This window comes from Mercenaria mercenaria, chromosome 9, assembly GCF_021730395.1.
Source record: "Mercenaria mercenaria strain notata chromosome 9, MADL_Memer_1, whole genome shotgun sequence".
NCBI lineage: Eukaryota > Metazoa > Mollusca > Bivalvia > Venerida > Veneridae > Mercenaria > Mercenaria mercenaria.
In genome coordinates, this window is record NC_069369.1 from 74,431,409 (window position 1) to 74,551,982 (window position 120,574).

General features: G+C 35.0%; 5 protein-coding genes across 7 annotated transcripts; 4 read left to right on the forward strand and 1 right to left on the reverse strand.

Moving 5' to 3' along the window:
- The first annotated feature begins 3,786 nt into the window (after positions 1 to 3,786).
- LOC123547473 (protein mono-ADP-ribosyltransferase PARP14-like) lies at positions 3,787 to 10,704 on the forward strand. The gene is made up of 6 exons (XM_053551713.1): positions 3,787 to 3,993; positions 4,597 to 4,842; positions 8,158 to 8,433; positions 9,228 to 9,473; positions 9,673 to 9,906; positions 10,436 to 10,704. The coding sequence occupies exons 1-6, from the start codon at positions 3,825 to 3,827 to the stop codon at positions 10,702 to 10,704; spliced, it is 1,440 nt and encodes a 479-aa protein (XP_053407688.1). The 5' UTR covers positions 3,787 to 3,824.
- An 11,146-nt stretch (positions 10,705 to 21,850) lies between these two features.
- Positions 21,851 to 23,731, forward strand: LOC128559334 (splicing regulatory glutamine/lysine-rich protein 1-like). The gene is made up of 2 exons (XM_053550651.1): positions 21,851 to 22,766; positions 22,842 to 23,731. The coding sequence occupies exons 1-2, from the start codon at positions 21,851 to 21,853 to the stop codon at positions 23,729 to 23,731; spliced, it is 1,806 nt and encodes a 601-aa protein (XP_053406626.1).
- Positions 23,732 to 28,440: 4,709 nt separating this feature from the next.
- On the forward strand, positions 28,441 to 54,139 carry LOC123547476 (protein mono-ADP-ribosyltransferase PARP15-like). Of its 3 annotated transcripts, none has more exons than XM_053551715.1 (10): positions 28,441 to 30,050; positions 31,056 to 31,233; positions 32,316 to 32,429; positions 33,491 to 33,714; positions 38,310 to 38,712; positions 41,228 to 41,412; positions 41,927 to 42,116; positions 44,629 to 44,751; positions 47,717 to 47,907; positions 50,700 to 54,139. In XM_053551715.1, exons 5-9 carry the CDS (start codon positions 38,424 to 38,426, stop codon positions 47,884 to 47,886), a joined length of 957 nt encoding a protein of 318 aa, XP_053407690.1. In that variant the 5' UTR covers positions 28,441 to 30,050; positions 31,056 to 31,233; positions 32,316 to 32,429; positions 33,491 to 33,714; positions 38,310 to 38,423; the 3' UTR covers positions 47,887 to 47,907; positions 50,700 to 54,139. The 3 variants fall into 3 exon arrangements, with proteins under 3 accessions (XP_053407690.1, XP_045190547.2, XP_053407691.1); XM_045334612.2 differs by having other exon boundaries at positions 31,056 to 31,187; XM_053551716.1 differs by lacking the exon at positions 44,629 to 44,751 and having other exon boundaries at positions 31,056 to 31,187.
- Positions 54,140 to 58,524: 4,385 nt separating this feature from the next.
- LOC123547477 (pyridoxal phosphate homeostasis protein-like) lies at positions 58,525 to 80,499 on the reverse strand. The gene is made up of 8 exons (XM_053551714.1): positions 80,405 to 80,499; positions 73,188 to 73,295; positions 72,692 to 72,727; positions 72,166 to 72,241; positions 69,627 to 69,761; positions 68,670 to 68,812; positions 67,428 to 67,526; positions 58,525 to 64,985 (listed from the first exon to the last, which is right to left on the reverse strand). Exons 1-8 carry the CDS (start codon positions 80,486 to 80,488, stop codon positions 64,551 to 64,553), a joined length of 1,116 nt encoding a protein of 371 aa, XP_053407689.1. The 5' UTR covers positions 80,489 to 80,499; the 3' UTR covers positions 58,525 to 64,550.
- A 5,929-nt stretch (positions 80,500 to 86,428) lies between these two features.
- On the forward strand, positions 86,429 to 118,681 carry LOC123547478 (palmitoyltransferase ZDHHC16-like). Its single transcript, XM_045334617.2, has 9 exons — positions 86,429 to 86,514; positions 95,293 to 95,533; positions 95,913 to 96,110; positions 102,340 to 102,451; positions 103,830 to 103,963; positions 104,555 to 104,620; positions 105,808 to 106,041; positions 110,657 to 110,727; positions 117,849 to 118,681. Exons 2-9 carry the CDS (start codon positions 95,297 to 95,299, stop codon positions 117,961 to 117,963), a joined length of 1,167 nt encoding a protein of 388 aa, XP_045190552.2. The 5' UTR covers positions 86,429 to 86,514; positions 95,293 to 95,296; the 3' UTR covers positions 117,964 to 118,681.
- Positions 118,682 to 120,574: the final 1,893 nt, after the last annotated feature.

Below are 120,574 nucleotides of genomic sequence, written 5' to 3' on the forward strand. Positions count from 1 at the left end.
AGGATGAAAATTATAGTCGCACTTTGTTCTTTATAATATATTTCTCGATTCAAATTATTTTACTTAAAGAGAATTTCATACCGTTATGCAGCGAAATATAAAACAAAATGGAACTTTATGTTGCATGCGTCTTTATAACGTCACAGCACGTCTGACGTCATGTCTGATTACACGCGTCTGTTTCCCGCGCTGAGATTAAAACAGCTACAAAATGCATTTCTCAACGTAACTGAGCATAAAATAAAAAGAAAATTTGTTTGTTTTTCGTGAATATGGAATATATCTCACCTCGAAGTGAGAAAATTTTCACATTTTCACTCGCGCTACGCGCTCGTGAAAATATTTGAAATTTTCTCACTTCTCAGTGAGATATATTCCATATTCACTGAAAACAAACACATATCCTCTATTTATTTTATGCTAATTAATGAAATACTGTATTCTATCAGTTAAATATTTTCATATCATATCACTCACACTGCGAAAATATGAAATCTATATTTTCACACTGTGAGAGATATAGCTCCGCCCCCTCATACATTGTGTATGAATTTTAAATTATTTGTTTTAAACAGGATGAAAATTGTAGTCGCACTTTGTTCTTTATAGTATATTTCTGGATTCAAATTATCTTACTTAATGAGAATTTCATAACGTTATGCAGCAAAAAAATAAATATATATAATGGAACCTGATGTTGTGTGCGTCTTTATAACGTCACAACACGTCTGACGTCATGTCTGTTTACGCGCGTCTGTTTCCCGCGCTGAGATTGAAATTTGTTGAAAAATGCACATCTCAACGTAATTGAGCATAAAATAAAAAGAAAATTTGTTTGGTTTTCGTAAATATGGAACATATCTCAACTGGAATTGAGGAAATTTTCACATTTTTCAAATTTTCTCACTTCTCAGTGAGATATAGATTCTATTCCATATTCACTCAAAACAAACAAATATCCTCTATTTATATTTCTGATCTACTGTAATTAATAGAATTGTTTGATAATTCAGGCAATTGGTCCGTCGGTTTTTCCGCAAAATAGTTTGTCCAATGTCATGAGCCTTCTTATTGACAACACAATACAACTTCAATTACGAAAAATGACATTGATGCTGATATAAAGTCGAAATATGAAACCTAACATTTCGTATGTTCTTGCTAGTTTTATTTACACATTGTCACCAAAACAAAGAATGTCCGGAAATACATTTATAAGTATATAATGAGACAGGAATAATGTAGTATGTACATTTTAAATTGAATGCAGCATTCACATCAAAATAGGCCGGTTATACTGCTTGACAAAATGTCCGAACCTCAAACTAATTCCAACATGAAATTTTATTGCTGATTTATAATCTTTAGCTAAGAATACAATACAGGAAAAAGTCCTGGAAGGAAATCCTAGCCAAACTGAAAATTATGTGATATTTAAGGGCGGTTTCCTTTAAATATTAATTTTAAAATAATATATAATATTTCAAATTTATCTACAATACAATGAATTAAACAAAATATTATTATTATTTCTTCATTCACGCGCATGCATTGCATTAAAAACCAGTTCAAGAAGCATCCATAATTGTCGTAACTGTTCATTATTGAATTTCGAACAAATATTGAAACAAGTGCCCCACCCATCTGTAATAACGTTGTGAATACATTTCTGTTTCACGAATCCCCTATGAATGATTTTTTTCTTATTTCTGACTTTGAAATACACAATTCATGTTTGGTGTTTAAACCTTTCAACTCCAATGCCGACGAGTCTGTTTTAGAAATATGTTTGTATAGATTTGGTAAGAAATTCTGTTCTAAATTTCGACATCTATGTTCTGAATTATGACACCACATTACTTTATGACAAAGATGGTTAAATACTAAATGTACGCTACCAGAAAGTGCTTGAGATCTTAAAGTATCTTTTTATACTGATATTCGAAGAACACATTTATGCTGTAGTTAACCAGTAGAAGAAAACAAATATTGCATATGGGCCACAGTAACGGCCACAATACGTATTAGATATAGACGTTATTTCAGTATTCCAGATGCAATATCTCAAAAATGTGCTTTCAAATTGATAATTTTGAGGACATTTTCACTTTAGAGAATCACATGATCAAAATAATCTCTTTACCAAAATAAATTTATGAATAATATGGGATAATATTGAAGCAACTTTTACTGTAAATCTAAAACATAGCCTATCATATGGCAACATAGATGTATCATAAAACTATATAGATTTCAATCACAATCACCTTCTGATTATCTGGAACACTTCAAGAAACTGAGACTAATTATTTCCCTCAGTGTTTGTAATTACAGGGTATCTATCATTATCGTCAACTACATAATAATTTAACAATTTACATTAGTCAGTTGATAGGCTATGTTTACGTTTCATATCTTATCATGGTAGGAAATTTATTAATGTTCTTCAAAAGATAACTTTGGTTAAGAGATTATTTTCATCATGTGATTCCTGATAGTGTTTTTCTACGTTTCATTTCCTTACATACGACTTATTCCACACCAAAAAGTTTATGTTGGAATTAGCTCAACCCCACAAGTTAAAATGAGTAGCCTAAAATGCAAAATAAATTGATAACAGGAAGGCATTAATTAATACTGATGAGAAACAAATGAAACAAAATATGCCTAAAGATGTTATTATCCAGTTAGGGCAAAACGCCCTTTAAACAGAACAGATTTATCTTTTTAATTAAAAAAACATAGTTCATGTTGCGTTGCCTCTTAATACACAGTATGCCTTAAATCATTCGTCCCTAACCTATGATTCATGTGGGGAAGTTGGCAGTTACTTTCGGCGAACAGGCTTGTAACGGTATAGGATCCAGGAACACTGATTAGTTAGTTGCCTGCAGTTACATAACTGAAATACTGTTAAAACGGAGTTAAACCCAAAACGGAGTTAAACATGAAAAGGTGAGATAAACTCTGAAGTGTGTGTGTGTTCTTTTTTACCAAAAATTACTTGTGCATGACCAGTGAAATTAAACCTGCCAACAATACAGTTACCAACATACCCTGCTGACTAAACAAAATTTATAAAACTGAACAGACATCGGTACTTGTCAATGACAAAGGCAGTACTACATCTATATTACGTAGATATAACAAAGGTATGATACTAAAAGTGAACAAATTTTAGTTCGAGTAATTTAGTATTTAGTGAGATGTGTACAAGTATGTGACGTGAACGGAGATAAAAAGTCAAATTATCTTTTTGATAATCGGTGTTTATTTGATTAAGCATAGATAAATGATGAAATAGTTTTAACAAAGTTTAACTATTCTCACAATATAGTATTTATTTAGACTAAAACTGAAAAAAATGGTTCAAAAGTAACGATGTTAGCTTATATTCAGAGCATTATATTCCAAACGGCAAGTATATTTTTATTATATATATATCACGAGTTTATCATTTTCTCACTTTTGTTTGGTTACCGAATAAAACATATTGTTTATCTCTGGCTTGTGTTTTTGCTTTCGTTTCAGTGGAAATCGCTTATTATTATTCAACTCTTCAACTTTTTTTGTTTCAAGCCTGTTTCGAATCGAAATCTGGGCTTATATTTTAGCAGCATTTCTGTTAAAAGAAGTTCGTATCTTAGACACATAGATCTACATGTAAATTCTAGGTTTTGATAAAGAACTAGCTATATTTTAACCAGAAGCTGATATAATCTTGACCTTTATATCGTTTTGTAATTTTTTATGTTTCCTATGATATATTCTTTGTTGACAGAGGTATGATGTAAATTGCTAGACTACGTAAACACATTGGGGAAATGGAAAAACCAAGAATAATTCAGGTTTCAAAAATTCCTAAAAATGTTCATTGTGATTTCATTGAACTTTTCTTTGAAAACACAAAGAAATATGGTGGTGGAACAGTTTCACGCGTTGAATACGATGAAAAACTTGCTACAGCTACAGTTGAGTTTGAATCAGCCAAAGGTAAATATCTCGTTTAAGAATGAACAAGATATGCAAGAGATGAATGCATGAGTTTTCTAAAAGAAGGAAACCTTCAAAACACAAATCAGCTGTCAAGAAAACGCATTCATTCTACGTGTTTGAACAATTATATTATTATACAGGTACCTTAAAGTGTTGCATAATCCAAAGATACTAATAACATATAGTAATTATTGAAATGCATCTGTGAGAGAACATCTTTCGTATGTTGTTTATCTACAACATTTTTATGATATATGACAAACACTTGAACACGGAAACTGTTTTATTTGTTATGCATTTACGTGAAAGGGAACATGAATTATTGTATTTTTTATATATGTCAGACAGGTAAAAAATTTAGAACCTCTCATTTAACAGTTTGGCATGCCGTATATATTTGTTTTAAATGCATTGCATGTTGTAAGTTAAAAATGTTGTATTAAATGTATTGCTTTCTCAAGTAGTTAAATTTTAAAATTAAGTCTGTAGTATGTTGTGGCAGAGATTTGTTATATAATGACAATTACTTAACGTTTTGCGAAAGTTGTAAGCACTCACGATCGTCAGTAAGTTACATTTCTCTTGATATTTTCTTTGCAGCTGTTGATAGAGTTTTAGAATTAGAAAACATAAAAATGATGGGCCATGACATCTGTGTTGAAGTATACAAAGAAAAACCGCAATGTACAATTGAAGTACATGGGCCTGTTTCTTTAGTCCGTAGACAAAATGCAGAACTTCTACAACTGTATTTTGAAAGTCCAAGGAGTAACGGTTGGAAAGTTAAGGAAGTAACTTTTGATGCAAAGAGGTCGGTTGCTTTTGTAACATTCGAATCGGAGAAAAGTAATTATTCTTTGTTGTTGTGTTTGTGCTAAGGTAACTTAGGGCGCTTTTGTTTGTAACAAACTCAGTTCGGTTTCAAACCGGTTTGCCAAACTTTCGATTTGTTTTGTAAAACTGGTTTTGACCTCGAAAAGGTTTGTGTCATTTGTTTTCAAAAACCGCTAACCGGTTTGTCAAACCGACCAAACTGCCCCCGGAGGCGGTTTGTTCGGTTTGTTGTATCCGAAATTTATTGCAGTTCGAGAACAAATGGCGGACCGTGTGGACCAAAATGGAAACGAGTAAGGAAAAAAAATAAGAATTAGTTCATTTCTGGAGGAAACCCGTGGTAATCTTTATGCCCAGCCGAATTCATTTGTCAATAATTTGTCAATAATTACTTCTGAAAACATTCTCTTTGATTGGCATGTATACATCGTTATAATCAGTTTCTCTTACCATCGAAATATTCCATTAATTTCGTTCCAAGATTATTCGACCTCCGACAGTCCAAAATCTAATTACTGTTACAGTATAAAGTTTTAATTTATAGCAAATGTGTCTGTTTCTGAAGGATAACATACATATGCAATATTTTGTATCTAAATAAATGTCTCTGTTGCTAAGCAAGGGATCACTTCTTGTAGTGTAAAGAAACACACTTACTTTTGTAAGAATTCTAGGTTCAAGTCCTAGCAAGAAGCCCTATGCACATTGACATAACTTTATATGCACATAAACATCATTAGTATATAAATACATATGCAAAGCAGTTCCCTAGTCTGACTAAATTTTAAGAGCAAAATGAATATTTTTTTTTTATTTTCATGCATACAACTATTCATATCAATAAAATTTCAATTTCCAATTAATTTTTCATTTTTTTTTTATCCCTGACAAGATATTAATTGAAAATGATTTGACTGACAGCTCTAGGACTTGTTAACATAAGCAGAAAAATGGCCGTAAAACACTGCCAAGTCATACATACTTGTGAAGGACTAATTTTCATGGATTTCATAGTTGTGTAATTAATTTCTAACAAGCCATAAATACCATCGTTTTTATCTTCAAAAGGTGAATTCTATAAAATCGTGTCCTCATGAAATTGCCATTTCAATATAGACAAAGCAGTTATCAACAAAAATAAAATGACTATTAAGTCTGTAAAAAGAGCTGATCCTTGTTGTCAAATGTTGTACAATTTATTACAATGCTAATTTCGAAAACAAGTTTGCACAAGTTTGTTTCAATTGATAATGCATTGTCTCATTAGTGCCTTAATGATGGTGACTTTCCCCTTGTGACTCACAGGTTCTGTTGGTTGTTCTGACTGAGCTCCTAACTTAGCCAGTTTGTCTTCATTGCCTGCAAGTCCACAATGGGATGGAATCCACTGAAGTGCTACTTTGCATGTTATACTCAGGCGCTGCATTCTCCTGGCTAGCTGCGGAGCTTTATTCTTGATAAGAGCTTCCATGACAGACAGTGCATCTGTAACAAAGACGACTGAGGAACTTTCTTCTCTGCCGAGTTGTCAATCATTGAGACGGCCTTCATGAGTGCTTCAGTCTCTGCCTTGTAATTGCTGTAGTGTTTTCCTGTGGCTGCGTGTAGTGTAGAGAAATTTCAATTCACCGAAATACATATAACTATATACATAAGTATCAATTATGTTTAATAATGTATATCCATGGTTTCTGCCCCCCCCCCCCCCCCCCCCCCAATACAGTGACATAAAAGTTCAAAGTATTAAGTATTATCTGATCAAGTCAGGGGTGTCATTGGATGCCATCCAACTCATTGTTGCCAGATTTTGAATGTACAATGCGTCATCAGAAAAAATGTCAGAGATTAAATATGTCAACCATTTTTGAAGAATCTTAATTAATATTTATTTAAACATGTTTTTGTGAGGTAAGATACACTCGCTGGCCTAAAATACAACTGTTTACTTAAATCAGCCCAGCACCAGAGTCAGGGTATATGTGCTTTGCTTGAACCTTGAGTAGTATAACGTCATCTATTTTTGCACATTAACTACATCACAACTGTCAAACTTTGCTGAGTGTGTCTAAAACAAGGAAACAGCAATGATTTCAATTATCCCTGTTACAATTTTCATCAAACTGAAATAAAAAAAGTCTGCTGGATAGTGGATACAGTTATATGATTACATCCCAGTCTTAGTCTTTGTGGCCGGATGGTTAGGGTAGTTGATCTTAAATTATTTGTCCTTCACTGCAGTGTGTTCGGAACCTTGCTCAGGGTGTAAAATTCTTTCATGTGTGAATTTCTAAGTAATCCAGCTGACTTAAAGGACAGTGGCTTAACCTAGCTGCACGCCCATGCCTTAAATATTGCATTGAAGTTGATATATGACCTATAATTCTGTCAGTCTGACATTAAACTTAACAAAAACTATCATTTGTATTCACTCAATTGGTCTAATGTTCTTGAGTGCAAAAGGAAGTGACTCAACTGTCTATGCCATAAGTAGCCTTGCTATGTTAAATAGTGGCGTCACATGAGGAGTAGTAATAGTAGTACATGTTATTTAATATGTTTGGCTCTTAGATACAAAATCTGTCATTTATCTCCATTTAGAATAAATTTAATCACTATTTTTTCTAGATTCGTCATTTTGTTCATACAAACCGCCTGTTTGTTCAAAAACTCATTTTAACCGAAACCAGTTTAAGTTTATCATTATTTTATATCCAAACCAAAACCTAAAACCCAAACCGGATTTTTGCAAACAAAAGCGCCCTTAATTTAAACATTTATATAGTGTTTTATTAGCTATTGCATTTTGAGTCATATACTTTTAAAAAATGCAGTTCTTGTCTTCATTTCAAACTTAATCATCAAGAAAGAAAACATTTTATGACTATTTACCAGTTATTATCGATATTACAAACATATATTCGACAAATCTGAGATATTTTACTTTTGTTTCTTATATTTTTATTTGATCTGCATGTGTTGTTATAATTACAAAGATATCACACAGTTAATTAGTGATATAGTTTCCGTATCCGCTTGTCTGAGAATGTATGTATGTCTGTCTGTATGTATGTATATATGTGTGTGTGTGTGTGCGTATGTGTAATGCTAGTATAATGTTCTATAATAATATAAAATTCCCTGTAGAAGTCTACATCAGCAAACGTAAAGGACTTAGAATTTACCTTCCATGTAGTATATATTATTTAACAAACGTAAAGTAAATCTACAACGTGTGAAATATAAGCTGCAGCTGAAATTATCAGTTCATATTATAAAAAAATCTGGTTTAAACTATTCCGTTATTTTTGTTTATTTAATTTGTTTCAGTGTCGAGAAGAGTTGTAGAACATTCGACTCACGTTCTAAAGGGACAAACGTTGGATGTAAAGCTACAAAACAACCCTAATTTTGGACCGAAAGATTCACATATAGAGGGAACGGCTTGTACGGTACGAGCAAAAGGGCTCAAAGAAATCCCTTCGAAGGATTTTGTAGAACTCTACTTTGAAAACAAAAGACGTTCAGGGGGAGGGAAAATTAAAACATTTGTCCTACAAGGTACAGATGAAGATGTTGCTGATATTACCTTCGAAAATGAAATAGGTATTATCAAATTATACATGTACCATTCGGTTTCTTTCTTTTTCAAGACTTTAGTAAAAGTACACAAGATATGCTTCAGTATTATAGACATTGGAATTTAAAGAAGAACATGTGTGTTAAATGATTTCTCCGATGAGTGTTCTTTCTACAAAATTGCTAACGCATATTAGGGGTCAGGGCTCAGTGCATTGCGCACGAAGATGATAAACATATCTCTGTAAAGTCACCCTATTAAGGAGGCGAACAATAAAATAAAGGAACAGTAAAATTTTAGACTCTAGAGATAAATGGTTACAATTTAAAACGAAAAGTTGAATCTAACGTTCTATGAAAAGATGATTAGAAGTTAACTGACTCATTATTTCTGCCCAAAACAGCGAAACAGATTTATTGCAAAACAATTTCACACTTCAGCCAACTACATGTTCATTCATACGTGTTAAATGCTTACTTTTAAAATGTTTGGCACGTTTATTTACAAATGAAGAAAGCGCTAAATAAATATGCATATGAAATATTGTATAATGGTTAATTTACACTGACTTTAAGGTTATTTGTAACGGAACAGACTTATGCATTAAGGTCAATGCGCCGTTTAAATGGGATATTCTAGTGGATCCCTATTTTTAAAATGATCATATTTTCACAAAGCAGTAAAACGGAATATTGAAAAGAAGAAAAACACACTTAAGTTTCGCTGTTAGAATTTACCTCAAATGCTAGAAATAACGGTTTGTAGTACCTTTTCAAGGCTGTTTCTCTACAAACAATAAAATCATTTATATTTAATGTAGATGCAAAGGCTGTGGTAGAAAAAAGCCATACGATAAATGGAATATCAGTTGAAGTATCAATTCCGCATGAAGTGCAAGAAAGACCAATGTATCAGGACAGGTTTCTTGTAGAAGGGTTACAAGACAAAACTTCCGACGATTGTCTCGTTTTCTTTTTTGAGACAAAAACTGGCTTGAAGACAAGATCACTTGCATATCACAGAGACAAAAATGGCGTTGTTCTCGTAACAATGGAATCTGCCCTAGGTACACGCATCTGGGTTGCTTTTGTCTTTCTCATCTCATAATCGTACAGCAGATTAGTTTTCATTTATACATAAAATTTATTGTATCTTGTTATTATAAGAGTTCTAGTTATCGATAAAAACTCTTTGAATTAGGCATTCAGTTGGTCTAGATATAAACGAATTTCATTTTGTGTAAAGTATTAATCTATTCTTACTAGATGTTGCACAGCTAATTGCGGATTGCAAGAACGAAACTGTCGATTGTGCAAAGTTGCGATTGTCGGAGGTTTATGTATCAAACTACATCTATGTAAGTAACCTACCGCCAGACATCACCACTGATACAATAGAAATCTACTTCGAAAACACGAAAAGAAGCAAAGGCGGCCTTGTCGAAAAGGTCGAGCTTCTAGATGACACATCGTGTCTTGTATATTTTGAGGATTACAGAGGTAATATGATAAGTATTTTAAATATATTTGACATATGTTAATCAAGTTTATGAAACAGACCAGTATATAGAACAAATTTTGTACCAACTGGTTCAAAATATAGTTTAGAAAATGTACGATAGAGTATACCGTACGGTTTTCGATGTTTTCAAGGATGTTGAAAAACACTATCTTACAGCTGGAGTGTAAAATAACTCTCTGGTGTAAGATGACTCTCGTGCAGCAAATGACATGAAACGAATTACATTTATGAAGTAGTTATGTGCGGTCTTGTGTTTTGCGTAAAACTAGAAAAAAGCAAATTCCTTGATTATTCTTCCTTATACCTTATAGTATATCTCTTTTTTTACGAAATAAAAACTCGACGTTACTCTGCCTTAAATACATGAAAAGCGGAACTGTTACATTTTTGTTTGGCATTGTAACGTCATCACGTCATGCCCACAATTTTGGCAAATATGGTACTGTAAGAAAAAAATATACTGGTGTTTTTATTTGGTGCAATAATTGATGTATCTATCTCTTTTAGTTATTACAGATGTACGGAGGGATTCGCAAATTCTCAGCAATAATGCCTTGGTTATAGGCGTATACCTCGACTGCTTGAAGCTAACGGAAGAAGATGCTCTCAACAATTCCACCCCACAGCCAGTAACAATTACAAACTTAGATTGCCGCAAAATTAAGTTCATAAATAAGGCTGAGGAGTTCAGACATGACGTAGAACACATACTTCTTGCAAATCATGCAAAGTTGATTGGCCTGAAGAAGGGTTCGAAGATCATGGAGGGACATTAAATTGCACTGTTCATACAGCTTTTATACGGTCAAACAAATTGACCCTTAGATGGCGAAATGAAATCAAAGCAACATTCGAAAAATTGATGAACAGAATTTACATCCATACAATTAAACTAGAAGATGAACATTTTTTTGCTGATTTATCATGCTCGGCATACAATGATGAGCATGTAGTGTTACTAACAGATAAAAATACATCTACAGTCACTATGGTAGGAGCCTCTCAAAAGCTAGATACAGCCATTGTATATGGTACATCTGGTGATGCTGATGAGGAATTCAAAGAGGAAATAGTTCCACTGGCTCATGAAGTTGAATTGAAAATGTTGGAATCGATGAACTTTGAAGACAAAATCAAGGAGTTAGTACCAAATACGGTTATCAAGACGACCAAAGAAGATTTAACTGTTGCGATTGAAGGACACCTAGTTGATATAAGGACGGTGAAACTTTTGTTGTTCGAGTTAAAGAACGAGCTTGCCACTGCATTTACAGACACGTTATCACCACTTGTGATAGAATTGTATTGTAAAAGACATACAATAGACTTTGTAAATGCTAAATTGAAATCTAGTAATTTACAATGTTTCTGGACAATGAATGATCAGAAATTAGTCGTATGCTGCAAGAAGCAGCATGACCTCAGTAGATGCATCAATGTGATCAAGTCGTCTGTCGTTGAAAATGTTATTCATCTGAGGGAAAATGAAGCAGAAGTCTGTATCGTAGATATTCTGAAGGACAAACTAGTAGAACTGCAGCAAATGTACCCAGAAAAGATAGCTACAAGTCTTAACGAAAGCTGTAAACTTCATCTCTGTTCAACAGACGATATATCACAGAGATTATCATCTGATGTCATGGAAAATATACAGAAATTGATAAAACTGAAACAAGCAAGAATGAAAAGTGAGCATCAATTGACATATATGATAAAGTCTCCACAGACATGCACAACGACCTGTTTCATTAAATGTTTATATTTGCTCTACTGCATATATGTACGAAAAATCACATTCTGAGATAATGACCACTCTTTAAGATAATTGTCATATAATTACGTAGTCAGATAAAATGTTGGACACTAATTATTTACGGTTCAATCATTTCTCTTATGATAGATACCACATTACATATATATATAATATATATAAGCTGGGAATGCACACTAATTATTTACGGTTCAATCATTTCTCTTATGACAGGTACCACATAATATATATATAATAACATATATATAACATTATAATAGCCATGTTGTTGGGTCTATAGTGAGATTCATTCCGTACTGTTGGGTCTCTATCTGTTTACTGGGTCTAATTTTCAAGTTATTGGGTCTTTAATAACAAAAGAAAGACCCAATATATATACATGTATATAAAATAAATAAAAAAGAAAAACATCCAATGGGTTTCCTCTATCTGTATATATATATATATATATATATATATATATATATATATATATATATATATATTGGGTCTTTCTTTTGGTTTTGCACGCCCAATTCCCAGTGTATATATAATATATATATATATATATATATATATGTTTTTCTTTTTTTATTTATTATATACTTGTCCAGGAGTAACTTTTAATATTTTTTATTTTATATATATATATATATATATATATATATATATATATATATATATATATATATATATATATATATATACTGGGAATTGGGCGTGCAAATGAAATCCATTTTAGTGTTCATAGTATTACATTGTAATATACATGCAAATGAAAAAAAAGCATTTCACCGGTTCATTTGATATTTTATTATAGATGAAGCCGCAAACAGTTCGGAGGAGTATGTGAGTGGTGATACAGGCAAGTACTGTTTTATTCTTCAGCTGTAATTCATCTTTTCTTCATATATTTATAAGATTTGGTATCTTTTATTATTCTTAACACAATATATTATAAGTTTATAATTTCCGGCTGTATGTCACACATTTGATATGCTTATTATTCCCCGACGAAGTCGGAGGGATATAGTTTTGGCGTAGTTCGTCCGTCCGTCTTTCCGTCCGTCTGTCATTTCGTCCGGAGCCATATCTAGGAAGTGGTTGGGAATGTTTAAATAAAACTTCCTACACATGTTCGCTACTATGAGGTTATGCGGCCCGTCAAGTTTCAGCAAGATTGCCCAAGTAACACTAGAGTTATGGCACTTAGATGTTTCTAGTGTTAATCTTATAGGGCTCTATATATATAGCAATTTCTGCTTTATAACTTTTGATATTTTTGACCTCGAACTCTGACACTTCAACTGAATTTAGACCACTATAATGTGGTTGTGCACACGCAATGTCGTCTGGATTTCTTTAGTAACTTCTGTTAGGCTACTCATCTCGTCAGACCTTGAAAGGCTACTTATTTATTCTAAACCGCATGTATAATTTGTTGTTGTCTGAGAACGCCGAGGTATCAGATTATGTTTATCATCGTTCTACCCTTTAGTTTACCATGACATTTATAAAACCCGGTCTCGATCGAAAGATCTACCTTTACTTTATCCAACTCCTCCGATGCTCCACCCAGATTCTTCCACATAAGCCCATAATAATTCAATATTTTGGTCAATCGTACGTTTCAATTTCAGCTCCTCCTCTATTGGTTTTCTACTTCCGGTTACTTCGATAACTTCCGTAAGCGCGTACCGCGACGGACTTTACCGATTCCCTGTTCCGAATTTAATCGAACAAAGTGGAGCGGCTCTCCTGATGTCATTTACTGATGACATCAGTGGAACATATTCCAAGACTATATAAACCCCGAAATTTGGTCATTTTATTTTATCAATCGTCTCCACCAAAGTTCTAGTACAGAACGCTGCAACTCTCTACTGATAAATAAATAGCTCCACTGAGCTCCACTCACTATATTTATGTCAAAAAGAAGGAAAACCGGAGAGGTACCCTATTTCTATACATTTATAATGGTCATCTGGAGAGCTTCCCTATAACAGCCTATATATTTGTAACCTGACTACCTCGGCTTCCAAAGTTACTGAAGATGTTATTCTACATTGAATCTTCTTGCTGTATTTATTTATATTAAAAATCCTGACATGAAAATAAATATGTAGGCTGGATTACAGCCTTGTCTCCTTGCTAGATGTTAAGCCTGGATTGTGATCATTCTGCGTTCGAACCCTAAACCCTCAACTACTGTTCCCGGACCTTGGCAGGTGTGCCGGCAGAACAACTGGTGTCCGGAAGTGGGATACTATAGATGACACTGGTGACTATAGAGAATCATAACATTTCTTTCATTATCTTTAGACCTATAATTATCAAGCTCCACATTTTGAAGCTCCTCCCTAGAAAATACTCCGACAGGCTCCGGGCTCCGACAAGTATTTCTGTGCTCCTGCTCCACATATAGCTCCGAAACAAATATAAATATATTAAAGAGAGTCAACATGTAATATCCATATAAATTTATTGATAATATTTCTTTATGATACAAAATATCCCAAAGTACAGTCTATGCCACTGGTGGACGACGATTGATCATCTGGTCAACGAGTGGGGACGCCTGTTATCGAAGACTAGATTTCAGCTCCAAGGGCTCCAACTACTGGTATACCACTGGACCCAAGGACCTGCTGGTGTTTGACATCTACACCCATAGACTGTAGAAAAATCTCTATAATAGGTCACCAAAAATCCTGCCAATTATTTCCTGAAAATAGATATATAAAGTCATGACTGAATTTAATCATAGATAAATAAATAACAGAATAAATAAAAAAAAAAAAAAAATTAAATGTTGCCTTATTATCTTATTACAGCAAGAACAAGTGAATGAAGTATTGCCATGCAATACAAAGTCCCCTACTGGAAGGCACCTAATTTTTTCTACTGCAGTATAACATAATGAACTGATATCTGTCAATGATGTATAAACAATATTGTACTACATATACAATATGTTATAACATTATAACAACACACTTGGATTAAAATGTGCATATATAAAAACCCACAGTTGTTTTCATATTGAATTTTTTTGGCTGATTATAAAAATGTTATCATGTAAGTTATTTATAGTAACAACAAAGGGAAATTAATCTTTAAAAAAAAAAAAAAAAAAAAAAAAAAAAAAAAAAATTAATAATATAAGTCCACAAGAAACTCTTTACCAGGTAGAGATAGGTCAAAATACACCTAAAAATTGGATGTAACATGCATGCTGTACCACAGAAAAGTGGTCTCGATTTTTCTCTACTGCCAGTAATAAAAAAGTTACAATAAAATCTATTTATAGTAACAACAAAGGGATGTCATTCTAAAAACAAGGGTGCCTCATGGTGGTGAACATTTGGTCCAAGTTACATCAAAATCCCTCCATGCATGAAGAAGAAATGTTCCATACAAAGTCATTCTTGAATTTGACCTTTGACTTCTAAATATGACCTTGACCTTAGACCTAGGGACCTGGTTCTTGCGCATGACATGTTGTCTCATCCAGGGGAATATTTGTGCCAACTGATATCTAAATCCTGCTTTGCATGACAAAGTTATAGACCGGACAGGAAAAAAATCCTCTTGACCTTTGATCTCAAAGTGTGACCTTGACCTTTAAGCTAGGGTACTGGGTGTTGCGCATGACATGTCGTCTCATCATGGGAAACATTTGTGCCAAGTAATATTAAAATCCCTTCATGGATGGCAGAGTTATGGACGGACAGGAAAAAAACTCTGTTGACCTTTGACCCCCAATTGTGACCTTGACCTTTGAGCTAGGGGTCCGGGATTTGCGCATGACACGTCGTCTCATCATGGGGAACACTTGTGCTAAGTAATATTAAAATCCCTTAATGAATGTCAGAGTTATGGACCGGACACGAAACAGACCCTGTTCATGCTATGTTAACATTTGACTGCTAAGTGTGACCTTGACCTTTGAGCTAGGGGTCTGAAAGTTGTGCATGACATATCGTCTTATTATGAGGTACATTTGTGCCAAGTAATATTAAAATCCCTTCATAGATGGGAGAGTTATGGACCGGACAGGAAAAAAACCTTGTTGACCTTTGACCTCCAATTGTGACCTTGACCTTTAAGCTAGGGGTCCAGGTTTTGCGCATGACACGTCGTCTCCTCATGGGGAACATTTGTGCCAAGTAATATTAAAATCTCTTCATGGATGGGAGAGTTATAGACCGGACAGGAAAAAAGCCCTGTTGACCTTTGACCTCCAATTGTGACCTTGACCTTTGAGCTAGGGGTCCGGATTTGCGCACGACACATCATCTCATCATGGGGAACATTTGTGCCAAGTAATACTAAAATCCCTTCAAGGATGGGAGAGTTGTGGACCGGACAGGAAAAAAGCCCTGTTGACCTTTGACCTACTATTGTGGCCTTGACCTTTGAGCTAGGGGTCTGGGTTTTGCGTATGACACGTCGTCTCATCATGGGGAACATTTGTGCCAAGTAATATTAAAATCCCTTCATGGATGACAGAGTTATGGACCGGACACGAAATTGCGGACGGACGGAATGACGGAATGACGGAATGACAGAATGACGGAATGACGGAAAGACGGAATGACGGAATGACGGAAAAGAGCATTCCTATAGTCCCCAAAACTGGTTTTCAACCAGTAGGGGACTAATAAATATCCATTAAATATTTAACATAACCATGGAAAGAGAAGATAGAGAAGAGTTAGCCCATTGCAGAGATATAGAGAATGTTTCCATACATTCCCAAGAACCTGACTATAACCCTGACTTACCTGAAGAAATGCCAGAAAGGCCAACAATGCAATATGAAGATGAGTTTGAGTCCCGTATAGAAAAGAGACTTGAAACCATTGCTAATGAGATAGCCCAGAATCACATTTCATTAACCAATGAAAAACAAGAAGTATGTGAGAAAATAAGAAGCTTTGAACAAGACATGCAGAGATGCAGACAAGAATCCCAGAACAATAATGGATTAATAAGATACCCAAGAGAAACCCGTGCAACTAACAATGTACCTGATATTACTAATAATAGAGCCAGACGTGAAAGGTCTCCCGACCCTGAAATTGATTTTCCAAATTTAAACAGGGGGGACAACTCTTCCAATGATGTTGGATGTAACATAAGATTAAAACCACCAAAATATGATGGAAAAGAGGATGTATATGAATTCCTTGAATCCTTCAACATTTGTAGTGAAATAAATAAATGGAGTCTTACTGCTAAAGGTTTATATTTAGCCAGTTGCCTTCTGGGTAATGCCCGCTCCTTACTAGCGGAACTATCAGAATCAGAGAAAACCAATTATATTGTATTAAAACAGAAACTTACAGAGCGGTATGGGTCTTTAAACCAGATGGAGGTCTTTAAAGTAAAATTAAGAAACAGACGCCAGAAGCCAGGTGAATCTATTTCGGAGATAGCCCAAAATATTAAGAAAATGAGTCAATTAGCCTATCCTAATGTTCCCTTTGAGGTAATAGAATCCATTGCCATGGATCATTTTATGGATGCTTTGACAGATTCCGACCTAAGACTACGACTAAGAGAAGCCAATCCAAAGACTCTGTCCGAGGCCGAGCAAACAGCCACTAGATGGGAAGCCTACAGAATAGCAGAAAAGCAAAGGAATATGAACATAAATGTGTCCACAGCTAAAAGGGAATCTGACACTGATGATAAAACTGAAGAGGACAAGAAATTTGAATCATTAAATGAGTCTTTAAATGCTTTAATCCAAGAATTTCAGAGTTTCAAGAGACAGTCAAAACCCAAACCTACCTACCCACCCTCACAGAGAAGAAATTACCCTACAGCTCCTCCTAGAAATTATACTCAGTCAGATCACAGATACCAGCTAACACAGAACAACAGGACTAGTACAGATCACTACAACCAAGACAGACAAAACCAGGGATATCAAAGACACCAGAATAACTACAGGATGCCAAACAATGAATCACAAAACAACCGAACTCCACAACAACCCAACGACACAACACAAAATTACAATCACTCATCCAGTACTAACTCGGGAAACGAGAGAAGGTCATTCTGGAGGCCCGCAGGACGACCAACCTACCACAACAGGGGCCAGAGATATTAGATAAATGCCAAAATGTAGAAACCGAAGGATTTTTCATGCCAGCTTATGTACAAAATCAACCTATAACTATGCTAATTGACACAGGGTCTAATGCCACCATCTTAAGAAGTAGTATATTAGAGAAATGGCCTAGTTCCTGTAAACCTGAAATATTACCTGTAAATGCTAACTTATTAGGAGTTACCGGTGAAACCGCCCCTTTTCGAGGGAAAGCCAAAATTAAGCTGCAAATAGGGAACCAAACATTTGAAATATGGGTCTTATTAGCAGAAATAAGAAATGACTTCATATTAGGTAGAGATTTTATCCTATCCCAGAAATGTGATTTACTATTAAGCAAACAAATCATGAATTTAAATGGGGAAAACCTTTATTGTTTTTCAAATGAACGTGAAGTCCATATGAGCCGGGTAGCATTGATAGAAGATATAGAAATACCTCCAGATTCTGAAATGATAGTCACAGGTAGAACCATTGACCCATATAATCAAAATCAAACAGGTATTGTGGAAGTCAGCCAAACCTTTGTTGAAAATCATGACATCCTAGTAGCTCGTGCATTAGTACAACCAAGACAAGGATTGATACCTATGAGAGTAGCCAACTTTGAGTCCATACCTATACTGCTCCATAAAGACACAATAGTTGCTGTTCTAGAAGGCACTCAGATACCTGAAAGTAAGCCTGTAAATTCCACTACTGTTCATACTCGATCTTCACCTACAAATCAAAAACCAAATGAACTACCAGATCATTTAACTGAATGTTTCCAGAGATCTGCCGAGAACCTATCTGAAGATCAGCAAAAGATGTTTAAAGAACTTCTAATAGAATTTCAAGATATCTTCTCTAAATCCGAGGAAGATATAGGACATACAGACCTTGTGGAATACACTATTGATACTGGAGATAACCTACCAGTAAGAACCCCACCTTATCGTCTTCCGCTAGCAAAACGCGAAACGGCTGAGAAAGAAATACATAAATTACTAAACCAAGATTTAATTGAACCCTCCCAATCTCCATGGCTCAGTCCAGTTGTATTAATTCCAAAGCCAGACGGCAAATCCGTTAGATTTTGTATAGATTTTAGGAAAGTCAATGCGAGAGTGAAGTTTGATGCTCATCCCTTACCTAAAATAGACCAATCCATTGAATCGTTAGGTGGAAGTAAATTCTTCTCTTCTATGGATTGCAGATCAGCTTACCACCAAATTTCCATAAATAAAACAGACAGACCTAAGACAGCTTTCAGCATAGGAGGAGAGACATATCAGTGGAAGGTCATGCCATTTGGTATGGCTACATCCCCAGCAGTATTTGAAAGACTGATGGAAAAGGTACTACATGGATTGACATATAAAATCTGTTTGATATATCTAGATGACTTGCTATGTCACTCAAAAACCTTTCTTGACCACCTAGCACATTTGAGACAAATGTTCGAAAGAATACGTGAAGCAAACCTGAAACTTAGCCCATCAAAATGTCATTTCTTCCAAAAGGTACTTAGCTTTCTAGGCCATCAAATCAGTGAACAGGGAATTGAACCTTGCCCTAAGAAAACAAAAGTAATCAGAGAATGGCCAAGACCTCAAAATGTCCGCCAACTGTGTTCTTGGCTAGGTCTTTGCGGATATTACAGGAAAATGGTGTTCCAATTTGCTACTATTGCCAAACCATTGTACAAACTTACAGAAGCTAACCAACCTTTTGTGTGGGATGATGCAGCAGAGACAGCCTTCAGAGAATTGAAAACTAAGCTATGTAGTACACCAATACTAGCCTTTCCTAATGAAACCTTACCCTTTCTCCTTGATACTGATGCCTCGAACGTTGCGGCAGGGGCTGTGCTTAGCCAAATACAAGACAATACTGAGAAAGTAATCGGCTACTTTTCCAAATGCTTTTCAAGAACAGAACGGAACTACTGTACTACACGTAAAGAATTGCTAGCCATTGTAGAAGCAGTTAAACATTACCATCACTTCCTGTATGGAACTACATTCAAAATTCGGACAGACCATGGATCCCTACAGTGGTTATTAAACTTTAAGATATGTGAAGGACAATTAGCCCGATGGCTCGAGATACTAGGAAACTACAAATTTCAGATAGAACACAGACCTGGTCGTATACACAGCAACTGTGATGCCCTGAGTCGACGTCCTTGTGTTGAAAAATGCTGCCCATATTGTAGTAGAATTGAAGAAAAATTTCCATTAAAGTCAGCAGAAATAACTGTAACTACTGCCTCCATCACTAATGACTCCAGTCCAACAGTGGAAAGAGTACAGAATGACGACCAAAATGAGATTACAGACCTTTCTGACATAAGTAAAGCACAAGATAATGATGACATCCTTAAACAAGTTAAAAAGTGGGTGGAGGGAGATGCTAGACCAGACTGGCAACAAATTTCAAAATTTGACCAAGAAATCAAACACTACTGGCATAATTTCCCCTTACTAGAAATAGAAAACAATGTTTTGTACCAAAAAGTACTGACTGATACCAAATCCCTCAAAAGAGTCATTATAGCCCCCAAACTTCTTCGTAAATCCATATTCAAACAGCTTCACGAGAAACCTTCAGCTGGACATCTTGGTTTCAAAAAGACTTACGCACGAGTAACCTTAAGATTTCATTGGTGGGGGATAAGCCGAGACATTGAGAAATGGTGCAAAACCTGCGACACTTGTGCTCAGAGGAAACCTCCATACAGAACTGCAAAAGGTCCCTTACAAATATACCAAGTTGAACAACCTATGGAACGTTGTGCCCTAGATATCCAAGGTCCCTATCCTACATCTAACAAAGGAATGAAATACATATTAGTGGTTAGTGACTATTTCACAAAATTTTTACAGGCCATACCCTTAAAATGTCTAGAAACGAAGTATGTAGCCACTAAGTTAGTGAACAAATTTATTTCCTTGTTAGGAACACCATTAGAACTTTTCTCCGACAGAGGCTCAAACTTTGAATCCACCATTTTCAAAGAAATGTGTGAACTTCTAGGTATCCACAAAACCAGAACTACAGTAGGACGACCTAGCTCGGACGGAATGATAGAAAGAGCAAACAGAGTTATACAGAACATGATGACGGCTTTTGTTGACAGAAATCAACGTAACTGGTGCGAGAAATTACCTTTACTTGTTCTTGCCTACAACAGCAGTGTACACACTTCAACTGGTTTTAGTCCATCTATGATGATGTTTGGCAGGGAAATGAATCTTCCCATTGACCTGGCTATTGGGAAACCTGTAGATGAAAAATCAAAGTTCACAACAAACTATGTAATAGACCTAGAAGAGACACTGACAGATATACATGAAACTGCACGAGAAAATTTGGGACAGACAGCAAATAACATGAAGTCCAATTATGACAAAGGCAAATTTCATAACGAGTATCAACCCGGAGATGCCGTGTGGTTCTATAATGCCAAACGCCGGAAATGTCTCAGTCCAAAACTACAGAACTCTTGGACTGGCCCATATACCATAGTAAAGAAATGGGGTGATGTTCTGTATGGTATCAAAGAAAAACCAACTGACAAGTTACAAGTTGTCCATCATGACAAACTGAAGAAATACAACGGAGATAACCTTCCGACATGGTTCCATGATGTTTAAAATGGTTACTGTATTGCATACATGTATTCTGTGAAATTGTTATTGTATACAGTTTTATGTTACTGCTATAAATGATGTTACCAAATAAAGATACCTTTGCATTATACAAACCTGTACCACAGTACTGCCTATAGCCCTGACCATCAATCTCCACATGTGCTCTCCAGTGATCGATTCTGTAAATAGAATACCATGAATATTTATATGCCATTTTGATGTACGGATGCCTAAATTCTAAGATGTTTAAGATGTTTTCCAGTACCTTAAATATTACTAAAGATAAAGAAGATAAAACTATAAAGTAGAACCATAAAAACCACAATGTTTTAGACCTAAGAAAAGTAAAGTTAGCCTAAAACAGTAAACTTTATTTCCTATCATTACAGGCTGTAGCATGGAAATGCAAAATGTGTCCACACATAGACAAAGCCTTCACGAAGCGAAGCAACGCATCAAGACATGTGCTAGAGGTACACATGCTTCATAAATACTGCTGTAGCCACTGTAACACCTTATTCTCCAGATTAGACAATAGACACCGATGTATATATGAACACAAGGCTAAACTAGAGCTATTTAACACGGTAACCAAAGAAAAAGGAGAACAGGCAGAGAATAAAGTACCCAAAGAAACCATTGATTTATGCTTGGAAAAGACCATCATACAAAAATACCGAGAAACCTACCCTACAAACCAAAGAAACGAGTTTCAGATACCAATATACCAAATCAACAAACCATCCATAAAAAGTATCGTTACCTTACCAAGAACAAATCCAGACCAGCAACGTGAACTACAGAATGACCCTAAAATTCTAATAAATGACCTGGGGTTAACCTTATCATCAGACGAGGAAGATTTAATGGAAATCCCAGCCGATTTTCCAGAAATCACACTACTAGAAGTGGACAACACCTTAAAGAATGTAGAAAACAAAAGTAAAGTCCAAAATGATACTCAAACCAAAGACAACCATAAGGAAACTGAGGAAGAAAACAACATAAAAGAAATACCTACCGACTATCAAGCTAAAACTAAACTAAGGGAGAAACAGAATGAGAACAATGAAGAAAGATTAAATGAAGACAGTCTGAACAATAAGAAAGAGACACTTAATCAGGAAAAACAGAGTGAAAAGAAAGAGAGGAGTAACCAGGAAAATAAGACAGAAATTGAAAGAACAGAAAGTGATAAGGAGAATACGCAGGAAACCAAAATAAAAGAAAGACAGAGAGCAAATAATGAAGAAATAGTAAGCACTGACTTAGACAAAGATAACCTTTGTGAGAAGAAAAAGGAAAAGAAAAACAAAGACAAGACAGGTAAAGATAGAAATGAAAATAAAGAAAAACATAGCAAATTAAAGGAAAATAAAGTGGAAACTGAAATAAAAGAAGGACATAAGGGAAATAAGGAAAACAAAAAGCACAAAGAGAAACACAGAGATAGTAAAAAGGAAAAGGGAAATAAGAAAGAAAGAGAAAATAGAGACGGAATGAAAGATATAAACACAGGAGACCAAAAAGTATGTAAAGAAACAGTAAAAATAAATGACAAACCGAAAAATGATAAGTGCAAAGACCAACAGAAAGGGAAGGAGGAAAATAGGAACACAGGAAAAGAGGAAGTTAAGGAGAAAACGGACACTCGACAAATAATAGTTAAAGAAAACATAGCAGAAATAAAAAACTATAGAATACCTAAATTACAAAAGCCAGTAACTAAACAGACCAACAACACCTGCTTAAGAGAAGAGATACTGTATCCGAACTTGTCCGACATAAATCAAATAAACATTAGCTCAATGCGTAAAGTGGTCACATACGACGATATCGACATGGATGAAACAGAAAATGAATTCACTGACAGCATTGATCACGAGTTTGACCCAGAACCAGAGGACATTCCCACAGAAGAACACGTACAACAAACCATAAACTATATAGAAGAAACTCAAAAGACATTCATTAAATTAAATATTGGAGGCGTTACATTTAATACAAGCTACAAAACTCTTTCAAATTCTCCTGAATCCGTTCTAGCACATCTGAGAAACAAGAACCTAACAGTTACCGACAACACCATTTTCATAGATAGAAGCGGGAAACATTTTGAATACCTCCTAAATTTTCTTCGCAATGGCTGTGTTATACCCCAGAGCTTATTACCTTCTAATATCACCATCACGGAAGAAATCCTTATGGAATCGAGATTTTACAATATCTGTGAACTGACTAGGAAACTGGAGACACATCTACGACATCTCAAGCTGGGCACCATCAACTAAATATATAAAGACATTAAATCAATTTAACAACGGAATTCAAGACTTTTCTAATTACTGTAGAATTAATGATATTATTCTTTAGCAGTTTTAGAGTATATTTATGTAACCAAAAATCTTTTATTTTCCCAAAACAAAAAAAAAACAACATTACTTCCTGTTTTAGACCTACCCACACCTATTTTGTAAGGGGGGAAGGGACACACTTCCTGATAAAAGATTTTTGAAACCTAGAAATTAATTTTGAATTTATTAAGGTATTAGGTGATAATGTAAGCATTATTTTTGCAATAATTGTCAGTATTATATATGGTAATGCATTTGGCAAGATATATGTGTATTGTAAAATTATTGAGTACATACCCGACTTAGACATTACTTCCCGGAGATGACTAATCATGTTTATTTGTATTTAGGAGGCACACTGAAAGATAGTAAGATACATTTTTTTTTGAAACTATGCAAAATGTATTAAACAATAAGGAGTATTTACACTTAATAGTATAATTATAGTAACAGGCATTTTAAATATTAACTGAAAGGTATCCATGAGTACTAGTATTTTACTGTAAAGGTTCCGTACGGTCTAATTGTATATTGCACAATTTTATATGTATATAAATCATTGTCAGCACATGCGTTATTTTTGCTATTACTAATAGAATACTATAATATTATGGGAGACTTGTTTTGGTAACCAGAAGATGTTACTACTTTATGGCCTACACCTATTGCTGACTTAAAAATCCTGTCCTATTGTTATTTGCTCATGAGCCTTAGCAGGGTTCTTGGTATGTAAAGTTGATTCAGAATGTTCGTTTGGAGGCCCTGCGGGTACACCTTTTACATGTACCTTGCACACCTTTACATGTGCCATTTCACACACCTTTACATGTGTTGTTTGACATAAGCCGGTGGGCCGGGGGTTAAAACTCCGTTTCCTCCTTTAATAGGCAGTCACTTTTTGGGATCCCGACAGGTATTATTATGGTATTATTATATTGGCGCCCAGGGTTGTGCAAGCCCTTTTGTCTCCCCATTTTTGTACTTATTGTGCCATGTGATTCATATTCATTTTGAGATAGAAATATCTCCTTTTCCGTTTAACCAATCATTTTATACGTAGGCCTGGCACTTGTGAGGATTTGGATACCTACATTTATTAAACTTGTGTGAAGAAAAATAACTCTGGATATTGTTAAAGTCTGTGCACAGTATATTCATACAATTATTATACTCTACCTATTTACTTATTCATCTGTTATACATAGCCAATGATTGAGCCTGTTACATGACACCGGTACCTGTAATTACATGTAGAAAAAAAAATAATGTAATAGATAGACATGTAGATATTTTTAAACATTTTTTACGTAATAAGTGATTTATGCCTTAGGAAGTTGGAACTGGTTAGAAATGACCATATTAAAATGTAATGCATTACAGTGACTATACTGCCCGGATATGACTAATTGTGTACACTTTCCCATATATTAACCGACTGATTCTGAGGAAGTTTAAGGACATTTGAATTGTCCAAATTTATTACAGTATTGTGGTATGTATATACTAAAGAATTTTAATGATGTATTATTATTATTAATTACTCTGAATTTTACTAATTCATTTATGTAAATGATTACTAAATTTAGGTAGCAATGTATTACCTATTCCTTTTACCTGTAGTTATCACTATAGGAATCTTTTGTCTGTTAGGACTATTCTTCTGGCCAAGGAATAGCTCCTCCTAAAACAGATTGCAACAAATTAGGATAAATGACTTGTTCTTAAATATTGTATGACATATTACTGTTAATTTGAGAAATTGTTCACTAGTTATTGTTTAAAAATTAAAAAGAGTTCAGTTTAATATTGTTACCTAAGTATAAATGCTTAAGTGTGAAAGACTTAACTGGGTATTTGTATAATTGCCACTCATTTAGCCAAGTATGACTGTATATTAATGTTTGAACTATATTCATGTTTGAATTGCTGAACACGTACCTTACACTTCTTGTCTTGTTCCTGGACAGCCGTCCACGAATCTCATGATATTATTACATATGCCTGTTTATTTACCTGAAATGAATTTAAAATGATAGAGATGATTAGGTGAATACTTGATAATGACATGACTATATGTATATTAGGAGTAACTGATTTTATTCAAGAAACCGTATGTCTGTATCTCTTAAAGAATGTCTGTATGAATATATCTAAGATTATTGTTGTTATCTAAATCAATTTTAAAAACTCAGTCTTACGTATTTACATTATATATTATATAAAATTTAAATGATGAAAACTTATTTCAAGATCTGACGTGATTACCTCCCTTTCAAATCTTAATTGGCAATTAATTACCAATTTTCATTTTTACTATACCCATTTTATATTACTCACCATTTCTTCCAATTCAGGGACTGAATTCCATATTGGGGAGTGTGCAATGTTAGGCTACTCATCTCGTCAGACCTTGAAAGGCTACTTATTTATTCTAAACCGCATGTATAATTTGTTGTTGTCTGAGAACGCCGAGGTATCAGATTATGTTTATCATCGTTCTACCCTTTAGTTTACCATGACATTTATAAAACCCGGTCTCGATCGAAAGATCTACCTTTACTTTATCCAACTCCTCCGATGCTCCACCCAGATTCTTCCACATAAGCCCATAATAATTCAATATTTTGGTCAATCGTACGTTTCAATTTCAGCTCCTCCTCTATTGGTTTTCTACTTCCGGTTACTTCGAGGCTGATCACTACCAAATAGAATGTAAGCCTCCGCAGGTCTAGTCACAAGTAGTCCAAATATAAATAGTACTAATCTTTTTTCCTTTCCTAGTGCATTTTCTCGGCAGCAACGTGCTTACTTTTACCCTACCGCGTTTCAGTATGTATCACTTTGCATTCTAATGAAATCGGCATGTTCCTATTGGCTGCTAGATAAAAATGGCGGCGTAAGAATTTAATGTCACGAAAAGAGAAATTGAAAGAAGCGAAAAGTAGTAAAATCAGCGGGTTGTATTTAACGAACTGTAGTTTTCTTATATAAAAGTTAACACCCCCTTTTCTTTTTGTTTTTCTAAAGTAGCGATCTAGTTCTTTATGGGAATATAAGTCTCTGAAAATCTGATATGCTAGAAAATGTCGAAACACCGTTATGAAGTGAGTGGATTTTATATGAAATAAAGAACAGCCGGATTGATTTAGTGGTGTTCAGCCTATAAGGGGCAATACATGTTATTTTCTGAAACCCCTCGAAAATGAATGGAAATGCCATTAATCTATTCTTTATGATGTAAAACGGTAACAAATGGCTGAAAACGCTTAAATTTCTTGTGTTTTTGGAATTTAGATCGAATTTTCGACCAGGTGGCACTATTTTGGTTCGTTTTAGGACCTAGTAAATGTCTTTTCTCGCATTTTAGCACTTCAGTTGTCTAAATAATATTGAAATTAGCATGTTTCTGAATGAAAATGACAAACATCGTAACGATTAAATGGGTGTTCAATGTAAATTCCACGAATAAGGTAAAATTAATTGAAATATTGCTTGCACAGGGCTAAATTTTGCATAATTTTGGGGATGGGGGTGACCTGTAATGAATTGTCATTTCTCTACATTTTCTCAAGATTTTGCACCAAAACAAAGCAGAATCATTGTGGAATAGGTGTACCTTGAGAATGAATGCAAATTCATGGAAAAATCAAACAAAAAAGTTCTCTTATAAGGGGCAATACATGTTATTTTCTGAAACCCCTCGAAAATGAATGGAAATGCCATTAATCTATTCTTTATGATGTAAAACGGTAACAAATGGCTGAAAACGCTTAAATTTCTTGTGTTTTTGGAATTTAGATCGAATTTTCGACCAGGTGGCACTATTTTGGTTCGTTTTAGGACCTAGTAAATGTCTTTTCTCGCATTTTAGCACTTCAGTTGTCTAAATAATATTGAAATTAGCATGTTTCTGAATGAAAATGACAAACATCGTAACGATTAAATGGGTGTTCAATGTAAATTCCACGAATAAGGTAAAATTAATTGAAATATTGCTTGCACAGGGCTAAATTTTGCATAATTTTGGGGATGGGGGTGACCTGTAATGAATTGTCATTTCTCTACATTTTCTCAAGATTTTGCACCAAAACAAAGCAGAATCATTGTGGAATAGGTGTACCTTGAGAATGAATGCAAATTCATGGAAAAATCAAACAAAAAAGTTCTCTTATAGGCTGATCACTACCAAATAGAATGTAAGCCTCCGCAGGTCTAGTCACAAGTAGTCCAAATATAAATAGTACTAATCTTTTTTCCTTTCCTAGTGCATTTTCTCGGCAGCAACGTGCTTACTTTTACCCTACCGCGTTTCAGTATGTATCACTTTGCATTCTAATGAAATCGGCATGTTCCTATTGGCTGCTAGATAAAAATGGCGGCGTAAGAATTTAATGTCACGAAAAGAGAAATTGAAAGAAGCGAAAAGTAGTAAAATCAGCGGGTTGTATTTAACGAACTGTAGTTTTCTTATATAAAAGTTAACACCCCCTTTTCTTTTTGTTTTTCTAAAGTAGCGATCTAGTTCTTTATGGGAATATAAGTCTCTGAAAATCTGATATGCTAGAAAATGTCGAAACACCGTTATGAAGTGAGTGGATTTTATATGAAATAAAGAACAGCCGGATTTAGTGGTGTTCAGCCTCGATAACTTCCGTAAGCGCGTACCGCGACGGACTTTACCGATTCCCTGTTCCGAATTTAATCGAACAAAGTGGAGCGGCTCTCCTGATGTCATTTACTGATGACATCAGTGGAACATATTCCAAGACTATATAAACCCCGAAATTTGGTCATTTTATTTTATCAATCGTCTCCACCAAAGTTCTAGTACAGAACGCTGCAACTCTCTACTGATAAATAAATAGCTCCACTGAGCTCCACTCACTATATTTATGTCAAAAAGAAGGAAAACCGGAGAGGTACCCTATTTCTATACATTTATAATGGTCATCTGGAGAGCTTCCCTATAACAGCCTATATATTTGTAACCTGACTACCTCGGCTTCCAAAGTTACTGAAGATGTTATTCTACATTGAATCTTCTTGCTGTATTTATTTATATTAAAAATCCTGACATGAAAATAAATATGTAGACTGGATTACAGCCTTGTCTCCTTGCTAGATGTTAAGCCTGGATTGTGATCATTCTGCGTTCGAACCCTAAACCCTCAACTACTGTTCCCGGACCTTGGCAGGTGTGCCGGCAGAACACTTCAGAGTAATTGCCCTTCAATTGTTCAAAAATCTACATATTTGTACATAGCAAACTTACCGTTTAGTAGAATTTCATTAAATTACTTTCATTTTTTCCATGAACATTTATCATAAACATATGAAGTTGTGTCCCCACACCTGGTCACCCCCTTGCCTTGGTCACCCCCGCCCCCCCCCCCCCCCCCAAAAAAAAAAAAAAAAAAAAAAAAAAAAAAATTTCATTCCTCATTTTAGATTTTCTTAAACCTTCCATAAGTGTTTATCAACATGCAAGTTTTACCATTATTCCGCCGCCTCGCTCCTCCACCCAGTCATACCCACCACCGATCACGCATCCCCCACCAATTTTTTTTTTTCATTTCTTATTTTCCTTCATGCTTATAATCAACATGTCAGTTTTGTACCCTCACCCGTTCACCCCCGCCCCTCCCCACTTTTTTTAAAAACATGTTTAGACCTTCAATATGTGAAATTGTAATCACACCCAACTCGCCCCAACCCTGTTCAAGATATCTTACTCGATTGTGTTCTCTTAGGGACATATGTTCTTTGAAATTCAAATGTACATGTTAAACGGCAACACTTGGTGCCATACAACTCAAAGACAATATTTCGTTCCAGTTACACTTCAAGCTCATTTTTCAAATAATATAATTTAATTCTAAAAGCTAGGCTTATTACAGTAAACATATTCCATTCAAAATAATTTCTTTAGTCGGGATCAACATAATATAAATTTATTATGTACACTTTACATATATTTTTTTTTTTGTCTGTTAAATTGATTTTGACTTATGAAGTTATTTGCTTCTTAGTAACATCTTTAACTTTTTTCCGGATATATTTTTTTGCCATTCCTCACCACAAACCCTTTCGGCGGTGGATACCAATTCATCTATTTTGCCTATTGTATCTGAAGTTACGTCGGTAACCATGAAATGTGAATGAGCTCACTCGGGATTCCTGAAAATGCATAGGGCTGAACTGATACAAGAGGTTGAGAACATGTCTGGACGTTATAAAGTAAAACTATCGTTTCAAGGTAAATCTTTTATTTCATCCACAAAAGTGATGTTAGCGTCTAATTTATTGAATAACAAGAATAATATCAGTATAATTATTATGCTTGTTAGTTATATGCGCATTAAAATACCTTAAACTATAACATTGACCCTGTCCACGTAAAATTCAGAAGAATTTTGCAATTTACTTGCTTCTTCACAATTTGCGAGGTCCGTTCAGTCTTACTAGTAATGCATATCTTGCCATTGTAGTTTAGCTTTGTTCATATTATTTATCACAATGGAATAAATAGTTTCCTATCAATAATTCCATGTAATAGTAGATAATGAAGACTCAAACAGAGAACTGGTGGTTGATAATAATTGATAGAACATTTTTTCTTCATTCAAAAGTCGTCAACGGTTAGTCACATAGGCTACTACCCAAAAGAATGTTGGTCATATTTGATTTTGGACGATAGAACAAATAACAGATAATATTCCATGTCTAGAAGTTACCAGTGTTTCATTTGCACAATGTAAAGCAAACCTCTTCGATTTAAAGTCACAACCGATTTTAATATATCTTCCTCCATTCTGTAATTAAAGAAACAACGTGTTAAATGTGGGTTTAAGTTTAAATATGATGAAACACGGTTCAATGCTACATTTGTCATAGACGGTGTTTAAACTAGTCGATGTGTACATTAACTTTTGAAATTATGCACCTGTTATAGTTTGAAAAAGAATGATAAAGTACGGGATATTTATGTATTTAGGTTATACAGCGTGTAAGTGATTCACTTTTGTAACACTGGAACATAAGATGTATTGTGAGGGAGTTTTGGTGCCCTATCTACTGATTTTAGTGTCAAAACTTAATCTTATTTTAGCAGTAAGTCTCAGTTCTAAAAATATGAACCAACCATACTATCTAGCAGTATAAAAGAAGCCCATTATTTGGACAAACCATCACATCAGCTCCAAGGCCAATAGAAGTTACCTTAGCGCTGTAATTAATGGCTTCACCATTTCTTAATTTGCAGTTGATAACGTGGTCTTAACAGGGTCGAGAACCGGAATTGCCAGAACGATGAAGAAGTTCGTAGAAGTTTTCGAGACTTTAAAATACGAGAGATATTTTATCTACCAAGAAGCATTGAGAGAGGATCTCTTGGGTAGGATGGCCCAAAAGACTATAGATGATATTGAAAAAGAAACAAGGTTTGCTATCAGTGACAAACTGCATTTGAAACTCTCCGCAAACTAATGAATTTAACTTAATTTCAAATATATTATTTACTACTAATTCGATATTAAGCAATACTTAAAACCTATTCATTTTTTGCGTTTTGATTTAATTTCTCTATATTCGCGGAAGTCACTCTTTCGCGAATATTTGTATACGCGAATAAATATTTCCTTACAACATACTCAACATTTTCGCGTACGGTTTCACTTTGTCCCTAAAGGAAATACGAATTTGCGCACTTTTACTTTATGAAGCGTGCGGCTATTATCGTCAAATCTGCATATCGGTAAGCCATCTTCAAATAACTACGAATAATGATAATAATTTAATTTGATATACAGGCACATCTTTAAAAATCAATGATAAGCAAGTTGTTCCATGTCAGTTTGTAACTACCTTTCAAACAAACAACTTACATCACCTTAGATACATATCACTGAAATACTTAATGCTATTTTTCCCTATCAACAATGAGAATGACGGTGAATTTCTTTCAATAATCTGTCAATAGATACCATAATGCACATTCTACATTCTTCTGATTTAACGCTTTAACTGGTGTCTTTTACCAAACCAGTTATTGAACACTCAACCGGCTATTGCAGTGAAGATTACTAATCGGACATGCGTCATCGGAGATATTATTGCGCGCGCTTTCCCTTCATGTAAGAAGACGCTCAAGATATGAATTCGCGAAATTTATTCCTTAAACTTTTACTAAAACGTGAAAATTGATATCGCAAATCAGCCAAAGATCGGGAAAACGCGAACATTATTTGGCGCGAAAAAATATGGTTTACTGTAGTACCTTTTAGTAGTTATGCAAACGTGGAACCAAAATCGACTATAATGTTTTTAAAGTGACAAGGTTATATTAACATAAATCATAATTCAGTTACAAGTTGACAATTCATATAATATTTGACAATAAGTATATAATAATTATCATTTTGCGGCATTAAGTAATTGGCATTTAGCAGCGGGCAAATAGCATGGCCTTTTCTTCGATAGAAGTGATGGATTTCTTACACACTAATTTTCTTTTTATTAAAAGATGCATTATATTACTACCCGAAGAAAATGTGACAGGCATGCAAAGTACGACTGTTGAAGATGGATGGTCTTGTTGATAGCGACATTGGCTTCTTGAAACCGGTATTAGGACAAGGTACGCTAAACCAGAGATGTCATAAAACATATTTGTTTTGAAGTTTATTTTTGAAATGCTTACAATGGTATTTACAACTGGTACAAGTATTCGTTTAAGAACAACCTTCAAAAACAATAGTTTGTAAAAGCAGAAATTAGAATAGTATTCTAAACGGAACTGCCTCTTTACATTTGGCCAAATCTTTCATATGACACAAAATACTTTGATGAAATAAAAACTCAAATCCTTTTCATGATATACGAATCGTTTTGTTCATTTTAAATCCTTGACTCATTTTAAAAAACGTCACAAAAATATATAAATATTTAGAATTAACAAACGAGAGATTTCGTTATAGGACATGGAAATAATAACAACTTTCTTAAGGAGTCCTTTAAAGTACACCCGACATTTATTTTATATATTATACTTCTTGTTTCGTAAATGAAATATGTAATATCTAAAATATCAGCGCAGTTATTTTTACGAAATATTATTGCGTTTTACAAAATAATTTGTTCTTTTATTTTAGATGTTGTATTTTTATTTCGTAAATACGGACTAATACTTCGTAAAAAACGAAACACATTTCGTTATAACGCAATAACATTGTGAAATATTCTTTATAACGAAAGTATATTTTGCAATTACGAAGTAATACACGCATGTAATATCTAAAACGAAAGTTTCGGGTGTCTTTTTAGTGACTCCATATTATCCTGCCTTACCTTAACAAAATATTGAAATCGGATGTAACTTCAGATCCACTTTATTCAGTATCTACCTCTATCCCGATAAATTATTTTGTGTACTGTATTGAAAATGAATAGAGGCCGTGATATAAATAAAATAATATCATTGCGTTACATAATCGTATTTTATAAGATTCATATTTTCTAATGTTTGAAAAGATATTGCATGTCCTCCTAACTCTAAAATTTTAAGAAAAAAATATGTTTATAATATTTCAAAGTCAGGATGATTGTTATTGAAAGGTACTTGAGTGAAGCGTCTTCGATAATACTAATGTACATGTATAATTATGAGTTTTCCTACTTGACCAACCAATAATTTCAAAGGGGAAACGAAGAAGAAACGTCTCTTTGGCAAGAAAATCGCCGATGACGAAGAAAAGAAAAAAAGAATTAGGGAGTATTCCATAGAGCTTGACATTTATTCTGACAGAAAAGCCAATATTGACAGATGCAAAAAGGAACTTGATGCTAATCTCGGAAAGATATACATAAGATAGAAGAAAATTGAGGAATTCAAAGAAATTGTAAAACATCTTACATACGAAGAGGTAACGAAATTACAATTCATGGCATGGTGAAAATCTGAATTGGTGACAATAATACCCTTCAAAAAAATCTTGGGGAATATATAATAGCTTGATCCGTCTTCTTTCCAATCTTCTTTGTCCTGAGCATAACTTTTAAATTGTCGCAGGTAATTAACTGATGTTTTGGTATGAATGACTAGGTTGAGGAGTATATCATCAAAACACAGAAATATTTGACAAACGAACATCATTTTACCAACAATCTACCTGACTATTTCATATTCTGCCGTACTGTCCTATCCTGTACAATGGATACTTCAGATATTCTGAACGGATGTCCCCCTTTAAAAATGAATGCCATTTGTAGAGAAATAAAAGTAAACAATTGCTAAAGACTACGTTTCACCTAGTTATGTGAAATTTCATTACTGGGGCATTAGGAGAAAAAAACTATTCGTTTCCTGTATCCCGATCTACCCTAAATTTTTGGCCCGACCCTAAAGGTTTTTTTATAATCTTGGAGTTTTTTCTTTCAACTTTTTTTAACAAAAAATTGCAAAATTGCACTTTTTATGCTTAAAACATGGTCAGTTACATTTTAAAAAATCAACTTACTGATGCTCTAAAGGCATAATCACCTTATTTGTATTCTTTTTTGACACAAAAATAATTCCGAAAAGTCACACTTAATAAAAAATCAAAAAAAAAAAAAAAAAAATTACCGACCTACCTACTCTAATTGTTTTAGCTTGTTACCGGCAACAAACATTTTTTTTCAAAAGAAGATGATATGTAAACAGTTTATTTTAAAAATGGTCAGATTTTAAAGGCATTGGCCTCCAGTTTGTTCGAAAACAAACAAAAAAGAAATTAATGCTGTATTTCTTAAGAATGCTTTAAAACTTAACTACTGACAGACTATATGCTACGGAAACACATGAGAATTGATTTTACACCTTTTTGCGATGAAAATCGAAAGCGTTTGTAACGCATTAATTTTCTCGATTATAAATCTAGAACACTAAATCCTCTATAGCGGTATTGGTAATGACACCGGTTCGATTCCCGGCGCGGTCATCTTTTTTTCTTGATTTGGCATTTTTTATATAGTTTAGAAACAAAAACTCATACTGTTATGTTCATAATATGACAAAACTTCAATTTGAAACAAAGATAATTGTTTAGGCAAATCAGAAGGTCTTTAAATGAATTGAACTGTCCGAAAGTGTGAAACTTTATGCAGTACTTTTCCGGAATGCAATGTATATATAAGTATACTGACAAGACTTAGTGTTGTGTAGAATAATATACACGTTTTGTATGCTGTTCAATTGCATGTTAAACAGCCCTTTCTTTCTATGATCTGGTGATGTTTGATTTTTTTATCTCAAAATGTAAGGCTACGCGTTAGTCATTAATTGAACACAAAGTGACTGGAGCTTAACATTTTTCCATCTAAATTTAATACAATTATACATGTACATTGTTTTTGTTTTCGACTTACTTTCAAAATTGACACTTACTTCCGACGCCTGAGATTTCTCTAAATGTTTTATGCAAAGTTCAAAATGCTGAAAAGTAGCTGTCTATAATGTGATTAGTCACAACATCTGTTTGTAGCATATAAAGAAACCAAATGTTATTAGTCACAGTATCTGTTTGCAGCATATAACGAAACCAAACAAAATAATGGAAGAATGGATTTGAATATGTTCATGGTAGGTAATAAAGATGAAACCCCACCCGTTGTTAAACCAGTTTCTTATGTTTTAAATATTTGAACAAATTTGTTGTCCTATACAAATCATTAATTAACTTGAATCTAAAACAAAACATTTCTATTTATTTTTTACAATGCGTATCCCACATATTTATAATAACAAATAAAGTAACATCTACCAAAATATTATTTCAGATTTTGCGTTAGTCCTTTTGTGTTTGAAACATTCATAGTTTCAACTGAATTCAGTATTCTTCAGAAATTTCATTAATATCATATTAACTATGAAATCGATTCCCTACCCGTGCGTGATTTTCTCTTCATTTCAGTTTTTGAATGATAGTTTAGAAACAAAATCTCATATTCTTTTGTTCATAAGTGAGTCCAGTCCTTTTTAGTCCGTCTGATTAGTTAAAATAAAAATAGATTGTTGGGAATAAAAATAGCAATATTGGAAATCCGACTTTTGAATGGGCTGTCATCAAATCTTCCTTTTTAGGAAGATCGAGAACTTTATTTAGATTATCACATGACCTATTAGAATATTAAACGTAGTTATACAAGTCTTTGGAACGTCCTGCTCGGATAATATTTTTGCAGTTGATTTTGAATCAAATTTATACGGGGAACCTCTCCTATACTGTGAAGGATTTGAATAAACTTCATAGAAGATCAATTCATAACTTTAACATGTCCAAAACATTGTGGAATATTATTTCACTTGTATTGTTACATTTACTGGGACTTTATCAAGATCCTGTATAAAATCCGAAGTTTAACTAAAATAAAGTACAATCGAAATAATTTTCAAGAAACTCATGTTTGTTGTTTGTAGCATCATTTGGAGCATGTGCAGTGAAAAATCTGATTGATTCTTCAATTGTGTATATTATTTCTAAAGTCACTATAGTCATTGTAAAATACTTGTATACAAGGGGAAACTGGCAGGTACTCTAAATGCAGCTCTCTGATTGTCAGCTAGAACCCCTAATGTACTGTGATGTCATGATAAAGTTATGAATAGCAATCCTAGTTTCAATAGCCTACGGGTTTAACGGTTGAACTATTTTTTCCTGATTTATGGGCCGTTGATTTTAGAGTGTAAACACCTTGCTAACGATTCTCAGCAAGCGCATATCTCAGTTATTACTTATCACAATTAAATGAACTTTATACTTTTTTCATGATAACACAATGACATAGGTTCCATAACTCTGGCTTTCAACTTGATGAAATTACGGGATTTTTTGTTGTTGTTGTTGTTGTTTTTGTCATCGTAACAGAACGACGTAGGGCTTTCATACTAATGAAAATGATATTATGCCCCTTAGCCATATCACGATTGTCATTAGTTACTACAATTGTGCACTCTTAAATTCCAACTGAAGACTTCAACCCTAGTGCGATTTTGTAGAAAGTATTCCCCTTTTTGCACAAATTTTTTCTCCATTATTGAACTTATTACCCAGGGTTTTCAAAATTGAAAACCACGGCCAATTTGTTCGAATCTTTAACCAGCTGTTAAACTAATCGCCAGTTAAATTTTGATTTAAAATACTATTCTTGGTGGGAAACACTAGTATGATTTTTTTTATTTTATTGTAAAGATTTTTCGTGTTCATTTTTCTTAACTCGTACTTTTGTTTTTCTAAGTCTTCTAAAATGTCCAAAAATGACCAAACGTTAATCAACCGTTAGCACAATCGTCTGTTAAAGTTTCAAGCAACTGGGCCCAGGTTATTAGTTTGGTTTGGTGGCGCCTACCTATAGGTTGCTTATAGTAAGGTCATGGACAGGATTGTCTGTTGGTTTACGTTATATACCTTCTGCTCTATAAAATTAAACGAAAAATATCGTCTTAAGAAGAGATGCTGATTTAAGACGCAGTGTCTTCTACGAAAGCGTCATGTCGCCCGGGGATCGAACTTACAACCACACAATCTGCGCTCTCCCTATTAAGCTCATTGGTAGGAAGGGTTTGCTATTGTTCTGTTGGTTTGTGTCCTTTCATTCTAGAGGATATTCCTTTAGTGGTATATAGACTTTAGCCGTTTTGTGGTGGCCATTAGAAGTGTCTCCATCTTAGGCTGAATCTGAAACTTTGGGAACATGAGTCTTAAAACTGTGCTCCGCATAAACCGGTGCTAGAGGGATGTGAAAGATGTTACACATTCCATTTACACTAATAGATAGACTGAATCAAAAAGAGTCCGGTATTGTTCTGCATGATTGCTCTCATTGCTTTCGCAGGATTTTTGTTTAGATTTTGTTATTTATTTTCCATTATATTATCAGTTAATAAGCCCTTTTGTTCTCATTTCTCCATACATTTGTTAGTATCACAAATAACATAAATTGAATAAAACTTAGTGTTATAAGAAACTTTAACTGGAACTAGTCGGCAATGATAATTTAATTATCTCCCGTTCATTTTTTGTTTTGTTTAACATTACACCGACACAAGTCATAATTATGGCGACTTTCCAGCTTTTGATGGCAGAGGAAGACTCCAGATGTCGCTCAGAGCATTAGTTTAGGCACAGCCGAGAATCTGGTTAGACCAACCGACCCTCCGCAAGAGTGCTGAGTGGTTTCCTCTGATGAATGAATTCTACAACCCAAACAAGTTTTCGAACTCGTGGCGATCAAGGGCAGGTTATTGTAAGCGACCTTAACCACTCGGTAGTGGAGGCCTCGTCATTTAATTCCATATTGCCATTATTTGTTTACTTCTTACATCCAAGAGTACACATCCAATTTACTGATAGCTCGTGTTAACTTTTTTTATTTACAAAATACACATGTACCTTGCCTGTCTGTAAGTGAATGTATTTGTAAATAATCACTTAGCCATCTTTCTGTTTCAATGCTAATCTATAGTTGAAACTGATTTCAGGAGAAAGAACTAGACGTTTTTGCGCTAGTAAATATCAATATAGATCAACTGTCTGGTGTAATAACAATAGAAGGAACAATAAAGCAAGTATTTGACGTTACACATGCGTTACAAATGAAACTCTTGAAAATAGAGCGTAAAAGACATGATAACAATGCTGCAGAAGAGCTGTTTAAACTTGTACAGTGGCAATACGAGGAGGTTACAATGACTGAATTTAAATTAATACCATATGACAAAAGATTGAATCAGGAAATTGAACATGCATATAAAGATAACAAGTCTGTATTCGAATTCGAACAAGACGATGATACGTTTGTGATTGACTTCAAACAGCTTATAGAATATCGGAAGTCTGATTACCAAGACAGACTAAGAGTACTAAGAAAGGATATTCTGAAATGTACGGGTTTGTTTGCATTATCTTGCTCATATTGATTATGCATGTGTTTTTAAGCTAATTATGCATTTAGTCTTGCTTATAATATCATAATAGCTGTTTTAGGTCAATAGTTTTGATTCGATCCCTATCATTTGCATTAACCCTTTCCCTGCTAATTTTCTATTATGAACTTGTCCATCTTTCGATTTGAACAGTACCATTGACTGTTAAAAGGGTTGTTTACAAGAAATACTAACTAAATGACGAACAGTGCAGATCACGATCAGACTGCACGGATGTGCAGGCTGATCATGAGCTTCACTGGTCGCAAAGGCAGAATCAGTCGTGTCCAGCTTGATAAGGGTTAAGACTATTTATGAAATATTTATATACGATGCGAAAATCTAAAAACAAGATTAAACATTAATAAAATCAGAAATGATTTCAGAAACGCTTCAGCTATTAACATAATAACTAAAAGTATCCCAAACAAATAATGATGATGATGTGAAGTTTTCTGAATAGTTTTCCTTACCTTCCTAGCGGGAAAGGAGGAAGTTATCTGGGTAGTAGAATGTATCACATTATCTTCTCCCTCGGGAATGCCTAGTTCTATGGGTGCATTAACACATCACATGACGTTATATAATCTGTATGCGCTATTCATAATTTACACTACCTTTGGAAATGTTTCAGTGATGTTATCGGTAGCTAAGAAAAATTATTTAACATGTATGCGTAATGCTTCCAATAGTCGGTACAACTCGGATAACAATTTCCTTATCGCTCTGTTTTTCGGCGAACGCCGTCTAAGAACGAATTCGTTACCAATGCCACGTGACTTCAGTTTGCAAATCAAACTACTTGATAACGCATTATAAATAATTTATCAAAATGGAAGATTTATGCAACACTCTGCCTGATTGGACGAGAGTGTCAATTTCTTTCACTCTGTTGATTGTGCTACGCTGAGTGAAATGTAAACAAAGCGTTTATCCTAAACGACGCTGTTCACAGTTTTAAAGCTAACTTTGGCTCAGTATATTTAGCAAGAATATTGATATATTTCAAAATGATAAGAAAGTTTAATAAATATGATAAAAACCTGTTCAAATACCAACATATATCAAATTAAAGAAAGAGCTGAATACGGTCTGCTTATCACATGAATAAGGGTGTGATAAGAGTCTTTCATGTAGAGAAGTGCTTTTTAAAAGATTTTCCTTGGTACAATTGTCGTCTGTATATGAAAAAGTTTCTTGCCTTTGTGACTTATTCAGATTGCATATTTAAATGAGTACTTGTTTGCTTTGATATATTTGTTATAAATTATTTAACTGATTTATTATATATGAATATTTTTCTTTAGTATGGTATGCAAATATTGAATTCAGTTGAAATCTGTTTTATTATGTATATGCTATATAATGACTGAATCTCATTACACTGAAATGAAGGTACGCTGCATACAGTTTATCTATGTGATATGACTACGGTCAAACTTTGCTTATGAAACAGAAATAATGAAATAATTACAATTGTATGTTTTGCTTGACCTTCACTTTTTTATAGGTGTGACGTCATTGTCCAAAGATCATGAATAGCGAATATGCATTTGTTAAAGCGGGATCAGTTGGCCTATTTTAGAAATAAATAAAAATAATAAATAAAAAAATGCTTTAATTGATTTTTTCTCATGTATTCTAATCAAACTTGATTTGTAGCATCTCTATTAGGCCCGCAGCCAACTTTGTTCAACTGGGACATTTGACCCCTTTTAGGGGCTGCTAGAGCTAAAACTAGAAATGCCTTTATACAGCGTCTCATGAACAGCTTGGTGGATCTTTGTCATACTTGGTCTGGAGCATCATTATAAGGTCCTCATCCAAATTTATTTATATAGGAACTTGGGCCCTATTAGTGACCACTATAGCTAAAAATAGATATGCCTTTCTTCGCATTAACCACTAAAATGTAACGGATTTTTATCAAACTCGATATGTAACAATACCGTAAGGTCTCCTACTATTTTGTTACAAATGGGGATAGGGACCAATTTAGCTAAAAATATAAACACGTTTAATGACCTCTTCTCATGAACCGCTTCATGAATCTTCATCAAACTACTGCTGTAATTATTCGTCTAAGGATAAACGAAACAAAATTGCAACCCTACGAAACCTTTGCGAAAAATTAAAAGAGAACCATTTAAATTGTTAAAGTGCGGTGTTTAGTTTTGCAATTTGAAAAATGTTAGATGAAAGATGAATGTTAGATGAAAAATTCATAAATTTCTTTCCTTATTACAATTCGCCGACCATCATTTTTAAAGATATTTCTTGTTCATTCTCCATTGCCAGTCGGGTATGGAATAAAATGCAGAATTGCATAGGCAAGCATGAAAGATCGTCAGAGCTACTCTGTACCTATTATACGAGTAAATACAAAAATACTTTTAATAGTTATCAAAATATATACTCTTATACAAGAATATTTACTCTTGTTTGTTCATAACAAGTGTTATGTCAAATTTCAGCTGCCGTATCAGCTCTTCCTGAGGAATGGAAAGCCATGAAAGACAATGAAGATATAAGAATTGTACCAATTCCGAATACAGACCAGACCTATCAAGATATTTCAAACAGGTTCCTTACAGATGTTAAGACTGGACTATACGCATACAGACTTAATTTCAATCCAGACAACTTGCGAGTGAACAAGGTAAATTTTAGCATACTAGTGTAGCAGTTAAACCATCCTCAACGAGAGTTCATATTACTGAAATTCTATCATATTGCGTAAATATCATATACAATATTATATATATTAAACGCATGTGCAAAATGAATGATTCTACATTGTAAAGGGGCAAAATGTATAAAGAGAAGTAGCAAAATTTGAACATAAAATAATACAAGCTAACTTACTTCCTAAGAAGTGTCTTAAGTAAACCACAACGGCTTTTTCATATCATATATTCTGAAACCAGCGATTCAGTTTTACCTTTATTTCTTGTTATTTTTCAACAATAGATTCTTCTTTAACAAACAGAATACAGTTTCGAGGATACTATATGTTTATGAGGATTGTGACTCGTTTCATAACCGCAAACGAAAAGATTTGATCAAACCGCGTCTACTAATATTTTGCTATCTTCAAATGACCGTATATACATATTAATTAAAGGCGTTGTTTAATCTGTTTGAAATACACTATTTCTGTTTGTCTTTTACAGATTGAAAGAATACAAAACAAGACACTATACCAGCAAAACCAAGCAAAGAAAAAACAAATGACTGAGCAGAAACCTAACCTGCCACCAAATATGCCCACTGAGAGAGAGTTATGGCACGGGACCAAGTATGATGCAGTTACAAGTATACAGATGCACGGCTTCAACAGGAGCTATATTGGAAATGCAAATGGTAAGCCTGTTTAAACACTACACTATTGCACTACCGGATACAACGTGTATCAGGCTATATTGAAATCCGCCTGTCAGTCAGTAGGTCATTTCCAGAGGCATGTCTCTGAAAGCATTTTAAATAAATATTAAAACATGTTTACGATCATAATAAGACGAGGCTCATGTATGATCCAAATCACTAGGTTCAGAGTCAAGGTCATTAAGACAAACATTAAATAACCTGATTTCATGTCCGTTCCATGTCTTCTCCACCGCTGGAATAATTTTTATATAACTGGCAATAGTTGTTTACCTCACCAAGACGACTTGCAGATAGCACAACTCCTGTCACAAGGACCAAGATCAGTATCATACGGGAGGACAGAGTTAAATTAGCTGTACTTAGAGAATTCAGTTGAGTTTGAAATAACTGTTTTAAATGTTGAAGATGATGATATAGCAAGACTCGCGCATGACCGGGATCAGTAGGTCCAAAGTTCAGGTAACATTTATAGGAAAAAGATCCAACAGCTTAACTTTGTGGTTGCTCCTTATCTTATAAACCGCTTTAAACTAGCTTCATTTGTTTTATCTCAACAAGACGATGTGAATATCGCACGACAACGGTCTTTAGGTATAAGTTAAATGTCACACTTGAAGTTCAAAGGTGGTCAGATAGCTCTATTTTATACCTTGTAATCGGTTTTGAATACCTTTCTTTTGTTTTTGGTTGGATAAACGTCGCACCGACGGAAGTAAAGGTTATATGGCGACTTTTCAGCTTTGATGGTGGAGGAAGACCCCAGGTAACCCTCCGTGCATTATTTCATCACGAGCGGGCACCTGTGTAAAACCACAGAACTTCCAATAGCCAGGTAGATGGCTTCCTCACTTTAAGAATTTAACGCTCCAAGTGAGGCCCGAACCCACATGAATGAGGGACAAGTGATTCAGCTATCTAAGCCACCGGTCATAGAGGCCCCTGGTTTTGAAAACTACACATAAATTCAATATAATAATACGGCGAGAATCGCGCATAACCCAGGTCTCTAGGTCCGAGCTGATGTGAAAGAACTTTATTTTGTGTCCGCTGTATACCTTTTATAAATCGTTAGATTTTTTTAAACCAGGCATCAGTTGTTGACCTCATCAAGACAAGAAAGAGTTTGTATAATCCAGGTCACAAGGTCCGATGTCAATGTCACACTTAGAGGTCAAAGGTCATGATCACTATATTTTACTTTCCCTGTATCATTAGCTTCTGTTAATGTTTGTGTCATATGTGATGACATGGGTAAAAGACATGCATCATTTGTCATAGTTTTTATCTTCACAAAGTTGACTCCACTTTGTCATAGTTCTTATCGTCACGAAGATGATTTCACAAAATAAAATTTCATGTAACGTCATATATTTATGTCATATAAATATACTCCGTTTTTTATAACTTTGTCTTATTTTTTGTGCCCCCCATGAGTGGTCTTGTCCGTGCATCCGTGCGTCCGTCCGTGCATCCGTCCGTCCGTCCGTCCGAAGATCCTGACGCGCCTAGCTCGAAAAGTATTTGATATAAATTGATGAAACCTTGCATGAGTCTTTATCATGATATGAACTTACGCACCTCTTATTTTTTGTCTGGCTCCACCCCCTATTTTCAGAGTTATGGCCCCTGAAATAGTAAAAAATGCACATTTTCACCTTGTGACACGCCTAGCTCAAAAAGTATTTGATATAGATTCATGAAACCTTGCATGAGTCTTAATCATGATATGAACTTGCGCACCTCCTATTTTTCCTTTTGGTCCGCCCCCTATTTTTAGAGTTATGGCCCCTGAAATAGTCAAAAATGCACATTTTCACCTTGTGACGCCTAGCTCAAAAAGTATTTGATATAGATTCATGAAACCTTGCATGAGTCTTAATCATGATATGAACTTGCGCACTTCCTATTTTTTATTTGGGTCCGCCCCCTATTTTTAGAGTTATGGCCCCTGAAATAGTCAAAAATGCACATTTTCACCTTGTGACGCACCTAGCTCAAAAAGTATTTAATATAAATGGTTGAAAACTTGCATAAGTCTTTATCATGATATAAGCTTGCACACCTCTAATTTTTGGCTGGCTCCACCCCCTATTTTTAAAGTTATGGCCCCTGAAATAGTAAAAATTGCACTTTTTCACTTAATTATGTGCATAGCCCAAAAAGTATTAGATGTAAATTCAGGAAACCTTGCTGGAGTCTTTAACGTGATGTGACCTTGCACACTTGGCATTCTTCTTGAGAATCTTAGCTCTTATAACAGAGTTATGGTCCTTGACATAGCCAAAATAGTGGATTTTTTGTTTGTGATGCTCATAGCTCAAAAAGTATAGGGCCTAGAATAATGAATCCTTTTCATAAAATGTTTGTTGAGGCTATACCCCATTAAGACTGCAAACATTTGAATTATTGCCCCTTATTTGTGACGAATGTACCAGTGGGGGGCACACCCTGTGTCCTACAGACACATTCTAGTTGTTTTAATGCCTAGGTGACCCATGGTACGGAGAAGGGGTATATTTTGCTAGTAATGCGTCATATTCCGCACGAGGTTGGCTGTCTGGTGCTAGCTCCGGTAGCAAAGGATACATGTTTCTTGCCAAAACTTTATCTGGTTCGTATTCTGTAACTCCAATATTTTACTTTGCAACAATTCTGAATTATGAACCCTTGACACAGTTAAAAAGAACTCCTTTTAAACAGATCTTGTAATGTCTCTTTGCAAGACCTGTAATTTCATATATACATTTTGGAAAACCAGCTAAGACGTTGGTTTTAGCGAAGTTAAAGTTTGTACCACTAATGGAGAGAAACATAAGAAATGCAAAACATAGAAAACTCTTACGGTAATATTCATTTTAAGTTTGCTAAACAAGCTATATCTGACAGCAACTTTCTCACACTGGATAACCGGCTATCTTTACGCCCGCTGGAAATGTAACCCAACTGGAAATGTAACCCAGCTGTAAATCGGTAGGTAAAGTTTTTCGTTTATTTTTTATTGAAACGAAGTTTATTCTTGCAAATCAACTTGACAGTTTTGTCAAGGACTGAACATAGCTTACATTTACAATTTCTGGGCCAAAAACGATCGTTATGTTTTTAGATATTCGCTAACAATTTCTTCAGTTTGAAAAATCGAGCAAAAATCCAAAGTTTTGCGCAAATTGTTTTGTTTATGAACAATCTGTGAAAACTTATCATCTGGTTTAACAGATGTGTCCTTTCGGAACACCTGTGTGAAGTTTCCGGGTTCTACGTTATTCCTGAAAGAATAGACATGGTTGAAAAAAAAACTGTGGAAAACGGCCGCTGTATTTGCAATTGGCAGTCGTTGAAGTCAGCTGTCGGTTATCGAGAATACAGCTGTATAAAAGTAAAAAACTGTCTTGTAGACATGTTATATGCCCCGTAGTGTCTCTTCTTCATGTATATTTTGTATCTGTTTAATCTACCTGTGTTTTTGCGATTTCTTTCGTCTTTCATTTGTGTAAAATGTGTATACTTGCAGTCAGTTAATATAATATAATATAATACTTATGTATGGTCGGTCCTTATTGCCATGTCGAGTAATTCTGGTTGATTTCATTACCATTGTCCTTTTGGTTTAGGGTCTAAAAGGTGCTTAATTCCTTTCGTCCGTCCGTCCGTCCGCAATGTCTTGTCCGGGCTGTGATTCTACATGCATGAACTGATTTTTAAGCATTGAATTTTAACCTTCAACCATGTGTTACCAATGATACAAGTATATGTGAGGCCCTATCACGAATGACCCACCTCCAATGTCAGTATCACAAAGAATCTTTAACACAGAGCTATATTTAAGTATTTTGTGTCGGACTGGCAATTTCTAAATACATAGACCAATTTTCAAACATATTCATGTTTTCCATAAAGCAATATTTCTTGTCTGGTGTATGACTTTATTATTCCTCGAGATATTTTGAAATATGTTACACAAATGTTAACTACAGCCAAATGATCTTAGACATGCAAGAGACATTACCCTTGCTTGAACATTAAGGTCGCACTTTCGGGTCCGGTCTCTAAAGCATTTATTTTTTATATAAAAAGACATTATGTATGTGAAACAATGCACAATACCTAGCGATGTACAAAATAACACTGTAAGATCTTGTTGACAGAAAGAGCAAATGCGTGAACTGCACAAAATGGGAGTAACTCTTGTGACATAAAGTCTGGGATCCGGGATCATAAACAAGCAAAGGAGAGTTCCGATCTTCCTTTTTTTATGTTGATTAAAGCTACATGTGGCTGGCATGTTAAGAAATAATTGATTTGATAAATGAACACTATTCTTCATGTGAGATTTTGCAAAGTTCTGCTTATTTAGATTTGAAACATTCATTTACAACCGTTTAATAACTTGCAGTTATAGACCATGAATAAACTTCTATTTGTTGAAAAGGTATTTATGAATAAAACAAAACAGCAGATTAACATAAGGAGCAATTAAATAATTATGTAAGAGCAAATAAGATGTTACACGTATCTTGCACTGCACTAAGAACACTTTTCAAGACAAGAACGGGCATTTGAGATTCATTAAAGATACTGAATTCTTCAAACGAAATTCAAAGGACTGACGACCAGAAGCAATCATTTGCATTTGCAAAACCCGAGGTGAAATTACTTTCTGTAGTAGCCCGGAGGCACCTTTAGTGGTTTTCCTCCACCATCAAAAGCTGGCAAAGTAGCAAAATGTATTGTATTGTTTCGGTGTAACTGCAAAAAACTATATGGTTGGCTTTCGCATGGCTGAAAAATGGCAAGAACGCGTGTACTAGGTTAAAATTCAGCCCGGTGTGAAGGAACATAGTCATAAAGCCTCTTGAAATGAAAGTGCCGTTTTATAAAATAATTACGTTTCCGTTCAATCACTGCCAGTAATACTTTTTACATACAAAAGTATTGAAAATCATCGGAGTTAATGGATAGCCTATAAGTGTTAATATCCGAGTTCAGCGACAGTACTAGCGGCCGACCATGCCTATTTAACGGCTTATATATTTTTTCAGGAATAACGTAGAACCCGGAAACTTCACACAGGTATTCCGTAAGGATACATCCGTTAGACCAGATTAGAAAAGTTTTCACAGGTTGTTCATAAACAAAACAATTTGCGCAAAACTGTGGATTTTTGCTCGATTTTTCAATCTGAAGAAATTGTTAGCAAATATCTAAAAACATAACCATCGTTTTTGGCCCAGAAATTGTAAATGTAAGCCATGTTCATTCCTTGATAAAACTGTCAAGTTGATTTGCAAGAATTGGCTTCGTTTTATTAGAATTAAATGAAAAACTTTACCTACCGATTTACAGCTGGGTTACATTTTCAGCTGGGTTACATTTCCAGCGGGCGTCAGGATAGCCGGTTATCCAGTGTGTTTCTTTTAGTGACGTTTTCTGGTTCGCTAATTGATGATGTCTTTTATTTCTGTATATATATACTGTAAAACCGTTATACATTCAGTTTCTACATTTGTCGATATTGTTCCCATTGAGATCACTGTAATAAAACGACATTTTAATGTAAACATTTATTTTTATTTTAACAGGTCAAATTTGTCAAGGCAAGAAAGGCATGAGGTATCTACCGGCAGTTGACGCCAAAGATCCCACTATCTTGTATGACTGCGCTGTTGATAATCTACAAAACCCGATGGAGTTTGTCATATTTAATGACACACAGGCATACCCTGCGTACATCGTAACATTTACCACATGAACAGATAACATGTTTTACATGGTACAACATTTACTAATATTACTAATATTAAATAATACAAGGATAACATTTACTACATATGACTTGTGATACAGTTATACATTCTTGTCAGCACTACGTTTTCGCTATGTTTATGTCTTGCACATTATCGTATAAAACAGGATTAACAGATAGGCTTTTAGATGACTAGTTAACGGATACTCTCTTATATGATGTATCCGAGGGATCAAGTTTTATCAAGTAATAGGTTTGTTTGAAACTCTAATTTCTGATCATTTACACATGTAAATATTCATTGAGATCTTAATACACATATTTTCACAGTACGTATTTTACTGTCATGGTTGCCTTACCAAGATAGTGTATAAAGTTGATTAATATACTTCACTTTACATGAATTAGAAGAATTAGAAATGAAAAATTGCAAAATTATTACGTCTCGCAACCAGCTTATATTAGAAGAAAACGAATTCCACGATACCGAAGCTATATGCAGCATTTTATCTTGACTTTTGGTCCACAAATACACCAATATCTACCAAGCACACAAGTAAAAGTGGAAAGTATATTGAGAACAAATGAAATACTTGGTTTCTGTAATACTAAATTAAAGATGAATAGAACAAATAATAAATGAGAACAATAAAGCATACATTTTTATCTCGTCTCCCACACCACTGTATTGCGGGAGACATATTGATTTACTCCTGTCTGTCTGTCTGTGCGTGTGTGAGTGTGTCACAAATCTTGTCCGCATTCTAAGTTAAACATTTCTCATCCGATCTTCACCAAAGTTGAATAAAATGTATTTGTCAATAAGTCATCGGTCAAGTTCTTGCCAATAAGTCATCGGCCAAGTTCGATTACTGAAAATCGTTCAGGTTTTGGGGACATAAAGGACCCATATATTACTGTTGTGAATAGTAGTATATGGATCCTTTATGTCCCTAAGATTCAATCATATCAGATGATTAGGCATTTGAGGTCTTGGTGCATGGTTGACACATATACTACTATTCAGATGACTAGGCAGTTGTGGGAGACATGCGCTTTTCTCAAAATTAGCTCAAGTCTCAAAATATTCTTTGAATACGATTGGCCACCTTTAATTTTAAAAACATCAGAACTTATATGAGCCTGTGAAAGTCCAAATCAATTTTAGTATTATCAATACTATTTTTGATATTTTGATATGTTAACTTGACTGCAAGTGTGAATTTTTATTTTAACATTTTGACGTTTATATACTAATAATACGTGTTGATAGGGTATTTTTCGGGGAGGGGACATTTAGATTTGCCATTGTTTCTGAAATATTTGTCAAATTTAAATGTATGATGAACCAAAAATAAGCAGTTCTTTGTGTCTGCATTTAGATTTTTATCAAGAACCATCAAAATAAACCGTTTTAATATTTTTAAAAACTCATTTATGCATGCTATTACGTACTCATATACGTTATTTTATCAATATATTCCTTTATTTTGTTTTCAATGAAAAATCATAAAAAATCAGTGATAATATTTGTTTATTATTCTATATCTATTTTATTTTTCCAATGGTGAAAGTCAATTTACAACACGTGACCGTACAATATATTACAGTATTGGACGCGCGGACGTACAAAAATGAAACCCTGTATTTTTCCGTATTTGGACGGTTCAACAATCCTATTTTAAACATACGATAAAGCCCGAAAAGCGTGAAAATGTTCTAAATGTAAATCGGGTGAAGTAGGCGCTCTAAGAACAGAGTTTGATCATGTAGCTGGGAAAATACAGAAAAGGCAAAAATAGAATATTCATTGAATCATTTTTAATTTAAACTAAGATAAAAAAGATTTAGAATAAAAAGGTCATTTCATATTATAACCTAATATTATTATGCGACTTATTTCGTACGCATTCATCTCCATTGTGCTTTGTTGACTATATCGTTAACCTTTCAAGATAAGATGCACTTCAAAATATTTAGATATTTCTACGGACAAATTTGGATTTTGTTGTCCTCGAAGGACTTCTTTGATTAGAACATTCATTTTAGCTCGACTATTCGAAGTATTAGGTAAAGCTATTGGACTCACTCTGCGTCGATGTCCACGTCGGCTGCCCGATTTGGTTAAGTTTTTGCATGTAATCTAATATCTCAGTATCCACTAAGTGCTGTGTGTGTGGATTGAAACTTCGCACACGTATTTACTGTGATAAACTGATCTACATTTCACAGCTTCCATAACACTATACATGTTAACTTTTTTAAAAAATTAAGCTCCTTTATCTTTTGGTTAAGCTTTTGTATGTAGGCTGTTAATGGGAATGGATCAAGACTTCACACGCTAATTCACTTTGATGATATGACATGTAGTGCACATGTTCCTTAACTGTACTTTGCAGTTTTTCAAAATATGCATCTTTTTGACTAAAAAGTTTTTGTTTTAGTTTTTGTGTGTAAGCTTATCTTATTACCATTCAATGATGATGTATTGAAACTTCACACACTGTGATGATCCGCCTTGCATTGCGTAACATGGGTCTATCTTTAAAAACATTTATGCCCCCATTTTGGACTTAACTTTTTGTATGTTAGCTAAGCCTGGTAGCTCGGTACCAACTAATGGGAATGGATTGAAACACCATACACCTGTCCATTGTAATGAAGTGACATGCACTGTATATAGTCCACAACATTGCTTGGCATTTTTACTTTTTCCCCATTTTTCGACTTTTATATTCATTCCTTAACAAGATTGTTGAGAAGTCGAGCGTTGCTGTCCTTCGACAGCTCTTATTTATTATTACGTTTCAACTTTGCAGGCGAATTAGACAAATGCACGATCACAATTTTCATGCAGGTGCCTCTACTGTGGCCGGCTGCCGTCGTAAGAGTACAACTGCTTGGCATGAATAAAATGATGAATGTTCACCAAACTTGGTCAGACACATTCTTGCCTGGATATTCTCTAGAGTGTTCAGATAACTTCGCCTGTCTGTCTGCATTTGATATCGTCGGAGCTTTAAATGGATTACAAAAAAAACTAATATGGCACGTTCTCATTAACCGACGGCCGGATGTTCACCACATTTGGAATGAGCATCCATGTATGGACCATTGTCGAGTTTATTTCAGTTGGATCCATTTGACTCTATTAAGGGCTGCCAGAGCGAAGCCAAGAACAATTTTCAGTGATTTCTTAAGAGCCTCTATATGGATGTTTGCCAGACTTGATCAGAAGCATCCGTTTGAATCTGATTTTCTTTTCGAATTACTCTGCTTGACAGAATTCGGGGTCTACCGTAGTTAGAAGCAGAAAGAAAAAAACTTTTATCCCAGGATAATAGATTTCAAACGAACCGCTTTATGCATGTACACTGAACGTTCTAGAATGCCATGTCATCATCGGGTGATGTTGTAGCCTCATTTACGCTTCTTCGAAATACATGTATCTATTATTCTAATACTTTTTTCAATATAGTTTGACCTACAAGTAAAGATCGGTGACTCTAAAACACAACATTAGCATACAGTGTGAATGTACTTTCTTGTTATGACTAATATAGGATAACGTTACCAGCTGACGAATTAAGAATTATGAGTAAAAGCAAAAACATTATTGCTATAGTGTTGTTACCTTTATATATTTTATTTCAACAAAAATAACTTGTAAATAAATTTGTGTGCATCCCTATTTCCATGTGGAGTGTTGTATTGAAGTTTACACCACGTATCTCTATTTTAATGTTATAATGAAAGGGCTTTAAACTGAATTTACACGTTATTCTTCTTTTCATGCTGTATGAAAGGGCTTTAAGATGAATGATCGCGTTTTTTTTTTCAAGTTGACTGTTGTATCAAAGGACTTTTAAATTAATTTAAACGTATAACTATGTTGTATGAAAGGACTTTAAAATGAATTTACACATAATTCTATTTTCATGTTAACTGCTGTTTGAAAGTGCTTTAAAATCAATTTACACGTTATTCTATTTTCATGTTGTATTAAAATACTTTAAAATGAATTGACACATAATTCTATTTTCATGTTAACTGCTGTTTGAAAGTGCTTTAAAATCAGTTTACACGTTATTGTATGAAAGGGCTTTAAAATGAATTTACACATAATTCTATTTTTATGTTAACTGCTGTATGAAAGGACTTTTAAATCAATTTACACGTTATTCTATTTTCATGCTGTATATACAAGGACTTTAAAATAAGTATACACGTAGTTCTATTTTCATGTTGACACTTGAAAACTTTATATGTACCCCTATATTCATGTGTACGTTGTATGAGTGTTGTATGGAAGGATGAGTTCTTTGAATATGATTCTTACTGTTAGGATTTTGTCGTATTAAGTTTTTGAAATACCTAACTGAATGTAGAACTAGTACGCATTACTAATTTGCCAAATGTCATAACGCAATGTAATATCGAGCAACAGTTGTTTTATGGCCCCATTCGAAGAAGAAGGGGTATGTTGTTTTGAGGATGTTGGTCTGTCAGTCAGTCGGAATGCAGACCAATACATTTCCGGATAATAACTCAAAAACGCTTGGGCCTAGGATCATGAAGATTGATAGGAGATTGGTCATAACCAACAGATGACCCCTATTGATTTTCAGATCAGTAGGTCAAAGGTCACGGTCAAAGTGACATAGAACAGTAAAATGGTTTCCGGATAGTAACTCAAGAACGCTTGAGCCTAGGGTCATGAAAATTGACAGGAAGGTTGGTCATGACCAGCAGATGACCCTTATTGATTTTGAGATCAATAGGTCAAAGGTCAAGGTCACAGTGACACGGAACAGTTAAGCGGTTTCCGGATAATAACCCACGAATGATTTGGGCTAGTATCATGAAAGTTGACAGAGAGATTGGTTTTGTCCTGCAGATGACCCCTACTGATTTTAAGGTTAGTAGGTCGGAGGTCAAGGTCACAGCGACCCAGAACAGTTAAACAGTTTCTGGATGATAACTCAAAAACGCTTGGGCCTAGGATCATGAATTTAATAGGGATGTTGATCATGACCAGCAAATGACCCCTCTTTATTTTAAGGTCAATAGGTCAAGGTCACATTTACCCAGAGCAGTAGAACTTTTGGATACAACGACCATATAATTTTTGTTCTTTGTGCAAATACTGAATGCATCAAGCGGGATGGGTGGGCATTTCGTGTTCTACGAGCTCTTGTTGAAATTTTGTTGTGATGTCGTCCAAACTGTAATACTAGATTACATAAACTCGTTTCTCGGCCTTTGTGTATTCTGTCATATTACTAGAACTTATCCTTTCGGTTTCCTCTCATTATCATCTCTTGCTGATCATGCTTGATTTACGTTATACTCGGAACCTTTTGTGGTGAACTCGTCGTAGAACATGTAACTAATATCTAATCGTAGAACATCTAATTAACATTTAATTGTAAAATATCTAAATTATATTTCGACAAAATTAGAAGCTCACTAAGTCACTTCCCGTTTATAAACTTTAATATCGCAAGAGGTTGTTCGCATATGATAATTTTGACGGTAGACTGTGATGATTCATATTTGTATAGTACAACTTTATTGATATAGTTAAGTATAAAATGATTCAACTATCAAAATGATCTTGTCTTTACTTTAAGTTTTGAATGTTTTCTTCTGAGTTATATAGTCGATTGTTCTGAATCTAGATGAGAAATTACCTGTGGTTGTACAGAAATGGATATGCTCTCGGTGATGTTGCTCGATTTTGAAAAATTGAAAGTGACTTCAGCTTGAATAAAAAATTTGATAACGAAAGAAACCATTTGGTTACCAATCAGAGAATAACATTAATTTCCAGAAATAAAGTATGGGAGTACCGATTTGGTTGTGTTGTGTTATATATTCAGATTACATAACAGTGTAATTGTTTGATTGTAAAGCAACAACTATATATTTGTTTATTAATCATACTAGTACTTTCTGGAAAATTAGAAATCGGTAAAGATAAAAAGCAAAGGTAGAATCTTTCATTTTTTACACTTCAACCAGTCTTCCTGAAAGATACATGATATTTTTATATAAAGGATGCGGTCTCAAATGTTACAATAAGATGAGTATTTGACCATACAACACATTCCAAGAGATAAGCATTGTTACTTATGATATTTACTTCGTACATTATAAACTGTTCTAACAAATAGTGTGAAATACTTTCGTATCACTGCTCGATATTCTGTATTCTATCATGATTTTATTTTCTGACTGAATAAATTCACAATCTGTTTTTCGCTTTGTTTAAGTAAATCCAATAGTTGTGTATGCAGCAATGTGTCCCTCAGCAATCGTTCCTGTCCATAAGTTCATTTATATCTTGTTCTGGTCCATAAAGTTTACCCAATACTGCTATGAAGTATGGTGGCATATTTTATTTACGTAGCCAGTTTTTTTTCTAACAAGAGCTGTCACAGGAGACAGAGGGTTTGACTATTTCAATGCAGGATAGTGACACAGCACATTTGAGGAAGCTGGGGCTGCCACTGGAGTGTTTAATTTGAATAAAAATCATGTATTTAGTGATATCAGAGATAAAGATACAGTTTATCAAATATTAGCTAAGTATAAAAGGGCCAAAATTCATGAAAACTTTCTGCAAGCGCAATGCACTATGTATCATATTATATGGCTGATACTATAGTAATTTGGAACAACTATATTAAGTTTGAATCAAATTCTTGTTGTAATAACTTGTGGTCACTTGCAAATTTGTTCACAAATAAAAAAATATAGGCTGGAAAAAAAGAATTTGAGACTTATCTTGACCATTACAAGCGTGTCATGATGACATGATGACCCTATTTTGCTCACCTGTTAAACTTAGCCTTGGAATCATCAAGATAAACATTCTTACAAAGTTTCATGAAGATATGGTCATAAATGTGGTCTCTACAGTGTTAACAAGCTTTTCCTTTGAGTGATGACCTACTTTTTGACCCCACGTGATCCAGTTTCGAACTTTGCATGGGAATCCTTAAGATAAACATTCTTCCCAGTTACATGAAGATTGGGTCATAAATATGGACCAAAGAGTGTTAACAAACTTTTCCTTTGATTTGAGCAAGTGTTTTTGACACCACATGACCAAGTTTCGAACTTTACCTAGGAATCATCAAGATAAACATTTTGACCAAGTTTCATGAAGTTAGGTTTATAAATGTGGCCTCAAGAATGTTAACAAGCTTTTCCCTTGATTTGACCGGGTGACCTAGTTTTTGACCCCATATGACCCAGTTTCGAACATGGCAAGGGAATTATCAAGATAAACATTCTGACAAAGTTTCATGAAGATAGGGTCATAAATGTGGCATCTAGATTGTTAACAAGCGTTTCCTTTGATTTGACCTGGTGTCCTAGTTTTTGACCCCACATGACCCAATTTCGAACTTGGCCTAGAGATCATCAAGATAAACATTCCATGCAAGTTTGTATCAAATAAAAGCATAAATGAAACCTCTAAATGGCTGAGAGAGCCAAAATAGAAAATTTTGCACCCTTCAGGGGCAGCAACTCTAGAACACATGATGGAATCCAGCCAGTTTTCGAAAGGAACCAAGATCTTATTGTGACTTAAATTGTGTTTAAGTGTGGTTAAAATCACATGTAAAATGTCACTTCTATTGTGTTCACAAGGTAAAAAACAAGAGGGTCACGATGGCCCTGTATCGCTCACCAGCGTACCATTGCTCAAAATGACATGATCAAGTTTTGACATAGAGCACAGGATAATCATTTTCTTGTAACAGTCCTTTTTGATCTAGTCAGGGCCAATTTCCATACCAAGTTTCAGGGTCATAGGCTCAAATGCTGCATTTTTGTACTAGCATGACTATTCTTTACCCTGGAAGACTTAAATAACATTTAAAACCAATCTCATTAGATGCTGCTGAGATATATTCGTTTACATTAAATAAAGGGAGGTAACTTATCATAAAATCAGTCAATATGTATCTTTACTGATTGTCCATCTGTTGACATAAATGAAATTTCAGATCAGTTTCTTCATTAGTTACGGAGATATACCCATTTTAATTTGAAATAAAGGGAGGTAATTTGAAATAAATCAGTCCATAGTTATCTACCCTGATTGTCTGAGTCAAACTAATAACAATAATGAAATTTCAAATAAGTCCTATAAGTACTTACTGATATAAATCCATTTTGATTACGATCAGGGGAGGTAATCAGATATAAAATAACTCCGGAACCTACAATTGGATCTGACAGATTTGTCATGGAATCCAAGATTTATTGTTGTTGAAGATATTTTGGAAGTTTGTATCAAATCAAACCATAAATGAAGTCTCTATATGGCTGCAAAAGCCAAAATAGCAAATTTTGGACCTTAAAGGGGCCATAACTCTGGAACCCATGATGGAATCTGGCCAGTTGAAGAAAGGAACCAAGATCTTGTGGTGATACAAGTTGTGTGCAAGTTTGCTTAAAATCAAATCAGAAATGAAGCTGCTATTGTGCAGACAAGGTCAAAATAGCTACATTTGGCCCTTTCAGGGGCCATAACTCTGGAACCTATTATTGGATCTGGCCAGTTCAAGAAAGGAACCAAGATCTTATGGTGACACAAGTTTTGTGCAAGTTTGATGAAATTCAAATCATAAATGAAGCTGCTATTGTGCAGACAAGGTCAAAATAGCTAATTCTGGCCCTACCAGGGGCAGTAGCTCTGATGGAACTGGCCAGTTGAAGAAAGGAACCAAGATCTTGTTGTGATACAAGTTGTGTGCAACTTTGGTTAAAATCAAATCATAAATGAAGCTGCTATTGTGCAGACAAGGTCATTTTTGGCCCTTTCAGGGGCCATAACTCTGGAACCCATAACGGGATCTGTTAGATAAGGTCAAAATAGCTACATTTGGCCCTTTCAGGGGCCATAACTCTGGAACCTATTATTGGATCTGGCCAGTTCAAGAAAGAAATCGAGATCTTATGGTGACACAAGTTGTGTGCAAGTTTGATTAAATTCAAATCATAAATGAAGCTGCTATTGTGCAGACAAGGTCAAAATAGCTAATTCTGGCCCTTTCAGGGGCCATAATTCTGGAACCCATAATGGGATCTAGCCAGTTCAAGAAAGGAACCTAGATCTTATGGTGATACAAGTTGTGTGCAAGTTTGGTTAAAATAAAATCATAAATGAAACCACTATCATGCAGACAAGAAATTGTTGACACACGGACTGACGACGGACGAAGGGTGATCACAAAAGCTCACCTTGTCACTATGTGACAGGTGAGCTAATAACAAATGTTGGCCCTTTCAGGGGTCAGCCAGGGGTCGTAACTCCAGAACCCATTAATGGATCTGATGTATTCATCATGGAATCCAAGATATATTGTTGATAAAGACATACTTGCTTGTATCAAATCAAACCATCAATGAAGTCTCCATATTGCTGCAAAAGCCAAAATAGCAAATTTTGGCCCTTTAATGGGCCATATCTCTGGAACCTATTAAGGGATCTGGCCGGTTTTCGAAAGGAACCAAGATATTATGCCAATACAAGTTAAGTGCATGTTTGATTAAAATCCATTGAAATATGTGATGTCTATTGTGTTCACAATCCAATATAGCTTTTGGCCCTTTAGGGGGCCATAACTAAGGATTGCATGATGGGATCTTGGCAGTTTTTGAAAGGAACCGAGATATTATGCTAATACAAATTGTGTGCAAGTTTGATTAAAATTGATTGCAAAATGTGGACTCTATTGTGTTCACAAGAAATTGTGAATGAACCGACAGACAAAATGCAATCACAAGCAAATTCGATGAATTGGTATCCCCCACCGAAAGGGTTTGTGGCGAGGAATGGCAAAAAAATATATCGGGCCAAAAGTTAAGGAAGTTACTAAGAAGTAAATAATTTCATTATCAAAATCAATTTAAAAGAAAACAAATGTTTAATTAAAAAGTACATAATAAATGTATGATACGTTGATCCTGACTAAAGAAATTATTTTGAGTGGAATATGGTTACTGTAACAAGCTTAGCTTTTAAAATTAAATGCAGTTAATTGAAATGTGAGCTTGAAGTTTAACTGGAATGAAATATTGTCTTCGAGTGGTTTGGCAGCATTCTTTTAAAGCATGATAAAGTTCTAGACCGGATATGATACAAACAGACGGACATTTGGGTAATACTATATGAATCTTTAAAAGTCTTGCATACTAAACCGAAACTAAAATCTATTACGTTTCTGTTTTCTACAAACAATCTTGAACATGTCAACTCTGACCTTAATTGTGTAGGTAGTCATTAGGTGACACACTAGTAATCATCTCAAGCACAGGTGGGTAAAACCCTGTTCCTTTCATATGCCAGCTGAACGGCTTCCTCACGTTATGACCAGGGAATGGGTGGAAAACACAGAGGTGAGGAGCAATGATTCTATGTCAGCAACCTTAACTTCCGGATCAAGGAGACCCTGACATTTGTTAAGCGCAAAATGATGTTGAATAGACATGAGAAAAAATGCTATGTATTCCTAACACAAATGCTATTTAGTTCTTTTACATATACAAAAGGTATCTTATGATTGTGGAAGATGAAAAATTGCTGTGTTGATACTTTAAAAGAGAAAAAGGTCAACACAGAAACAAGTACAGTCTGATTTTATTGGTAATAAACATTTCCAGCTTTTAAATCAATACATCAATACAACAGGTAAAACTTAACAAAATAAAAACAAAAGTATGTGTACAGTATTCGTATGCATCACAATTTTTTATAATACGAGACACTCAAAACAATATCCCAGTTAAATAGTAAAGCATGTCTATATGCAGTAAAAGTGTGTTACATGCTGCTGTGATTAGATTTTGTGGTCCTGAAACATACATAGTGCATAGTCTTAATAGAAATGTTTACAATACATCCGATGGCATCGAGTTAATACATGTATAAGCATACAGTTCCAACAATTTCTTATGTTGAATTATACATGTACCTAGTCAAATTCTACACTGCTATTTAGTATACCTGCAGGAAGACAGTTAAAAACTGTCTAAAGCAGCCAGTCAAGCGAAAGAACAAGTCAACTTAAAGATAGCTTGTTGAAAGATCAGAAATGTCAAGCAGCATGAGAAAATCAAACATTTGATGACATTTTCGCCTATAGGAAAAGTTCCACAATGTAAATTTTAATTAACACTGAATAGAAGACCTTACATTGATGCGTTGAGTGAACATCCATCAAGGATTTCACGAGATGGTGTTTATAGGTATTTCTGTTTTCGAATACAGGAGTGTATCTAACAAATTTGAGAAGAAACCATTTAATGTTGTTACAAACCAAGTTGTTCCTGTGAAGTTGTCTTAAGGTTTTATTCTATTTTAGCTGCAGAGCCCCTAAAAGGAGGCAAATGCCTGTATTTGAGCAAATCTAGGAGAGGATCTTGTATATAATGCAAATGACCAAGTTTGATGAAGATCCATCAAGCCAGTTCATGAGAGGTATTTAAAGATTATTTTTTTATTTTAGCTGTAGTTGGCCCAAAAAGAGCCGAATTGTCCACACCTTTAATACATTTGCAAAATGTTATTACAATGATGCTCAAGACCAAATTTCATGAAGACCTATCAAGCAGTTCACAAAAAGAAGTCCTTTAAACATATTTCTATTTTTAGCTTTTGCGGCTCGTTAAAGTGGTGGTGTGTCTCCACTTTAACAGAATTGTGGGAGGACCTAACAAAGATGCTACGGATCAAGTTTGAGTAAATTCCATCAAGTCATTCATGAGAAGATGTCCTTGAATGCCCGTTTCACTTTTAGCTCTAGTTGCCACTAACAGGGCCTAAGTGCCCCCATCCGAAAAACTTTGGACAAGAACTTACTATGATGTTACAAATATCCATTAAGCGGTTCATTTGAATAAGCTGTTTTAAGGTTTTTCTGCTTCTACCACTAGCAGCTTCAGAAGGGGGCCAAGCACTACTATTTGAATAAATTTGAGAGAGGACCTTGCTTCTATGCTACAGACACAATAATACAAAATACCCGTGGCTGTGACAACCTGACTGCATCCATATTGTTTATATAAACTAAAATACATATGTTCCTGAGACAACTAACTTCTAGCCAAACAGAATCAAAAGTACTACTTTTAAATCCTTAATAATCATGGGGGCAAAATTTCCTGGATGAATCAATACTCAGAATTAAAACCCAATGAACAAGTAAAAACCCATTCATTTTATGTTCTCAAATAGAAATCCACAAATTCATATCCCCATGAAACTGCCATTAAGGACAAAAGCACAACATACGCAAAGCACATAGCATGTTTTAATTTCCATAGTTACTCATAACCGGCACAGTCGCTTTTTCATCTGTCATGATTTGAATATGACCAATAAAACTCGCACTGCTAGTCTTTTTGTTTACCTGAAAATACACCAAAGTACCGCAATACGCGCAGGCAACATGAACTAAAAGTATGGTATCATTCGGACTTGGGATGTAGAAGTAACAACATCTAAACTAAGTGAATATTGTTGTTTATAACGCAAGCAATGTTGTCATCTGCTCACATAGATAATCCGACACCTGAGTGTTAAGTTATGTAGAGATTTTGACAAACAACTGAAATTTATAACTCCTGAAGCATACTCCACAACAATGCTCAGTCATCTGTGTCTTGGTCCAAGTGGTACAATCGGTTCGCAAATGACCCAGAATTGCTAGAAGACAACGATGGTCGAGGGAGAAAACAAATAATCTCTGATTCCACATTAACGTCAATCCATGATGCCTTGGATAAAGACCAATTACTCAAAGCGCGCGCCTTGTCTCTGATTCTGGAGTTCATACTATTTTCAGTATTCTAACTAAACATCTTATTATGACTTAGGTATTGTTAATCAAAATTAACAAAAGAAATTTACAAATATTGATACAAAGTTTGAATGAACTCGAGTTAATGAACTTTTAAACACAACAACACATGGTTTGCTAACAGCTAATTATTGTGCATGGTATGAATTACATTCAAGGTTCTATCCTATACAGAATCAATACTATTTATAGTATGGAATACAATAAGGAACTGTGCTGAATGGCCAGAATAATATATGTTAGAATAATATTTCAGAAGCCAAGTGACAAAGCTATCCCAGATTACACAACTGCTATCTTCCTACCGAAACATTTAAATCTTGTTTTCTTACAATGTTTAAAAATCCACCTAATACTGGCTTTGAAAAACCCTGATATTAACGTATTGTAAACATACAACCAAAGAAACAAATTCATGTATATAATATATCTAATAAATACATACATAACAAGAGCTGTCCGTAAGACAGCCAAGCTCGACTATTCGAAATATTGCCACAGAAGCAGGAAATTATTACCCAAAATGTTAAATATCAAAAGTTTTAATTTCCCGAAACGGGACATAATTTGACCAAAATGCATATTAGAGTTATGGGACTTGATGCTATCAACTAGTTTTATAACCCCAGAGAAACATGTTAAGTTTCAATTCCATATCTGCATTAGTTTTGGAGATAGTAACTTGCATGTAAAACTTTAACCAGAATTTTCTACGTCCAAAAGGGGGCATAATTTGTTCAAAATACATGTTAAGAGTTATGGAACTTGACCCAGTGAGGTTGGTAACTGACCTAGAAAAAGAATAAATAAGTTTCAAATCTATATGCCTTTTAGTAATAGCTGTATGTACTTGCATGCAAAACTTTAACCAGAATTTTCAAAGTCCAAAAGGGGGCATAATTTGGCTAAAATACATGTCAGAGTTATGGGACTTGATTCTATCAACTAGTTTTATAACCCCGAAGACACATGTGAAGTTTCAATTTAATATCTGCATTAGTTTTGGAGATAGTAACTTGCATGTAAAACTTTAACCAGGATTTTCTAAGTCCAAAAGGGGGCATAATTTGGCCAAAATACATGTCAGAGTTATAGGACTTGACCCAGTGAGGTAGGTAATTGATCTAGAAAAAGAAAAAATAAGTTTCAAATCTATATGCCTTTTAGTAATAGCTGTATGTACTTGCACGCAAAACTTTAACCAAAATTTTCTAAGTCCAAAAGGGGGCATAATTTGGCTAAAATGAAGGTCAGAGTTATGGGACTTGATTCTATCAACTAGTTTTATAACCCTGAAGACATATGTGAAGTTTCAATTTAATATCTGCATTAGTTTTGGAGATAGTAACTTGCATGTAAAACTTTAACCAGGATTTTCTAAGTCCAAAAGGGGGCATAATTTGGCTAAAATAAATGCCAGAGTTATAGGACTTGACCAGTGAGGTAGGTAATTGATCTAGAAAAAGAAAAAATAAGTTTCAAATCTATATGCCTTTTAGTAATAGCTGTATGTACTTGCACGCAAAACTTTAACCAAAATTTTCAAAGTCCAAAAGGGGGCATAATTTGGCTAAAATGAAGGTCAGAGTTATGGGACTTGGTGCTATCAACTAGTTTTATAACCCCGAAGACACATGTGAAGTTTCAATTCAATATCTGCATTAGTTTTGGAGATAGTAACTTGCATGTAAAACCTTAACCAGAATTTTCTAAGTCCAAAAGGGGGCATAATCAGGGTTAGACACTAACTTATTTGAACAAGGTTCCCAAAGGAATCTCTACTTTTTAAATCTGGGGGTCCTCCTCAGGCTTTGGGATCCCTCATAATATGATATATAAAAACAATCACAACCGGTGTCTTATGAGAAGTTACGGTCGTGACCCCAGTGGGATTCGAACCCGCAACCTCTGTATTGAGTGGCTGACACCTTAACTCCTACAGAAGAATGTATCCAAACTGATATCAATTTACATGTTTGCCAATGTCAGGACAAGGTCTCGACTTTGGAGACACTTGTATCTTATAGATATAATCATTGTCAAGTCTATTGTGACAACCACTAAAAATTATAATATCAAAAAAAAAAATTCTTGAAATTCTTGACTTCTCTTCATATATTTTAAAATATAAAATCTTAATATTACCTGGCATTTATATTTCCGATGATACAGAATTTATTGTAGTTTCTCTTTGAGGTTTGAAGATATAAAGTGTTAAAGTAAGGGAATTATATTTTTAGGCATAAAATTCTGTTTTGGATTACTTTCACATTGAAATTCATATACAATTTCATTTTGATGTTTGAAAGTTTGATTTATAGTTAATAGACTTACCTTCCGAATCGGAATCGGTAAGTATTTATATAAAAAAAAAAACAACCATCAAACTGAATAACACTACAAAAATAACGGATCGTAAAATTTCTGAAAGTGCAAAAAGATCGCTGAGATCGAGACTCATAACCGACTACAGTATTCTTGTACTAAAAATTAAAATATTTTTAGATAATATTAAGTAATATTTTGATGATCAAACGTCCGTACATCGCGGGTGACTTCCGCTGCAATTAACTCTTGGGGTGTCATAAAATATTTGGAAGCCGCTGTCCTTCTGTTTTGATTAACACTTCCCGTTTTGTAAGGCAAAGAGCTAGATCTATAAAAATAAATATATTTTATACTTCTTTGTGTAAGGCCATAAATTCTAAGCCATGTTGTTCAGGGGAAATCTGCATGTATCACGCGTGACCTTCATGACCTAACACATTTAAAAATACTTAGATGTTAAATGGTTGTTATTTTTAGAACGAGGAAAGTCCCGCGAACCGGCCAGTTGCAAGCAGTTTTCTCAGTAATTTTCCATGACGTAGCGTCGTGCACATGTAGGAAAAAACCCCAGTGTATTTCTTTGAAAAGTACCCGATATATTTAAATAGTAACCACATGATCTTGTACGTAAATAATGATGACGAAATCCCATATTTTGACTTAGTAAACATCCGGAATTTGTTTCTTTAGGAAAAGAACGAAAATAAAGCGATTGATTATGAGACACGGGATAAAATGATTCTGTTTAAATGGCCGTTAATCGGTATTAAACGTTTCTATCGGGTAACCGATAGACACGGGTCAATATGTTTCTGTTTGGTAATCGATAGATACGGTGATAAATGTATCGATGTGGGAAAGGGTTAAAATATTTTTCAAACAGGTATTTATCTTTTACTTTTTGGATATCATTGACCAAAAATATAGGTATCCAGCCGGAATCCCAGCTTTTAGAAGTTGGTGTTCCTCCTCAAAATTTGGGATCCTCGGGCCCCCAGGACACCGTTAGTGTCGAACCCTGTGAGGTTGGTAATTGATCTAGAAAAAGAATAAATAAGTTTCAAAGCTATATGCCTTTAAATGATAGCTGTATGTACTTGCATGCAAAAACTTAACCAAGGTGTGACGCCGACGCCGACACCAACGCCGACGCCAGGGTGAGTAGAATAGCTAGACTATTCTTCGAATAGTCGAGCTAAAAACCAAAATATTACAAAGGGACCAGACAATTAAAAGCAACTACTGTAGACTAGCTATTTTCCATGTTTTGTTTTCACTCCACTATTTGAGTCTGCAGTCATTTTTGATCAGTAAGAACTCCTGACTTGTAGCATGTTATGTTCTCAACATCACGCTTGGAAATAGATATTTATGGCTTTTCAAATTTTTACTTTACAACTAGCATGAAAAATCAGTAAAACTGTTGCAAACATAATCTAATCTACAGTACATAGACTAGAGCTAGCTTAAATTTAAATTTTCGAAGGAATTTGAAACTTCCCCTGAATTTGTATCACAATTTATTTCTTCTACTGTTTCTATAGGTCCATTTACAACAAAGTCTTGTGGTTGGCTAATCCCATTATCCCTACTCTCAGACTGTAATTGGGAGCACCTAGTCTCTGATTGGCTGTTTACATCAGACTGACTGGATTCTGAAGGTTGTGATTGGCTAATGCCATTATCCCTACTCTCTGATTGGCTACTGCTTGGTAGCTGAGAGCACCTATTCTCTGATTGGCTGTTTGCATCTGACTGACTGGATTCTGAAGGTTGCGATTGGCTAGAATCAGACTGAGGCTGACTTCCTGAAGTACCTGGAACTGATTTCTGAGGAACATTCCTTGCACCGAAAATTGTACTGCCTACCCTTACGTTTGTACTTCCAAGTTCAATCTGAAAATTAAAATAAACATTTACGTTAATCCCTGGCTTCTTCCACAAGAATATCAAACATACCTGTACACTGTTTCTTCATTTCAAAGGGAAGTAACGTAACATACACTACAAACAGTATCTAAAATAGTTTAGCTAAATGCCATTTTCCAATGAAAAGAACAATTATCACATTTTATTCTATGTAACTACATTTGCCATTTTATCACTATTCAATATCCATAAATCATTTCAAAAATATTTCTCAAACTATGAGATGGAGGTTTATGTGAGGGCATGCTAGCTTTAAACAAGAGCACGACCTATGTCTGCAGGTGCTGGACAATACATAAGAAAGGAGTTAAGGTGGCCCTCAATGGCTCTCCTAAAATTCAGAGCTTAATCTGGAAGAAAGTGTGCAACTTAGATTTGGAATTTGCCTGAATTTTTTTCAAAGTTGGGTGACCAACAAGAAAAATATTTAAGTTCAAATTTAATATAAAAATAATTAGCTGCCATGCTTTTTATAAGACTCTAGATAAATAGATAAATTCGGTAAAAGGGAATACAAGGAACATGTGTTCAAATTCTTTGGAATCATGCCAACAATTTCTTACAGTAAGACTTTTAAACCTACCACTATATACATACTGGGAAAAGTGAACATAGCCTTTGGCAGCCATTTTTTTTTTTTTTTGAATATAGTATTAAGTTGAACAGTCCTGGAAGAGGTTCAACCTAGAAACATTTAGAAACAAGAGCTGTCAGTGGACAGCCCGCTCGACTATTCTCAGTGCTTGATAGTATGGGTAAAACTTTAACATTACAATAAGCATATTCTAAGTTGAAAAGGGGCCATAATTCAGTCAAAATGCTTGATAGAGTTGCCTCCTCCTTTTTACAGACTGGGGTCATGATAGTAAACAAATATGCAAAATACGAAAGCAATATCTCAATGGACTTTGAAAATATTTGGGGTGGTACGCAAACTTTAACATTATTCTGTCGAAAAAGGGCCATAACTCAGTCAAAATGCTTGATAGAGTTGCCTCCTCATTTTTACAGACTGGGGTCATGATGGTAAACAAGTATGCAAAATACGAAAGCAATACCTCAACGGACTTTGAAAATATTTGGGGTGGTACGCAAACTTTAACATTATTCTAAGTCGAAAAAGGGCCATAACTCAGTCAAAATGCTTGATAGAGTTGCCTCCTCATTTTTACAGACTGGGGTCATGATGGTAAACAAGTATGCAAAATATGAAAGCAATATCTCAATGGACTTTGAAAATATTTGGGGTGGTACGCAAACTTTAACATTTGTGTGACGCTCAACGCTAACGCCTGAGCGATTAGGATAGCTCCTCTATTCTTTGAATAGTCGAGCTTAAAATGACCACCTTTGTTGACGAACGGAAATAACTTGAACAATTTCAATAAAAGGAACATCTGCATGAAATTATCTAACAAGGGCAATACAAGCCCGAAGGGTTACATCAGAGGAAAGGAGCAAAATTTAAAGAACTTGACTGTTGAAGCCCAAAGGACAGGAACAACAAAGGGAAGAAATTCTAAAAAAAAAATTTAAGTCCACAAAAAAATCCTTACTAGGTATGTCAAAAAAACAAAGCTGCCTTTAAAGCAAGTAGTGTAAACATAGTAATATATGACAAATTAAGGAACAAAATTAAAATCACTGAACCTGAACCTGCTGAAAATATGCACAATTAGGCTTGGCACTGATCACTCCTGGTAGGTTTGTTCGAAATCTGCCTGATAATACATAATAAGAAGTGGCCAAAATAACATAGAATTTGACAAACAAAAGCCATAACTCCATTGATAATCACCAAACTGGGACATGTTGAAGATATGCACAATAAGGCTTGGCAAACATCACTTCTGTAAAGTTTGGTGTAAATCTACCTTGTGGTATTGAAGGAATTGCATGTACAAAATTTGTGACATGCTAAATGGCTAACAGACATCACTTAATCGATATGTCTCCCCCCACATATTTTGAAATCTGTTGGTTTCTACAAAGATTTTTTATTTGTTCTCAAGCATTTTGCTAATCCCTTTGCCACTTCAAGTGATCACCATTTTACTGTGTATGTTTAATGATTAAAAATTTCATACATACAAACATTTTCTCAACTAACTTAATCTTTTAAATTTCAAATTTTAGCTTTAATAGCTATCAGCATATGGCCATAAATCTAAATACATTGTACATTAAATTTTGTAAATACCATGCTTCAGCCAGCCAAATAGTCATCTTAACTCACTGGGTACTCTAGGGTTATAATTCACAGCTCATGTATAAAGCAAAAGTAAAACTTGTGGTCTTTAAGACCAGCTTGTCTCTGTTTACAGATGTTCCCTAGTAAAGGTATGACTGTATTGTCTCTGTTTATAGATGTTCCCTAGTAAAGGTATGACTGTATTATTTGATACTTACAGCATGTTCAAAATCAGTCGACATTCCCATACTTAACTCCACATCACCTAGACTGAGGTTTAACGCTTTGCAAAGATCTTCTCTACATTTCACTAAGCTCTGAAATATACAGGCCATTAGTTATTGCCATAGCTTAAATACTGTATCACATTATAGCCTGACTTACCTTTGGTCACAAAAGCAATGATGTTACTTTTTACTGGGTTCAATGTCGCACCAAAACCAACTTCTTTGTGGTGGAGGAAAACTCAAGGTATACCTACAAACATTGTTTGAGCTGCGCCATGAGAAAACCAACATAGTGTGTTTGCGCATCCATGCAGTCTGGTCAGGATCCATGCTGTTTGCTTTCAAAGCCTATTGCAATTACAGAAACCATTAGCGAACAGCATGGAACCTGACCAGACTGCGCGGATGCACAGGCTGGTCTGGATCCATGCTGGTCGCAAAGCCACTATGTTTGTTTTCTCATGGCGCGGCTCATTTCACCACAGGCTGGCACCAAGGTAGAACCATCTTCCTCACAAGAAAGAATTCTACATCCCAAGCAAGGTTTCAAACGCACAGCAGAAAAGGTAAGTGATTTGAAGGCAGCAACCTTAACCACTCGGTCACAGAAGCCTCAAGTGAACTTTATGAAAACCACTTTGATAACAGTTTAAAACAACTCTACCACAAAATGACAGGTGAATAATTTAATGTCATTGCGGAGTTACTACATTTTCACAACTTTATCTAATTCTTTTTACATTTTTTTATTCAATGAATCTCTTTTCAGTCAATTTTAAAGATTTTAATACACAATTAAGCATATATCTTATGCTAACACTACAGAAACAAAATGGTGATCTAAACTTAACTAAATATATAAAGTATTAATACAAAATCCAGGCTGGATGTCAAAACCTTTACTGTTGGGCTCTGCTAGATTAACCTTTAGCCTGCTGGCAACCAGTGATTTTGCCTTTCTGACCACTGCAGACCAAGATCAGCCTGCACGGCCATGCTGACTGATCATGGTCTGCACTGTTCGCTATTCAGTCAATAGATTTTCAGTAAACACCCCTTCGAATAATAAATGGTACTGCCCAAATTGAATGATAGACAAGTCCATTTTAGAAATTTAGCAGAATAAAGGTTAACTTACTGAAACTCAGTGACAGCACAATATATTATGTCAGTTTAAATACTATGTTAGTTTAGTAAATGCTTTAAGAAAAGAAAATCAGAATTGTAACTTACCAAGAAATCTGGATTTGGTCCATCCTCAATATTGTACCCATATGCCCCTATCGTCATGATACCAGCAAATTCTAGACAGGGACATTTCTCTCGTACAAATGTTGCTAACTGCACCATAGTTTCCTTGTCACATCCTGATTTACCTGAAAAATGTTGAATATTAACATTACATTCTAGGCCAAACAAATGCATTTGCAAACCACATGTCCTAAAAATGGCCAATCCTAATCAAGTTTAAGTTAGTGCTTTGCCTATGGAGCTGACTCTTGCATGTAACACACACTGACACACTTTCTCATCGTGTTTCTCATTGACGCATTGTGTTCACTTTTATTATAATCCAATTATCGCTGTTTCAGATGGATATTTTTGGTGCACTTTGAACCGAGCCACAGCAAATTCACAGTGCTAACAAAATCAATCTGTTTTTCAAATTAAAAGAGATTAATTTCTACATCTCTGACAGATTCGTTACAAACATGAGTAAATCTAAGTGAATCTAAGTTTCAATTGCTTTTCTTTTTGGAGTCTATATATGCTTAGCAAGAACTGTCTGAGGAGGCAGGGCACTTGAACGTTTCAATGCCGGATAACGAAATATGGCATACCTGATGAAATCTTGTTTGCAAAAGTGAGGCTTCAAACACTGAAGAAAATCCATTGAATAAAAACAGAGACAAGTTAAAAGTGCATCAAAACTTTAACCTGGAAATCTAAGTAAGAATGGGGACACAATTCATGACATATTGGTGCATAGGTTATGACCCTTGTTTCCTAAGATTTAGGTGTTGATGAGACTACAGTTCTTTAAGTTTACACTAATCTGACACCTATGACAAAGTGCATCAAAATTTTATCCACAATCTGGATGTGGAAAAGGGTGTGGTTAGGACAGCACTCCATATACTTTGTATATACTTTGTACGAAAAACATGTCAAAAATGTAAATAAATTTACTGTCTTCTCCACTTGTGTTGATCTGTATCATCACTTTAAGTTTGCCGGGACGTTTAAATTTTTCCCAGTTGTTGTTTAATGTTTGAGCAAGCTTCTGTGAGTCGACGGTCTCCACCATATAGAGGTTAGGTAGAACTGTAACACAAATATGAAACATACATAAATATAATTTCAAATACCCTTCACATTTGAATATTTTCTACCTTATCACAAAACTGATTTTTCCAACAAATTAAATCTTAAAAGAGATTAAATCCCAGTTTTAAATAGAAATCCACTTAACATAGCCTGCTAAATTTCTAAAATGAACCGGTCCATCATTTAATTTGGGCAATACCATTTATTATTTGAACTGGTGTTCACTGAAAATTTACTGAGTGAATAGCGAACAGTGCAGACCATTTTCGCAAAGGCAAAACCACTTGCTGCCAGAAGGTTAAAGGTTAAATCAGTTCGATGTATATTAATTTGCTCACAGAAACCCACAATGTGCAATTGCACCTACCGCTGTCACATATGAAATATATAATTATGTACTGCTTTTAAAAAAAGTCCTTTTTTAATTTTGTTTTTGTTGATTTAACATCGCATTGACACATTTATAGATCATATGGCAACCTTCCAGCTTTTCAAGGAGGAAGACCCAAGATGCCCCCCTGGAATTATTTCATCATAGCGGACACTCAAGTAGAACAAACAACCTTCTGTAAACCAGCTGGATGGCTTCCTTACATGAAGAATTCTATGCCAAAATGAGGCTCACACACACATCAGTGAGGGGCAAGTAATTTGAAGTCACCTACCTCATCAACAGAGGCACCCTTTTCTATGTAAAGACCAGTTCATTGTATTTAAAATCTATCTGGTGAATGTCATAAGTTATTGTATTTAAAATCTATCTGGTGAATGTCGTAAGTTAACATTAACTAATTACTTCTGTTAAATAGAGGATATTTGTTTGTTTCGGTGTAAGATCGAAAATTTATTACACGAAGTGAAAATATTAACATGTGATGTTCACAAGATGAAATAAAAGCCAATTCATTACAGCGAAAACTAGAACTGTCACAGGAGTGACTCATACCCCCACCATACGGTCTTGTCACAGAAGAATGGCAACCATAAGAAATCTTAAAAATACTTAGTCTTTGGAGTACTTCATCCTGGGCTTCCACATGTAAGTAATACTAGTATAATACTAGTATAGTAATACTAGTAAATATATTAAATCTCTAATATTAGAGATACACTAAAAGTGAATACAAAAAAGTGTCTTACCAACCCATGTTACCACAGAAAAATGTATTTACTTTTTACATAGGACTTATAATAAAAAAGTTAGAAAAATACCTAAAATATTGAAAATCTAAAAATAGGATTTCTAAAAATAGACTAATTCCTGGAATTTAAGGGGAAGAAACTCCATACAAAAGTTAAAAAAAGGTTACTTCCCTTTGGCTCGTGGATTTCGTGGTTATGTCACATGATGTAGGTGATAAGGTGGAACAACTATTATAAGTTTGAATCAAATCCATTTAGTAATAACTGAGATATAGTGAAAATACAACAAAATTAACCTTAAATTCTAAGTAAAAGGGGACATAATTCATGAAAACTTGGTGTCAGAGTTATGCACCTTGTGTCACATGATGTGGGCACATGATGTGGGTGATGAGGTGGAACATCTATTTTAAGTTTGAATCAAATCCATTCAGTAGTAACTGAGATATAGTGAAAATAAATCAAAATCAACCTTAAATTCTAAGTAAAAAGGGGCATAATTCATGAATAATTGGTGTCAGAGTTATGCACCTTGTGTCACATGATGTGGGTGATGAGGTGGAACATCTATTTTAAGTTTGAATCAAATCCATTTAGTAATAACTGAGATAGAGTGAAAATACAGCAAAATTAACCCTAAATTCTAAGTAAAAGGGGACATAATTCATAAAAACTTGGTGTCAAGAGTTATGCACCTTGTGTCACATGATGTGGGTGATAAGGTGGAACATGTATTTTAAGTTTGAATCAAATCCATTTGGTAATAACTGAGATAATAGATTTCGGGACGCGACGGGACGGGATGGGACGGGACGCGACGGGACGCGACAAAACTGACTCCTATATACCCCCCTCAAACATGTTTGGTGGGGGTATAATGAATAACTCAACAGGATATCAAAATAACCTGAAAATAAGCATTCAATTAGATTTGCAATATTAAAATCCCAAGTCCAACTAAAAACCATTTGAGCCATGCCATGAGAAAACCAACATAGTGGGTTTGCGACCAGCATGGATCCAGACCAGCCTGCGCATCCGCGCAGTCCGGTCAGGATCCATGCTGTTCACTTTTAAAGCTATTGTCATTAGAGAAACTGTTAGCAAACAGCATGGATCCTGACGAGACTGCACGGATGCGCAGGCTGGTCTGGATCCATGCTGGTCACAAAGCCACTATGTTGGTTTTCCCATGGCGCGGCTCATTTCAGTATACTGCTACTGTCTACGTACTTGAAAATGAGAGAGAATATCTTACCAGTGACTTTGTTTGCTTTATTTCTCTGTAGATGTCCGATAAAATGCCATTTTATATCTGCACATTGTTCCAGTATCTAGTAAAATATATATGTAAATGTAACAGGATATGTAAGCAGAAATTTATCTCAGTAGAACAAAAACAGATGAAAGTCAGTAAGGGAAAATGCCACAGATCAAGTTTTAGAATATACCAAAGTTTGTGTTCAGCTCTGGTTTTCTTTTGGTTCTGTTTGTTTTGGATTTATTGCCATTTTTCAAACACTATTTCAGTTATGTAACAGTGGATAGTCAATCGTTTTTTATAATGAGATTGTTTAAAACATTTTTTTGTTATCAAACTGTAATATATCAATTTCCGATTATATCATGTCTTTTTCCAGTAATTTTTATCTCAGATAATCATAGACATGAATATTCAATGTTTCAATAATCATAGACATGAATATTCAATGTTTGGATAATCATAGACATGAATATTCAATGTTTCAGTGAAAATTACCTTACAAGGACTGATAAGTACTTACAACTGGCTCTTTGGACTTTTCTTCGAGTTCCATAACCTGTTCATTAAAAACAAAAATAGCAGTGAATTTAAATATAAGATGATGTAAGAAACTTAAAAATAAGCACTTGTCAGAATTACTGGTACAATTATTTTCATTTCTGCAGCAGCTCTTTACATGTGCTTATAATGTCTACAAATGTAGAACACTAAATACTAACGAAGGTTGGGTAAGACTTCATTATGTTTTTAAAACTATGGGGTCAGAGGTCATGTAAAATTTCATGAAACTCAGTAACAATGATTCAATAATCCAGCAGCAACTATCATTCTATGTAAAAGATTTGGGTGAGTATCAAAACAGAGCATTTATTGACAATAACAATCAAAGAATTTTAAAACCTGTGTTATGTACATGTATAATGAATATGGACCTGGATGTAAATGCAAACTATTGACCAAAAATTTTATCAATATGCTACTGACCACAATTAGATATATTCTGATTGAAAACTTACATAATTTTCTCCAAAATGTCTCTGCCCATGCTTGTATGCTGTAAGGATGTCAGATACTGGTTTTGTTTTGGTAACTGCTACAAGTCTTGGTGTAATCTGTGGCAGACTCTGAAAACAAAATTGAGAAAAATACACACACTATATACAACATAAAGACCCAGTCTGAGATCCAATGTTGTGCTGCCAATGAAAGATGCGTTTGTGTTACTGATTCCCTTCAGGTAATCTTGTATATATTTACAATGTAATACATGTACACCAAAGCAGGAAGAAGTACAAAACTTTTCCATAAACTCATATGATCCCCCAAGTACATACTACATACACATGTCGAGCTGCCTAAAACCTCATACTGTGAAATCATTAACATTCCTGGCGGACTAATTTTCGTGGATTTTGTGGTTGAAACGAAATTGCCGTTATGACCAAAACCACGAAATTTCATGCCCACAAAATTAAATGATTTTACAGTATCTTACGATTAATTATAGTGTCAAAGTAAAAAGATGACATAAAATTGGGAAGAAAATTTGTAAGCAGCCTTGTAGCTTGGTAAGTAAAGCATGGCACTGGTATTCGAGGCCCTTGGTCAGAGTCTTTGCTTAGCTAGCTGCAATTTTTTTTCATCCTGTGACATTTGGTTATAAATGTATTATCATAACCTAAGATCAAGTTCACCCTGTTCTCACTCCCACTGTTCCATAAGAAGTTTGTGTTATCTCAATGAAGCAGTGAAGTTTATAACGGTAAATTGGAACATCATCACATAAATGTGAGGGGACATAAAAATGCAAGTAAATGTCCTGGTAGCTCAGTTGGTATAGCAACAGAACATTATTCTGTAGCCTTGGTTCAAGTCCCAGTCTTGCTGCACATTTTCTTACCCTCTGACATATAGAACAAATAAAAGTTATATTTTAACCTCACCTGGTTTCAAGGGATCGAATTTAACTTTTTTCCCACTAGCAATTTTTTGCTAGTGCCATTTTTTTCCACTAGCAAAATGGTGGGATCCACTAGCAATTATTTAAAGGCTGTTTACATGCTAAATTTATTAAGTTGTTTTTGTTGTTGTTTGGTTTCATATAAAAATTCACAGTTCGGACAGGCCGGGACTTCTGGTTTCGGAAGTACGATACAAAAAAGTACTCAATAATTCTTTGGACTTTTGGCTGGACTCAGAAGTTTCAGGTTCTTTCAGTCCCATAGTGCTGCTAGCTTTTTCTGTCTCCGCGGGCCTTTTTAGCAGAAGAAACTTGTTAATTAAATATATACCTCTCCATTTTCGCAGTTGCAAATCACCGACCTAAACAAAAACAAATATCTAGACGCGGCTTTCTTAGATATCCGATAATTACATTAAATTTTGTATAAAGGGACAAGCATCTACAAACAGTCATGTGATTATGGGTAGATTAACTACCCCAAAGTACTTTTTAAAGAGCAAAGGACAGTTTTGAATGAATTCCACGATTTTCGAACGTGATCGCAAAAATATTCGAGTGCCATGATTTCCTACCCGCTTTTTGGATTCTTACTCGAATTTTGCGAGTTAGCGACCACTAAATCTGATCCCTGGCTTCAGACAGTTTTGCAATTGCTTTAACACAATATCTAGAGCTAAACAGGCCTAAGCATTTTAGTACTTCTCCCACTAAATACAATGTTGATAAAACTATTTGAAAATGGTATTCACCACTGTCTTTCTAAAAACAAGAGCTGTCTCCATAGGATGACACATGCCCCCGATGGCACTTTGAATGAATAGTTATGGCCGATGTTAAGAGCTTAGGACCTTTGACCTATGCACCTGGGTCTTGCGCGTGAAACGTCGTCTTACTGTGCCACACATATATGCATAGTTATTTTAAAATCCATGCATGAATGACAAAGATATGGACCGGACACACCCATCAATGCACTATCATGAAATATGACCTTAAACGTCTAAGTGTGACCTTGACCTTTCAGCTATGGACCTGGGTCTTGCACGCGACACGTTGTCTTACTGTGGTACACATTCATGCCAAGTTACTTGAAAATCCATCCATGGATGACAAAGATATGGACCGGACACGCCCATCAATGCACTATCATGAAAAATGACCTTTAACGTCTAAGTGTGACCTTGACCTTTGAGCTAAGGACCTGGGTCTTGCGCGCGACACGTCATCTTACTGTGGTACACATTCATGCCTAGTTATTTGAAAATCCATCCATGGTTGACAAAGATATGGACCGGACACGAAAATTGCGGACAGACCGACAGACTAACAGACCGACAGACGGTTCAAAAACTATATGCCTCCCTTCGGGGGCATAAAAAAGACCTAAAGTTCTATTGTCAATTTTGCAAAAGATATAAATGAGGCAGCACAAAAATCCCAAATCTACGCCAAATACATCTTATACTGAGCAAATCTAATTAGCATTAATTTATGTAAACAGAACTCTATATACAAGACTACCATATACTGAAAGATTGAAAATTTACCAAGTTTAGCTTACAGAGATTTAGGGGAGACATGACAGAAACTTATAAACTGTTCAACGATAAAGAGGACATAGATTTTGAGAAGTTCTTTGTGCTAAATACTCAATCTACTAGGAACAATGGAAGGAAACTTATACAGAAAGCAAGCAAATATGAACTAAGGAGGCATTTCTTTTCAGTACGCGCAGTCGGAGAGTGGAACTTACTGCCAGCCAAAATAGTTTTAGCGCCATCTTCAAATACTTTTAAGTCAAGATTGGATGATTTTATGGGAGACACTAAGTATACGGTACATCCCGGAACTAGGAGCTGGCTAAGCAACCGGGAGGGGGTAACAAGAGTTGGACCACTCACATCTCCAAAAGGAGGTACATCAGGAGGTATACTGCACACCTGTATTTTCGCGGAAATTAACAATTTTCAGTGATGTTGTAATAAATCCTGAAAGAAGTGTCTAGGGGTACGGATCCATACCTCTAGAATCTGATCCTAGAGGTACAGATGCGTACCTCTAGACAAGCCTGTTAGGGGTTTTCTAGGGGTATGGACCTCCTTTTTCTAGAGATTTAGGGTTATCTTTATCTTAAATTTTGTTGAAAATTAAATAACAAATAAGACTTAATTAACCAGTGTTCACTTAAAACTTGGATCCAATGCTAGCAAAAAGGCGGTCAATATGAGTACTGACCGGGCCGGCGGTCAATACTGGTCAATAACGGCCAATACTGGTCGATTCAAAACTATGGTCCCTCTTGGTTGGTCAATACTGGTTTATTCAACACTTTTACATAATGTACATTAACAGATTAGCACAGGCTGTAATAGTAATATAAAAATAATAAAGCAATTTGAATAATATAAAATTTTGTTCATTAAAAACTAATAAAAATTATAGTGGTCATTACTGGTCAATTCAATTTTGGTCCTTGGCAATGTGTCCTGGTCAGGCTCCATTTTGGACAATATACTTAGACTTGTCAATACTAGTTAACTTTATTCAATGCTTTTATCTTCTTACAGTAGCCTTTATTTTACATTAATTAAAGACTTTATTACTATAAATTACACTAAATATTTTTCATTTAGATAATGTAGTAGGTAAATACTTACCTGTATGATAGAATAGTGATTTTTCAATTTATTTTGCACCTTGTTGTTGTTTGCATAGTCATTTTTTTCATGAAACTTAATATTTTTCAGCTGACCTACTGGTCTCCATTGATATTGTTATTGTTTTCGTCTGCACTTACCAGAACGAGGCTCCAGTGGGGAAAGACCCCTTGTGTCAAATTATGTAGGGAATAACTCAGTTTCGTGAAACAATAACAAAGAATTGTTAAATTGTCTGTTTTATTCTCACAAAGTACATGAATTTACTGGGTGTGCGAAACCGCGTACAGTGCGAAACCGGGTACACTGACTCTAATTATATATCCCGGCACAACCAGTTTTCAACCGCTTAACAGGTTTTCTGTGCAGTTTTGTAGAAATGCAAGTCCAAATCTTTGGTTTATTGTCTAACACTTTCTATCAGCATAAGTGCTATAAAACATACCATTTAAGTTTCAAGTTTTTAACTGACCGAATCCCTGGCAGGATGATTTGAAAGCCATCAGTAGGAAGTCATGCTGAAAATTTACAACCTAAATTCGAACACAGGTGGTATTTTCCTTCCAGCAAAATGAAACAGCACTAAACTTTAACTGTAGTTTCATTACAACATGGCAAACATAATACACCCAAAATTCAAGTCTGGCAACAAACACTAAAACCAACATGGCAGATCAATATACTGTAGGTACACTTGCCTAAATTGGCACCTAAATTACAGGGGGTAGGGTAAAGTAAATGGCAGCCAAAAGTTAGTGCATTATCTAAAGAACAATATCATGTGCTCAATTACTCAAGAGAACCAGGGTGTCACATCTGCTACATTGATAGCTGTTAAATATGACAATGTATTATATAATCGCTTAGCTTTTGACACTCCAAATATTTCAAATTGCTTAGAAAATGAAAAAAATGTTGCAAGGACAGGCATCATGATTGCATTGTCAAAATAATTTAATAATAATATGCTTCACAATTCTGGCAGTAGGCATTGGTTAAGCAATAAACATTTAATGCTACAGATATATAAATACTGATACTGGCTTAAGCAAGAATAGGTAGTAGACAAGGAAAGATTCAGGTTTTTTAGTAATAAGAAAAACCTCATGAAAACACAGTAATGCTACATAAATGGAACTTAGAGTCACTGGACCTATGCTCGCCCAGGCACATGCTCGCCCATTTTTTAATTTGATGCCAGATTGTGTAATAAATAGGGATGGGAACGAATATTCGAATATTCGAATATTCGAAAATCGGTCGAATATTCGAATATGAAAATCAAATTCGAATATTCGTAAAAAAATTTCAAAATAAGTATCATTGGTTTTGGGCAATATGAGCATGCTAATTCTACAGAATAAAACCATTTCATGTTGGTTTATCGTGTATCAAAAGATGTCCAATTAACAAGAAAATAGCAATGCATATTTGGCAGGGACCATCGTTAAGGTTTAACAGTTTGCAACAGGCGTCAATGTGTCAGATGCATGTCAAAAGATGTCCAATTAACAAGAAAATTGCAATGCATAATTACCTGGGGTCATCGCTACGGATTAACAGTTTGTATCAGGCGTAAATGTGATATCTTTTTATCTTTTGTTCATTTTTATTGGCGCCTGTTTTATGCAACAAGTTGTAGATTTTTTTTCGAAAACAATATACCAAACTTGTAGACATTGTCGATCTTTTCACAATATTTTGTACGACGTTTCAGACCATCCACAGAATCGGTTTTCATCGGCAATCGGTCGTATTCGAATTAAATTCGACGTACTTTATAATAAAATCAAGAAATAACATATGATTGATGTATAAGTTCATGTTGAAGGAGGTTTACTTGCTTTTTACACGACGATTTTTACACGCCGATTGAAAATTTTCAAAATGGCGGCGGTAATACAACAGCGCGTCACGTGTTTGAATTGGACGACCTAGATAAAATTGCGACGGTCTAAATTATAATCGTTTTGAGTTTTTAATCATTTTGAAGCTAAAACACTGAACTAGTTAAATATGTTCATGATTATACTGACAGAATCGTGAAATAAAACGCTAGGATCGGCAGGTTTTGCTAGTTAGGATCAGGTTACCCGAAACAAACAGTTTTTGACATTGTTACGTACGATGATCCACGCTTAAAACAAATGAATACATTGTGTATATACCAATCACTTAATAAGAATTTAAAGCTTCCATTAAAACAAACCGAATATTCGAATATATTCGAATATGGCAAACCGAATATTCGAATACTGATTTCAGTATTCGTTCCCATCCCTAGTAATAAAGATGCAAATTTTTGTCAGATGTGTTGTTTATTTTTTGTACCCTTTGTGTCCCACTTTCTGTCCTCACTTTTGAAGAGTCTCCGGTTCCGGTCAAGGTCGATAGCAGATGAAAATAAAAGGGAAAATGAAACCAAACGTGAAAGTGGCCAAAAAGAAACATGACTTAAAATAAATATTTTCAAAAACACTGGTTAAAAACTGTTGCAAAACTAAAGGTTAAACATAGAATGAACTTTTTATGCAGTTTATTTCAAACTATCAGACCAAATAATGATTTTATATCAGCAAATATTCGTCGACTCCGGGCTGTCAAAATTGTTTTCGAAATGCTGCTTCCAGGGCAAAAACAATTACAGACAATTTTACCATCATCTTTCACATCAAGTTTATTTAAATGTAATTAAAAATATGTTGTTTATGCAATTTTGTGATTCGTCTGCACCCTACCCATAACTTCTAGGCAAGAATGCTGCATCAGTGTTTTTACAGTAAATACGTTTTGATAACTTCTATTGTATAACTATCATGCTTTTTGCGGGAGTAAATATGTTGTTGAGAATACTGATAGATTAGACTAAATGTTTATCTTGTCATTTAATACATAAATGGTTTTCTTTTAAAAATATACCACCGGGCGAGCATGGGTCCTGTCCACCTGGAAAAACGATGGAAACAGTATAGTGGTGTTATGCCGGATTTTCAAAGTCCCGGATGTAAGTGTTTACTAAAAATTGGGTCATTTGAATGGGGCAATGCCTGGGTAGAACTGACGAGGCAAAGAAGTTGATATATAGTATTACAATAAAAATATTGCAATTTTAATGCCTTTTCTGGGCGAGGACTGGTCCAGTCAGTCTATATAATTTTCTAAGTACCAAAACTGAAGGCGAATAGGTTCCTAACATGTTCTGTCTCTGCTGTAAACAGTGAAACAATCACAACTGATAAATTTGGCTTGTAAAGATTTTTATCATACAAAGTCCTAGGTGGTTGAAAATAGGTTGTGTTTGAAAATAGGTTGTGTGGGGATACATTATATACACACTGCTACAAAATAATACATCAAGGAAACCCCGCCCTCAGGTGTGTTTTCAAAACATGCTGAAAATGTAACTTAACCCGTTTTTATGACTGTCATCTATGCTACTATGTGTTGTAATGCAAGTTGGCTTGGGCGGAAGAGGGTGGGGGTGGAGGGGCTGGGATCCTGACCCAAAGTGTCTATAGTTTTCGGAGATGTACTGTAATCGTAATGACAGTCGAACCTTTTAACATTTAATCAAATAAGCAATTGCAAAATAAATAAACGACATAAAATTAACCTTTGGTCTTGATTCTGTTGCCTTTTGTAGCCTTCCAATAACACTTTTCAGTGACTTTCCAATTTCATCGCTGTTAGACGCCATTTTCCTAAACATGGTTTGATTGATTATAAGTTAGAGTATAATTGAATATGTTCCAAGAGCCAGCGAGAATGTGAAATTATTAAATGTTAAATTAAAGTTAATGGAAACAAAACGCAATAAAAAAAGAACAGTATGGTGGCTGATTTCTGCCATTTCGCGTTTTCGCCCCGCGACCCCGCCGAGCGAAAACACGAGAATTAACAAGTTAAAACGGCGGGGGCGCGGGGCGAAAACTCACTATTTAGCGTGGGCGCGGAGCGAAAACTCGCTGTTTAGCGGGGTCGCTGGGCGAGATTTAGTAACTGGTATGTCAGGGGCTCGAGACGAAAACACGATAATTAGCGCTGCTTAAACGTGGAGTTTTCGCACCTCGCCCCGACATTCCAGTTACTAAATCCCACCCCGCGCCCCCGCTAATCATCGTGTTTTTGCTTCGCGCCCCCGCTAAATAGCGTGTTTTCGCCTGGCGCCCCCGCCATTTTATCTACTTAGTATTCGTGTTTTCGCTCGGCAGGGTCGCGGTGCGAAAATGCGCTATTTAGCAGGGGCGCGAAGCGAAAACACGATCATTAGCGGGGTCGAGTGGCGAGATTTAGGAACTGGAATGTTAGGGGCGCGGTGCGAAAACTCGGCGTTTAAGCAGCGCTAATTATCGTGTTTTCGTCTCGCGCCCCCGACATACCAGTTACTAAATCTCGCCCCGCGACCCCGCTAAACAGCGAGTTTTCGCTCCGCGCCCACGCTAAATAGCGATTTTTCGCCCCGCGCCCCCACCATTTTAACTTGTTAATTCTCGTGTTTTCGCTCGGCGGGTCGCGGGGCGAAAACGCGAAATGGCAGAAATCAGCCACTATAGAACAGGAATATGACCTTTACCTGGTTAACAATACGGAGCAAGATTTGGAAACAGAGTATAAAAAGCTATTCTTACATTTGATCAAAATTTAGCCCTTAATCAGAGTTATACTTCCCCAAGCAACATTGACGCGATCCTTCACAGTATGATAAAAAAAAACTTACCTATGCATGCCAGACAAAAATTACTAAAACTATATATTTAAAATGAGTTTAAGCTATTCTTTAGCCTAATAAAGAATAATAATAAAACTCATCCTGAAAGATACCACCTCATATCACCACCCTCACTAAGGTCATGCAATGAATGATATAAAAGCCAATACTGGAAACTTATACAGAAAGTACAAACTTATTCTCCCCTTATCAATCTTTATACTCCGGGAAGGCCGTTCGTGTGAAAATCACTTCCTTCATTTCGATTCAGACTGAAAATAGCCCCATCGTAAAGGGCGTAAGTAATGAGTAAGTAATGCATTAGACCGTGTCAAAGACATGTAAATGTCCCCTGTCACTTTAGGACTTCGAAAATACAAACGAATAAATTTATTTTTTATGTAAGCTCTTTGATGGACATAATTCATTTCTGAGTACACACTAGTCCAACTCGTGACGTAATTATCACTTTCATTTTATTTCAGTCTGATATTACGTCCAACTCAGCCACGTCCGAACACAGGCGTAATCATTAGTGATTAAAATATGAACATAAATTATAAGCTTCACAGTATGAACAACGAAAGAAATATTTTAATTTGCTGTATGTAATACAATTTTTCTCGTGAAAAGAAAGTTATTTGACATGTTCTGCATAAAAAAGTCTATAGAAAAACAGCTATCAAATATATGCATGAACGTACAGCATTTAGCACAGTGTGAAGTCGTACTCGATTTGTTCACCAAAGTTTATTCCGGGTGTTCGTGAAGGAACAAGCACATGAAAATATATATGAACAAATCTCTCCCACTATCTGTTTTGTTTTCAAATTTTGTAATTTAACTTTAGATCGTAGTAAATGTACAAATAATATTGCGCTACTACATTTAGAATTAGCCCGAACTGTGCTCATCCGGTACGGGTACCTGATTATGAATGAAATGCGCCAATAGTGACGTAATAAAGCGGTGTCGTCACCAATGGCGAAAAAACAAATCGATAATGTAGTTCAGTGGGTGACATATCGTGTATTGGACAAGCACAAGAATAAATTTGCTTTTCAGAAATATTTTTCTTTTCGCCATTAATTCATCACTATGCTTGCAATAATGTCTGAAAGACTGAAGTACCTCGATTACGCCAATTTTAAATAGTCGTTGCCTTTGAATCTGTGGACGGACCGTCAGGGGAGGTAACTAGAGTCACGGATTGGGACTAAGTACGCACATGGTAGTTTTTTGTTATCTATCATTTCTTATCAGATTAGACAATAGAATGACAGTGGCATGATGTAGCCCGTGGTGGTCCCACCTTTCTGCGTTTCGTAATATAATGGGTGTACTAACATTTATTGCTGCAAAGAGGTATTATGTTTTACCATACAGTACTCAACAATATGTATATAAGAAATAGATACGATTGTTTGCTTTATTAATTATGTAACGCTTACAGTAGTCATTTGTGGAATACTTATGTTACTAAATAAGTTGATATCAATTAGATATATAACCTGAAATGTCTACAAACTTTAATTACTGACAAAACATAAATATTTTGTTTTATTCTTTTTAAGACACATGTTCAAAGAGACTATATTTTTAATTCGTCTCTTCTTTGGAAGTAATAATCAAGGACTTCGATGAAAGCATTAATCGCAGTCCTTTTAATTTCCTGCTAAATCTAAAGACTCGTCCCAACACTAGTCCTTGCTTTTCTGCCATCAATTATTACTAAATTTAATGCATGTTAATGTACTGTAGTAACAGTAGTATCAACATTTTTTATTACAAACATTCAAAAATTCTTATCCATCTCTCTTCCAAAAGGAACTGGACTCCGGAAATGTTTGAAAAGGCCTTTTTGTCATTATTTTAAATATTGAATCAAGAATAAAAGATAAAAGGTAAGGGTAGATTTTCCGGAAGCATAGAGCAATCCCAACAAATCCATATAGCCATGCATGGCAAAATAAGTCAACAACAAAAAGATGCTTTAACGGAAAAATATTGTAGTCGAGATGCTCCAAAGCCCAACAAGTACATTTTGATTATATGCAAACTACAGAAAAAGGGGACGGGAAGGGATAAGATGTAGATAAAAGAGTCGGATGTAAAACATATTATGTCCGTACATTGAATGATGCCTTATGAATCAAAGGAAATCAGCAAAATAATAGCAGACCCCTTGTGACTGAGTAAACTGTTTGTTCACGAGAGCTAATGGAAAGTGCAACACACCACACGCCCTCTAGTGTGGCTTAAGCGGAATTCTATTACATAGATTTATATTAAATAGACTCCTTGATCCCGAAGGACCAGAAAATATAACAACTCTGAATCCAAGTACTAGGAGAAATTTTACGACCGCCATATTGCCTCTGTGACAATTCATAAAAATCTAAAAGAAAATTCTTTGGAACGTAGAATACAACAGAGCAAAATAACAGTAGAGTTTAAATAGCACACACATTCCAGTCTTAAGCTCCCAAGTGGTGTTTTTGCCACTGACCGTTCCAAGGCGGTGCCCAACTGTGTTCCTTTGTTTGTTCGTTTTGTCCTTCTGTGTTGGCTTTGTGTGTGCGCGCGTGTATGTGTATGTGTGTGTGTGTGTGTGTGCTTGTGGTGTACGCGTCTGCGAGCTGTGGGTTTCGTTTTGGGGAGGCTGCGTGTTTGGTACGTGGCATCCCCTGTTTGATATTTGTCTTTGTTTTTTAGTCTATTTGCCAAGTGTTTGGTCACTGTATCCATTTCTAGGCATTTCTTTTGTTTTAACCACATTGTTTTTAGTCTTTTAGCCTTACACTTTGTAAGGTCTTTCTCACTCATGACTTGCACTTCCACAATATATTTTTTAATATGTCTGTGTGGAGTAACATATGCGGACGCTTCGTGCATAGAAATGGATTTAAAGATGGGACCCTACATCTGAGAGTACGGAGATAGTAGTTTCAACTAAAAATCGCGGCCGAGCAGCTTAAAACAATAAATCAAATACATGTGCGTTTTTACGCCAATTCGTCTCATGGAAATTAGAAGATCTGGTGAATTATAAGTAAATAGGCTAAATTCCTTATTAACGTGACATTAAGCAACCGGTCAAATTTAAACGGTCAAATAAGTGAGAAATAGGTATTCATAAAAATTCAGGGCTTGGAATCTTCCTATTTTACACTTCATTGAAATTAAGTAAGTTATAATTTCAACCACAAAAACCAAATAGATATCTTATTGCTCATGTTCGGTATTTACCAGTCATGTTCGTTTGCATGAAACAGATTGCCCTTTTTAACTTGTATATAAATTAAAAGCTTTAATGTGCTTGAATTCAATATACTTTTGGTATATACGCGCATTTCAGCATTTATAATCAATTTGAACTAAAATAATTATGTTGCTTTAGTACTATAAATAATCGTTTATGTTCGGTATTTACCAGTCATGTTCGTTGGCAACAAACAGATCGCCCATATTGTATTCTATATGAATAACAAAATTTAATGTGTTTGAATGTAGTACATTTTTGTTAAGTGCATGTATTTTAATATTTATACTAAGTTCAAATCACAAACATATAATATATTGCTTTATAGAGTAATAATCGCTCATGTTTTGTATTTACCAGTCTGTTCACGAACATGAATCAGATCGCCAGTTTTCTATTTCATACATATGAAAAACATTAATATGCTTGCATTTTAAATATTTCTGGTATGCACTGGTATTTCAGCATAAATAATCAATTTAAACAAAAACAAACAAAAGAAAAAAAAACAAATATGTTGCGTTTATACAATAAATAATCGCTCATGTTCGGTATTTACCAGTCATGTTCGTTGGCATAAAACAGACAGCCCATACTATATTCTATATAAATAACCATCTTTAATAAAGGTAAAGGTAAGTTTTATTTACCGTCGTGTGGCGAAACAATTAACATAAGCTCTATAGAGCTTTTATTCGACCTTATATTAAGAACAGTTAAAACCAATTATACCTCACCCCTAGCAATTTGCTGGTACCCATTTACAGCTGGGTCGACTGAGGCAATCGTGATAAAGTGCCTTGCCCAAGGACACACCGCAATGGTAGTAGATAGGATTCGAACCAGGGACCTTCATCTCTGTAGTAAAGCATCTTAGCCCTCTCGACCAATGCATCCACCAATGTGCTTGAATGTAGTACATCTTTGGCTTGTATTTTTATATTATATCTACAAGGGCATCTTTGTGTTTTACATTACATACCTTATTTTGCCTTTACATATGTTAGGGTTTCACCTGGCGGGGATTACTTTTATTTACACTCTTTTGTGACTTTGGAACATGGTTGGGGTAAGAGTGAGGTTAGGTGCACCATAAACCGGTTTAAACTCCCCAGTGGTGGTTTTGCCACTGACCGTTCCAAGGCAGTGCCCCACTGTGTTCCTGTGTTTGTTTGTTTTGTCCTTTTGTGTCCATTTTTGTGTGTGGTGTGCGAGAGTTGTTCGTGTGTGTCTTTGGGAAGGCTGCATTTTTTGAACGTGGCTTTCCCTGTTGAATATTCTTCCTTGTTTTTGTACATGTATTTTAACATTTATAATCATTTTAAATCACAAACACATAATTTATTGCTTTAATACAGTAATAATCGCTCATGTTTGGTATTTATCAGCCTGTTCACGAACATGAATCAGATCGTCAGTTTTCTATTTCATATAAATTAAAAGCATAATTATGCTTGGATTTTAAATTTTTTTGGAATGCACTAGTTTTATTTGTCATAAGTAATCAATTTAAATCACAAAAAAAAGTATTGTTTTAATAAAATAATAATCGCTCATGTTTGGTAATTATACCAGTCATGTCCGCGACCATGACTCATGTTCGGTGTTTAGACATACCCTTCGATTAAACAGGGAAACGGTGAAAATGAAATAAATCAAGGAAAGCCATAGAAAACAACAACAACAACAACAACATATTTTGTGGGAGTTTACTATCGTTTTGTCAGTCTAGCAGCGTGAATATATCCATCTGGTGAGATAAAACTTGATGATTTAAATACTTAAACTTATCACATTAACGCAATGTGATGAAAAGGGGCTTTGTAATTCAGACATGTTAAATGTCATATGTTTTCGCGGATAGAGAACAGATGAAATCGTTTATCGTATAAGATAACACACTAAATAACTAGTCTGATTTACTCTATATAGAATTTAAAAACCTTCAGTGGCTGCAACACACTTGGACCTATTGTAAATGGTGATATCTTACATTTTCTTGATTAAGGCACCGCCTAAATTGGGGTTTTAACGTATATTTATATTTCCTTTTACAAGGAAATTATTCACCTAAGCAGGGCGCTCATTTGACCGGAGGTCCCGGATTTTGACGCACAAAAATTCCGCAAAAAGGAGGTAGATTGAGAAGTGAAAACTGATACATGGGCGTGACTGATTGAATCCGGAGCAATTTTCGGCAGCATGTCATTATCAGAGTCAGTGTAGGATGTGCATAAGATTGATAAATACGCGTGATTGATTGGATTATTACGCCATTTTAACATGCCTCCCTGCCAACCAGCGAATCTCACGTAAATTATTGCGGATAGAATCAAAAACACGAGTTGAGGTGCGAATATGGTAGTTGATTTAAATTAGGTTAGTCCGTAAATGATAATTAGGAAAAAACTCAATGTTTTTTTTATAATAATCTGAAATGCAATTAGCGATGGAGGTAATATTTTTAATTGGACCAGTATCGTTTGATAATTATCAGGTTGGGAAGTGTACGAAATTCAGATTCGAATCCACTTGCCTGTTTGGGCTACCAGATAGGAAATTTTCCAAGCCCAACACCAATTTCACTAGCCCGAACTTTAACACCATAAAATACTTAATTTTTGCACCATATAACATTTTGTTTTACAGACATCTATGCATGTTTGAAGGAATAAAAAAAGACATATGTTTGCCATGTTTTCGAACAATTTTAACTCTGAATACTCCAGTCCAAATCAGCATTGCCAGAGTCCAAAATCATCGGATATGACACTCCTTGCCAAACGAAATCTAACCTGTAACGCCCGATTTTTTAGGCTCCGCACTCACCAATTACTGCTACTCGGACTGTTGACAATTTGCAAGATGTCAAAATGAGTGCCGAATACACATACACACACTGATTGCATAATTTAAGCTCCACCTACTTAGGTTCTTGTGAGATTTTCGCGAGAAGTGTGAAAGCTAATCAAATTATCTGGTACCCTAGATGTGATTGTATTCAGCCAATTAACGCTGCAGTTACGTCTTTGACACTGCGTTTGATTGTCAACACGTGCGAGTGCAAAAAAAACCAATAATTCAATAAGAGTTCCTCAGTCTGGACGATGCATGATGCATTCTTGAACAATAAGCTTTTATTAATGGAGATCATATGAAATCATGGTGCTATAGTCTTTAATTAGCATGTTTTCTAATCATATTATGCCTGCTGCACAGTAAATGGGCCAATTTTTTCAAAAAACATGTAACTGCATTTTATTTATAGAGGAACATCTGTTTCAAGTTTTGTTAAAACTGTTTTCAATGTGTCTTATTAGTATTCAATGCTGCAGTAAAAAAAAAATCACATAATCAACCAAAAAAAAATTTGAAAGCCATTTTATGGCTGAAAATAGGCCGTTTTTTCATGTAATGCGTTAGCATTGGATTTTTACACTTTTCAAAAAATGCTACAGTATTTTCAAATAACAAAATATAAGTTTGATTTGAATACCTTTAAACAGATAATTTTATTAGCTTTAAAATGATGTATAACATTGATGATCACTGAAGTCTTCACATTTTTATGAATATGATAATAAAGAGTGAGTCGTGTAACACCACTGTTTTTAACAAAAATGCTAAATTTTGAATTGAACACAAAATGTCTTAATTTTACATATTCAAAATAATTTTCTTGCTCACTGTCTTACTGTGTATTTGTAGAATATGAAAAAAATGCTTGCAGCACTTATCAATGGACATTTTAGTAAAAAAGTCCTTTTAAGCACCCAAAAAACCATTTGCGTGAAAAAAAGTGTAACGTCCGTCCCCCACTATTATTTTATAATTGAATATGAATATATTGATATTAATTACTTTCATATATGCTTAATGACATACCTATCATGAAGAAATGAAAAATAAATAGATCTGCAGCCTTGCTGGGAAAAAAATGACGAAATATCAAAAGTTATGTGTAACGTCCGTACCTGTAACGTCCGTCCCCCTATATATGCTTTTCTTAATCATGTACAAAATGTAGTGTTTTCATGTTTTGATGGTAATATCTGATACTATTATTTCACAAGAGTATGTAAAAAGTATGAAATTATCAAAAACAATGTTGAAAAAAAAATTTTTTCATACTTTTGAGGATTTTAAATTGAAAACTAGAAAAAAAACTGAAAATTAGAGCAAAAATCTTTGTTTTTTATGCTATGTGAGGAAATTTAAATGAAATTAACTTCTGTTTGATAGGACATGCATCAATAAGTAATAAATATATAAAAAGATTAATTTAGATTTATATGATGTTGTATCATCTTCATCTGAAACATAGGGGGACGGACGTTACAGAAAAGGGACGGATGTTACAAAAATTGTGATAATTGAATACTTCATATGTTCTGATTTTGTTATCCATCAATAACTTTTTGAAGGTTACATTTTGATAAATAAAGATGCTGTGTGTTAAATCATTCCCAATGAAGCATTTATTTACAAATATGAGGCCATTATTCAAAAGAATAATATGTCACATGTAACGAGACCCCTGCTGGAACAACAGTTGGCTATAAAAACAACATGAGAAAAATATACAAAACGGATAAAATGGATCCACTTAACTGGGCCTAGTTTATACATGTATATATCTCTGGATCCTTGTAAGATTCTAAAAACAACACTTACCCTCTTAACAGTCTTGTATAAACACATACTTTGGGAAAACTTAAGCCTTATACAAGGTGCCATAAAACTGGACCCTGTATATACATTTCTGGATCCATACCTTGTCCTTGTAAAAACACTGACTCGTTAATAACCTTGTATATACCGAGTGATTTCTTTTGAAAAACTGAGAAAGGGGAGGAGCTTGCTGTCATATGCAGATTAGGAGTGGGACTAAATGTGTGAAATTCTTTTAAGTTGAACTAATTTTATGATCCAGGCTCATGGCAGTGATGATGGCCATATGGTTGTGTAGACCTTTAAATTGAATAAAAATTTTTTTCTAAATTATGATCATTTCATAAACAAAATCTGATGTGTCATGGCAATGAACCACAGATATTTTAAGTAAATGTACCAACTGTTGTACAGGGTCCAGGGTATTTTTTTTTTCAAACTCAAATTAAGGACCCAAATAGTATTTGTCATTACAACATATTTTCCCCTCCTAATGGATCCTTCCTTCAATCCCCAAAACTGGGGAATAGAAAATACTGTCTATCTAAATGTATTTTCAGCATTACTTTCAGATTACATACTTAAGGGATTTTTCTTAATCTATGTATATCAGTATGATTTATAGTGGTATCTGTGAAATTCAAAGTGAAACAAAATGATCCTCCTCACCTCGGTTAAAAAAGTGTTTGATGTCAGAGCTGTTATCCCCTTCTTGTGCTGAGATGATGATTGCTGTCACTTTCTTAAAAGTGTATGACAGTATATGTTTCATATCATTTACATGTTCATGAAAAGAAATACATTGATTTTGTATTTTAATACGTTTTCTCATTTTGTTCTGTTTCGTTTTGTTTTATTCTTCAACATAGTTTTTGCACAAAAAAAATGTTAGAAATTATGGTGAATTTGTAACGTCCATCCTAATTTACTTAACTATAGCAGTAAGATGTACCATTACCACACACAATCATATGTTTTATTGAATGACATTAGCATAATAATGAAAATTTAGAAACACTTCTCATTAAGTCAGTGAATACATAAGACGAACACTATCAATTTCCTGATTAAAAAATATTACTATTTGCTTTTTCCCTCCATATTTTAAGACTCTAATTCAGCATATTTCTTTTTATTTTGTTACTTTGTATCATTTTTCATTCATCTAGATAGGTTTAACATTAACAGAATCTGTTTTATTCAGTAGAGCCACATTAAAGCTTGAAAAACAAATGTATATAATTAGTGTAACGTCTGTCCCCTCATAATGTAACGTCCGTCCCCCTTTGCCATCAGTTTCTCTTTACTAGTTTTGAAGCCTAAATAAAAAAGAAATATACAAAAAACTTAAATGTTTAATAACTTATGTTCTTGTGTTTTCATTTAAAAGGTTGTTATCCAATTAAGTATAATATTATAAATGGTAACAGGAAAAATATGAGTATGGCTGTTTTTTTCCTTCTCTGCTTCGACAGGTAAAATAACAAAAAAAAATTTTTTTTCCAATTTTTGGCAATTTTATTATAAGTTTCTTGTAAAGATGTACTGGTTTATTGATTTGGTGAATTTTCTCATCTTAATGACAGTAAACAGCTTCAGAAACAAGCTTTTTACATTCCCATGTAACGTCCGTCCCCTTGCCCAACCGCTGATAGAAAATGATGTATAAAAACAAAATTTAGCAAAAAGTTATCTATTATTTTACTTTTTCATAAAGTTAAAACATATAACTTCATGAAAAAGGCTTAACAGGTAAGAAATCTTTAACTTTAATTTTTGACTTTGATGCTAACACATTTGGCCCATTTACTGTGCAGCAGGCAATTAGGAAAATTTGGTAGCCTGGTTGCGGGTGGTCGGACTTGTATCTGCGGAAAATCGGTAGCCCAAGCTGAAATTCAGTAGCCACAGGCTATCGGACTACTGCAAATTTCGAACACTGTTGGGACCAACTCGTACTCAATCGGCGAGTAGGAATAATTTTGATTTTATAATGATTTATTATCAACGACAACAGTATTAAGATATAATTGTTCCTTGGTAAAATCTTAACGGCAACGAACATTAAGCTATTCTATGGAAAGCAAGGCTTTTCCACCTCAATCTCGGGGCCAACATTTGGCCCCATTCCCAATGAAATATGCTCCATTTTTCCCAATCTGGAGCATAAAATTCCCAATCCAAAGAAATCCAATTGAAATCAGTTATTTTTTGTTATTCAAATATAATTCTTGCATAGCAAGTAAATCAAACAAAATTATGGAAAAACCAGCTTGTTTTATTAGTAACATGACCATCTGCAACCTCGGCAAAAATTAAATACAAGACTTTGTTAAAAATTTGTATGATTTATATGCAAAAACCTCAAAAAATGCGTAAGTGTACCAATATTTATTGATTACAGTACCCAAAACATGTTGACAGATAGTTCTTACAGCATTGAAGTAAATTGTCAACTCAAAAAATTGCCTCCATATATGCAGACAACAAAGACGAATAACTATATATGGTCTATACCGTCTCTTCATCCCCTGTTATCATTGCTAAATAGTCTTTATTCTGTTGCTTATGTACAGTGTGTTATTTGTAGTCGGTTAAAAAGCTCTTATGGGCTTATGTTGTATTGTTGTAACCTCTTGCCGACTTTAAAAAAAGCTTGCTTGCTTACTTACTTACTAGAAGGAAGTCTATAGCCGTGCCGTCTGGGCTTGGCACTCGGCTAGTCCTATAAATTAGACCTGACATAACATATTTTTACATTTTGACGTCTATTCATAATTTTAACATGTCAGAAACATTGTGGAATGATACTTATTTCACTTTGGTATTTACATTTTACTCAGACTTTATCATATTCTCCCTGTGTAAAATCTCAAACTTTAAATTAAAATCAAAGTTATTTATTATTCATTTATAAACAGTTTAAAATCAAAGTATTAAATCCATATAATATTTCAAGGAAACTTCGAAGTTTTGCTGTTTGTACCATCATCTGGGGCATATGCAGTGATAAATCTTAATTTGATTTCTGAAATAGTGTAATATTTATTTCTAAAGTCACTATATGTTCATTGTAAAACTACTTCGTTTTACCCAAATGGAAACTGGCAGGTACTCGAAAATGCAGCTCTCTGATAATCCCTGAGTATTAGGGGTTTTAAAGGTACATTTTAACACGATATCACTAGAATATGATAAATAAAGGTAGGTTTAAATGTTTAAACCTGCATACATCATATATTTTACGTGTAAGAAAATGCTACATTCTGCTGATTAGGGCTCTTTTAGACATTACATTGCAAATTGAAGATGAAATGTAAGATAACATGGATAATAAAATCATGAATGTTGAAGGCAAAATGAGCTTGTACACCTCTATTTTGGACTGGGCACTCCACATATATAGGGTTGTACCAGGAAGTAAAATAAGCCCAGGTAAGTATCAGTTACTAGATATCTAGCTTGTTGTACAAGAGCTTTGTAGCTCATGTTATCTGCTGATTATATGTCATGGGTATGCAAATCTTAACATTTTTAGCTCACCTGTCACAAAGTGACACGGTGAGCTTTAGTGATCGCGCAGCGTCCGTCGTCCATTCGTCTGTGCGTAAACTTTTGCTTGTGACCACTCTAGAGGTCACATTTTTCATGGGGTCTTTATGAAAATTAGTCAGAATGTTCACCTTGATGATATCTAGGTCGAGTTCGAAACTGGGTCACATGCGGTCAAAAACTAGGTCAGTAGGTCTAAAAATAGAAAAACCTTGTGACCTCTCTAGAGGCCATATATTTCACAAGATCTTCATGAAAATTGGTCAGAATGTTCACCTTGATGATATCTAGGTCAAGTTCGAAAGTGGGTCACGTGCCATCAAAAATTAGGTCAGTAGGTCAAATAATAGAAAAACCTTGTGACCACTCTAGAGGTCACATTTTTCATGGGGTCTTATGAAAAATGGTCAGAATGTTCACAGTGATGATATCTAGGTCAAGTTTGAAACTGGGTCATGTGCGGTCAAAAACTAGGTCAGTAGGTCTAAAAATAGAAAAACCTTGTGACCTCTCTAGAGGCCATATATTTCAAAGATCTTCATGAAAATTAGTCAGATTGTTCACCTTGATGATATCTAGGTTAAGTTCGAAACTGGGTCACGTGCCATTAAAAACTAGGTCAGTAGGTCAAATAATAGAAAAACCTTGTGACCTCTCTAAAGGCCATATTTTTCATGGGATCTGTATGAAAGTTGGTCAGAATGTTCACCTTGATGATATCTAGGTCAGGTTTGAAACTGGGTCACATGCAATCAAAAACTAGGTCAGTAGGTCTAAAAATAGAAAAACCTTGTGACCTCTCTAGAGGCCATACTTATGAATGGATCTTCATAAAAATTGGTCAGAATGTTCATCTTGATGATATCTAGGTCAAGTTCGAAAGTGGGTCACGTGTCATCAAAAACTAGGTCAGTAGGTCAAATAATAGAAAAACCTTGTGACCTCTCTAGAGGCCATATTTTTCATGGGATCTGTATGAAAGTTGGTCTGAATGTTTATCTTGATGATATATAGGTCAAGTTGAAACTGGGTCAACTGCGATCAAAAACTAGGTCAGTAGCTCTTAAAATAGAAAAACCTTGTGACCTCTCTAGAAGCCATACCCTTGAATGGATCTTCATGAAAATTGGTCAGAATGTTCACCTTGATGATATCTAGGTGAAGTTTGAAACTGGGTCACGTGCCGTCAAAAACTAGGTCAGTAGGTCAAATAATGAAAAAACCTTGTGACCTCTCTAGAGGCCATACTTTTCATGGGATCTGTATGAAAGTTGGTCTGAATGTTCATCTTGATGATATCTAAGACAGGTTCGAAACTGGGTCAACTGCGGTCAAAACTAGGTCAGTAGGTCTAAAATTAGAAAAATCTTTTGACCTCTCTAGAGGCCATATTTTTCAATGGATCTTCATGAAAATTGGTCTGAATGTTCACCTTGATGATGTCTAGGTCAGTTTTGAAACTGGGTTATGTGCGGTCAACAACTAGGCCAGTAGGTATAAAAATAGAAAAACCTTGTGACCTCTCTAGAGGCCATATTTTTTATGAGATCTTCATGAAAACTGGTGAGAATGTTCACCTTGATGATATCTAGGTCAAGTTCAAAACAGGGTCACATACCTTTGAAAACTAGGTCAATAGGTCAAATAATAGAAAAACCTTGTGACCTCTCTAGAGGCCATATTTTTCAATGGATCTTCATGAAAATTGGTCAGAATTTTTATCTTGATGATATCTAGGTCAAGTTCAAAACTGGGTCACATGAGCTCAAAAACTAGGTCACTATGTCAAATAATAGAAAAAACGACGTCATACTCAAAACTGGGTCATGTGGGAACATGTGAGCGATTCAGGACCATCATGGTCCTCTTGTTTACTTGTCCACAGACAACTTTTTTCTGACGTATATAAATGCTGAAGTATGTACAAAAAAGCTACATAGAATGTGACAAGTGTATGAGGAGTTGGGAATTTTATTGCTGGTTTGGTCAAATTAGAGATCTATTTCTGCTTTTGTTGATGTGATTACAGATATATATACATCTGTCAATTTCAAAAGAAAAAGTGGACAATTTCAAATACGACGGAAATAAAAGTTACCTTGCTGTTGTAATATTTTTTTTATATGAAAATAAATGAACTTTAGATATAGAGATAGTTTCAGAATTAAAGCGTTATGCTGTTACTATTTAAAAAAAAATAGTACTATTACTGGTGTGTGTTTCTGGGTATTAACAAATGCAAGTATCATAAAAAAAATATTGCCCTGAAGAAAATATTTGCAAAAGCTTATCTTGCTTTATTTTTTAGGTGAATGTGCCCAGTTACACAACCAGCGGCCGGATACATAAACAGACTTATTCTCATGGGTTCAATTTTGAAGTGGTTGCCATGGAAACTAAGACGTCGGCTACGTGGTTACCTGGAATGGTGGAGTGTGCTACACATGACACTATGCTACAACTACTTCACAACCTTTATGATAGCGTTTGAGACAGCATTAGAACCAATGTTTTGGTTTGTGGATAGATTTGCTAGGTATTTAGGCCCAGTAAGTGTTGTTCCATTTAATATTTTGCTTTTTTTTTTCAGCACTATTTTTAAAAAAAAATTGATATGGCAATAAAATTTACAAACAGCAGTCATTTCAAATAAGTTATCATGTTGGTGATATAAAGAGGTGTAAACATTTTTTGTATCATTGATCCATAATTGTGCATGAAAAAGTAAAGGTTTTAATCAATTAACTTTTATTATTAAGTTTTGCCAAGGTTTTATAACTAATGTATTTCTTTGTAAAACTCATCTTTTGTAAATTAGGCATGACATAACATGTTGTTCTTCATTTTTAACATTGAATTCACAGGAGCTAAATGTATAGTTAATCTTGAATGCTGTAAGTTGATCTGTTTTTGTTTATTTTTCTTCAGATTTTTGTTACCCTGGTAACAGTGATGACAACTTCAGTAGTGACAATATTCTATGTTTGCCTTCTCCCGCATACATATGAGCTATACCACATAGGCTGGACCATTTTTCATCTCATATTTGGTCATTGGTTGCTGTCAAATATCATCTTCCATTATGTAATGGCTGTGTTCACACAACCAGGCACTCCACCGGATCAGGTACCAGCAAAAAGCTTTAATCATTGTGAAATCATTCACCTTTACCCTGCTAAATTTCTAAAATGGACTGGTCTGTCATTCAGTTTAGGCAGACTGAAAATTTACTGACTGAATAGCCAACAGTGCAGACCAAAAATGAGCTTGCACAGATGTGCAGACTGATCTTGGTCTGCACTGATTGCAAAGGCAGAATCACTTGCTGCCAGCAGACTGAAGGTTAATATTCATGTAAACTTATTTCATGGATTTCACGGATAAGTAAACCATGAAAACAAATATATTTGCCATTCATACTACATAAAAAATATCAAATCCAGGAATTTAGTAGCCATTTTTGGCCTTATTAGGCCATAATTAAAAAATTGTTTGTTTGCAGTGCTCCGACCGACCCATCAAAATAGTCCCGACCTAGTTCAGGGGGGCAAATTTTTTTTATATATGTTTTGATGTTTTTAAAATGCATTTTTCAGCAGACGTTTTCCTTTTCTTATTTTAATATACAGCAGATCGTACACGACCATATTGCCGTCTTCGCGCGTGTTTCGAAAGTCACAAGTTCCGATCCGAGTGAGAAAGTCGCTCAGTCATCTTTACTTAGTCTTTCTCACATGATTTTACGGTGACCTATGTATATTTGATAAACAATTTTCCAATAAACAAATGTCTCGGCGATATATGACCTTTTTGTGTCGGTTCGCCATAAATCCCAACTCATTCTTTTTATAAACAATGTCGTCTGACAAGACGCCACGGACCTGACCAATGAGTCAGTCAACATGACCATGGTCTAAAAATTTATTCTGATTTTCTGTTGATTAGTTTCAACATTTAAAAGTTTATAAATTAAACAGACATCTGAATTTTTGATCATGCACCAGAATAATCGGCAACTTAAATGATAACTATTCACATTTTTATGTATTAATTGAGACCTTGTTCGAACACATAATAAAGCCACATACCTTAATTTTTTTTGTAAATCCTAATTTTCCTTTAACTTTTAAATCCCAGTTTTATCCGACACATTTGGTGACAAAATTGCATAAACATCTTGAAAAATACACTGGCACTTGTCGGCTGAGTTCAAAGAAAAGATGCGAATCGGCATTTGGCCTTTGATGTAGGATGACAGGAAGCAGTTTGACAGCTAAATGTTGTGATGTGTGTGATGTAATTTGACCTAATTCTACAAGTACAATTTGTGTATTACCTAATACACGTTGATTTAAAGGTCCATTACTAAGGGAAAGTGAGTTGGCAATTTTTTTCATAGCCAGTGCATAGACTTCTGCAAGACACTAAATAATGAAGATTGGCAGGTCAAAATTTACAGAAGGTCTTTGGAACTCAAAGAAATGTATGTGTATTATGTTGAAATTTCAATGAATCGACAGAATGACCCCCCAGGTCTTTTTAACTTTCTTCATACTTCATAGAAAAATAATTGTACATATACTGCGATTTATTTCGAATTTCTACATACCAACTTTCATTTTCCAATAAAATGAAATAGTTTCTGTGCTTTTTAAAAGAAATCAAAATGTTCACTTTCCTTAGTATTGGACCTTTAAAAGGACTGAGATGATTTATGGATTTGCAATTTAAGTGCTGTGAACTTCGTTTCTTGTTCCTTACTTAAAGGAACTAAATCATAATTTGACACACTTCAGCTTGTGTTTAAAAGTGAAGCCTTTCAATTTTAAAGCCTTAATTTTCACTAAAACGTAGACTAAGAATTAAGCATGAGAAGCTCCACAGCTGGTCACAATCACCCTCTTAAGTGGTAGGGGCCAGTTTCGCATTTGGCCTGGGTAAGTTTTTTAAATAAAATAGACATATGTACTTTACAGGCATATATATTCAACTGGTTATTTATGATGTTTATAGAACTAAGGATTCCTGCGTACGAGTGGTTATTGTGTAAAATAAATATGTGCATGTATCGATTTTCCTAGCTCCATGTAGACGGCCGGGTCTAAAACTTTACAGGACGTAACGGAAGTCAGACGAATTGGAAACGGTCGTCCATCCATCCAGCTTCGGCTCAAATTTGCGGAAAAAGTAAACGGTTATGCGATACTTTTCTTCCCACCATTATTTTCGTTTGGCCACATGCTTTAAAAATATGCATGTGATTTAGGTCAGTCATTTGCAGATAATACGGTACAGGTCGCGCAAGTTGTGCATTTTGGGCCATTAGTGTCCTGAAACCTGCGTTTTACTCGTTTTTTACTCACAGAATCGGCAGACTGAAAATGTCACATAATGAAGTGCTATGTCTATGCAAGACATCCACTCAACAATTGCCTTGAATTTTTCGAAATTGGATTTTTTATGATTTTAGCTCACATGTCACAAAGTGACAGTGTGAGCTTTTGTGATCGCGCAGCGTCCGTTGTCCGTGCGTAAACTTTTGCTTGTGACCTCTCTAGAGGTCACATTTTTCATGGGATCTTTATGAAAGTTAGTCAGAATGTTCATCTTGATGATATCTAGGTCAAGTTCAAAACTGGGTCACGTGCGGTCAAAAACTAGGTCAGTAGGTCTAAAAAAAGAAAAACATTGTGACCTCTCTAGGGGCCATATTTTTCACAAGATCTTCATGAAAATTGGTCAGAATGTTTACCTTGATGATATCTAGGTCAAGTTCGAAACTGGGTCACGTGCCTTCAAAAACTAGGTCAGTAGGTCAAATAATAGAGAAACCTTGTGACCTCTCTAGAGGCCATATTTTTCATGGGATCTGTATGAAAATTGGTCTGAATGTTCATCTTATGATATCTAGATCAAGTTCGAAACTGGGTCAGCTGCGGTCAAGAACTAGGTCAGTAGGTCTAAAAATAGAAAAACCTTGTGACCTCTCTAGAGGTCATACTTTTGAATGGATCTTCATGAAAATTGGTCAGAATGTTCACCTTGATGATATCTAGGTCAAGTTCGAAACTGGGTCACGTGCCATCAATAACTAGGTCAGTAGGTCAAATAATAAAAAAACCTTGTGACCTCTCTAGAGGCCATATTTTTCATGGGATCTGTATGAAGGTTGGTCTGATTGTTCATCTTGATGATATCTAGGCCAAGTTCGAAACTGGGTCAACTGTGGTTAAAAACTAGGTCAGTAGGTCTAAAAATAGAAAAACCTTATGACCTGTCTAGAGGCCATATTTTTCACAAGATCTTCATGAAAATTGGTCTGAATGTTCACCTTGATGATATCTAGGTCAAGTTCGAAACTGGGTCATGTGCCTTCAAAAACTAGGTCAGTAGGTCAAATAATAGAAAAACCTTGTGACCTCTCTAGAGGCCATATTTTTCATGGGATCTGTATGAAAGTTGGTCAGAATGTTCATCTTGATGATATCTAGGTCAAGTTCGAAACTGGGTCACGTGCGGTCAAAAACTAGGTCAGTAGGTCTAAAAATAGAAAAACCTTGTGACCTCTCTAGGGGCCATATTTTTCACAAGATCTTCATGAAAATTGGCCAGAATGTTTACCTTGATTATATCTAGGTCAAGTTCGAAACTGGGTCACGTGCCTTCAAAAACTAGGTCAGTAGGTCAAATAATAGAAAAACCTTGTGACCTCTCTAGAGGCCATATTTTTCATGGGATCTGTATGAAAATTGGTCTGAATGTTCATCTTGATGATATCTAGATCAAGTTCGAAACTTGGTCAGCTGCGGTCAAAAACTAGGTCATTAGGTCTAAAAATAGAAAAACTTTGTGACCTCTCTAGAGGTCATACTTTTGAATGGATCTTCATGAAAATTGGTCAGAATGTTCACCTTGATGATATCTAGGTCAGGTTCGAAACTGGGTCACGTGCCATCAATAACTAGGTCAGTAGGTCAAATAATAAAAAAACCTTGTGACCTCTCTAGAGGCCATATTTTTCATGGGATCTGTATGAAGGTTGGTCTGAATGTTCATCTTGATGATATCTAGGCCAAGTTCGAAACTGGGTCAACTGTGGTTAAAAACTAGGTCAGTAGGTCTAAAAATAGAAAAACCTTGTGACCTCTCTAGAGGCCATATTTTTCAAAAGATCTTCATGAAAATTGGTCTGAATGTTCACCTTGATGATATCTAGGTCAAGTTCGAAACTGGGTCATGTGCCTTCAAAAACTAGGTCAGTAGGTCAAATAATAGAAAAACCTTGTGACCTCTCTAGAGGCCATATTTTTCATGGGATCTGTATGAAAGTTGGTCTGAATGTTCATCTTGATGATATCTAGGTCAAGTTTGAAACTGGGTCAGCTGCGGTCAAAAACTAGGTCATTAGGTCTAAAAATAGAAAAACCTTGTGACCTGTCTAGAGGCCATACTTTTGAATGGATCTTCATGAAAATTGGTCAGAATGTTCACCTTGATGATATCTAGGTCAAGTTTGAAACTGGGTCACGTGCCATCAATAACTAGGTCAGTAGGTCAAATAATGAAAAAACCTTGTGACCTCTCTGGAGGCCATTTTTTTTCATGGGATCTGTATGAAAATTGGTCTGAATGTTCATCTTTATGATATCTAGGTCAGGTTCAAAACTGGGTCACATGAGCTCAAAATCTAGGTCACTATGTCAAATAATAGAAAAAAAACGACGTCATACTCAGTTCAAAAGTGGGTCATGTTGGGACAGGTGAGCGATTCAGGACCATCATGGTCCTCTTGTTTTCACACTGGTATCAGCGCAGAGTTGTGGAGTTTTAAAATTTACTGTCCCTTTCCCCCATTATACACAGACCTATATTCAAAGGGTTGGGGTGGAGGGGTTGGGAGGCCTATGCTGCTCCCCTGCCCCAAGTTGCCCGAGAAGTTACCTTTATTTAATAAAGTTGAACATGTATCAGAACCCACCATTTCAAAGTTGTATTTAAAAAAAATCTGGAATTCGATCTTCTATACCTACTGCCAAATTTTGGACTGTAATGTGGCTTTCATATGCAACAACACTTCCTGTGTCCAGATTAATAATATCAGGGCACTTAGAATTTAGACAAAAAATGTAACAGTTGCCGTCATTTTATTCCTAACAAAGATGTAACACAGGCCATCATTTCATTCCTATCAAAAGATTAACAGATGCCACTGTTATTTTCACTCCTACCAAAAGATGTAACAGAGGGCACCATTTCATTTCTATCATCCAAAAAGGTAAAAATGGCCACTATTTCATTCATAGAGGTAGCATAGGCCACCCTTTCATTGCTGTCAAAAGATGTAACAGAGGCCACTATTTCATTCCTGTCAAAAGCTGTAACTGAGGCCACTATTTCATTCCTGTCAAGAGATGTAACAGAGGCCACCATTTCATTAATATATTTTTAACATTTCCAGGAGGATGGCAGCAAACATTCTTCTTTGCCTACCCTTCCCCACCCCCATCTCGCCAAAAACAAGTTGAACAGCTTAGGTCTGCAGTGAGGACATTAAAAACCTTCTGTCTCTTCCTGTATCCAGATTGATGACATTTGAGTACTCAAAACTTAGACCAAAATGCAACAAAGGCCATCATTTCATACACTAAGGGTCTAACAGCATTTGCTTGAAGTCAGAACAACTGTCCTGTAAAAGGTTTTAGGGAATGAGGGTTTGGAGTGTCCAGATCGTTCGTTGCATTCTTGGTCTGTATCCAAAGTAGTGACATTCAGTTTCACGAAAATTTTGATTAATTATAAAATGAAAGATCTGGTTTAATAAAATGTCTACATGCAAGTTTGTGCTCTGTGAAATTCCTGGTAGAATTTGTCTGCCATGTATGTTCTTACTCTCTGAAATTCATGAATATGTTTCAATGTCTGCTGAGAAAATCTGTGTATTGACGATGATAAAAAGTATGGAATATTATCAAAGGTTGTTGTTTTGTGTTCACTGTTGTAAAGATAGTCTTAAAGAACATGGCTTTCTTGTAGCATTGCTTTGGGTAATTCAATGTTAATGTTTCTATATAATTATTGACTTTGTATGAAGCAGTAACATTCATAGCAATATTTCAAAGTGACAGAAACAAAAAATGAATAAATTAATTCTTGATTCAGCTGTAAGGTAACTGTAAGCATACTTTTGTATCCTCTGTAATTATGATGTTGCAAAGTGGAAAAGTTTAATATTTGAGTGACAACTACAGTAGACAAATGCTGTTCATAAATTTTTCCCAACATTAATGAAGAACATTTGGAGACTACCATTAATTTATGAGTTTCTCCGGAAATTGTCATTTTTTCATAATTACAGAATGTTCCAGAGGTTGTTTCCATCTGTAAGAAGTGCATCTCCCCGAAACCACCCAGAACTCATCATTGTACGATATGTGGTAAATGTATATTAAAAATGGATCATCACTGTCGTATCCTTTTGCAAAATTAATATCAGCAAGTTTGAAACTATGGGAACAATTTCTGATATAATTAAGAGCTTTCGATGGTTATTAGGACTTTAATATCAATCCAACACTGAGAAAAAATATATAGGTAATATTTTTTGAGGCTGTTTTAGTCACACCAACTTTGATTGTTCAAGAGCCCCTGGGGTTCCTCTCCAAGCATGATTCAACTAACATAAGCCATAGACAGGCATTTGGAATGATGGTGACCGTTATCTGTTTAAGTCCTGAACCTTTGCATGGAACATGCATTTTAATCAACATTAAGCAGAAGTTCATAATGTGCATTTTGTCACAGGACTTATGATTTTGATTGCAGTTTTCACAGTATTTAATGAGAAAAATTGCAATTCTTTCAAAGAACAATGTTAAAACTCTTGGATAGTGAATTACTGTTGTCTTAATTTATGATTTTATTTTAACCAAACTTGCACACAACTTGTATCACCATAAGATCTCAGTTCCTTTCTTGAACTGGCCAGATCCCATTATGGGTTCCAGAGTTATGGCCCCTTAAAGGTCCAAAATTTGCTATTTTGGCTTTTGCAGCCATTTAGAGACTTCATTTATGGTTTGATTTGATATAAACTTCCAAAATATCTTCAACAAAAATAAATCTTGGATTCCATGACGAATCTGTCAGAACCAATCATAGGTTCCGGAGTTATTTTATATCTGATTACCTCCCCTGATTTTAATCAAAATGGATTTATATCAGTAAGTACTTATAGGATTTACTTGAAATTTCATTATTGTCTTTAGTTGGACTGAGGCAATCAGGGTAGATAGATATGGACTGATTTTATGTCAAATTACCTCCATTTGTTTCAAAATAAAATGGGTGTATCTCAGTAACCAATGAAGATACTGATTTGAAATGTCATTTGTGCCATCAGATTGACTCTGACAATCAGGGTAGATAACTTTTGACTGAATTTATGACAAATTACCTCCCTTTATTTTATGTAAATGAATATATATCAGCAGCATCTAATGAGATTGGTTTTAAATGTTATTTAAGTCTTCCAGGGTAAGGAATAGTCATGTTAGTACAAAAATGCAGCATTTGAGCCTAGGACCCTCAAACATGGTATGGAAATTGGCCCTGACTAGGACAAAAGGGACTGTTACAAGAAAATGTTTATCCTGATGATATTTAATGTGTATGCCTATGTGCTCTATGTCAAAACTTGATCATATCATTTTGAGCAATGGTTCTCAGGTGAGCGATACAGGGCCATCTTGGCCCTCTTGTACAGATATTCGTATCCTTTAAGCAGGCAGACTTACTAAAATTTACTTCAGATGTATGTTAATTGATTTCCTTAACTGCTACCTACAGCTTGGTTAAATAACTGTGTAGGTCATCATAACCACAGGTATTTCTTCATGTTCTGTGTATACATGTGGCTTGGTACAATCTATGTCAGCTGGACTGGACATGAATTGTTTAGACAACATTTCTATGGTGATAAGGTGAGTATCTTGGACTTGATTGTATTCTTACATTTGAATTTGATATTTCTAAACAGCACTTCTTTCTTGATTTGTGTTAATAGACCTACCACTATGCTGTTTCAAGGAATTAAGTTTTGTTCATAACACTCACAAAATGATTTTTGAGCACTTTGATTACCCTTGTCTGTTCATCTGTCAGTCCGTCCATGCATCAGTTCGTCCGAAATTGCATCACATGAAGTCATGAAACTGACCTGGAATGGTGTACTTGGGGTTTTATTTGGGATTCCCCTCCATGCAACTCGTACCCCAGACCCCACCAAAAATATTTTGTTACTCTTTCAGTTCCTTTTAACTTGCGTTACTTGATGATGTTTTGTAGTATTCATACCACCTTCCTGCCACCCTAGGTAGATGAAAACTTGTTTAGTCTTGCATTGTCAGCAAGTAATATATGTCCAATGGCCTTCAGACACACTTCTAACTTTAAATGCCTCCATAATTATGTAAATCAGACCAGCCTCCTCTTACTTAAAGTCTATGATCCATCACTGTATATACTGCTGCACAAGTCATATTAACCTCTTTTTATTTGTTTCTATATTTCAGCCAACACCATTCCCACCTGTGCTATATCCATTAAATGCTATCCATGATGCTATATACAGTCCTAAAGTAAGTACTATAATTGTCTTTTTATTGCACTTCAAGTTTTCCTAATGTTCACTTTCACGATGTGATTTTTCAAACAGGAAAGAAAACAATGGCATTCTCTTGATAGTGCCTCATAGTAAAAAGTGACTTACACAGTGTCACCTGAGGGGACTTGTGGGTGTATCCCCAGTCTGTCAGTCTTTACAGGGCTGTCTACTGCAGAGTGGGTAAGGTTGCTGATTCAAATAAATAGCCCCATAACTGCTGTTGTTTAGAAACCTCAGCTTTGGGGTGTAGAATTCTTTTATGTAAGGAAGCCATCTAGCAGGCTTACAGCAGGTTTGTGGTTCTACCCAGATGCCTCTCCATGTTGAATAATAAAATAAAAGAAGGGGCACCTGATCTCTTCATCCATCATGAAAAGCTGTTATGTTACTATATGACATATAATTGTGTGGGTGTGACATTAAACCAAACAAATCATTTCTCTTTCTGTTCAGGTTTTTTTATGCTCACATCATTTACTGATGCGGGAGGCATATAGGGATTGTCCCGTCCGTTCGTTCGTCCAGCCGCCCATACGAGGTTAACCAAATGGGACTGTTTCGTTTAGCATCAATACCCCTAACTAGAATGACTTGATACTAATGCAGATATAACCTGTGACCATTCCTCATCTTCAGACATCACTTGACCTCTGTTTGACCTTGACCTTAAACTTGACCTCATTTTGGACTTAGGTTGCTTTGTATCGACAAGGATGCCACCAGGGGTATCAAGCATTTATTGAACGCAGCTACTTGTTTTTTCACTCAGTCCCTCTGTTCAGACCACTTTGCATCTGTACAAGTAATGATGAACTGGAACCCTGAGTGGCTTCCTTCGTATGTAAAGAGCATTTGAACATGTTTGCCATGAAAAGAACACTATGTTAGTCTGGTATAATATGATGTGAGCCGCGCCATGAGAAAACCAACATAGTGCGTTTGAGAGAGTAGCATGGATCAAGACAGGATCCATGCTGTTCACTAACAGTTTCTCTAATTGCAATAGGTTTTGACAGCAACAGCTTGGATCCAGACCAGACTGTGCAGATGCGCAGTTGGTCTGGACCCATGCTGGTCACAAATGCTCTTTGTTGGTTTTCTCATGGCGCGGCTCATATAATTTATATGATAGTTCACTGTTGATGTATGTATATATTTCAGGATAAGACAGTACCTATGAAGATGATTTTAAATGATAACCCACCAGATAGGGAGAATTTCAAGGAGTATTATTATCATATAGCAGTATTATACCAGTTTATATTGTGTTCTGGTGTCACACTTGCTCTCGGACTGCTGATGTTGTGGCATGCCAAACTGATATCCACTGGTGAGACCAGTATAGAAGTCCATATAAACAACAGCCAGAGAAAAAAATTCAGAAAAAAAAATTTAGTAAGTTTATTTTCATTCATGTTTAAGATGGTCGTATCTGAAAAGTTTAAGGAAGAGTCTTTCTATAAATTATCCTTTGTAAATCAAGAATAACTTGCAGCTTTGCACAAATGAGTCTTATAATACACTTCGGTAGAATAACTTAAATGAAGAGGATCATTATAAATTTCTTGTTGCTGTGGTAATTGAGAGAGAAATTTTCAGCAAATGCAATAATTGTCAGTATTATTACACTTCATTTGATAACATCACAGATTTTACTATTAAATGCAGCTTTATCTTCATCCAGAAAAATTGAATGCACAAAGTCTGCACTGTCTCCAAAAGAATTGAAAAAAATACTTTTCTCTCAAAATGTTTGAAATGATAATTTTGAGAGAGCAGATCTATGGATCATGGGGACTGAGATCCTTAGATCTGTGTTATCCCTGTTGAGCTAATACCCCAGTCACACATACAGCACAGATAGCTACATGTAGCCACGGATAGAAACATAGTAATTAGTATCAATCCGTACCGGAGCCGTATGGATTGAAGTGGAATACTGCTTTAAGGTACGCCTCAGGTACGGATCAATACAGATTACTACGTTTCTATCCGTGGCTTGATGTAGCTATCCACGCCGTATGTGTGACTGTGGTATAAGGAAGCAGGCTAAAAATATCAGTTGTATTTAAAACAATTATATTTGTTAATTTTATCATGTGGATTTGTATATGATTTTTAGCTGCACTATTTGGAGAATAGGGGGGCTATTCTACTCGCCCCGGCGTCAGCGTGAGCTTTGAATTTCTTGGTTAAAGTTTTTCGGCAACCTTTGTTTTTGTGTCATATCTTTGTTGCTATTGCTTATATCTTACTGTAAGTTCACATAAACATTGTCCAGCATTCAAACAAAGTATGTGCAGGGGCTGGGCCCATTATACCAAAGGTTAAGGTCACCAAGGTGTTATACTTGAGTTATTTTTAAGGTTAAAGTTTTTCAGTAACCTTTGTTAGCTCACCTGAGCAATGCTCAGGTGAGTTTTTCTGATCGCTCGATACCCGTCGTCTGTCGTCTGTCTGTCTGTAGCTTGTGTATGTGATAGAGGCTGTATTTTTAGCTCGACTATTCGAAGAATAGTCTAGCTATTCTACTCACCCTGGCGTCGGCGTCGGCGTCGGCGTCGGCGTCACACCTTGGTTAAGTTTTTGCATGCAAGTACATACAGCTATCATTTAAAGGCATATAGCTTTGAAACTTATTTATTCTTTTTCTAGGTCAATTACCAACCTCACTGGGTCAAGTTCCATAACTCTAACATGTATTTTGAGCAAATTATGCCCCCTTTTGGACTTAGAAAATTCTGGTTAAAGTTTTACATGCAAGTTACTATCTCCAAAACTAATGCAGATATTGAATTGAAACTTCACATGTGTCTTTGGGGTTATAAAACTAGTTGATAGCACCAAGTCCCATAACTCTGACCTTCATTTTGGCCAAATTATGCCCCCTTTTGTACTTAGAAAATTTTGGTTAAAGTTTTGCGTGCAAGTACATACAGCTATTACTAAAAGGCATATAGATTTGAAACTTATTTTTTCTTTTTCTAGATCAATTACCTACCTCACTGGGTCAAGTCCCATAACTCTGACATGTATTTTGGCCAAATTATGCCCCTTTTGGACTTAGAAAATTCTGGTTAAAGTTTTGCGTGCAAGTACATACAGCTATTACTAAAAGGCATATTGATTTGAAACTTATTTTTTCTTTTTCTAGATCAATTACCTACCTCACTGGGCCAAGTCCCATAACTCTGACATGTATTTTGAGCAAATTATGCCCCTTTTGGACTTAGAAAATCCTGGTTAAAGTTTTACATGCAAGTTACTATCTCCAAAACTAATGCAGATATTAAATTGAAACTTCACATGTGTCTTCGGGGTTATAAAACTAGTTGATAGAATCAAGTCCCATAACTCTGACATGTATTTTGGGCAAATTATGCCCCCTTTTGGACTTAGAAAATCCTGGTTAAAGTTTTGCGTACAGGTACATACAGCTATTACCAAAAGGCATATAGCTTTGAAACTTATTTATTCTTTTTCTAGGTCAGTTACCAACCTCACTGGGTCAAGTTCCATAACTCTTAACATGTATTTTGAGCAAATTATGCCCCCTTTTGGACTTAGAAAATTCTGGTTAAAGTTTTACATGCAAGTTACTATCTCCAAAACTAATGCAGATATGGAATTGAAACTTCACATGTTTCTTCGGGGTTATTAAACTAGTTGATAGCATCAAGTCCCATAACTGATATGCATTTTGGTCAAATTATGTCCCGTTTCGAACTTAAAACTCTTTTGATATTTAACATTTTGGGTAATAATTTCCTGCTTCTGTGACAATATTTCGAATAGTCGAGCTTGGCTGTCTTACGGACAGCTCTTGTTCAACTGATCTTCATAAAATTTTGTCAGAATGATTACCTTGATGAAATCTAGGCCAAGTTCGAAAATGGGTCATCTGGGGTCAAAAACTAGGTCACTAGGTCAAATCAAAGAAAAACCTTGTGTATGCGATAGAGACTGTATTTTTCAATTAATCTTCATGAATTTTGGTCTGAATGATTACCTTGATAAAATCTAGGCCGAATTCGAAAATGGGTCATCTGGGCTCAAAAACTAGGTCACTAGGTCAAATCAAAGAAAAACCTTGTGTATGCGATAGAGGCTGTATTTTTCAATTATTCTTCATGAGTTTTGGTCAGAATGATTGCCTTGATGAAATTTAGGTCAAGTTCGCATATGGGTCATCTGGGGTCAAAAACTAGGTCACTAGGTCAAATCAAAGGAAAAGCTTGTATATACCATAGAGGCTGTATTTTTCAATTGATCCTCCTGAAATTAAGTCAAATAATAACCTTAATGAAATCTAGGCTATGTTTGAAAATTGGTCATCTGGGGTCAAAAAGTAGGTCACTAGGTCAAACCTTGTGTATGCGTTAGAGTCTGTATTTTTCAATTGAACTTCATGAAATTTAGTCAGAATGATTGCCTTGATAAAATCTACCTTGAGTTTGATTATGGGTCATCTTGGGTCAAAAAGTATGTCACTAGGTCAAATCAAAGAAAACCCTTCTGTATGCTGTATTTTTCAATTGACCTTCATGAAATTTGGTCAGAATGATTGCCTTGATGAAATCTAGGTCAAGTTGAAATATGGGTCATCTGGGTTAAAAAGTAGGTCACTAGGTTAAATCAAAGAAAAACCTTGTGTATACGATAGAGGCTGTATTTTTCAACTGATCTTCCTGAAATTTTGTCAGAATGATAGCCTTTATGAAATCTAGGTCAAGTTAGAATATGAGTCATTTGGACTTAAAAACTTTGTCACTAGGTCAAGTCAAGGAAAAACCTTGTGTGTGCAATAGGGACTGTATTTTACAGTGGATTTTCATAAAATTTTGGTCAGAATGGTTGCCTTGATGAAATCTAGGTCAGGTTGGAATATGGGCAGTCTGGGGTCAAAAACTAGGTCACTAGGTTAAATCAAAGAAAAACCTTGTGTATACGATAGAGGCTGTATTTTTCAATTGATTTTTATGAAATTTGGTCAGAATGATAGCCTTGATGAAATCTAGGCCAAATTTGAATATGGGTCATCTACGATCAAAAACTAGGTCACTAGGTCAAATCAAAGAAAATATTTATTTATACTCAAGATTTTTGCTCCAATTTTAATGATAATAGGTCAGTATGTTTTTTTTCCATGAAATCACTAGGTCAAACATGTTTACACTGTTATGGTGTGTTTCTCAGGTGAGCGACCTAGGGCCATCTTGATCCTCTTGTTTTTCTGTAATATCTTTGTTACTATTGTTTATATCTTACTGTAAGTTCACATAAACATTGTCCAGCATACAAACAAAGTATGAGCCGATTATACCCAAGGTCAAGGTCACAAAGTTGTTATACTTGGAATTATTTTCATGTTAAATTTATTTGAAAGCCTTTTTTTATAGACATATCTTAGGTTCTTTAAAAGATAATGTCTTAAAATTGAAAATATTTCTTTATAATGTGTGTTACAATCCCCATAACCCTAATTGTATTTTTGACAGAATTATGATATTCATGATGATTTATGATTATCATACTTAATTTCTTTTTTGGCAATCTTCGCTTTCTTGATGTTAATTTAGTACACTTTAAGATAAAGACTTGAAACTTGAACTGTATCTTTAACATCATCATCTGCATGAGTGGTAACAATCCCCATAAACCTGATATGTATTTTTGACCAAATTATGCCCCTTTCATACTTAAATATTTTGACAATCTTCATTTTCTGGACATAACTTTGATACTATATAAGGTTGCGACTTGAAACTCAAAATATATTTTAACCATCATCATCTGCATGTGTGGTAATAATCCCAATAACTCTAGATTGTGTTCTTGACAGAATTATGCCCCTTGGTATATCTGCCTTTTAAAGTAGAGGTCTCTTATTGAGACATATATTTATTTTACTGTCAAATCGCCGAATAGTGGAGCGCGCTGTCTTACGGACAGCTCTTGTTTTTGCATGTGATGAATAAGAAATAACACAATTATATGTATATATTTATAGGTGTATAAAAACCCTTATAACTATGGTTTTAAGAAGAACTGGCAGGTGTTTTTAGGATTTTCAAATTTTAGGTAAGCATAGTTTTTTAATGCCGAGATAGTCTTTGAAGGAATTTTATTTTCAAACTAGGTTCTAAGCATAGTTTGAGAAGCCAGTGACACATTTAGTTAGATTGCCTGACACAGTCAAGACATGTTTAGTTTGATTGCCTGACACAGTCCAGACATCTTTAGTTTGATTGTCTCACAGACATCTTCAGTTTGATTGCCTGACATGGTCCAGACATCTTCAGTTTGATTGCCTGACATGGCCCGACATGTTTGATTGCCTGATATGGTGCAGACAACTTTAATTAGATTTCCTGACAGACATCTTTAGTTTGATTGCCTGATATGGTCCAGACATCTGTAATTTGATTGCCTGACACAGTCTGGACATCTTTTGTTTGATTGTTTGACAGACATATTTAGTTTGATTGTCTGACACAGTCTGGACGTCTTTTGTTTGATTGTCAGCCTAATGTCTGACCTGGTATTGACATCTTAAGTTTGATTGCCTGGCACTTTTGGGACATCTTTAGTGTGATTGCCTAACATGGTCCAGAGATCTTAAGTTTGATTGTCTGATGTTGTCCACATAACTTTAGTTGCTCTACACAGTCAGACATCTGTAGTTTTATTACCTGACATAGAACAAACATCTTTGATCTGATTGCCTGATGTGGTCCGAATATCTTTAGTGTGATTGCCTGTTGTTTTGTGTGGAAATCTTCGATTAAGTTTGATTGATTTGACATTTTTAGCTCGACTGTACGAAGTATAAGGAGAGCTATCCTACTCGACCCGGTGTCGGCGTCTTTCCGCGTCCCCACCTTGGTTAAAGTTTTTTTTACTCTTTCTCTTTTTATGCCCCCGAAGGGAGGCATATAGTTTTTGAACCGTCTGTCAGTCTGTCGGTCTGTCCGCAATTTTGTTGTCCGGTCCATATCTTTGTCATCCATGGATGGATTTTCAGATAACTTGGCATGAATGTGTACCACAGTAAGACGACTTGTCGCGCGCAAGACCCAGGTCCGTAGCTCAAAGGTAAAGGTGACACTTAGACGTTAAAGGTCATTTTTCATGATAGTGCATTCGTGTCCGGTCCATATCTTTGTCATCCATGGATGGATTTTCAAATAACTTGGCATGAATGTGTACCACAGTTAGACGACGTGTCGCGCGCAAGACCCAGGTCCGTAGCTCAAAGGTCAAGGTCACATTTAGACGTTGAAGGTCATATTTCATGATAGTGCATTGATGGGCGTGTCCTGTCCATATCTTTGACATTCATGCATGGATTTTAAAATTATTGGGCATGAATGTGTACCACAGTAAGACGACGTGTCGCGCGCAAGACCCGAGTCCGTAGGTCAAAGGTCCTAAACTCTAACATCGGCCATTACTATTCATTCAAAGTGCCATTGTGGGCATGTGTCATCCTATGGAGACAGCTCTTGTTTTATGAATTATTCCCCCTTTTTACTTAGAATATCAGGTTGAAGTTTTGATGCACTTTCACTCTATCTCAGTTATTACTGAATGGATTTGATTCAAACTCAAAATTATTGTTCAACATCATCACCCACGCCATATGACATAAGGTGCATAACTCTGGCACCAATTTTTCATGAATTATTCCCCGTTTTTACTTAGAATTTCAGGTTAAAGTTTTGATGCACTTTCACTCTATCACTGTTATTACTGAATGGATTTGATTCAAACTTAAAATAGTTGTTCAGCATCATCACCCACACCATTTGGCACAAGGTGCATAACTCTGGCACCAATTTTTCATGAATTATTCCCCCTTTTTACTAAGAATTTCAGGTTAAAGTTTTGATGCACTTTCACTTTATCTCTGTTATTACTGAATGGATTTGATTCAAACTTAAAATAGTTGTAACACAAGGTGCATAACTCTGGCACCAATTTTTCATGAATTATGCCCCCCTTTACTTAGAATTAAAAGTTAATTTTGATGCATTTTCACTATATCTCAGTTATTATGAAATGCATTTGATTCAAACTTGAAGTAGTTGTTCCACATCATCACCCACATCATATGATACAAGATGCATAACTCTTGCACCAATATTTAATTAATTATGCCCCCTTTTTGCTTAGGCTGTACTTGTATAGTGTTTTGATACACTTTATCTGTATTTCTCTTATTACTTAATATTTTTGACACAGACTCAGGCTATTGTGCAATATCTTCACCCACCATTGGAGTTAATAAACACTCAAGTGACAGCTCCAGTTTTTCTCAGATGTGCCCAGTTTCACTATCCAGCATAGAAATAGTCGAGCACGCTGTCTCCTGTGACAGCTCTTGTTAATTTGATGGCCTTGCCTGATGCAGACATATTAAGTTTGATTTGACAGGGCCATATTCAAAGTAATTGTCTGGCCATATCAACTGTATTATATGCTTTGAAGTAATGCAATGTTTGAATAATCTACCAGTTACAAGATCTCGGTTGATTTCAAAAAGCGGCTAGATTCAATCATGGGTTCTAGAGTTACTGCCACTTTCTATTTTGAACCTTTCAGTGGTATAGGTTTCATTTAGGTCAAATCAAAGGAAAAAATTGTTATCACCCTAGAGGCCAGATTTATATCCATATCTTCATGAAACTTGGTCAGAATGTTTATGTTGATGATTCTTTAGGCCAAAATCAAAACTGGGTCATATGGGATCAAAAACTAGTGTAATGTAATTTCAAAAAGGGTGCTAGGCTATTGTTTTAAAAGACTAAATTATTCAATGTCTTGGATAGTATATATTCATTCAAAATTAGTTAAAGGCTTTCACCGGAAACTCTTGACCTTATAAAACTGACAAGTTATCGTAGCCCTGAGCAGGTTAAGACATAACACCAGGAAAACTACATCTTAATTTGGTAATCAACAGTCTGGCCGGTGCATATAAAAGGTCTATGTACTAGACAGTCAGGGAGGCAAGGCGGCAGAGCCACCAACCGTGGTTCTGCCAACGTAAGTCAAAAATACTATTATGCCTAGTTAGGTTACCTTCCAAATATGTAGATTTCATGAAAGACAACTCAAACATAATTAGTTCTTAACATTTTACAGTAGCTAAATATTATTTGAAAGATGGACACTGAGACAATAAAATTACTTGTTCTAAAATACTTTATTTAACTACCTGAAATTAAATAAACATCAATACGAACTATTGTGTTTTCAATCTTATATATGTGTGTGAAAGTTCTACAACAGGTTTTACAAGTCTGGTAACACTGGAGCCATGTGGCTTTCAGAGGCCATTACGCTACAAGACGATTTTGGTATCCGAGGACCAGGATGTTCTCTGCGAGATTGTTGCGGCCACGTATTACACGAAGTACTCTGCCACTATACATCACGCCGAACTGAGAAGACGACACGAGCCACTAGATCTTCAAAAACGCAAGTAGAAATGTCTATTTTTCCTTTTAAAAGTTTTGGGCATATTTTGGGAGAAAAAAATAGTTGAATTCAATCTAGCACGAAATGCAATTTATAATTAAAACTGTTACTGAAAAGTTTGCCTTAATAAAATTATGTATCAAATCAGAGTTATGTATGAAAATATTTACAAATCTTGTAGGGTAGGCGAAAATTAAATAAAGCAAAATAAAGCAAAACACTGAAATATATAAAATTTGAAAATCTCTGTAAATTAGCTAAATCGGGCAGACGAAAGCTGTCAATGTATCATGGTTATAAAACAATTGATATATTACTTCATAAATATACCGCCATAGGGTTTTAGGTTATAAATAAGACCTAATATATGTTTTTTTCTAAAGGTACGCATTAACAAGCGGTGCCTATCAAGAAAGATATAAGATGAACAGTGGAGTAAACTAAACTGTTTACAAATAAAATAGAAAAATACAAAAAAAGAGGATAAAATGAAATTACAAATGTAAAGTACACGAAAACAAATTATGCTGCTGGCAGTTTATCTGTTTGAGGATTTTTATTAAAGTTACAAGTTGTATGTTATGACAAAATTAAAAGCAAGTTCAGTTGTCAAAGTAACGTGTGGGAAATATCATTTATGTTATAAAATTCAGATTACACCTGTCAAATATTAGTTAACATGTAGGTAACTGGTCAACTTTGCTTCTGGCAGTTCGCATGTCAAACTATATTTTAACATACCTGTATTCAATTTGAATTCATAATTTAGACTATACTTGTTTTAAAAGTATTTTGTCATCATATTTTTTTTTTGCAGCATTATTTAGATAAAATGTTTGTATGGGGTTTACTGTTTCAAAAAAGATGAAGGTTCGGATATTGTAATTATAGTAAATGTAACGTGGCAGAAACTAAGACCACGGTAGACACAGGAAATGTGTTTGATGATGACCTGTGAGCAGTGACTCACAAAGAACACTAGATTAGTGTTATTTTAGGTATAAAGGCTATGCTAACAGAAGCATGGGAAACCTATAGAATATACCTACGGAATAGTAGATAAGTATGTCTACGTGACGAACATATATTTTTTATGAGCAGTGAACAATATACGTGCATTTTGTCAACGTTTTGTTTTGAATTAATATGTTGATATATTTTATCAAATTGACACAACTGAAAAGTTTTCATGTTAACCGAGCTTGTTGCACATGTACAAGTTGACGAGTAGGGTGGAACATTATTAAAAATTAATAGATGTAGAGAATATATCTTTGATGTGCATAAGTTATACATATGAAAAGTTAAAAATTTATTCGTAAAAAAAGATAAGACCACAATTTGCTTAAATGATACAGTTCATCAAAACAGAATTTAAAACGCATGGTAAAATAAATGTAAATGAAAATAGAAGATGATTAATATCAATATTTTTCTTAAGGGCAAAAATGTTTTTATTAAGGCCTTTCTCCAGCTGTCAGCAAGTTGGTATGTCATGTCCTCGTGTATTGAAACCGTATAGATCTAAATATAAATTACACAATATTAATATTAAGGAAGTAATAAATTGGGTGCAACTATTTTTGTTCAAAATTTCAAAAACATGTAAGGGGAAAGGAAAATGGGCGAAGACACTTGCTATGTGTGCATAAAAATGCTGTGCAAATTTGTGAAAAATTAGAGTCATCATGGAAAAAATCATAGAAATAAAATGCAAAGTCATACTGGAAATTCTGTGAAACAAAGAGGAAAATAATTCATATTCAGATTGGGAATTTTGTCGAGCTCATGACACGGAGAATTCAAATAGTCGTTTTCACATGGACTAGCCTTCGAATTAAAAACTCCATGGAAATATATATCCATAGAAACAATGAATGTTTACAACAACCATGGTGACAAGATAATAAAATCTTTATAAGTTTATAACATGCGTCTTGATGGACATTTAAGCATGACCTAACAATTTTAATTTTTGACGGAGAAACTCTTTCAAGATCACAGCCGAACATATAAAAGCCATTAGGAATGAGCTGTCGAAATTCAATAACAACATGACATTTGCTGATCATACTTTTAGTCAATTTCAGTATATTATAATTCACCGATGAGGTTACACAGTACATGCCGCTTGATGACACAGCCTACAACATGACGATGTCTGCACGTAATACCACTGGGCAAAGACGAAACACAGAATAAATAGTCGCGTGGAATTTTATGTACAATTGTATTACCATTTCAAATATTTACCCATCGCGTTTTGAATTTTTGTTAGCTCTGTGTCCATCAATTTTTGTTTTAAATCTGTATATTTGTCAGCAAAAACGTCTGATATTACCAATAAGAAACAAGCATATGTGTTCAAACACCTATTTTTGCATTACAATTCATAACATTCAAAAGTTTCCGAGGATAGTAAAATACCTTTTTTTATTGTTTTTTTTCGTGAAGAAATGAAGGAATTTGTAATGTAATTTCAAAAAGGGTGCTAGGCTATTGTTTTAAAAGACTAAATTATTCAATGTCTTGGATAGTATATATTCATTCAAAATTAGTTAAAGGCTTTCACCGGAAACTCTTGACCTTATAAAACTGACAAGTTATCGTAGCTCTGGGCAGGTTAAGACATAACACCAGGAAAACTACATCTTAATTTGGTAATCAACAGTCTGGCCGGTGCATATAAAAGGTCTATGTACTAGACAGTCAGGGAGGCAAGGCGGCAGAGCCACCAACCGTGGTTCTGCCAACGTAAGTCAAAAATACTATTATGCCTAGTTAGGTTACCTTCCAAATATGTAGATTTCATGAAAGACAACTCAAACATAATTAGTTCTTAACATTTTACAGTAGCTAAATATTATTTGAAAGATGGACACTGAGACAATAAAATTACTTGTTCTAAAATACTTTATTTAACTACCTGAAATTAAATAAACATCAATACGAACTATTGTGTTTTCAATCTTATATATGTGTGTGAAAGTTCTACAACAGGTTTTACAAGTCTGGTAACACTGGAGCCATGTGGCTTTCAGAGGCCATTACGCTACACTAGGTCACCCATTCAAATCAAAGGAAAAGTTTGTTAATGCTCTTGAGACTGCTTATATTATAAAATCTGTATAAAGCTCCTTTGAAAGCAAAGAATGCAAGAAGAAGAATAATAGCAGACTCTGTTTGATTGAGTCTGTTCATGAGAGGTAGTGAAATGTGCAACACCTCTCGGGCTCGCTAGCACCAGCTTAAGCGTACTCTTTTACACATATGTTGAATGGAGAGCATGATTCCAAAGGACCAGACTATCTTCATGAAACTTGGTCAGAATGTTTATCTTGATGATTCCTAGGCCAAGTTCCAAATTGGGTCATTTGGGTCAAAAACTAGGTCACCTGCTCAAAGGAAAAGCCTGTTAACACTGTAGAGGCCATATTTATATCCCTATCTTTATGAAACTAGTCTTGGTTAGAATATTTATCCAGATGATTCCTGGGCCAAGTTTGATATTGGGTCATGTGGGGTCAAAAATTAGGTCACCACTCAAATCAAAGGAAAAGCTTGTTAACACTTTAGATGCCACATTTAAGAACCTAAGTACATGAAACTGATGTTTATCCCGATGATTTAAAGGCCCAGTTTAACAGGTGAGCAATATAGGGTCATCATGCCCTTCTTGTTACCTCTATTAGTGTACACTTTTATTCATCTTATTTCAGATCATTCTGTAAATATGTTTTACTACCATCAACACATGCTCCAGAAGGTGATGGTTTGATCTGGCAGAGAGCTTCGTATAAATTCAGTGACACCAAAGGTCTAGAACTTCTGTGAGATCAATTCTAATGGCTAGATCATGACAGAGATACATGTAGATGCGCTTCATTTGAGGTGGAAACATCAAATGGGGGCTTGTGTACAGACACTTGTGAAAAGAGTGGCTAGGTAGGAAAATAGCTTTACTGCCTTATGTATGGCAGACACAAATGGACCTCAGTGTGGACACATGTATTAAGTGAGATAGAATCAAATGGCTAGGTCAGGAAAGAGGTATACTACCTTATATATGGCAAAGATCTTGAATGTATCTAAGTGAAAATACTTGTATTAATCGAGGTAGATTTAAAATACTTGGTTGTCAAAAAGTGTACTATACTTATTATGGCAGAGACCTCATAGAATTCTTTAAAGAACACCAGTATCAAGTGAGATTGATGAAATAGCTAGGTTTTGAGATTATGATAGATATTACAGAGACCACAAATTGACTTCTGTTAGGATAGCCTGAGCTCAAAAATTCTTAGGTGTTATTAAGAGAGAAGGATATTTACAGGGTGTTCTGTTTTATGTTCCTTTTTAGCTTTACCAAAGAATTGCTGAAAAAGCAGATTAGCCAGCTATTTAGAATATGCTCATTTATACATTTGGTATTATATTTATTTGTAAAGTTCTATTTATTTATTGATATATCTATTCATTTTTCAAATATTTAGAAACCTGATTCAACGTATTTGTAGCTCACATTGGCATAAAATGCACACAGACTAGCTTTTGTGATCTTTCTTTATCTGTTTATAATTCATAGCTATCTTACAGACATCAGTTTTATTAATATGTCATTAATTCAGGGATAACCTTTTTTCACTGCATTTTCAGTTTCTGTTAAACTTGGATTTCTATTTATGAATGGCTTAAAGGCTCATAATGCCATCGTTTTAACCACATTTTGATATGCTTTTTGGTATGCTTGATATTTCATTTAATTTCAAGGTTCTTCAAAATTTTCACTCATATCATTGCATCAGTTGCATAGGTTTGTAAATTTTATTCACCCTTACTTACTGTCTTCTCATGTGTGACAGATTTTTTTTATTATTTACACTTTTGTCACTGGTCTTAATTCCCATATATATTTATATTCACAGTGAGTATCACTGTCCAGATCACTGTCACTTTCTGAAAAATCATCCATCACATGTACTTTCCCATATCTAGATCGCCTCTGGGTTTTTGATTTGTACATCTCAAAATGTCCGGTTTTTAACTCACCTGTCACAAAGTGACAAGGTGAGCTTTTGTGATCGCACAGCGTCCGTCGTCCGTCCGTGCGTAAACTTTTGCTTGTGACCACTCTAGAGGTCACATTTTTCATGGGATGTTTATGAAAATTGGTCAGAATGTTCACCTAGATGATATCTAGGTCAAACTTGAAACTGGGTCACATGCTATCAAAAACTAGGTCAGTAGGTCTAAAAATACAAAAACCTTGTGACCTCTCTAGAGGCCATATTTTTCATGGGATCTGTATGAATGTTGGTCTGAATGTTCATCTTGATAATATCTAGGTCAAGTTAGAAACTGGGTCAACTGCGATTAAAAACTAGGTCAGTAGGTCTAAAAATAGAAAAACCTTGTGACCTCTCTAGAGGCCATACTTTTGAATGGATCTTCATGAAAATTAGTCAGAATGTTCAACCTGATGATATCTAGGTCAGGTTTGAAACTGTGTCACGTGCTTTCAAAAACTAGGTCAGTAGGTTAAATAATAAAAAGAAACTTGTGACCTCCATAGAGGCCATATATTTCATGGGATCTGTATGAAAATTGGTCTGAATGTTCATTTTGATGATATCTAGTTTGAAACTGGGTCAACTGTGGTCAAAAAAAACTAGGTCAGCATATCTAAAAATAGAAAAACCTTTTGACCTCTCTTAGAGGCCATATTTTTCAATGGATCTTCATGAAAATTGGTCTGAGTGTTCACCTTGATGATATATAGGTAAGGTTCGAAACTGGGTCAAGTGCGGTCAAAAACTAGGTCATTAGGTCAAATAATAGAAAACCTTGTGACCTCTCTAGAGGCCATATTTTTCATGAGATCTTCATGATAATTGGTGAGAATGTTCACCTTGATGATATCTAGGTCAAGTTCAAAACTGGGTCACATGCTATCAAAAACTAGGTCATCAGGTGAAATAATAGAAAAACCTTGTGACCTCTCTAGAGGCCATATTTTTCAATGGATCTTCATGAAAATTGGTCAGAATTTTTATCTTGATGATATCAAGTTCATAACTGGGTCACATGAGCTCAAAAACTGGGTCTCTATGTCAAGTAATAGAAAAAAACGACGTCATACTCGGTTCAAAACTGGGCCACGTGGGGACAGGTGAGCGATTCAGGACCATCATGGATTCAGGACCATGGTCCTCTTGTCCTATATTTCCTACAAGTTTTCCCATTAGCAGAGCATGTAACTGTGGTATGCTGGTATTCACATTTAAAGCATTCCCTTGGTTGAATGTATTTCGCTCCTAATTTGGTTGGAATGGGTTTTTTTCTTTGATACTGGAGGTTTTTGTTTGATTCTGTGCAAGGGTTTGTCTTTCATGAGTTTTGGCCATGTCCAAGCACATTTGCAGTGTTAAATCTGAATCTTTCCAAC

Coding starts and splice junctions, on each gene's coding strand:
- LOC123547473 (XM_053551713.1), top strand. CDS start 3,825: ATGGAAAAACCAAGAATAATTCAGGTTTCAAAAATTCCTAAAAATGTT. Junction 3,994..4,596: donor TGAGTTTGAATCAGCCAAAG/GTAAATATCTCG, acceptor TTTTCTTTGCAG/CTGTTGATAGAGTTTTAGAA. Junction 8,434..9,227: donor TACCTTCGAAAATGAAATAG/GTATTATCAAAT, acceptor TATTTAATGTAG/ATGCAAAGGCTGTGGTAGAA.
- LOC128559334 (XM_053550651.1), top strand. CDS start 21,851: ATGTGTCCACACATAGACAAAGCCTTCACGAAGCGAAGCAACGCATCA. Junction 22,767..22,841: donor GAAAAACAAAGACAAGACAG/GTAAAGATAGAA, acceptor AAATAAAAGAAG/GACATAAGGGAAATAAGGAA.
- LOC123547476 (XM_053551715.1), top strand. CDS start 38,424: ATGAAACTCTTGAAAATAGAGCGTAAAAGACATGATAACAATGCTGCA. Junction 41,413..41,926: donor ACAACTTGCGAGTGAACAAG/GTAAATTTTAGC, acceptor TGTCTTTTACAG/ATTGAAAGAATACAAAACAA. Junction 42,117..44,628: donor CTATATTGGAAATGCAAATG/GTAAGCCTGTTT, acceptor TTTAATGCCTAG/GTGACCCATGGTACGGAGAA.
- LOC123547477 (XM_053551714.1), bottom strand. CDS start 80,488: ATGGCGTCTAACAGCGATGAAATTGGAAAGTCACTGAAAAGTGTTATT. Junction 67,527..68,669: donor GACCAAATCCAGATTTCTTG/GTAAGTTACAAT, acceptor TGTATATTTCAG/AGCTTAGTGAAATGTAGAGA. Junction 64,986..67,427: donor CGACTGATTTTGAACATGCT/GTAAGTATCAAA, acceptor TTTAATTTTCAG/ATTGAACTTGGAAGTACAAA.
- LOC123547478 (XM_045334617.2), top strand. CDS start 95,297: ATGTGCCCAGTTACACAACCAGCGGCCGGATACATAAACAGACTTATT. Junction 95,534..95,912: donor TTGCTAGGTATTTAGGCCCA/GTAAGTGTTGTT, acceptor ATTTTTCTTCAG/ATTTTTGTTACCCTGGTAAC. Junction 110,728..117,848: donor TTAGGATTTTCAAATTTTAG/GTAAGCATAGTT, acceptor ATCTTATTTCAG/ATCATTCTGTAAATATGTTT.